Consider the following 110,063-nt stretch of genomic DNA (forward strand, 5'->3'; position numbering starts at 1 on the left):
GTAATATATTTTCAGGTTTCAATTTGCAGTTAACACAAAGTGCTGACATAGTGCTACCCCACTCTCACATTCTCTATAGTCTTTTCTGTATAACTTTATATATTATATTAGTTCGGTTATTTTTAATAAGAAGCGTATTCCAAACAAGATCCCAACTTATAATTTAACATGCAGATTCATGTTTTTTTTAATGTAAATGATTACTAGATTCTCCTGTTCTCTTTTTATCCATTAACTTTTTCTAGTTATTGATATTTATATATGTTGTAAAATATGACGTGACTAATATGTTGTAAAATAATAAGTTTGGTTAAACAATTCTAAAATACAAAATGAAAAATATATATACGAAAAATTATAAATTAATTGTCTTAATATTTTACATTGAAAATAGTATTTTGATTTTCTATATGAATTAACTCTAAGTTGTTGAATAGAATCTCTCTTTTAAGTGTAAAGAAAACGTAACTGAGATCTATTACGTTAAGGTTAGATTTCAACATATAATAATGTAGATAGGTATTTATTCTCACTGTTGCCACGTAAAGCGGTGTAATTGGCAAATGCTTTCACCAAATTTCCCACACGACAAGGACTCTTTTGTTATAAAAAGAAACCTTGTTGAATTTGTCGGGCATGAGGTTGGGAATCAGTGTTTGTCACGCAAGTCCAAGAGAAATAAATAAACAAAACAATGAATATGATAAATAATGGAATGAAAATAACAAAACAAGGTATGGTGAAGTTTTATGTTTTCTTACCTTTTTCAAGTTTATACGAGAAAGAGTAGGAAAGGAAAAATAACCAAGAGTTCTTTTCTATGCAAAATTTTAAAATAGAAAATAAGATAAAATAAGTTATCTCCTCAAATCAAGCAAAATTTATAGAGATAAAACTGATTTTCATAAATCACAACATGAAATATTAATAAACATATTTTATTTCACAAAAGAAAATTGTTCTCGTGTAATATAAGAAATCTTATTAACAATTCGCATTTTTCATTTAAAATGTTTTCTCTCGATCTACGTATTAATCGGATATAATTTATTTTATATATATATATATATATATATATATATATATATATATATATATATATATATATATATATATATATATATATATAAGTGTAGCAGTTAGATGATGATATATTTCGGCTAATACTGTTGAAAACCCACATATGAGAACATATCAATAAAAACATATTGAAGGCTTTAAAAAGATATAATATAAAAATGAATATTTTAACTTTTTTTAAAACGGATCAACGGATCGGGTTAAAATGGATTGAATGTGTTTATGGACTGACCTACCTAATTCAATCCATTTTTCATCCTTAATAACACACGATAATTATTTAGAGTGAAAAGAATTTTGAACAGAAAAATTTGATTTGATCGTACTTTGCCTTAAAACTATTTTGTAAAATAAAAAATAAAGAAAAAAAATACATGTTTTGCAAAGTATTGAAAAGAGTTTGGGAGATGAAAAAGAAAAAGAAAGCTATTTGGTTAATTTAGTTTCGGAATATATTTTTTTGTTTGCTAGTTTTCATCTTGCTTGGTTTCAGAATTAAAAATAAAGGTGAATACATAAAAAACTTACACAATTTTGTTTCTAAGTTTTAAAAGCAATTACATTAGAAATAGTTTTGAATTCTTTTACAAAAGAGGTTACTCAGAATAGAAAGTATTATTTGATAGATACAAATTAAAGTGTCATTTTAGTGGCCCACTTCAATTGAGAATATGGTGTAAATATAATGAAAGTTTAAGTTGTGAATTGGCTAGCTAGTATAATATATTATGTTGTCACGTTGCAACCTAAGACAAATGTTGCTCTTTATGGTGCGAAGTGCAAAGAGGTGCTAGATGATGATCTTTCTAGTTTTAAGTTAATTGTGATTTACTTACTTAAGATGTATTGGTACTATAATGTTTTGGTACGTTATCAAATATCATTATGTGATTTACTTTGATTGTGATATAGTGAATGCTTTCTAATTTGTGGATAGAGTAACTTTACATTCATAAATATGTAGATAATTGATTAGTAAGCGAAGCTAAAGTTCGATAGTAAACAAGCTAAAAATTAAATTTTTTTGAATATACAAATAAGTTTATACAAAAGTATGTACTAATTTTAATCTATTAAGAAGTTACTTTCAAAGAGATATAAGAATGACCCATTGATAATTATCGATAAAATAAAATGTTAATTTCGATTTTCTTTCTTTTGTTTTTTAAGTTCTTATGCAAAACTAATTTTCTAAGTTTGTCAAATATCTATCTTGGCTTAAAAGTTAAATTAAACCCACTTCTCTTTTTTGGAAGTTGTTTGTTCTTATCATTGTGACATTTTTTTTTTTTCTAATTTGAGCCTTACTCTTGTCAATAATTTTTGGTAGACTATTTATTTTTAAAATACTAACTTCTTTGCTAGAACACTAAATAAAAGTTGACTATTAGATTTTGAGTATTAGTTGCATCCAAGGAAAACAAAACAACTATGGCTAAAGAGAATGCTATTATCATAAAATAAAAATTCATTACTACTAAAAGTCGTGTGTAAAATGTGTGTCATAATTGTTCTTGGTACTCTTGTCTATTTGCAAATTGTTTTGTGTCTCTAGTGAATTTATATATTGATTTCATTGTAGCACATATAAAAATTAAATTTTCCACTAATGGATGTATTGAAGTCTAATTTTTTTTTGTCTTCATCAGCTTTTCATTTCACAAATTTTTAATAATTTTTTAATGAGATACACTTTCAAATAATAGACATCTTATCAAAAGAAAATTTTTGTTAATAATTATTATAATCACTATTAATTTATTCTCCGTATTCCATACTTAATAGTATTAAGGAAATTGAAACATTTGAACTGCTTATAACAGTTAAAGTTACATTCGTAATGTAATTTTGTATTTTTATATCAACGTGTATTGTTAATTTACCAGCACATGTTTTTTTGTTTTTATTTTGATGGATCTCTTTTATAATGAAATATATATTTGTTAGAGATGTGTATAGAGAGAATTAATTTAATGATGGAATCGTTTAAATGATAGTTGTCCTTATATATTTGTTTTTTGTTTTTTTAAAGTAGTTGGTGCTGTCTTCTTATCACTAATTATGCATATTTCTATAATTTCAAAAATATGTAATAATAATAAAAAAAAAAAAAAACGAAAGGAAACATGGCCATGTTTTATACTATGGCCATTAAATGAGTTGGGACCAACTATTCTATCCTTTGATGGTATTTGTCCTATATTCAACAAGTTGAAAAATATCCTACATTATTTTATATATCCAAAATTGTGAATATTTTGGTATTTTTTTTTTTAAGTAAGTTTATTTAAATATATTTTATTAAAATACAAATTAAATAAAATTAATAGTTTAATAAATAAAGTTGAATAAATTATACGAAAAAATAAAATTTATTTATTTAACGATTTCAATTTCGTAAATTTAAATACAAAGTATATAGATCTGTAAAATAATTATCCAGACTATTGATTTTATTCATTAATAACTGTTTTAGTTGTTCAACTTAAAAAAAATTAAATAAAAATGATTAAAAATAAATAATTATCACAATACTTAAACTTATTTAGTTAATAGAATGCAATTAACTAATTTTATTTGTAAGTATCTATTAAAAATTACTTATTTTACGTATATTTTGTCTATATATATGTCACAAACACCCTTTTATCAATAGTAATTTTGAACAATTTAGAGAAAGTTGAATTGTAAATTTAAAATTTGTGGTAGTATTAACTATTGTAAATACTTTGGAGACTTACTAATTAATTGTTTTTTTAATTATATTATTGTGGTAGTGTTTTGAAAGGTACGGAATCAGGCCAAAGGGGTATTGTCAATATAGTTATTTGATAACAGTAAAAAAATTATAGATGGACATTTTTCAACTTTTGTATTTCTATCTAATACTTATTAAAAAATATTTTTTAAATATTTTTATTTAGTTCTTCTTAAACTATTTTATATTTCAAGATAGAAATATAGTTTTATTAGTATTAATGGATGTAGAATAAAAATTTGAGTGTACATATATCATCATTCCAGTACACATGTCGTTGGGTTATATATTTACCAATTTTTTTTTTCTAAAATTAATTTATCTTTTTATCTTATTTATTTATTTATTTATTTTCAAATTATTGTCCTTTTTATAGGCTTTCATTCATTTCTTAATTTTTTAAAAGAATAACTTTATCTCTTTATTCAAAGAAAGTTGAAGTTAGGAAATGCATTGTTTGATCATGATTTTCTGCTACCATTGAATTTATTTAAAATTAAGAAATCAAATTGAGCTGTTTAAAATTGAACATAAATGAAAATGTTAAATAAATAAAAGCGATTAAAAAAAACATTTTTAACTTTTGAAGGGTGGTTGGTAGAATGACAGTTAAAAAATTCAGTTACAACCAAGCCATAGTTCACTGTTCGGTCACGTGTTTTTTCTCTAAGTAGTTGAAACCATGGTTTCAATTATTTGATCGGATCTTTGGTATTTATTAATCCAAATAATTCAAATAATTGAATCTGATCATAGATCCAAATTTATTTTATTTTTTCTGCAGAATTAGTGTGAATTTTAATAAAATTTAAACATTTAGATTAAAATTTAAATATTTGGATGAAATTAAATTTATAATTTATTTTTTTATAAAAGAAATATTAATTGAATTTTTTAAAACTTGTGACATCGAGACTGACATAATTGAATTTGGCGAGATCGATTCGTCCAAATTTTGGCATGGATCGACGTGGTTGAATTCTGTCAAATTTTGCCAAGGTCGACTCGTTGACTTTCGTCGGGGTCGACTCGATCGACTTTCGGTCGGATCAACTTGGTCGAACTTCAGCCATGGCCAACTCAGTTGAATTTTGTTCAAGGCCGACTTGGCCAAATTTTGGTTGGGGTCGACTCGGCCAAATTTCGACGAATTTCAGTCGGGGTCGACTTGATCGAGTACGGCCAGATTTCGGTCAAGACCGATGCGACCAAATACGGTCAAATTTGGTTCAGGATCGACTCGGCCAAATTCCGATTGAGGTTGACGCGACTATATTTGGCCGAATTTTGGTCGAAGCCGACTCAATCCAATACAACCAAATTTATATCAAGGTCAATTCGACTAAATAAGACCAAATATAGCCAAATTTGGATCAAGGCTGACTAAACCAAAATTTGACCTGGGTTGACTCGACAAAATTCAGCTAGGATTGACTTAACGAAATTCGATCGGGATAGACTCGACCGAATACGACCAAATTTTGATAGCGACCGACTCAACCAAATTTGGCCAAATACGGTCAAATTTCATGTGGGCCTAACTCTGCCGAATTTGGCCCAATACAACCAAATTTTGACTAGAGTCGACTTGGACGAATTTGGCTGAATACAGCTAAATTTCGTCTAGGTCTGACTCGATCGAATGCATCCAAATTTGGGCCAAGACTGACTCATCCAAATTTTGATCGAGGTTGACTCGACTGAATTCGGTAAAATTTTGGCAGGAAACCGATTCGACTGAATACAACAAAATTTTGGTTGAGGTTGACTTATCCATTTGCTCAAATTTTGTTCGGGGCCGACTCTGTCGAATTTAGCTTAATATGGCCAAATTTGGGTCGGGGCCAATTGGACAAAATTTCGGTTGGGATCACCTCGACAAAATTTTGCCCTGGGCCGACTCGGTCGAATTTTGGTCAAGGCTCACTCGACCGTATTCGGCCAAATTTTAGCTGAGGCCAACTCGACTTAATACACCAAAATTTTGGCTATGGTTGACTCAACTGAATTCGGCTGAATTTCGGCTAGGATCAACTCAGTCGAATGCGACTGAATTTTGACAAAAGCCGACTCGACCGAAATCGATCGGGGTTGAGTCTGTCGAATTTCGACTAGGGTCGACTCGACCGAATACGAGTTGGGATTGACCTTTCTCGACCTTCATCTTGGACCTAGAGATGGCAAATAAACCCGTCCCCGTGGGTATTGTCCGAACTCGTCCCTGGGTTGACGGGGAATCCCCGCATTGACTGGGTATGGGTATGGGAAATCTCCGACTTTTTCAATTAGGTATGGGGATGGGGATGGGGATGTACATAGCCCCGCCATAATACCCGTCCCCGCCATTCTCCATTCTCGTTTAAATTATTAAAATCTTCATAATTAATTAAGTAACCATATATATATATATATACTTTATATTTTTTATTTCTTCTAATTATTTTGTTTGTATGAAACTCATTCGTATCCAATATATTTTTCATCTTATCATAAATCTTTTTGTAATTATGTTAAAATGATGTATGTAATTAAAAATTTTTATGTCTCACATTTGAATATTTATATTATTTTTTAATATTTTTATTTATTGTATATTTTCCTTTCACATGAGAATGTTTAATACTCTCAATTTAAGTGTTTAATAGCATAAACCTTTCATTTACAAGGTAATATAAAAAAAAAAAAATCTTTACTTATTATTAATAATTTTTGTTTCATTTAAACAATTTTTTTTGTTTCTCTAAAATAATTTTTGTTATTTATTTACCATTGAGTATATATTTGAAAAAAAAAAAGATCTCTAAGGTATTTTTCATCTTATCATATCCTTAATTATACATTTATTTTCTTTTGTGTGATTTCTTTCAGTAGACTCTCAAATTGTTTCTAAGACACACATTTGTTATTTTTTAATACTTTTATTGTTGTTTATTTTAATCATGTAGAATACTCTTTTGATATATTTATCTAATTTTTTTTTATTTTCTAACTCATTATCAATCATACTGTAATATTTTCACTATAATTGTATAAATAACTTTTATTTACTATAATATAAAAATTTAATGTAATTGCCATGAATATTTTTTTATCACCATCCAACATATATTGGAGTTCAAAAGATCTTTTGCGACATTTTGATCAAGTGATGTATTATAACTTTTTGGTTAAATAATTCCTTTGGTCCCTATTTTCGTAGTAAAACATCAATTTGGTCCCTATTTTGGGAGATTTGATGCAATCAAGTTTTTTCCGTTAGTGGTGCAGTAACGGTGTTAAATGGGGCGCTGTGTAAGTTTTTGAATTTTTTGAATTTTTATTAATTTTTTTTGAATTTTTTTTTATTTTTTTTGAATTTTTTTTAAAAAAATTAAATATTTGCCACGTGTCAAGCTGACATCGTGCCACATGGTAGTGATAGTGTCACGTGTCACAATTATGCCAGGTGTCATTTCCCTATTCTTAATTTGGTCCTAGTATTTTAATTTTTGTCTCAATTTATTCTCAATTTTTGTAAAAGTGGTGTAATTTTGTCCCTCTCCAAATTTAAACCAAATTAAATTTGTATATAAATGTGCACAAATATTTCTATCAAAATTGATATTTCAAGTTAATATTTTTAACAAGATTAAGTTTATTTTAATTTATATTTTACATTAAACTTTATTTTAAATTATTTTAAAGTTGTTAATAGAAAATAATGCTAATAACAAAAAAAAAATCATAAATTATATTGATATTTTATTACATCATACTTTAATATTATTTTTTATTTGAATTTATATTTTAAATAATTGTATTTTTTAAAATGTGTGAAATTCAATAATTTTTATACAAATGTTTTAGTTGGTGTAAAAAGAATAATTATATAAATTTAAGAAAAATTAACTAGTTTACGTAACAATAAGAAACAAATAAATTTGAAATTTGAAAACAATTTTAAGTAAAATTGAATGTGAAACAAATTTAAATAAACTTAGTTTTGTTGAAAATATGTAATAAAAATATCAATTTGAATAAAAAAATCAAATTTAATAAAAATATTTGTATAACATTTATATAAAAGTTAATTTTTGTTTCAATTTGGAGAGAGGCGAAATTCCACAATTTTTACAAAAATTGGGACTAAATTGAAACAAAAATTAAAATATATGGACCAAATTGAGAATGAGAAAATGACATCTGGCATAATTATGACACGTGGCACTGTCACGGTCATGTGGCACGATGTCAGCTTGACAAGTGACAAATTTGTAATTCTTTTAAAAAAATTAAAAAAATAATAAAAAAATTAAAAAAATAAAATAAAATATTCAAAAAATCTAGAAACTGACACATGGCACCCCATTTAACATCGTTACTACACCACTAACAGAAAGGACTTGATTGCATCATATTTTCCAAAATAAGAACCAAATTAAGATAAAAAAAAAAATTGAGGGACTAAATTGATATTTTGCTACGAAAATGAGGACCAAAGGAATAACTTAACCTAACTTTTATTAGTATATAAAAAAAATATTGATTAGAATTTAAGAAATTGAAGTAAACAAATATTTAAAATATATTTTAATTTGAATATTTGTTTTTCTTTTATATTTTAAAAAAATATTTTTAAATTTTATCAACTAGGTTTCATTAATGTTTGCAAATTTAATAAATATTTTTGTTCTAATGAAATTTTATTTGGTATTCTAATCTAAAATGTAAACAATTATAATTTATTTCAAAGTAATTGATATTGAAGAAACAACCATCGTCCTATATATTTGATAATATTATGTTTCTTTTACTATAATTTTTTATTATTTTATAAAAAAATAATTAAAATTAACACTGAAGTGGTAACACAACGGGTATGAGTATGGGTACTAAATTATACCCGTTACCCGGTGGGGATGGAGATGAGACAAAAGTTTGATACCCGTTGGGTTTGGGTATGAGACAAAAATTTGATACCCGTTGGGTTTGGGTATGGGATGGAGATGAATATTTTTTATGGGGATGGGTATGGGATAGCGAAACCCGTCCCCGCTCCGCCCCGTTACCATCTCTATGGACCTGTTCGTCTTAACTTTCGATCAAGGATAGCCCATCTTGACCTTTTGTTCAACCCAACCAAAAAATTATATTAAAATTTTGGATTAAATATTTTGAATTTTTCATTTTTAAAAGTTTCATCTAACAGATTTGAAATTGGGATTGGATAGTTACCGATAAATAAAATTTAATCAAAACAAAAAATTAAGCCTCACCAAACCTAAATATACCAAATTTTAGTCGGAAAGGAGTTCTTAAACTTGTTGAGATATGCTTTTTTTTTTTTTCTCGCAACTAAATTAATTAATATTAAACTACAAATCATTTTCTGATATATTCGAGGAAAGAGGGAAGATTCCGCGAGCCCGTACTTGAAAAACGGGTAGATTATTACCGAAGAGATAAATATTTAAAGAGATAACAAAAAGTATAAAACTAGAGAGATAGAGAATAAGTGTCTTCTTTGAAAAAAAAACAAAGAACATGTTATAGAATTGATAGGCCTGGCCCATCGGACCTTACAATTCCAACTAATTGGCATGATATATTATATTTAACCATGTATTTATATATCACAAAATTAAAAATATAGAAATTTAATTTGGATATATTTTAAAATAAAAAACATCATATTAAATAAATTATTATTTATTAAATTAGAAATATATTATTTATACATAATTGTTTAAACACTTATATCTTTTAGATAAATATCTAAGTTTAAATGATTCGAACTATAATTCAAGTCATAATTAAATCTAAATTATATATATAACTTTTATCCTATATTTTGATCCGATTGATAAAGTGTAAAAAAATAATTATATACGACAAAAAATAATATGAAATATTACTTATATAAATATAATTAGATTAACCATTAAGATTAAAAAGATATTACAATTTGGAAAATCCTTCGAATTAAACACTGACGTACACAAATAGAATTTCAACTTTGAAGGAATGATCATGACAACAATTATAGCAACTAAAGTAAAAATTTATTACTTTTTCAGAAACAAAAAACACATTTGCTCATAAACGAATATATGATCTTTTAATTCTTACATTAAATATCCTTGATGGAAGTTAGTTACATGAGCTTCTTATCATTAAAAAATATATTATAATATGGATATTACAAACACGAGTTCTTTAAAATCAATATTTGAGACTTGCATTAAAATATTTTGATTGATAGAAACTTTTACAAAACCTTTTCACTAGAGATGTTATAATAATAATAAAAGATATCTCAAAATAAAAACATATACAGAATATTTTCATTTATGTTTAAATTATAAAAAAAATCCGGATCAATGTAACAAAAACACTATCCAAAAATAACATTCCTAACCGAAATTTCTTAATTATAAACATATAATATGGTCGGATAAAACAAAATACCAACTCCTTGAATACTTTATTTTAACATGTCGTGTTAAAACCAACTTGTAATTCCCTTTTGACAAAAATCACCCGATTGGCTTCTTAATAAAACATGTCAAAAGGTTATTCAACATTTAAGTGATAATTGCAATTAAATTGAAATTTAATCTTATAAATTCTAATCCATAATATTGGGTTGATGAATATAGTACATTTTTTAAAGTTTCACACCACTTAGTAAAGGGAGTGAGTGACAGTAATTATATAACGGACTTTAAGTTTATGATGTTTATTGTCATAAGTCAAAAACACTTTTAAGTAAGTATTTAACTTTTTTTATACTCTTGTAGTATAGTGTTGTGAAGTTTAAGTTAAATTATTGCTTTGGAAAATGTGAGTGTATTTGGGGTTAAAGGGCAGAGAGTTGTTATATGTGTCGTACAACTTTTCACATAATATTTTTCAATGATGGTCATTAGACAACGTTATGGTTTTTCTCCAGGTTTGAAGTTTTCATGTTATATTCTTTTGTTGATTTTATTTCTCTATAGATGGGGTGGTGATTCTTAAGAGTAAAATGTTGATGTTTTTCATGATGACATGTTTTTCTCCCATCAGAGTGGTATCAATAACTTATGGTTCGATAAAATATTTTTAGTTTGCTTTGTGGCTACAATTTAATTTGATCTTCCACAAAAGGAGAAGAAGAATATGAATTCTTTATTGTTGGAGAATTATCATTGGTTGCTAAAAGGAAATTCTTGGGATGATTTAGTTCCAAGTGAGTATATTATCCATGGTGGAGTATGATTGCTTGTACAAACAATGAGGATGCATTTATTTTAATCATGGTAGAGATTGATGGGTTGATGAAAATAATATATCTTAGAAAGTCCCATGTCACCCAAGATAAACAAGGAAGTGAGCGATAATAGTTATATAATAGACTCTAAGGAGGGAACTCAAAGTGGGTCAGGCCTGACGAACCGACCCACCAACTCAACTTAAAAATTGTGGGTCGGGTTAAGTGATTGAACCTACAAACTCATTGCATTTGGCTCGACATGACTGACATCCCGATGCGTTGCAGGGCGGGTTTATGCGAGCCAACCCGCAACCCGTTTGCACCTAATTCATGTGTTGTGATGCTTTTATTTTTGTCAACCCATTTTCATTTTCATTTGTATGTTTGTGAGAGAGGTCGAGAAGCAACCCTTTCTTCCCTCCAAAAGTCTATCCCCAATCTCTCATTCTCATCTTCATCATCTTCTTCTCCATCTATCACATTTTCATCATCATTCAGTTTCATCATTTTAGTATCCAACATTTGAAATCGCACACCTAACAGAAAAAGCCAATACTCACATAAACACTCACACAAATAGATAAACTCACTCCATTATCACGTTTCAAACCATCACACCTTCGTCGTTGGAAAGGTCGTAAGAGACAACAAGGTCATCAACAACACGTTGGTGACTCGACGTTTGTTGATGCGACTAGATTTGGAAGGAGGAAGTTGTGTGCCTACATTTGAGTAGAGAGGAACGATGGTGAAGGCTTCAATTTCGTTTCTCGTTTTGTAAACCACAATGATCATAATTGGGGTTTCTCAAGTTAGGGTTTGGAGGCTTCTCGATTGGGGTTTTTTGATGTGGTTGCGATTTAGAGTTTTTGATCTGCTTGTGATTTGGGTTTCTTAATATGTTTGTGATAATTTTGTAGGTTGGGTTTTTGTAGTGGGTTTTTGTTGGTTGTGATGGTTTTGTGGCTTTTTTTTTTTTTTTTTTTTTGCAGAAAACAAAGAATTGGAGAAAACGAAGATCATTGATGATGAAGAATAACACAATGATTGGAGACGAAGAAATGGTTTGTCAGCCCGCCAACCCAAATTTGGCGGGCCAAAAGCGGAAAAGGCCTAAACGGGTCGGACTGACCTGTTTTTACATTGGCGACTCTAAGTTCACAATGTATTTGAATTTTCTTATATTTTTGTAGTAGAATGTTGTGAGATTTATGTTAAATTATTGTTTTAGAAAGTATCAATGTATTTGGGTTCTAAATACATACGAGAGTTGTTTATGTGTTGTACAAGATTTCACATAATGATCTTATCTTATTATCATTAGAAATCGATCATTTTTTATTTTATTTTAGAGTTTTTATGTTTGCGTTGATCTTATTTATTTATTAGTAGATGATTCTCAAATATAAAAGATATTGATATTCTTCATGATTGATATTTTTTATGATGACACGTTTTTGTCCATCAAATATATTTATGGCATTGCACAATCTATAAGTTTATATTATATATCTTTATTCTCTTTTTGTCACCTGCTTAAAACAAATAAATTGATATTAAAAATCTAAATATAAATCGAAAGTTTTATATTAAATAAAATAAAAAAGTTAAAATGATATAAAAAAAACATAAACATTAAGTTTCAAGTTTTTATATTAAAAATGATATTAAGATTATGTATGAGTAACTTATATCTTTCTGAAATCTATCAAGAAAAATTCAAACACTCATGCCATTGCTAATACTTTTTTTTTTTTTTCTAATAAAACAAATCCTTGTTATAACACAATAATTTGTTATTCTAGATATTTTTGTTTTAAGGAACTATTAAAGTCTTCTTTCTCTACCACACAAATGTTATCTTAATGCTATAAGTGTTAAAATTGGTTATTCGATGCATACATTCTAAACTAGCTGTGATTTTTAAGTTTAGTTTAGTTTTATATCAAGTTAACGGAATTACATTAATAATTTTTAATATATATATATATATATATATATATATATTTATTTATTTATGCACATGCATATTATTGCTGTTGTCAATTAATACCCTTTTATTAATTTTTCATCTTTCATCAAACAATTTGAAAGCAGGTTTTATTAAGTCCTTTTAATTAAATAAACAAAGTTGAAGGTTGTTTTATCTATATAAAGATAAAAAAAATCATTATTTTAACAAAATGTATTGTATTACAAATATTTCGTATATAAATATATATTTTATTTTAACTGTATAGAATAAATATAGATATTTATCCCGAACTAATAACGCGATTTAGATGTTTAAAATCATTTTATCTCTTAATCTAAATTTTCATTGTTCTGATAATTTCAAATATGAAAAAATTAAATTTATATTATATTATATATAAAAATAAATAAATAAACGTGGAGGCCACGGTATATACCACTACAAAAACACAATACCCTAATTTCTCTCCCCGACTCTCTTACCCTGTTTTCAGCTCCGGCAACTTCTCTTCCGGCGCCGCCGCTACCTCCGCTTTTATCTTTGCCGTGACCTTCCATTCCTACGCGCTTCAATAGGTATTATTCTCTTCATGATATCCCCAATAGGTATTATTCTCTTCATGATATCCCCAAATTAGGTTATGGATGATTTCTGAATTGGGGGTTCCCTCTTTTTTCCAAATTTATTATATTTATTTGATTGGGTCGCTGAGCTGAAATTATCACGAAGGTTTCAGATACATAATACAATAATCCTTTTTCATATTTTAATTAACAATAATAGACTAAACTAGGTGCATGCTTGTGAGAATTTACTCTTGCATGTTTTTAAGGATTTTTTGTTATGTTTAAAAGATTCAAAATAAAGGAGTGCAAACTAATTGTATTTTCTTTACACGGATAAAAAATGTATCACTTTCAACTGAGTTTTTGAATGTTAAATATTAATAATTAATAATGTAGCAAATACAAAATATACTCTTCTTGTTGTGTTCTACCGTGTTTGATCATGTCTACAAATGCTCTAAGCAGTAGAGAATGCACATTTTTTTATGTGGCATTAAAATGAAGGAGTTTCTAGTGGAGAAGTCACTCGTTTTCTGTTTGTTTTTCTTCTTTTTTATTCAATTTTGGTGAGCATCAGTTGTAGTTAGTTAATTTGTGAGTTTATCATCTGAAACTGTCGATGTAAGAAGAGTTGTTTGAGCAACGCTGACCCCTTCTATTTTTTTTTTTCCATAAAAGTTTCTATCTAATATTCAAATTCCAATACCTTAATGTAAAGTCTAATAAGGTGAGAACCTGCATCCACAGATTGAGAGTATGTGATGGTTACGTGTTTTAAATGAGGTGTTTATTGTTTAAGTTTATTTATATATGAAACAAGGAACCTTTATATGTTTTTCTGATTTGAATTCTGGTGCTGTAGATCATCAATTTGATTACTTGGGTCAGATTTCTGTCATTCTCAATCATGGCAACTAGTAAGTGAAACATATATGTTTTCCCTATCTGTTTAATTGGTACCTATACCAAGTTTACTCATTCATGTTTTTTGTGTGTCTATTACGTTATGGTCTTCTTTGGTGGAAATATTTTTTACTCTTTAAATTAATATATCTGATGACTATGGATTTCCTGCAGGACTTCAGTTTGAAAATAATTGTGAAGTTGGAGTCTTCTCTAAACTTACCAATGCCTACTGCTTGGTTGCCATTGGAGGTTCTGAAAGCTTCTACAGGTTTTCATTCATCATGGACTATTGAAAACATTGCTTAGTATATATATATATATATATATATATATATATATATATATATATAGGTTTCAATTTGTTATGATAGTTTTATAGATGAATTCAATATGTGGCTTGATACAGTGTATTTGAAGCTGAGTTAGCTGATGTTATCCCTGTGGTCAAGACATCAATTGGGGGTACTCGGATTATTGGTCGTCTTTGTGCCGGTAATGTTTTTCTTATCCTCATTTGTTCTTTGTTTCTCAAGTAGTTATAGTCCATTGAGATGGATCCATCCTATAAATACTTATTTTCCTTTTCTAATTAACCAAAAACTGCACTTATTTCTTCTTTCTAGTTATTTTATCTTAGGACAATGATACTTTAACTTACTTTTTTTGACCCACTTTTAACCCACCACCTCGATCACCATTAGATCATCACATCACATCACTAAAAAGAATAAAAAAAGATGATCTAATGGTGATTAAAGCAATGGGTTAAAAGTGGGTAAAAAAAAGTGGGTTAAAATATCATTTTCCTTTTATCTTATTGGACATAATTAATTTTCCTTACAATTGGTTTGCAGGAAACAAGAATGGGCTTCTCTTGCCCCATACCACCACAGATCAAGGTGATTCTTATTTCTGTTATGTTTGTTTTGGTTCTTTGTACTCTATTATGCAATTTTACTATCATGTTCTAGGGCCCGATAGGTTTTGGAACTCCTGTCTTCCCAAACCAAAATTCATCCTATTGACTTTGTGAATAAAATATGTCAAAAGGTTACTCAACATCTGCTTGGTGATTCTGATGGCTGTTAGCACATTGGATGAGTAATCGCTTATTTTGATAAATTTTTTTACTGCTATTGTATAGCTGTAATTGAAAGGATCCTGACAAATTACTAGTTTAAATGTCAAATGATTGACTTCGGGTTTTGGATTGGTTAGTGATTGTGCAATTAGCTGATTTCATAAAGATTCTGAATTATGCTCATTTGTTTGTTAGTATCTCCATCTTTATCAACACTCTAGTCTCTATTCCTTTAATTGCTCCCAATTTTACTGAGTTTTGATAATCTATTATTTCTTTGTTTGTTCAAATTCTGTATATTGAGACCCGAGGATGGGATTTCTGGATTGACATTATATTTTTTAGAGTAACTTACCCTTTTTGTTGGCAGTATATAATCCACTCTAGTAATGATATACTAACTTATGGTATTTGAATTTTTTTTGTCTGTTATTCCTGTAGAACTTCAACATTTGAGAAACAGTCTACCTGATCAAGTTGTTGTTCAGCGTATAGACGAAAGGCTATCTGCTCTGGGGAATTGTATAGCATGTAACGACCATGTGGCCCTGACACACACTGATCTTGACAGGGTATTGCCTTATTGTTGACCAATTATTTTTTTTCTGTAACTGTTTATTCATATTTAGAATTAGAAATTGATTTTCATCTGGAGCACGGTATATTATCACATATATTGCTATCTCTGAATCTGAGCGCCTTAAATTTTGACAACTCAATATTTAGCATGTATCAAAGCCTAGGGAATTTGATCACCTAATGCTGGTTTTTGTTGATAAAACAAATCCGTTTATAACTCAAAATGCTATTCTGGCTAATTCTCTACCCAATCAAGTTTTGTTTGTCTGCCAAAAACGTTCTCTTATTGCTATGCATAGGTAATTTCCTATATAGGTGTCAAAATTAACACAGTGATCATTTTATTTATATTAATCCATTTTTCTTCTTCAAACGCTGTTAGTCCATCATCTTTATTTGCATCTATCTTTGATCTTTGATTTTATATATAAATCTTGGCTACCTCGAGTATTCAATATTAAGCTTTTGTTCAGGAGACTGAAGAGATGATTGCAGATGTTCTTGGAGTAGAAGTTTTCAGGCAGACCATAGCAGGCAACATTCTTGTTGGTAGTTACTGTGCCTTCTCCAATAGGGGTGGTTTGGTGAGTAAAATATATTATTAGAAATTCATAATCTAGACATCTATATACACTCTCTTTTGACATACCCTCGATGCAGGTCCACCCTCATACTTCCATAGAAGACTTGGATGAGCTTTCTACGCTTCTTCAGGTTCCTTTGGTGGCCGGAACTGTTAACCGGGGCAGTGAAGTGATAGCAGCTGGAATGACAGTTAATGACTGGACAGCATTTTGCGGTTCAGACACCACTGCAACAGAGCTATCTGTAATTGAGAGTGTTTTCAAGCTGAGAGAAGCTCAGCCTAGTGCCATTGTGGACGAGATGAGGAAATCCCTCGTTGATACCTATGTCTGAACTGTGTTAGTAATAATGTTATGTTTTGTGCAACAAGATATTGCACTGCTGATTGTTAAGATATAAGTTTTGGCGATAGTTTTGATTTTGTAATGTGGACATATTTGTTCCCATCTGTTTGTACTTTTCATTAACTGTGATATCATGTAATATCTGGTGATCTTCGTGATACACAGATCAAATGCATGTGTGGCTGTTATTGCGTACCTCGTGTTGACGACTTAAATAATTGCTTGGGAGACTCAATGCAATCATATTCTACGTCATTTAGTAACATGTCTATAAACTAAACTCTGAACAAACCATGTTGAAACTTACTGTATGCTAATTTAGTTTTAATATTGTGGCAACTATGAATTGGTAATTTGAATTCCTACACACCATCAGGGATGTTGAGAATTACAATCACAAATAACCCATGGTTGCGAAATTTGCGTTGATTTTAAGGCAGTATTTTTGGCCATTTCTTCTACACCTCCATAAACATAACTTGTTCCTATAAATTTTTGTATTCTAAAATGTAGAATATTGTAGAATTGTAGAATACAAAATATGATTTTTGTATTATAAATTGTACACTATATAGAATAGAATACCAAAAATTATATTCTGGATTGTATATTTTGAAATACAAAAAATTTTATTCTAAAATATAATGAGAAATATCAAATTTATATTCTAAATTTCACAATTCCATGTACAAAATTTTATGGGATCAGGTTGAATTTACAGTTTTTCAGCACATTTGTCTGCGTAATGAACCGAAATCAAATCAAAATTTGAAGTCATGGTGACGCCGAATCGTTTAAATTTCGCAAATTGATTTTCGTGACGGTTGGCATCATTAGTTCTTCGCACCCATCTATTTTTTTCTAGGTTTGGAAATATGCTATCTTATCAATTAGCCGTATAGTTATATCATCGAATCATTATTCTGATTCACATAAACATTATTAAAACAAGAAATATGCATCTAAATAATGTTTAATATCGACATTAATACAAAGATTCATAAATAATCTTAATATCACTTAACAATTAGATTATGATATTCCTAGGCAGAATAATTGATGATTAGATAAGAAACACTACTTATAATTATATTGTAAACAAAATTTCACTACATTTTAATATCTATTGACGTATAATTAACATGAAATACCCAACAGAAACATTTCTTAAATCTTTGCTACTTTTCTAAAATCAGATAATCACTGGCGAACTAATAGGCCACCACCTTCCAATAACAATGTTATACTGGCAGAGGACAGCTTCCACGCAATTACATTTTCAGAAATCGAACACTGTTTATCAGCAAAAAATAAAAATAAACATTTCACCACAATTTAACATACATAGTTCTAAGGAAGTGCGTGTATGTAAAAAACGTTTCACAAACGAATAGGAACAGAAACCAGAAACAGCTCAACAAAATTGGTGAAACTGGTATGTTTGACCCCGCCACAAAATCTCAAACAGTTGACCGAAAACACCCAATAACTCATACGCTAGTTAATAAAGTCTTTAAAATAAACTAAGGTTCACAAATCGCTATAGCAAACAGTACAAGGCACAAAAAAAACAGCCCAGTCAAGGACCCAAAACTTCTAAGAATATTGATAATATTTAATGAAGACCAAGAACCTAGTACGTCATCAACTCTATCAAAAAGCAGTGTCAATTGAACCGAGATTCTCAGTCAGGAAGGATTTGTTCATTGTCAGCATCTGCCTCGGTCTCAATCTTGGGTTTTGAAGAACCTGAAGCTCCAGGGGCCTGCTTCTTCTTGATTCCACTCACTATATCATCAATCCTCAGAAGCATGCAAGCAGCTTCAATGGCAGTCTTAAAAGCTTGCGCCTTCACATTGTAGGCATCCCAGATCTATCATCACAGTAGAGCAGAACATTTTGAGTTCACATACTTTGAAACAAGATAAGGTGGCAAATTTCAGGAAAGAGGTTCGGTAACAAGCAAGATAATGACTATTCTGCTAAGGAAATAAACAGAGTGTTTCTCACTTTGTTGCCTCTTCTGGGAGTAACTGATAAATGTTAATTCTAAGTCTGATGAGATTAAGTCCAGCAGGCAAAATAACAAATGGCAGCTTTTGGTATCATTCAAAATATGCACATGCAACAGAATAGGATGAAAGTGAAATACCTTGCGCTCTTTCATGTCAGTGATGCTACCGGTAGTTCCATCTATACCAATCCATGCATTTTCCCCATTTGCGTGCTAGTATTTTCAAGAACACAACGTTAAACATTATCAGACCTTCATAGGAAGACAGTATACAAGTGCTACCAAACTATTCTTACTTTTCCTTGGAGAGCAGTCATAGTCCGGATGACATTTACTCCACAATTTTGTGCCAAAGTTCGTGGTATAGCTTCAAAAGCAATGGCAGCAGCTTCATACGGCCACTGATAGTCAACAAGAATCCTAAGTGAGAACCAGTGTAAACTGCTACAGATAAGAGATAGAACTCCAATGCACCAAATATAAACAGTACAGCTACTGGTTCATATAAACTAAACTCACTTTTTCTATGCCCTCGATAGAAGAACTCTTCTGTTTCAAGGCAGCTGACACTGTCAACTCTGTTGCACCACCTCCAGGAACAAGTTTTGGATTTTTTATTATGTTCCTTGCAACAGACATGGCATCCTGAAAAAAAAAAGTTTACGTAAGCAGTATGATATGATCAAGTTCCTAGAACATTTGAATAGCTTACCTGTAGGTTTCTTTCAACTTCATTTAAAAGATCCTTACTAGCTCCCCTTAGTAGTACGGTGCAGGCCTTGGGGTCTTTACAATCAACAATGTATGCAAAGTACTCATCTCCAATTTTCTTAATCTCAAATAATCCAGCACCAGTACCAACGTCAGATTCCTGCAATTCATCTGGTCTGTTCACAATAACAGCACCGCATGCCTTAGCAATTCTATTATTATCAGTTTTCCTCAGCCTCCTGATTGCACTAACTCCATGCTTGCTCAGATAATGACAAGCCAAATCACTCAGACCCTTCTCCGTGATTACCACATCAGGCTTAAACTTCAGTATCTGCATGCACATCTCCTCAATATATTCTTCTTCCATCTTCAATAAGAGATTCCAGTCTTCTTCTTTGAGTAGTTCAGCATTTGTTTGGTTTTCACCCTTTTTATACTCAATGGGACAATCAAGAAGAATGATGCGTGGGTTAACAATCTTTCTCCTCATTTTGCCAGGTGCAACCACATCTTTGTTTATCATAACACCCTTGAGTACTCTAGAATCCTCCAGCTGCCCACCAGGGACCTTTTCAACCTTAATATAATTTTTTATATCTACATCTCTCAAACCTTGGCCAATCTCAACACCTACTGTTGCAGTAGCATCAATAGCTAAATCCTGGAAGTAACCAAGGAAGAATATATCAAACATAACTCAACAGATCCTGAAATACTATGTAATAGCAGAAATATAATTTTCAACAATCAAGCATCATCAGGTTTAAAACCTATTGACTCAAGCAGTAAACAACAAAACTGAAGAGCAAGAGCTAAATGAAATCAAATCACTATAAAACTAAGTTTTCACGTATCTATACAAATGTAATAAAGAAAATATATTAGTTTGATGAACATAGAGAAATAACCTAAATTCAGAGGCCCATCTAACTAAATGAAGATAACTTAAAACACATTTGTTTAGAAGAAAAAAAAAATTAGATAATGAGCAAGTAAACTGTATTCATCAAAAAAACAAGCCACACTTTCGTGAAAAAAACAATGTACAGATGTCAGGTAACATCTAACATCATTGAACACAAATCGGGTAGATAAATTTACCTACCAGGCTTGAGCCAAAACTCTCCTTCGGGGAAAATATTCAGACTCAACAGAAAATCACTGAGACATGTCAGTAACTAACCACAGCCTTCCTATAGATAACTACAACACATAATTGAGTAGCTGCTACAAAATTGTACTACCATATAAACGCCCTATTACAAAAATAACTTCTTCATAAATGTCCCACACTACCTATTACTAATTCCGGCCTTCTATTTTCAAATTTCTCCTAGAGTCCAGAAGCACCACATTTCGAGATGCTTTCTGCACAATCTAGAAGCTTACCGACATCTTGACTCTAGATTGTAACAGAATTTAAAGAATAACCATTTACCAGAACAAACATACAGCTCAACAATTATATCAAAGAAAAACGAAAAATTAGAAACCTAGCCCAAGAGATAGAGGAAAACTCACAGCAATTAAATCCCCAAATTGACCTGTGAATTTGGTACCTATGCAGCTTTTTACCAGCCCCAGCATTATACCTCCTGCAGTTTAATTAATCATAGCTTTCAGTTATACATGAAGTAATTAAATGGAGCCATCATGCATGGTTACTGAACATTACTCAAATTACTAGAAGATTTGCACTAAATTTTAATCCAACAATGCACTGGCAAACTTGAAAGAAATCACCTCCCTGTTGTAACTGAAGTATTTTTATTTTAGAAAACTTACCAAGGCTCTTGGTCTACAAGCCATTGGAGTACAGAATTGAAAAAGTTTAGCACACCATAAACATTTTTGGTCCAAAAGTTTGGGAGAAGAGAAGGTGCACCAGAAAATGCTTATATACTTAAAGGGGACATTCATTTGATCCCATCCTATAAAAATGAGTGAAAACTCGAATTTGCAACTTGTCAAATGTAAGACTCAGGCTTCCTTCATTTTACCAATTCCTTAAGGATAGCAAAGAGAAAACTTTTTTCTATTATTGAGGAAGAAATTTATTACACAAAGGTAAAAACTTGGAAAGAGACTTACGATCCTGAGCATCAATAGGCATTGCAATTTTGTCAAGAACAGCAATAGCATCCTCCAAAGCTTTGGTATATGCTGCAGATTACATAATCGTAGCATTCATTTATATAAATAATTTTACAGATTGTAGGAGAAAACCACTCATTAAAAGTATACTAATAAGTTACCTCGGCAAATAACTGTAGGGTGAATTTTGTCAATGAATGCATCAGCAACATGAAGCATCTCACCAGCTGCACCCAAAATACAAGATAATGATTACTGTAAGACAATATGGTGGCCCAAAAATTAAAGTAAGATCAGATCCGCTATTCAGAAAAGTATAACAAAATCCAGAATTTTCTATTAAATCACACAGAAGCATACCAAGAATGATGACAGATGTTGTTCCATCCCCTACTTCTTGGTCTTGGGTGCGACTTAATTCAATCATGGACTGTTTACGTTACAAGAGAACACTGTTAGAAAGTTTTATAATAAAGAAAAACTAAGCCAGCCAAATCACAGAACCGATGGTCATAAAATTCTAAGTTTGGAGTGCAGTGTGTATAATGTATAATGACAAAGCAATATCAATGAATTCACACAAAAGATACAGCAAATACCTTGGCAGCTGGGTGAGCAAGGTCTAATTCACGTAATATAGCATTTCCATCATTGGTAACAACAATTCCTGTTGATTTGCAATGAAAAATAATGAATGAGCACCATATATATGCAAAGGACACGAGGGTCTTCAATAAGTTGTAGTATGGTTTAAAACATGAAAACACTAACCTCCTTGAGCGTCAAGAAGCATTTTTAGCATGGACCTGGGTCCCAATGTTGTACGGACTACATCAGCAACAGCCTGGCATTCGTCAAAAATATTAGATTAGAAACATCTAATGAACATTTGTAGTAACAAGTTAGGTACTGTTCAAATATTTTTTTTCATAACTACTTAAATCAACATATGAACCTTAGCTCGTGAAAAAGTGAGACGTTAAATTCTATAAAAGTTAAGCAAGTTCAGACAATTAAAGAAGAAAATAACTTCTTTTCTTCTTCCATGTAAATGCACACATAAAAATTACCTTTGCTGCCTGAATAACAGCATATCTCACTTTAGCTCCAGACTCCCGTTTCAAAGAGTCCTCTGCAAAATCAAATACACAAAAGACAAAGCCACTTAAAACTTAAAACCAATAAAATGCGAAAACAGACACTAAAATCATTTAAAAATAAAGAAGAAAAAGAGAAATTATGAGCGTAAGATATGACAAAGAACTTACGGAGAACGAGAACTGGCGCGTGCATGATTTTTTGGATTCAAAAGATTCCGAGAATTTTCACAAGCGAGAACTAAATCCAGCAACAGAGGATGTGCTCCTGACGAAGCTCGTGAGAGTCTAAGTTCGCTAAAGCAAGTTAGTTTCAAACTCAAACGCCGCGAAGTAAACATATTAACGAGGAATCCAGAAATAAAGCAAGTTAGTCGTCAAACTCAAAAACAGTTTTCTCTTAACAAAACGACGCAGATTCAAACATTTTCCGCATGTAGAAAACGGACAAAATGAAAATATTATCAGTGAATCCAAAAGCAGAACCCTAAATCACAATACGAGGGTGGCGATGCAGTAAATGACGACTCAAACAGCACCAGATCAGAGACGAATGCTTGTTACCTGAACTTGGCCGGAGAAGGCTCGATCGGTACCGGAAGCGGCGAGAGAAACGGTGGTTGGCAGCAGCGGCGGCGGAGGAGGCGCTAGGGCACAGAGAAATGATCGAGAGATAATCGGGCGGAAGAGTGTAGTGTGAGTAACTACGCTGAGGTTTTCCGCCAAAATGTGCTAGAAAACCCTTGAACCTCCCAGCGCCTCATTTTATTGATTTTACTTCTTTTTACCTTTTCAAAATTATTACTGTTACTTTTTTTTTTTAGTTATACTTATATCACACTATTCAATTCTACTAATAATTTATTTTTAACATATGATTACGAGTGGTAAATAATGAGAAGAGACTCGTTAATTGAAATTACAAAAGATAGACGTAAATACTTTTACAATTTTCTGATTAATTATTAATTATTATTTCTGATTTATTATTAAAGTTTAGTTGATGATAAATAATATATTCAAAACAATTATAACTAGTGACAATCGCTTTGTTTTTAATTATTATTAATATTAGTATTCATATCACTTGTATATTTAACATGGTTCTCTTTTTAATTATATTTTTTCATCAACATATTCGAATTTAAGATTTTACTCTAGGAGATCGAATTACTTAGTACGCGAACTAATGACCAGTTGATAAAAAATATTTAAATTTGGATTTTGTAAAATACACACTTATATTTCTATGAAGGAATTATTATGGTAAGCTCTTAACATGGACTAAAGAAAGTAAATAAATTTATTATGTCTTAAATAGTTGAATCAAAAGTCTCTAATATAAAACTTGGTATATTTTTAGTCCTCTTGGTTATGACTGGTTATAAAAACAATTGTAAAAAGAGTGAATTTGTGAGAGAGTATTGAGTGGGGAAAAAAAATAATAAGTGATTAATTTGATCATTTGTGAAGTTTTTTTCTTTTATGTGATGTATGTGTAGAACTATCAAATATAGTCCAAATCAACTCAAATTGGTTCGACAAACCAATATTGAAAACAGGGTAACTTAACTTAAATTTTCATAAACTATATCTTTTGTTGACATGTCAAATCAAATCATATTATGTTGGTCTATTTTAAATTAGTTAGTTTAGCATTAGTTGAATTAAAAGTGAATCATTTAACCTATTTCACTACAATGTTTTATTTCATTAAATATTATTATAGTTAAATAAAATATCAGCTTACATAATTTAATAAATAAATTAATTAAATATTTAACATTATTGAATAACATTCTTTTCATTAAAAAATGAAATTATTGACCTAAAATTAGTAAATAATTATAATAAAAAAACTTATGAAAAATGATAAAAATATAATAAAAGACTATTAGTAGTAGTTTATATCAATAGATTAGGTGAATAAATTTAGTTTAAAAATATTTATTTAGAACAATTGTATTTTTTCCAACCCAGCCCATTTGAATAGGTGGTGTACCGGATTTAGAATTTTGAATTATTTTTTAATGTTGCCGGACATGTATGTACGACGATAGTTGGTAACAATGTCAATAGGTAAACTAATCAATAGTGAAAGAGATGGAGGGAAGTGGAGAAAGATGAAAAAAGATTGTACATATATATTATACTAGGATCCTCTTTATCTTTTACACGTCAAGGAGGTATACGAACAAACCATAAATAAAATAAACCCTAAATCCTAAATTCTTAACATAATATTATCAAAATTGGTAACATAATATTATCGGTTTGAATAGTTATTTGTAATCTAAACTTTAGAAACATCTCATGTTACTGTATTCACCACTTTTTTACTAAATAGGGATAATTAAATTTTAAAATTACCTATCTAGGTTCCTTTAAAAAAGATTACATGTAGAATATAACGATTTCAGTTAAAAATTAATTACACTGAAGTTGCCACAAGAAATGACGACTTCCGTTCAAAAATAAAGTTGTCACACTAGATGACGACTTCTTTACAATGAAGTCTTCTGTTCCGGTGTAAGCACAACTTGACCTTTTAGGTATTTTTTTTTAAAAGGAACCATATCTGTAATTTTCAAATTTAATTAACTCCGGTTGTTAAAAAAACCGCGCATTCACAGTACCCGCAGAATGATTCAATATTATCTATTCGTCTTGACCAGGTAAAGAGATGGACGAGATGGACGAGCAAGGAGGAGAAGGAAAAATAATTCAATTAGAGAACAAAAGTTTTTAGTTACAGTTAAGTTGTATATTGGTTGGCTGCCCAGGTATCAAAACAAAAATTTGAGCAGCATTTTACAACGTGCATCAAAAGAAATTTGTTCAAATGGTAAAAAATTGGGCTAGTATCTTCACCAGTAATACACTTTGATCCTGCCTATCACCTGACTTCCAGACCCTGAAATCTTCAGCAAAGTACCCAGCATCACTCCAACGTCTAAGAGAATTCAAGGAAAATGGTCCTTGTACGTTACCCGCGGGATCTCTGTAATGCCACACACAGAGATCCCCCGACTGCACAGCTTGAACCAATTTTGTAATGCTTGCTTTTTCATTTTCTTCTTTATCGTCATCGTCATCATCGCTCAGCTCTATAACCTCGGATGGTTGCATTTTTATGCTGGGCAGCGTAACCTGAATCTCAGATGGCTGTATCTGTTTGCTGGACAATGTAACCTGAACCTGAGATGGCTGTATTTGTTTGCTGGGCAGTGATCCAGAGATCTCCGCTTCATGTGATTTAGCTGGCTTAGACATGCCACTGTTATATGCAAAGTCAATTTGTTGCTCTTCCGGTTGTTGATCAGCTAAGTCATCATATATCTCTATAACATCCAACTGAGATGCTTGTATCTGTCTCTTGCGCAATACTTGAGAGATCTTCACTTCGGGTGATTCAGCTGGCTTAGACTCGCCATTCTTATGTGATAAGTTTGTTTGTTGCTCTGTCGACTGTTGGATAGAAAAGCCATCACTTAGCTCTAAAACCTCAACCTCAACCAGAGATGGCCCTGTCTGTTTGTTGGGAAATGCTTCGGAGGTCTTCCCTTCATCTAATTGGGATGGCTTAGGTGTGCCATTTCTATATGCAGCGTCTCTCGGTTGTTCTTGCAGCTGTTGCACATATAAGCCACTGCTTGTGTGAATCTGAGATGGCCAGATCTGTTTGTCGGGCAGTGATTGAGAGATCTTTGTTTCATGTGATTTGGTTGGCTTAGACACGTCATTCTTATATGCAAAGTCTGTTTGTTGCTCTGGCTGCTGTTGGACAGGTAAGCCACAGGATCGGTGCTCTGCCAAAATATGCGAAGAACATCAAAGAATGACATTAGCATAAGCTTAGATGAGTAAGTACGCAAAATTACCATTAAACACATTCACAGATAAAAAACCAGCTTACAGTAAAAGAGAGAACCAAGGAAAATGAAAGTGTTTATAACAAACCTGTAGTGTCATGTGAAGCGCGGTTCGAAATAGAGCTATTCTTTGTGAAATCCAAAAGAGGAACCTCTGGTGGTCTTCGGAGAATGGGAATGGACTTTGGTGAGTTGCTTTGTGGTTTTACAAGATCAGCAATATCCAGTTTTGCATTTGTAACTGCCTTTGCGTCCTCAGTCACTAAAGATGATTTTGTACAGGCGGCCTGCCAGAACTCCTGTAAATTGTTTTCTACTTTTTTATCTCGATCATCTGGAGTGGTAGATGCTGTTTCTTGATCATCTGCAATAACTTCAGGAAACTCACACAATAACCGTTCCTGCTCATCAGGTCTCTGAAGCTTCTCTCTTCTTTGTAGATATTCCTCCAGTGTACTTCAAATTGATTAAGGAATCTTTGTTTCAAACAAATCCTTTCTTAAAATTTTACTTAAAAAGGATCACTAAACAAACCTTATACACATGATCAGGCAAATAATTATATTGCACAACGTTGATTACCACGACTGACTGCTTTCTAAATCAGATGTGTACTACAGCACAGTAAAAAAGTTGAGACCTAACTAGAAGGTATTGTAATGCAATCAGTCAGTATGACTTTCGAAAGGAGTGGCAGCTTTACGGTGGTATTTAGTTTTATTACACAAAACATAAGTCTGATGCTGGATTTAACAGAGGCACGGAAGCTACCCCCTCCTCTCGCATGTCACTTGGGCATAACTCAAGTGATCGGTGTTTGGAGAGCAATTGAGTAAATATACAAGGTAGGTGATGTGGCTAGGAAGATAAATGCTTCTCCCTAAATTTATCCAACAATGACATTGAAAGAATTAATGCTGGAAATATTAGCCAATTAAAGAAGAATTATACAAGTGTCCGATGAAACACAGACAGACTGAAAAAGAATTGGTTTGATGACCCAAATCAATCAGGTGACCAACTCTAACTGCTTGGGTCCATGTTTAACTCAATCCCAAAAACTAGCTCATAAGATGAAGGTTGCCCACCATATATACACACTACAAAACTATTTCTAGTTAGAATGACACTAGTGTTTTTGTCAATACACCCGTCACACCCAAAAGTAGTCCAATAAAAAATCTAGGATAAACTCCAATACTAGCGTATAATTTGGGTTTAGGGCAAATTCAACCCCAAAAGTCACTTCATAAGATGAGGGACACCCTTTATTTATATACATTATTTAGTTATCTATAATAGATGTAGGACTTGGGTTTTTATTGTTTATTTATTAGTTGAATAAGCACATCAGTATTATTATTATTTGCAAAAACAAAATAAATACAAAAAATATAAATCTAACAATCAAGGATCAGGAAGTAATGAAGCTGTGTCATGGGTTACTATGTATATATAAATTGCCATAAATAGCCCATGATGGTTATTATTTATTACAAATAGTACAGTTAATGATAGTGTAGTGTGGTGTGTTAACTAGGTTGTTGGCATCTTCTGATGCAAAAATTGGATGGGAAAACATACCACAGTATAGAAAAAATTGTATAATGAATAACTGAAAAGGATATTCTCTACGCCAACCCTTTTCATTAGCTCGATCAATGAGATTTTGTAGCAAAGTAAGTTCTCTAGCAAGCCACTGAAACAAAATCATCACATCAAAAGAAAGCAGAAATAGGAAATATTAGAGTAGAGTTAGGCGAAATGAACCCAGATATCAAAAGGGTAAAATAAATATGAAAGAAGCATGTTAGGGGCATGCCCAGTTTCTGTGTAAACACAGAACCAACAGGACAAGTTTATACACCTGAGCATGAATGTAAAAATTGATAATTGACATACAGACAAACATCAACAAGAATGGGAAAAGATATCTGGGGTATGGCTAGCATGTATTAATAAACACCATAAGTAGTATCTAAGAGTTGTCCAATACTTGAACTCAGGTATTCTATATATTTCCAAGAGTACTGTAAAGAGGTGATAGAATGTGACACTGAATGGAAAATTCTATTTCCGATGTGTCAGTGCTGGTAACCGATCAATTAAAAGACAGCATGCAAATGAAATTATTATCAAGTTAAATATAATTTGCAACGGAGCATGGTTTGCCACTAGCATTGCAACGTATTGAGAATAGAAACTCATAATAGAAGTATAAAAAAAGTCAAGCTGCTATAGAAACGAATTTTGGCTTTTCCTGGTGCATAAACATATTACAAGAAAACATCAGCGTATAAACAAACACCAATATTTTGGGGTAAAAAGCGGGAGTGGCTCAGAAACTACTCCAGCTGCCGACTTATAGCACACAACAATAACCAACCAAGCGTTTTCCCATTAGGTGTGTGCTTACTTAAGCATGTTTTGAAGATCACTTATTTATACCAGCTTTCAAAGAGAGCTTTAGAAGAAAACGGAATTGTTTCTGAAAGTAATCTATTACCAAACATAGACTAGGTGGTGCTGTCAACACGATGAAATATAGGACATTCTGTTGCTCTTTTTTTTTTCTTCCTAAATAGAGACTTCACACACTTAATTATGACTTGGGATTTGGTTAGTGAGCTTGTGATCAAGCTATTTTTTCAATTTATTATTGGTAAAATTTGTTAATTGAAATCTATACATTATTTGTCATTTATATGATATATTTCAAGCTATTTTTAATGTATCCTCCGTTAATCACAATTTGACGATATTCACGTTTCAAAAACCAGCTTGACAAATTATGAAGAAATCATGAACAGAAGCACAAACAAAGCAACTAAAACACAAGGTTCAGCTACAATTCAGTGCATACATGCTTAGTCATATCCTCATGCAATATTCTTGCTCTGTGCTCCATATCCGCCTACAATGTATAAAAGAAAGTGTCACATTACATACATTTGTTAAAGCATCAGACACAGTATCTAGACTCTAGAGTAAAACATACTTCCATGAATACAGAATACACTGCTCCATTCCTTTCAGTTCACAATCTATGGAAGTGGATTGTCATAGTGTTATAAGAATTTTACCATATTTAAAAAAAAAAATTCAAAGCAACTGAAAGAGCTTACAGTCATAGGTTTCTTGACCAAGCCATCTTTCACTCTTCGCTGCAAATCCTCACACTCCTCCTGAAACCAGAGTCACATAATCTCAAACCCATCATCAACTTGCAGTTAACATGTGCTTAATTAAAACTGTCACTTAAGTAATCAAGCATTAATTTGATAGAAATTAATCAAGAACAATGAATGCATACAGATACCTAAAACTTTTGGCTTAGCACCAGAATCAAGGAATAATTACAACTATTTTTGCTAAATAAAGCAAAAGAAAGCAAGATAAAACATACCTCAGAGAAATTATCATCTGAAAGCATTTGAATTCTGATGTCCTTAAAGAAACCAGAAGCCTGAAGGTGAATTTCCCCATTTACTTCAGAACTCTTTTTCATACCTGGGTACACCCAAAAAAATTACACATCATCCAATTAGAAGAAATAAATGTCATTGTCTACTTTTTCTATATATGTCACATTCAATTGTCAATTGCATGCCAAATTCACAAATAAATAATAGATTAAGACAAAACACAAAGAGAAATAATTCCAGGAAGGACTGTGGAAAATTAACTAGAAAGCAACTGGATTAGAGTTTTTTTTCACTGTTATTTGTTGTGAATTGTCCAAAGTATTCAATTAGGATGAATCACAGCTGCAGAAGACCTATATTAATGTTGTCAAAAAGCAGTACATGATCATGTACAACTTTTTCCAAGTTATTAAAATCGTACCCAACATGAGATTATTAGATTAGATTGATTTGTTCATTGTCATTCATGGTGAATAAATCAAATCAATCAGTAAGCAGCCTTGACTTAGGGCATGCTTGGATGAACTTCTCTACAAACTAGATTCTCCATAAACTAAAATTAGCTTATGCATGGGTTAATTTGTAGAATCTCTCTCAGATAGTTTATATAATTTTTTATTAACTTGTACACAAGTTAATTTTAGCCTATAGAGAAGTAAATTTCATTTATTTTTTCTCTTCTAGAAAAACTTATAGTGAAGTTCGTCCAAATAGATCGTGTACTAATAATGCCAAAATAGAGTTCAAAATAATAAGCACATGAGGTTTGCTTTATTTATGAGGATCCCGGCAAAAGTGATGTAACAGGCTTAGTTAATTTTGTTCATTGTTATCTTTGTGAATACTCTTCAATCAAGCAAATTTGACTAATTTGCCAGATCATCAGATGCATTTGATGTAAACAATAATGTAAAAAAGAGAGTAAGCACATTTCAGTTTTTTTTTTTTTTGTTATAAACCTCCGCTTGTTAGAAACATAAGAATTCAACTTAAGCAGTTGTCGAACATACCTACTGAAAGCGAACTGTACATTTGGAAGAAAAAAAATAGCTTTTATTTGAATGCAATGTTATAATTAATGAACAGAGGCCAGATTACCTGTGACTTGCAAAAGCTGGTGTGAGTTTTTCTGAAGGTAATCATTTGGGTCATTTTTTATTCTTATGAAGCTTCCAACCACTTTAGTCTCAAAAGTTTCAGGGTCCGTTAGAAGCTTCTCAACTAGACTTCTCTTCAAATAGACAAGCTTGATATTGGCAGGAACAACGGCAGCAAAGCAGCTCCTCGGTTTTTCAAAAACCGGTTTCTTCAGTTGACTCCTCTTCTCTGAAGGTGCTGTTCTCGGGGTTTCACACATTGAAAAGGCATCATCCTCTTCTGAGTCAAACAAAAGATCATCAGAGGATTCCTCACGATTCTCCGCAAAGTGTGACTCAAGCAAGTCATTGATTTTCAACCGGCTAATGGTCTTCCTTTTAAACAGCGAGTGCAGCTTCTCATCACACTCAATTCTCTTCTTTTTTGTTTTATGAAGGAGATTTTTCTGCTTAACATACTCCATTACAATATTTGCAACCTCGCTTTGAGCTATCTCCTTGTCTGTATCTCTACCAATGGATTGGAGAAACAAAATAAGGGAAGCCGACCCCCATCCTAGAAATTCCTTTTTCTTTGTCCTGTATTTCCTTTTCCTCCTCATGGGTGTCTGGACCTTCCCATTAATTTCCTCCATCCAGAAAGAACCACCATGAGATTCATCATCCATTCTCCCTACCATAAATAGACCCAATTTCAACCTTCTCCACTAAATGCTCGCAGTCGTCTACCTTTCCAATTCCCCCCTCCCCATGCTCTCTCTGTCGCCAATCCACTAAAACTTAAATTGATTAAAAAAAAAAAGACATAAATTGGAGAAGCAATTAAATATTTTCCAGACAAAACGATTCGTATCAATAACATAATTATAACAAGAAAACATGACATGCATCTTCCATAGTCGCTGAAACCTAAAAGAAAAAAGAGTTGAACTGAAACCACCACCTAGAATCAGAGAATATAACATGAAAACAAAAAAAAAAATTAACTATAAGAAACACACATTCAGAGGCAGAACGAAACAAAAACCCTATAAATTCGTCTTCAACAATACATAAACATGCGCAAAGAAACATGCAATTCGGTGAACGAACGAAGAGTTAATAGACAAAATTGAGCGAGCAAGAGAGAGAGTAGTTACCTTCGATGAAAGGCGCGTTGGCTGAGAGAGAGAGACAGTTATGAGATAGTAGCGGCGAAGGTTCGAGAAGAAACAGAGAACTCTTCTCTGATCGATTGTGGAGGCAGCTCTGAGAATTGTCTCTGAACAGAGTGAACAAGTGTCACTGAAGAACAAAGTGCCAAATGAAACTCGAATCTAACTATGAGGAAAAATAGGATGGGCCCACATGACCAAATACGAAAACACATTCTGTAACTTTTTATAGATATTAATCTTTTATAGAAAATTATTAGATGTTAGTGACATATTTAATTCTCTCTACACTTCGTGTTTCTGTGGTTTTTGGAAGAAATAAGAATAAAAGTTTTTATAATGTTTAATTTATTATACAATGTTTTGGAACATTTTGGAACATATATTATGCAGTGTTTAAGTAAATGCCTAAGATTTATTTATTTTTCTCTTAATTTTATAAAACTCGGATTGCATTTGGTAGGAATAGCTAAGTAATATGTATTTTTTTTTTTCAATTTTCTATTTTTAATTTAAATTTTATTTCATTTAGACGTGTTTGTAACAATTATATTCTTATTTTAAAAAAAATTATAATGGATTAAGAATGCTTCAAATATTCTATCTCATAGGTTGCTTTGTGGTCTAGAGAAATAAATCTATGGTTTATTGTGAGAAAGAATATAAGTTATGAAGAGAAAAAAGTTGTCAACACTTTATTTAAAAATAAGATAAGTAATTTTGAGTGATTTGTGATATGGAACCTTAATAATTATATATATTAATAAACAAAGAGGGTATAAGATTTACAATATTTTTGGATGGTTGTACAAAGTGACATAGTTTGATTAAGTAATTTCAAATTAGATGTATTATGTTTGATAATTTAATCATAATATATTTTTTTTAAATAAATGGATATAGTTTAAGAATATGTTTAATTCAATCGCTTAATAATGTCAAATAACACATGTTTTAAATCACAGATGTGATGATAATAAAATATTGTTAGATTGAATATTTATTATTAAACTAAATAAACTTTATAATGAGAGTAAAATCATAATTTTATTTTATGTAAGACTCAAGAACATAATAATTTGATTGTAATCCGTTCACTTAAACAATTGATACACATATACACAAATCATGATAGTTTTCACTTTAGTAACCCATGAGTTTAATATCTAAAAAGTGCTGTTTTTTCTCTTTTTTTTTTAATCTAAAAAGGACACTTCGTATAAATACCCTTATGAGACTTATTCATTTAATGATTAGAGGAAATACTTGCACATGAACCTTTTTTGTTTCAAAGCAATGTAGTTTTATACTCATATGGAGTGAAGACAAACTTTGATTGGATCTTTATAACAAATAGCAAAAAACTGAATTTTCATACTCACACCATTTCTATCTTAATTTTAACAAATTTGACTTGAAGTTAAGAATTCACTTTTACTACTTCACAAACACAAATAACTAATATTTATACTTCAATATCATTCCTAATTTTTTTTTTCTTAATATAACTTGTGTCAATTATAGTATGTCTCTTTTCTAAATAAGAAATTTTAGAGAATGATGTTTTCAAAAACATTAAAGCTAGAGATTCCTTAAGTTTAAAATAATCATCTCTTAACTACTAGATGTGAATTATGGATGAAAATATTTTTTAGTAAAATTATTGAACTCCTTCTTCAAATGAGTTTTCATTTGATGAAGATTCTAGTTAATCATAGATATTTTCAAAATAATCAAATTGATCTTATATTTAAACAAATTTGTGATGTTATATTTAAGTTACATATACACATAATCCTTATATTGATATAATGGATTTAATTTTTATAAAATAAAAGTTATTTAATATAAAGTCTATTCGAAACTAATAAATGTCATAATCGTATTGTGATTAGAGTTCAAATTTAAGACACATTTTTATATATTTTGTAAATGTAATTAAATAAAATCATTGTCACTGACAAAAAAAAATGATAAATATATATAGTGTGAAATTGAGATTGATTAATTTTAAAAGTATAAATACTCGCTTTTCGATAAAAATAACTATACCTAAAATAAACTAAAACACAACAAAGCCTACATTTTATGTATATAATAATTTTTGTAAAATGAATTTCTGTTAGAAAAAATAATTTTGATAGTTTTGTAGTCATGTATCATACATTTATGAGTAGTTTAATATGCGATTTTCAAATAATTTTATACAAAATTTAAATAATGAAAAATCACAAAATATAGATGGAAAACAAAATTTTTGGAACTCCAATAATAATTAAAAGACATTAAGAAGTCATTACTAAATTACACAAATTAATCCTTATTAAAAATAAGTTTAATTATTCATTTGGTTTTTTTTTTTCAAAAATGTTAAATTGGTTCTCCAATTTTTTTAAATTTCAATTTGGTCATGATTTCTAAGAAATTGATATAATTTTGTTATTTTCGTTAATTTTTTAAAACGAATTAATGATTTTTCCTATCAAAATTGGCATTATGATTATGTTAATTATATCAATAAAACAAATTATCCTTACTAACAATTTCAATTTTGATGAAAAATCCTTGATCCGTTTTAAAAAATTGAATGAAAAAAACTAAGTTACATCAATTTTTAAAAAAATCATGACCAAATTAAAACTTAACAAAACTAGAAGAACAATTTAATATTTTTAAACAAAAACAGAAAAACAAATAATTAAACCTTTTAAGTAAGAATAAATAACCATGAACATGCGGTATCAACCTAAACTCATCACAATTTGAATGAAAAACACTTGTTTTAGCCTACTACAAATATTATTTGGTTTTTTAAAATTACTGGTATGGAATTCATACTGTCTCGTTATTTTATCATATATATATATATATATATATATATATATATATATATATATATAAATTTAAAAAAATTATATTTATAGTTTAAATATTTAGAAATATAAATTAATTATTTTAACATTTAAATCATTTAACTTATAAAATAATCAAATAAAAAACTTGAAATATATACTTAACTAAAAATATAATATAATTTTAATTTTTTAATTAAAAAAAATTAATAATTTAGTATATAAATTATTTTAAATTTACATGTAAACTAAAAGTATAAAAATCAGGTGAGCCGTGAATTATTGAAATATTAAATGCACTTTTACGAACCCGCGTAGTTGGCCGGTAACCCGCCCCGACCCGGTGCTACATGTTTTGAATAATTGTATCTAAAGATTGTTGGCATGGCATATGAATTTGTCATAATTATATAAATATAATTATATAAATGACCAATAAAATGAAATCTTAATCAATTAATTTATAATAAATTAGACTCATTGAACTTTATAACATTTTTACATAACCCAATTTAAATCAACTCAACTAAAAACATGTTAATTTAGATCGAATCAACAACATATGCGATATGTAAAATAGTATTTTGAAAGAAAACATGAAATTTACCCAAACATATATATATATATATATATATATATATATATATATATATATATATATTATATAGTACAGACATTAAATATATAAAAAATATATTTTATTATGATTTATTTAAATAGACTAAAAATTAAACGAAAATATGATTATTTGAACATGAAAGTTAATGTATAACAATTAATAATAAAATAAATTCATATCATTATTACTGTTTGAGGTTTATCGAAACTAGGGATGTCAAAAAAATCCGTATCCGCGGGTATTTGCGGATAAAACCCGCAACGGGTAGAAAATTGATATTAAAAATTGATACCCGCTACCCGTGGGTATGAGTATTTTTGATACCCGCATGTTAACGGGGCGGGTACGAGTATCATAGTATCCGTACCCGTGGATATGAGTATTTTTGATACTCGCATGTTAACGGGGCGGGTACGAGTATCATAGTATCCGTACCCGTGGATACCCGTACCCGCTAAACTTTACCCTTATATATATATATATATATATATATATATATATATATATATATATATATATATATATTAGTAAAAAACATTATGAATCTTCATTCAATAATGGTGGATTCTTACCCCACAAATGAGTAAATTACTTCCATATACTGTGGAGGCATTGATGTGTCTCTAAGACTGGTTGTGGACCAACATGGAAGGTAATGAAATTAACACTTTTACTTAGATATTTTAATTAAGTGATTGTTAGAAATTTTTACTGAACTTCTTATGTTTTAAGGTTCTTCTAGATTAAAATTGGACAACCATGAAACTTTATACAATGTCGCAAGAGGTGGACATTGATGAAGTTAGTAATTTCTTTAATATTTTATTCAAAAATAAACTATAATATAAATTAGTAGTAATTTTTTATTTGTTTGTTTTTCAATAATCAATTGGAGAAAGGGGACGGACTTGTTGATCTAAGCACTAATTATGATTAAATATTTATTTTTTAAAATATTTTTGTAAATACCCGCGGGTACCCGTGGATATCCGCGAATATGAAAAAAATAGATGGGTACCCGCATAACGGATACCCGACGGATATGGATACGGATACGGGACAAATATTTATCCAGCGGGTAGGATATGAGAGAGCTACTACCTGTACCCTACCCGCCCCGTTGACATCCCTAATCGAAACACACACTTGCAATAAAAAAGTCAAATTACTGAATCTTATTTCTTTTAGCACAATAAATGGAAAATAACGAGGGGAGTAAACTTTTATTGTTTCTGTTAAAATAATAAAATAAAAAATATTTAATACAATTCAATAATAAAAGAATAATAAATTATTAATTAATATAATACAATAGTAAATTAATGAAAACAATTCATTATTAAAAATTTATAAACTTTTGTTGTCTCAATTAATGAAAATAATTAATTGTTAAAAGTCACAAACTTTAATCGCGTCAATTAAAAAAAAAAGTTAGCATAATTACAAAATAAAAGAACATTTAATTATTAATTAATACAAATTAATAATATATTAATGAAAATAATTAGTTTTTTAAGAAGTAAATAATAATAAATTAAAAGGTTTGCGCATTTATTAGCTTTATATTGTCACAATTAAATTAGAATATTAGAAGAAAATACTAAATTAAATATTATAGAATTTGTAGATTTTAATTCGATGTAAATTGTTAACTTTTTAAAGTTAAAATACAAAATTATTTTTACGTATTTTAATTATTTATGAAATCAGTTTAGTAAAATTTAAGTTAACATTAACTATTTTTTTATAACAGTTACTCATAAAATTAATTTTAAGTGATTTTAGTTATTTATAATAAATAATATTTACTTTAGTGTTCATTGACTGAATCAGTGCTAATAAAATTTAATTATTATTAGATGTTTATAGACTTTGCTTAATCTTGAATGTTAATAGAGACATTGATACATTTTTTATTCAATAAATTATTTTTTTAATCTTTTAATAAACTACTAACTAGTTTAATTATTTATAACTAAATGAGAATATATAAACAAATAAAGTTATGACTATAAAAAATATTTAGTATATTTAGAATATTTATAACTTTTCAGGTTTTTAGAAAATCTACATCCACAAGATAAAATCTAAAAAAATTATCAAAATATAAAAATTTATTTGTAACGGCATTACAGTAAACTTCCCCAAAAATTTTAAAAAAATAAATACATAGGTGCAGTTTAAAGAACCGAAGTAAAAAGGTGAGTTTCTTTCTCGATAACATGTGAGGCCAAAATATAACATGTGAGGCCAAAAGTTGATTTTTTTTTTCTTGGTCTTATATGTTGCGGTTCTAAAATCAAAACATAATAGCAAAAATAAAATCAAAAAATAAAATCAAAACATAATAGCAAAAATAATTAGCAAAAATAATTGCGGTGAAATAACTATTTGTACCGGTGATATAAACTATTATTTCACTACACCATTACTTAAGTTAAAGTGATAGTCAATTCTAAGAACCTAAAACTTTTCTCCATGTGCTGGTTTCTTTAATCTCTTCGTACCAAGTTGCATTTAGGAAATATGAAAATGATTTTTCTTTTTGAAGTTATGCTTAATTGAAAATCCTAAAAGCAAGGAATAAAGTGCAAGTAAAAGAAACCACAATGCATAGTTTATGCTAGTTTTTATCCGAACACACAGCATTTAAACTACAACATTTGCTGAATGCAAATGATGAACAGCACTAGCTTTTATTCCAACTTTTATTCTGTCTTCCCTTACACAACAAACAAAACTCAAGGGCTTTATTCATCTGAGAGAGACTTCATCTTCCTTTTTCTTACTCATCATCTTCATCCCTGGACTTGCAAGGTTTGTAACAGAAATCAGCAATGTCAAGGCAACGACACTTGCCTGGCATTGATCGTGTACACATGCAGGATTTGCAAGCCGAGTGACACGAATTCAACCTGATATCTGTACAATGGCATTGAGGAGGTATTGATTTAGTGCAGATGCATGAATCGCAGCATGGTTCTGAAGACTCAGAAGGTTCATCGCTTGAGTCATCATGATGATTACTTCCGAGGTGGTTCAGATCCATGGCTGCAGTAGTAACCCCTACAAGGAAAAGTACCAGCACACACACCTTTAGCACCATCATCTTGTTTTCAAACTTGAGAGTTTTTTGTTTTTGCAGTGAAGATATAGAAGAGCCTCGTGAGAGTTGTTTATATAGAATCTGTAGATGGAACAGTGAATGATTATCTGTTTGTTGCTTTCTGCATTGCGTGTGAAAGGTGGCACACATGCACAATATCATACCTGAGTTTGCTTACACGATTGCTATATGCCGTGTCTCTTTCATTGTTCGTGATGTAAAAACAAATGTTTTCTTATGGAAACAAATAATGAGAGAGTGTAAGAAAGTAAAAAAAATCTCTAGTATTTGAAGATTCAGAAAGGTTGATAATGGTGATGATAAACATTCTGCTTAGTGTATTTGATCATGGCACAGAAGAAGTTAGGCTGAATTCATGACATTTTGCAAATCCTGTATATGTGTAACTTTCATTTCATGGCAAGTGTCGTTGCATCGACACTGATATCTGTTACACACCTTGCACGTTCAGTGGTGATGATGATGAGAAGGAAATGGTGATGGAATTTTTTGAAGTGCGTTTCAAATGGACAAATCCCTTTTTGGCTGTGATCGTTAAATGAGGGAAGACAAAACAAAAACTTATTTACCCAAGTCGAAAAGTGACAAAACAGGACAACAGAGAAAAAAGAGTTTCAGGAATCTTGCAATCGTGTAAGCAAACTCAGGCATGATATCGTGCATGCGTGCCACCTTTCACATTGCAATGCAGAAAACAACGAACACATCACTGTTCAATGTCCATAATTGAATCAGATCCTTATTCCATGTGCAGAGATTCTTATAAAATATGTTAAAGAAATAAATTTTGAAAACTTTATCTTATAACATGAAATGAAACGATGTGTTTCGGAATAGTTAAGTATGAGTAAAAAATCTCATTTGGATAGAAAAGACAAAGTTAAACACTTTATAAAAATAAAGACTCATAACACATTTATCTTAAAATTTTGGTGTAAAAGTGGTGTCAAATGGCTTGTATATGTAATACAAATGTCATATATATATATATATATATATATATATATATATATATATATATATAACCACAATCTCTCAATAACCATGATCATAATCCTATATGAAAATACATATACATAAACCTAACAGTGGTATCAAAATCGATGGTTCGGAGTGACGGACCACATAACAATAACCATGAAGGGAAATATATCCATATAAAAAGGAAAAAAAAAACACGGGACTCACCTTTGATGGGAGTTCGTTGGGAATAATCCAAGTGTGAGTCAAAAGTTTCACATTGGATAAAAAAAACAAAATTAAATACTATATAAAAATACATACCCATAATACCATTATCTTAAGGTTTTGATGTAAAAGTAATGTCAAATGCCTTGTATATGTGTAATAAAATATCATATATATTTATATAGAAGCACAGTTTCCCAATAATCACGACCATGACTCTATATGAAAATAGATATACATCAACCCAACAGTCTTCTAAATAATTTTGAAATATAAGATAAAATAGAAACTATTTAGAACATGTCATTTTAACCGTGAGAAAAAATTATCCAAATTTAATCGAATATCATGTTTTTTGTGGTATAAATAAGCATCTGGAGGGGCATTTTGAGAGCAAGAACAACACAATGGTGGTAAAGGTGTGCTTGATGCTACTTTTCCTTCTGGGGACTTGTAGTGCTAGCTTGAAGGTGTCTGAGGTAGGTCAAGTCATCAAAAGTGGTGATCATCATGAAGCAACTGATGAGCCCTCTGAATCTTCAGAAGCATGCTGTGATCGATGCGAATGCACAAAATCAATACCTCCTCAATGCCGCTGTTCAGACGTAAGGCTCAATTCGTGCCATTCAGCTTGCAAATCATGTGCCTGCACATTTTCCATTCCTGCACAGTGTTTTTGTGGTGACATAAACGACTTCTGCTATAAACCTTGCAAGTCCTCCAGTCATGATGATGATGACTGGGATAAGTAATGAACAAGTTTAATGTAAGCTCTCTCTAAAATGGATGAAGCCCTTTCGGGCTTTGTTCGTTGTGTAATGAGATCAATAAACTTTGAATAAAAGCTCTTGTTTTCGTGCCACATAACGTCTTTTCTGCAAATCTATGTCTTCTTCATTCTCTGATGCAAGTTTCTGAGTTTATAAGAGGTTAACACCAAAGTTAATATTTTTTTAATATGATCAGATACTCATCTACGTGAGAAAAGGCTAAAATTCAGTTAAATTCTTACATAAATTACTGGTGTCGAACATTAAATATTCTCGTTTATATAATATATACAAAAATATTTGCTGCCTTCTTCGTGATTTCAAAAGTTATTAAATAGCTTTAGTAATTGTACAGTATGTCCAGTCGGTCAGGCGGTCGTTACTAACCCTGACCATCGGTCTCACGGGTAAACGAACAACCACGTGGTATCATTAAAGGACCATCGGTCAAACGGTTGAATATATAAGTCACGACTTAACCATACTCATACCCATCGGTCCGTCGGTAAAGCATCAGCGATGGACTTCTGACGTTAAGGGTCCATCGGTTCATCGGTAAATCAACAGCGATGGCCCTTCAACCTCGAGGGTCCCTCGGTCCATCGGTAAAACTTCAGCGATGGCCCTCCAACCTTGAGGATCCATCGATCCATCGGTAAAATAACAGCGACGGATTTTATAAAATCACCTGGCGGTCGATCGGTAAAACACATCGTTAACTTGTCAACAACACAATGTCATCAACCCAGCCAAGCGACCATCGGTCGCACGATTATATAGCTTAAGCCAAGGATTATCGGCTAAACGAGTCAATAATCTTCATTAAGGGGTCATTGGGCCGTGATTAAGAAACCCTAATTACAAGCCCATGTTGAAGCTATAAATAGGGCCCAAAGGTAGGTTGGTGAGGATCTTAATTGCGCATTTATTACTACTGATATTCTGACACACCGATCGGCCCCTCCTGACTTAAGGTTTAGGGTTTTTAGACAGGTACCCCGATCGTCATCCCAACCGATCGAGCTAAGGAGTGGATTTCGTTGAAGTCATTGGAGAGGAGGAAGATAATGCGAAGTGAAGGAGTTCATTTAGCAGGCTCTCGGTCCCTACACCCGAAACAGTAATAATCGTATCGTGTGTTGGTTTGGCATATATAAACGGTATAAATGTTTGGGCCCCGATTAGAGGAAGAAGGAAATTGACAGAATTTGGATTTTTGTTGTACTATTATTTTAATTGTATCTTCATAATACATTGAAGAAAATATTTAAAATATCAATACAATATATTTTTAATGTTCAATAAAGAAGAACACCAAAAAGAGAATCTAGACTCAAATTCACACTAAATTTATTCACGGGAGATCATAAGGATAAATTTATATATTAAGATAGATTAAGTTAGGACCTAGTTCGTCGGACCGATCCGCATGTCCGACAAAAGCGTGGAGCGATTCAAATCTGGAGGTCTGGAGGTCTGCAGTAGCCTGGCTAGCATAAATAAAAAATTTTATCTGCATAACTTTTTACCTCGTATTTTTTCTGTTTTACGGTTTATTTAAACTACAGTTTTATAGTTTTATTGGTTGTTGTAATTTGTAGACAAAAGCAATTTTACAGGATGTTAAATAATTGTATGACACTGGCGGAACGTGAAGAAAATATTTAAAGGTGTTAAATTAATTTTTTTATATATAATTTTTTAATTAAAATAATTATTTTTTTTTATATAAATCATGCAATTCAAACTTTTCAACTTTTAATCTTCTCAATTTATTGAATTCATATAAATAAGTATTCTAATTTTTATTTCAATTCAAGATTATTCAACTAATTCATTGCATGTAGTTGAAAATACAAAATATCAACATTTTATAATGTTGGGTTATACTAATTTGAGAAAATATAATTAGGGTTCATGCCAATTTCATACAAAAAATTTCTAAAATCATAGTTAAGGTTCATATTAATTCGAAAAAACTTAATTTGGGAGAAATATCATAATGGAAAGAATCATAAATCTAACATACATAAATCATACTAAGATACGTATTCATGAGATCGTGTGAGTCTGCATTGTTTGTTCTCTTTATTTTCCAATTTTTTTTCCTAATCTGCCTTTCTTTTATTTCACACCTTTTTTATAACTTGTTGTGAAAGAACCTTATATCTATAAAACTTTAATATTTTTAATTGAGTTATTAATCTACCAAATTAATTTTTATTTTACTTTTTAAACAATATATATATATATATATATATATATATATATATATATATATATATATATATATATATATATATATATATAATTAAAAGCTTGGGGAGCATCCCAAGCAAGTTCCGCCGATGATTGCAGAGTTCCTTTATAAGTTCTGTTTTTTTTTTCTGCAAACATAATTTTTCATTCTCCCAGTAATATGGGAATTCTTTCAATACCTGAACATTAACTTGAGTTTCGGATTATTCTAATCTTATATTAAAAGATTCACTTTATATTTAATCTAATCTTATAAAATTAATTCATATAATAAATTTTACATCAATTTATATATTATGAATTTTATATATTATAATTTTGTATTAATTTTAATCGACAAATATCTAGCTAACATAACTTACAATGAAGTATTCATAAAGAAACAAAAACACAAGTTAAATGAATTCATGAAATTAATCGTTGCTGGTGCAAATCAGGTTATGATCCTAGTACTGGTATGTAAAAAGATTCATATGCTCTGGTGTTGTAGACACCAATTGAAGGGATGAGAGAAAAGGAACTCAATGTGGTCTAAAGAGGTATATTGTAGAGATGAGAGAAAGAGATCTATCATACATATAAATCTTGTCTATTTTCAATATTTTAATTATTTTTGTCTGATAATTTTTTTAGAAAAAATTAAAGTCATGACACTAATTCTTGAAGGAGAAAATTCCAATAAACATGAACCTTTATTATTTATTTTCTTAGTAAATTTTTTATTAAAATTTATATGTACAAGACCAAAGGTTGGATATCCAACATATCAAAACTAAGGAAAGACAAGGAAAATGATGGAATTAAGTTAGATTTAAAGTTCAATCTCAACGATAGTTATTGTTTGGTAGATTTATGGTATTATCCACTATTGAACTATTATCGAACTATTTATTAATGTTTAGTTTCATTGATTTTTTTGGAATTAACTTAGTTTTAAAGTCTATTTTTAACATCTAATTTAATATTCTTAAAAAGTTAAAGAAAAATTTTAATATTAAAAAAATTCACGTGTTTACATGATAGGAGGCCTTTAAAATGTAGGACCATCTGCTATGATTTTCATGCATGATATGGCTTCTTGATATTTTTTTTTTTCTGGTTCCCTCTTGAGTGCGACTCAAACAAAATGCATGTACGCAGAAGTGTTTGTCATTGAAAAGAAACTCACCAAATTCTAGGAACGTGGTTTATGATGATGCAATTTGATGTGAGACATCATTTTTATGCTACAATTATGGTAGATTTTGGTGCATTTTGCTTTCGAAAAATAAAATGAAAAGAAGCATCTTGGATTGTGATTGTTTGCATGGCTTATCATGGAAGGAAATGCACGCAAGCCAAACATGAAATACGTGCTTTGCACGATAAGGACTTTCTTTTTTGGAAACAAGCTCTTCTCGGAAAATATATTTCTCTCAAATTATACGTTTGTTTTATTTTTAATAATTTTATAAGGAATTTCATTTATTTAACACTTATACGTGAGATAGGTTAGAAAATTTATACCTAGTTTATATTTATCATCTATACCTATATATTCATATTTATATATATTATACAAAGGAAATTTTAATGTGTAATATGATGTAAATTTATATAGGAATTTGAATTTCTGAAGATATGTAATATTGTCATATGAAAGCTGAAGTAAGTGGGAGTTAACTTTTGAAGAAAGGATTATCATCTTCTTTTTCTCATGTTGGGAATAACAATAAAAGTTATAAAGAAAACAACACATTCACGATTACATTGATCAGACACGTATGTTATAATATTAGGGAACTTTTAGCTATGGAATCATGTAATAAATAAAAAAAAAATTAGCTAAGTAAAATTTTAATATATACAAATCCGGAGCATAATTGAAAATTTTAATTTGCAAATAACAATTTACTTTTTTTTTTTAATTAGATGCAAATATGTGATTGTGGAAATTAGTATATGATATCAATTAGGTCTAGATCATACACAAACCATTTCTTTGGTGCACCAAATAACTTCAAATAATTGAAACATAAATATATAATTAAATTCCATTACAATATTTTTTTTTGTGTTGACAAAAAAAATAATAGAATATATTATTTGTTTTATCTTGATATTTCAAGATTTATACAAGCATAAAATTGCTGCGGAAAGGAAGGGTTTAACAGAAATGAAATAATTCAGCAAAAAAGTTATTTTAATTAGTTTTTTTATCAGTAAAAAATATAATTGCAGTTACAACTATGTTCATTGTAATTTATTTATTTATTTAAATCAATTTAAATTTATTAGATTCATAATGTGTTTTCCAAAGGATGGGTGATCCTAGAAAAAAAATGATAGGGACAATCACTCAAATTGATGCAATTGCATAATAAAACTTTAATTTTCCTTTTCTTTTTATTTGTTAAAGCTTTAAAATTTTCTTTCGATAACCCAATAATATTATAATACTACATTCAAATTTTTGTTTTAAGAAAAAATATATAGACAAAAAAAACTATTTCATTTTGATAATTTTCTACCACAAACTTGACTAATACGATAACTTCATTTATAGTGTTTTTTTTTTATATATTATAATAAATATATACGCAATTTGAACAAAATAAAATAAAATAAAATAAAAATACGAAATAAATTATTCAGAAGCGTATTGAAAATTGTATAGTCCTTTTGCTTTAAATAGAAACGACAAAACTGGTCCAATTGAGTGGTTGTTGTATATTATAAAAGCATGTCCATCAAACTTTTTTACGATCCATAATTTAGATTAGAAAGGGACACATATTTAATCTTCTTCCACTTTGTATCCTTTTGACCACATTTCTTTATTATTCTTTCCAATACTTTGGAAAGGTAAGATTAGATAGACTTAGATATCCTTAATATTATATCAACTAACTCCAACACAATTTAATAATTACACTTTGAAGTTGTTTAAATATAATGCCAACATATAAAAAGGACTTGAGTGAAGAAAACAAAAATTATATGCGAAATTATTTCATATCTTAAAAAAATAATCTCATATAACTTTTAATATTTTATTCTAAAATTAAACGTCTTTATGTTAAAATTTGATTCATCTTCAATTTTAAAATTCTTTTAAGATTTGACAGGTTTACATAAAATAAAATAATAGTAATAATTATCATAAAAACAACAATAATAATAATAATAATAATTACCGTCATAATAAAAATAAAAATAATAAAACGAAAATGAAAATTGATAAAGTCAAACAATTCTTATCACAAGAATAAGAAAACAAAGTAAAATTGTAAATGAAGAAAAAATTAAAAAGAACCTAGATTGAGACACGTAAAACACTCTTGTTAGAGATAAAAAACTTCCAATATTCCTCAATTGGTTAGAGTAATTTTCTATATGTTTTATTATTGATAGGAGGAGAAGTCCTGTTTATACATACATGGTAACCTATAAAATATACAAATCAATTAGTTAATACGAATATTTACATAAAGAGTAATAAATCATAAATCATATGAGGATCAATCATAGGAATAGATATATCAAATTGACCATTCATTCATAACACTATTTATATTTTAGCGACTTATTATTATTGATTCTAAATTAGTCTCTATTTTTAAATGAGATACTAATTTATAATCAATAATGATAATGATAAGTATCTAAAATGTTGAAAAGCTAATGTTATTTAAATTTTAAATTCTAAACCAATTAATAATATCTTATTATTTTTATCTCTAAATTTTATTATTATTTAATAATTTTCTTGAAGTGAAATATACCTTATTTTTAATTTGGTTGCTATTCAAGTAATTATTTCACATAAAAATGCTGTCCTAAAAGATAATTGTTGATGCTGAAGACTGAATGCAAGAAACTTCATAGTTAAGTAGTAATAAGTCCAAACAATTTTTTTTTTTAAATTTCAATGGGCAAAATAAGCATAATGTCCGAAGGAATAAAAGCATATATTTAACCTAAAATCAATGTAACATTTTCCACGGTATAAGAAGTTTGACTTGTAAATTGCAATAAACTTCTTTAGTTTAATTTTTTATGTTCCGAACTCTCCACAGTGTGCAATGGTAAAGTTCAAGAAGCAACAAAGTGAAAGTCCCGTTGAAGTTAATAAATATTATATCAGAAGTTTGGTAGTCTCATAATATAAAATATGCAAAAGTCTTCAAAACTTTCTCACAATGAAGGGTTTCTTTAATGGCAGCTAAACCTAATTTAATTGAATGTATGCATCAAAGCATTTCTAATTTTAGGCTATAGTATGGAGAAAAAGGCCTATGCACTGAATTGACTTTTGTAATTAAGATCTATTCAGCACAAATTCTCATTACTATATCAGAAATTTTTAAAGTTATGCTAAACCATAATCAATATTCTAATTAATTAAATGTATTTTTTTTATCCCATGATTTTGACTTAAAAGATCTCTGCTTATTTTTGAAAGGAGTGGTCGCTATTTGGTGGGTGGGTAGTTCGAATTGGATTCCTCTAGATTCCATTTTTCCAATGTCCCTACATTCCAACAGAGGAATTTTAATTTACTCTCGTGTATTTGTTTAGAAATTTTTGAATAATTAGGAGAGGAATAACAAAAAAAAAAAAGAGTATAAAACAAAATAAGTTACGTAAGATAGCTATAATAAGCAATAAAAATATGAAAAAATTAATTAAAATTATCATAAGTTATTTAAAAAGGATAGTTAGCCCATAATTATATGAGTTCAAATTTTTTATTAATTCTTTTAGTATTATCCAACATTAAAAATATATTGTGGTGATTTATATTTTAAATATCTTTTTAGTATATTTTAAAACGTCATGGTGATTTATATTTTAAATATCTTTTTAATATATTTTAAAACATCACAATTAATGATAATTAACGGATTACGAATACATAATAAAAGAACATTACAAAACAAACCACCGTCAGAGATTCCAAATTTCAATTATACGTATAACATTACATCATCTATTACATTTTTCTCATCAAGACACTTATTTTTTTATTAAAACTTATCAATAATTATAAAATTATATGTCATTCAAATAAGTGAACTATTATGGATGCAACGGGCGTGAGAAGGCATAACGTGGGAGAGACAAAAATAAAAAAAAGTTTTTATTGGTAATAAAGTTATCTTTTTAGAGTTTCAGAAATAAAGATCCTTTTAAGAATAGTCAACAAATAAATAGGTGTCTTAGAGATTTTTATGCTCAATTAACGTTTTTTTCCAAAAAAAATTGTTTTTTGTCCAATAAAGTTAACGTTTTTGTTTTTTTTTTATAGATTATGTTTAATAGAGTTTTTCTTTTTGACTATTTTTTTAGAGAGGATAGGACAACCCACTTACTCATTTAATTATATTTCTTCGTGCCGATAAAAAAATTAATTTATCAATAATAACATTAATATACTTATTTTTTATTTTTATTTATTGTGAGTGTAAAGTCGAAAGTCACACATTAAAGTATATAACATATAAAAAGAAAAATTCACAATCTCATTGAGATTTTAAGTAAAATCTTTTGTATGCAAGTTAGTTCGAAAAATCATATAGATATTCAAACATAATTTCCAAAATAAAACTAGAATTTCATTTAAGTTGCACTAAACTCATTTTTTTTCTCAGCTAGCACCAGCACTAGCACCAGTAGCCCCTAGTTGCCAACATATCTTTTTGCTTTTGATGTTGTTCCACTCACACGATCGATTTTCCACTATATATAGAACCCTTCTGGCTGGGAGAAAGAATCCAAAAGGATCACGGCATTCATATATAGAAGTAGCAGCGAAGCACACACTCACAACACATAATAACCCTGTTAAGCACACAAAAGAGAGAGAAGCACATAAATTTTACCATGGAATGGAGATCATATTATCTTGATATGATGCTTGTTCCATTAGCATATCTGGTAAACGTTGCTTATCATGTTTGGTTGTGGCATAAAACTCGCACACAACCCTTCTCCACCACAATTGGAATCAATGCTCATGCACGACGCTTCTGGGTGCCCTCCATGTTGAAGGTACGTTAGAAGTTTTATATCGACTAAAAATAAGTAATTTCATAGTATATAAGTGTGATACAAAATTTACCTTATAAGCTATTTTTGTGGGGTTGAATTAAACTTAAAATCCACTTCTAACATGGTATCAAAACTTATCCTAACGAGATTTCTGTTCCACCCTTTATCGGAGGCGTATGACAGCTTATAAGGCACCACAAAATAGTTCTTAACATCTTTTGGTTTTTCTTATTATGTTTTAATTCATGGCAGGACATTGAAAAGAAGAACATCCTAGTGGCACAAAGTCTGAGAAACTTGATTATGGGATCAACCCTTATGGCCACCACAGCCATTCTTCTCTCAGCAGGTTTGGCAGCAGTGATAAGCAGCACCTACAGTGTGAAAAAGCCTCTTGATGATGCTGTGTATGGTGCTCACAGTGAGTTCATGATAGCACTGAAATATGTGACACTCCTCACCATATTTTTGTTCTCATTTTTCTGCCACACTCTATCAATAAGGTTCCTGAATCAGTTGAGCATCCTTATTTGCACACCACAAGATGCCATGTCCTTGGTGACCCCAGAGTATCTCACAGAGATCTTGGAAAAGGGAACTGTGTTGAACACTGTGGGGAACAGGATCTTCTACTCGGCAATTCCTCTTTTGCTTTGGATCTTTGGGCCAGTGCTTGTTCTCTTGTGCTCTGTTGCCATGTTGCCTGTGTTCTACAACCTTGACTTTGTTTGTGGGAAAGTGAAGATGATGGTGGTGAATGATAAAAGTGACTTAGCTTGATTTTCTGGTGTTCTTCACTTCACCCGAGACCAACAACATGGAATAGACAAGGTTGTTGCGTATGTGATGTTTCGAACTTTGTCATGTAAAGGTAGTAAGTATAGAAGCTTTATCGAAATAATTCAAAATGGCTTTTCATAAGTGGCTTTGAATAAGATTACCATTAGCCTTTTATGTGTCACCAAAGCTTTTTCTGTGTGGCACTAGAAGATCTTTTCATTGCTCATAGGCCATGACAAAATGTGTAATATTTTTACCATGAACATCTTTTCATTGCCGAATGAAATAGGCCATGACAATGTGTATTTAAACGATTTACATTTATTGATTAGTATATTAAAACGAAGAGTTAACATTCTCGTAGTATATGTTAGTGACCCGGAAAATATCAAAAGATACCTTATTACTTTCGCACCAAACAAATTTTTACATCTACTTTATATTTACTATTTTACTTTCCAATCTTTCTTTTTGTATATAAATACAAAAGTTTAATTTTTTTAACGACTAAAAAACCCTAAAAGTGGGGGAAATTTGTAAAAAGGGGTTTGTTTCAAGGCTTATTTGTAAAATGGGGTCGGTTTGAAAAAAAATTGCAAAAATGGGTCGTGTCGTCCGGCGGGGGACGACATTAAGGTGAAGTCGTCCTCCCAAAGACCGGTTTCCTTTTATTTTATTTTTTAATGAAGTCGTCCGGCCTCCGGCCGGTTTCTAAGATGAAGTCGTCCGGCAGGAGGCCGGTTTCAGTTATTGTTTTTTTTTTTTCGTTGCAGTTTTATTTTATGATTTATAAATTTTTAATTTTCAGTTTTTCCAATCATTTACATTTCTTAAATTTTTGTATAGTATATTTAATTTGTTGGTATTCTTTTATTAATAATAAATTAATTTTAAAAAATACATCATATAATAAAAATAACATAATAAAAATTCGCAACCAATACATAATAAAAATTACATAATAAAAATTACATAATGAAAATAATATAATAAAAGTTACATGAAAATTGGATAAAGTGATAAATTACTGACGGTAGGGACAGTTGCCCCTATGATGTCCTTCATTTCTACAATATGAACATTTGCTTCGTCTGTTTGGATTTGGTTCATCCATCTCATTATGGATTCTATTAGTTGGTGGTCTTCCCCTTACCCTACGACGCATGTGTGGGTCTGGAATGAAATTCGGTCCGGTGTATATGGACCAATATTCTTTATTCCTAACCGGATGAAACTGTATTTCATATGCTTTGTTGATGTTGTAGAGGCCATAAACTGGGTGAATGTATGTGGTTAGGTCTATATGTGCAAAAGAGCAAACAACTATTACGTGATGACAAGACAGTCGAACAGCTTGAAAATGACCACAATCACACCACCAATCATTTAATTTAACTGTAAAAGACATTGGTAGGCGGTGATCATGTGGAGAAAACATCTCTTGAACTTGAAATTCGTTATTATCTCGTGAGTATCGACGCACTTGACACATTCCCGCTTGTTGTTGATTTTTTCTAATAATAGTATTAATTTCCTCGGGATACTGGTGGCCTGCTCGTAACATGGAGTCTGTCTTAACCCCTCTCTCAACAAACCATGTTGCGGTCCTTTCAAATGTTGCCTTAATTAGGGCACAAATTGGTAATGAACGATCTCTTTTCAAAACAGAATTCATACATTTTGCCAGGTTTGTTGTCATGTGTCCGAATCTACTACCCCCGTCGTAGGCCTGAGTCCATTTTTGTATGGTATCCTATCGATCCAAGATGCCACTTCTGGTGAATGTGATCTCAAAGCCGCAAATTTAGCATCGAATATGGGTTGTTTGACCTCGTAAGCTGTAAAAATGCAATTATATTAGTTAATTTAATTATCGAATGTGATGACTGAAAGAAAAATTTTATTACCCATATTCTTTAACCGGTTTTTCAATTCGTGATTCTTGAATTTTTTGTTGAAATTGGAAGCAATATGATGTATGCAGTATACTGATTCCAATCCATCTGCTTCCCATTGTACTTCTTCAGATTGTAGGGCCGCCAATATGCCTTTCCCCCTGTCTGTTATCAAGCAGAGGTTTGGTTGTGGTGTAACGTGCTCCCTTAAGAGTTGAAAAAACCATATCAAGGCCTCCTTTGTTTCTCCTTCCACTATAGCGAAGGCCAAAGGGAATATATTACGTGACCCATCTTGAGCTAGTGTTGTTAACAATGTCCCTTGATATCTTCCTGTGAGAAATGTGCCATCTACTTGGACAACTGGCTTGCAATAATTGAACCCTTGAATGCATGGTCCAAAAGACCAAAATACGTGTTCCATAATATAGCAAGAAGGGTCAGGTTGGCCACTAACAAGTCTAGGAGATCCAGTGCACTGAATTATTGTGCCGGGATTGCTTTCTTGTACAGCTTGATACCACCTGGGAAGTTCATTGTAAGACTCTTCCCAATCTCCAAACTCCTTAGCAAGCGCTTTTTGCTTACCATTCCAAGCTTTGTCATATGAAACTGAATATCCGAAACGATTCTTGATTTCAGCTACTAAACTTTTGATAGGTATGGAAGGATTTTCCTTTACAGAGTTCATCACAATAGAACCAATTTGGTTGGAATCAAGATTAACATGATCTGCAGATTGCATGGTTGACAAACAAGTGTGGATTCCGTCAATCTTTCTAATCTCCCAATTCAGACTCCGCTTGCTATAAGCAGCCCGTAAACGCCACGGGCAACCTTTTTTGTGGTCGACACATTGACATATAAATTTTTCAGATTTGCTCTCAACAACCACAAATTTGTAACCATTGTCGATGTGGTATTGCTTGATATATGACACTGTGGACTCTTTTGTGTCAAAAGACATCCCAATGCATAATGAATTTTCTGTCACTGGATTTGAAGCTTCAATTGAGGTGTGACTTGATGAGCCAGTATGATCTGTTGTATGGATTGTATATTGGTTGGTAACCAACTCATCTTCACTAAAATCAGACAAAATATCTGGATATTCACTTTCTCCTGCCATTTTCGTGCAAATATGGGTCGTGCAAATATGGTGAAGAGTAAAAGTTTCGTACGGTCAGAAATAATATGGGGAGAAAAAACTATGAGACTTGAAGTGTATAAATCGTGTGCAAATAATCAGTATTAATGATAGCAGTCAACCATATTAAATAACCTATTTGAATACACTTTGACGTAATTAAGATACTGTTTCTTAATAAATAAGTCGTTAATGTCAACTACTTCATTAAGTCAGCCGCATTAATAACAACTACTTCATTAAAGCCAGCACATTCATTAGGCCAGCGCATTCATTGAGCCACAACTTCATTAATGAACAGTGCAGAAACCGGTAGGGGGCCTGGCGACATTAAGTGAAAGTCGTCCGCAGTGATGACGACTTCACTTTAGTTGTCGTCCGCATTAATGACGACTTCAGTGCCGCGCCACCTGACAACGCCACGCGCGCGCGAATCTGCGCGCATTTATTTCCTCGTTGATCGTGCTCATCAAGTGTGATTCCTACTGCGCTAGTTCCAAGCCACGAATTCAGGGAAAGTGGAATTCAGAGATTCTTTCACTCCCTATGCCATCACAGTCCAATTTTTGCATGCAGTGGTCTAAATGCTCTCAACCACATTGCACGAAAGATGGAGATCAGAAACTCATACATTTCACTTCCCCCATGGAGAAACCACCGTGACACTAGAAGATGTAGCCGTCCTCCTTGGCCTACCGATAGACGGAGATGTGGTAACTGGTCCCACTACGGTTGACGACATATTCGCCACCTTCCATGAACATCTAGGTGTCATTCCACCACCGACGGTGATAAAGGGGAACTCAATTCGAGTATCTTGGTTAAACACTACTTTCCAACAGCTTCCACCCAATGCAAACAATGAGGTTATTGCTCAATACGCGAGGGCGTACATTCTCACATTGATCGGAAGCATTTTAATGCCAGACACGTCTGCAGCTAGGGTACATGTCATGTATCTACTTAGGCTAGCTGACTTGGATGTCGTCAGAAATTATAGTTGGGGCTCTGCAGTCTTGGCTTGTCTATATCGTTGCCTAGATCATGGCATTCACCTACGCCAAGAAAATATTGGTGGATGCATGATTTTGTTACAATGTTGGGCTTGGGAAAGGATTACTTCTATAGCCCCACCACTTCAACCTTTAAGTGATCAGGAGGTGGCTGATGGGGATGGTTTCCATGTCTGTAGAAGGTACAAAGCTAACTTTTAAATTATTTTTTTTCTTGTCATTTAACTAACTTTAAATTGCAACATTTTTATTTAGGTGGATGAACGTAACGCATCGGATAAATCCAGCTTCAATTTCAGTTACTGATTTTCGGTTGAGATTTGATCAAATACGTACAAGACAGGTAATACTTAAGGTAATTGCAAGTAATTTGTTTTTAAAAGTTTAAAACTAATGTCTACAATTTGGTTTCAGTTCTTATGGAGGCCTTACATTCAACCCGAAGTTAGTCGATTGATTGTGATTGACATCCCTCCGGTCTTCAGAGCAACAGTACCAATAATTTGCTTTGCGACAGTAGAAATCCATCAGGCGGATAGGGTGATGCGTCAATTTGGTTTAAGACAAAACATTTCGCCTGAGCCGGTTAACCTGGATCAAGTTCACAGGGATGACTTGAGGGGGAGAAACGACAGAGATTGGGTGGCACATCATCACCAATGGATTTCAATTTGGAATGATCGACAAAATCGGATCATTCAAGATACACCGTTCAGCGGAAACGGTCATTTGCGTGATGAAACACCGTATATGCAGTGGTACATCAACCACACTATCCGCTATATATCTCCATCAAAATCTTTCGACGATGAGGTTATTTATAATACATTTGTAGCACATTTGTTTATCATACATACTTATTCATGGCAATAACCATGTTATTTATTTTACAGTACGACATATCACAAGAACCTTCTCAGCCTGCTTCACAACCCTACACTGCCCATGTTGGGTCTTCTCCAGATTTCATGCATCATCACCAACCCTTTTTCGAACAGTCCCCTATGGGTCAAGGTCAAATGTTTGGACATTCACATCCTCAATTTGGCAACCCATCAAACACCTGATTCCAACACATCCCTTCCTCATACGGTTTCTTCCCGCATCAGTCAACTTATGGTGCTGGTCCATCACATATGTTTGGAACCACAACCATGACACCACCATCTGCCTATTATCCAGGATCTTCATCATCAATTCCATTCTATCCTCCGCCAATGCCTTCCCAATCACCACAAATTCCTCAAAATGTCCAAAGTCATCAAGATGAAGATGACGATGACGATGACGATGATGAACCACAACAACAACCACTAACACGTCCCAACAGACCCAGAAGAAGACCAACATGTGGAACCGGAGGACATAGATGACTGTTTCATTATTTTTAAGTTACTAAATTATTGTATTTTAATTTTTAATCATTTAAAAAATATATTAAAGTTTATTTCTATTTTTATTTCAATTTATTACCATTTACTGTTTTAAAAAAAAAACTAAAATGAAGTCGTCATCCGCAAAGACGACTTCACCAACGCAAAAGCAAAAACCGGCCTTCAGCCGGACGACTTCCATTTTTTTAGAAAAAAAAAGGGGGAAACTGGCCTTTGGGAGGACGACTTCACTTTTAAAGTTGTCCTCCCCCTGACGAAACGACCCAGTTTTGCAAATAAAATTTCAAAGGATCTTTTCTACAAAATTTTGGTCAAAGGGACCCTTTTTACAAATTTCCCCTAAAAGTGGATTGTCAAGTGATGTATTTTGTGTTAAAAAAGATTTTTCATATCAAAATTGACTTCACCACAAACAATCCATGGAACAGAAGGACGCCTAAGATTGTGATAACTATCTCTATGATGGTTGTTAAAAAATCATAATGATATGAAGTTTAAATTTTTTACTGGGTACTTGACATGAATAAAATAAAATGGAAACAAAAAGAAGACATGGATAAAGGAGAAAGAAAGTCACATGAAAAAAATTAAGTACACGAAAGTAATTTATTATTCAAAACTAATAATATTTTAATTTATTCAAATTGAGATGTCAAATAATTAATTAAAAACTTTAAATTTTTTAACATGTTTGAAATTTGCCTAATCAATCTTTTTTAAAAGGACATATAAGATCACTCTCGAAAGTTACATTAATAAATCAACATTTATGAATTTTGAATTCATTTTGTATCCCATCCAAATCTAACATTATTAATTAATTTGTGTTGATTTTTGTTTGTTAAGTTTGATTTTTGGTTAATATTAAATGTTGATTTCTTTATAGTGATATGTATAGATAATTAGTTATTTAAGAATGGTTATGTAAGGATCCTAATTTTTCATTACTTCATCAAAGAAAGTAGAGAAACTAAACTTTCCCAAATTTTATTATTGTCATCAAGGTAGTCAAAATTTGATATTTTAAATCACAAGATGGTAATATTTTATGATTTTACATTATATTTATGAGTTAGATCCTACACATCATAATCGTAATATAGTAAGACTGGTATGATTATCAAACAAAATCATAAAATTTTGTAAATCATTGTTTTTTTCTTTTTCAAATTTTCTGATATATTAAATGTTCATATTCTTTAGTCAATAAATTTAATTTAAATTAAACCTAATTAAAAGTTAATATAATTACAAATTTTGTATTGTTATATGTTTTGAGTCACACAACCACCTTTCACCTAATTAAATTAAATATTAATATAATTAAAATTTATTTCTCAATTAAAAATTAATATTAACTATAAAACACTGCCCAATCAAAATTTAATATATTTATAATTTTTTAATTTTGCAATTACAATTTTCTATAGACACAAACACACAAAGGTTAGTATTTATTAATTATAACGTTAGTATTTATTAATTTTCATATAAAGAAAATTTATATTAATACTATTTATGAACCAATATCAGATAATTTCTTTTGATATATTATTTCTCATTAAATTTCTTGAGAATTATGATACAATTTATTAAATTTTAATATATATATATATATATATATATATATAAATAAGTTGTTATGATTTATTTTTTCTTTCTTATTTTATTTTAATTTTTTTCGTATTTTTATATTTTATTACGTTAATTATTTTCATCTATTTAAAATCTCAAAAAATAAAATTAGATCAATTTCTACTTCCAATCAAATTCAATAATCATTTTATTGGTAAAATATTATTTACTTTACTAACACTCAAGCACTAAAAACTGTACCACATTTTTTTTCCTTATTTACCTTAAAACATTAACAAACTAAAAGTATTTATACATTCATTTAGCTTTTGTTTAAATTTGAAATATTTATAATAGATTAATTAAGTATGAAGTATCGTGAAAGTTATTAGTTCTTAAAACTTAGTTTGATCAAGACTTTCGGTTTGATTTTATTCCCATGTATGTGTTTGATAATATAAATAAATATATATATATATATATATATATATATATATATATATTTATTTATTTATTTATAAAAAATAAAACTGATTCTTCATGTTCAATTTCACCATTTACAATTATATTAATCTTTATCTTGATTGTCACTATAATTCGGTTATTTTTCCTATATATTTTTGTCGCAAAGTCTCACAAACTCATATCTCTAATCATTAATATATATTCAACTTCATTAGTATGAACACTCCTACACTTTGCCACCACTTTTGAAATATTATTTCTTCATTTTATTTTTTTGCCAAACATGTTTAGAAAATGTGAAAATGTATTTAATGTGTAAAACTATCTACACCCTACCAATCCTCTCAATCTTGTTCATCTCTCCCTCAAGGTGTAGGTTATGTTGAAAGTGATGTTTTTGTTGACTCCATCCTCCTTAATTAATCAATATCTTTGTTTTATTTTAAATTTAGTTATTTGATATATAAATTATAATATATACATATATTATAATAATTTTATTTCTTAAAATATAATAATTCTTTTATAAAATGGATTAATCCACAAACGAATTACGTCTTGCTACATCCGAGCAAGTTTTTGTAGACTAAAAAGAAACCTAATTCAATATAAATAACACTTTTTTCCACGAACATAACCTATTACACAAACTTTTTAAATTGATTGATGAGACAAATCTATTTTAATACTTGTACGTTCAATTTATTGTAATAAAATTTGTGTAAAGTCTAGACATTATTTAATTCTCAAGCTCTAAAATTATGATAATAGTAAACACATGTCACTGTCCAACAATGTTGGTAAAATAAAATGCAAATCCTTCAAAAATAAAACATCACCCTTTACAATGCTTCAAAATCCTTAATAAATGTGAAATTAAATTCATCTAGTGTTAGGCTTTTCATAATACCGAACCCTACACTTCTATCTTCAAATTTTGAAATAAGCATTATATTTTCTTCCAAAAGTTCCCAAACTACATCTCATCAAAGTTTGACTAATCTCAAGCTTATTTAAAATTTGTTTGAAAAACTTTTCCTCCTTTTCTCCAATTGCCTCTCAACACAAACCCCTGCTTTATATTTAGACCTTCAAACACGTTTTTTTTTTGTTCACTAAATTAGTGCAAATTTTTTATTGAAATAAATAATTTTAAAAAATTATGTAAATGCATAATAATGTATGAGAAAAATGATTTCAAAATAAAGAAGTAGTTTTGTTTTGAAAACACGACTTTAAAATAATGTTGAAGAAATCATATTTTAAAAGAACATTTTCAATTTTTAAGAGAATTTGTATTTTAAATACACAATTTATTTATTTTTTATATATTTGCACATAAGTTGGACTATACACGACTTATCTTTTTCAATTCCCTATATATATATATATATATATATATTAAACACTAAAAAATCTCTTAAATAATAATCAAATTTATTGATAAAAAAATTATTAGTTACTATAGTAACTACTTTAAATAATAATTTATAAAATAAAAATTATTGATTGTTAGAATAATTACTATTATAAATAAAAAATAATAATTGGTAGTTAAATTAGTCACAAATTAATTAAAGACTAATTAGAAACTAATTTTTTTGACAGTCAAAATTTTGATAGCTAATATTTAATGACCAAATTATAAACTAATTCTTTTGGTAGCCAAAACTTTTGGTAACTAAATTTTACAGACCAATTTGAAATCAATTATAATTTTTTTATTCATAATAGTGGTTATTTTAGAAACTAATAATTTTTATTTTATTTTTTTAATTGGTATATAAATTGATCATATAGTAATTATTAATTTTTTGTGATTAAAATTAATTGTTAACAGGTAATCTTTTTGTAGTGAAAGTGGTGAACAATTTCTTTTTATTATTTTTTTCAACACTTTTACTGTATCAGTTATTTTCCATTGTAGTGATTTTAAATTTTTTATATATTTTCCAAATTTTTATATAAACATCCTTTTATCTTATATTGTTTTTTAATAATTCAATAAATTGGGTTTTCCAAATTTTGTACCTTTTTTAAAATTTTAAATGATTATCTTTTTATTCCGAGATATCTTTTTAATACTATGACTAGTTTAGTAGAAATATTTTTTTCTCTGTGTATCCATTATTTTTAAAGAAAAAACATAATAATTTGTATTTTAATTTACTATGTTATTTTTGTTATCTTCCTTATACATAATCTTTTCAAGTTTTCAGGTTCTTATTTTAAAATAACTCCTTTACATTACAAAAAATCTGATAATTATCAACGGACTAATATCGACAGATTAAAAAAACGTCAACATGTATAATTTTTTGACAGATTTAGCGACGGATCTCAAGCAGAAAAAATATCAACGAACATTTTCATCGATAATAACACAAGAGACATTTGACGACGAATTTATTTGTCGATAATACCACAAGAGACATTTGACGACGAATTTATCTTTTGGTAAGGTGACCAGACAATTACTGACGGTTGACCGACAGATTAATCCGTTGGTAAGTTCGCAGATTAAACTTAAAAAAATCAGATTAAACACATTTCCCGAATTACAAAACTCGTCAGTTCTTCTCTTCTAAACACATCACTGAAGTCACCGCTACTGTTGTTGTCCACTGTTGTTGGCACTGCCCCTGTCGTGTCACTCCCAATTGCTGTCAGGACGGCCTTTTACCGACGGATTTCAACCCGTCTAATATTAGCTACGACTCTTTTACCGACAGATTTCAATCCGTCGGAAAAATTAGATTACCGACAGATATTTGTTGTTATGGACGGATCTCGACCGTCGATATTCCCTGTTTTTTTTTTTGTAATGTTAGACACTAGTGTATTAAGTGGTACTAATCTCAACCCAACAAATTAAGAGATACTAAATATATTTGTGGAGATCTGAAATCTGATGGTAGTACTATAGTAATCAATGTAATAATAAGGTTATAAACCAAAATGCATGGTAGGTACCCTTTGCCTGCCAAAAGAAAAAATTGAGGAATATTATGAAACAAAAATTATTTTGAAGATTCCACATAGATGGAATAAACACTAAAGATTCCTTTTTTAACCGTTATGAAGCTTGCTCCAACAAAGTATTCGTTGGATGGTTCCTTAATTTTGTTCTCTTCAAAGTAAACACTGAGATTCTTTGTTTAGATTTAAAAAATATGAAGGAACCAAATTCCATCTACTAAATAAAGTGAGTGCTATGCTTCACACGTATGGTGATGCCATGTTAGGTGTGCAAGGGACAAATTTGCATATCAAGAATATGTATTAGGGATGCCCTTTGGAACAATAACCAACATAATTTGCATATCTACCTAACAAGTTTTTCAAAAGAGAAAAAAAAATATGAATGATTGAATATAAAGTGATAAAATACTTAAGGGTTAAATATGTTTTTGGTCCCTCAAATTTCAGTGAATTTTGAAATTAGTTCCTCTTCAAAACTTTATACCAATTTAGTCATTCATCTTTAGAAATGCGTGGATTTAGTCCTTCTTACCAAATTTTATTAAGTGTATTTGACATTTTAAACGCATTTTATGATAATATTTAAGTTAACATTGAAACAAAAATGTGTCAAACAGTGTAAATAAGTCAAATACTATCATGAAATACGCTTGAAACGTCATATAAACTTAACAAAATTTTGTTAAAATGACTAAATTCACGCATTTTTAAAAATGAAGGACTAAATTGGTCAAAAGTTTTGATGAGAGACTAATTTCAAATTTCGCAAAAATTTGAGGAACCAAAAACATATTTAATCCAACACTTAATGGTTAGATGAAAGAAAAAGAAGAAAAAAAGTCGTAGATTCGATTTTCGATTAACAATTTAGAGAAATAAAATTGGTTTGAAGAGTGAATCTATAAACGAGAACGAGAAATGTTATAAGTTTAACTATTCTCGCTAAAAAAAATTAACAACTACCATTTGTTGGTAAACAATTGAATATAACACCACATAGTATTTATTTATAAAATACATAAGATGGTTTTTTGTTCTAATTAACTAGAATCATTTTAAACATATTTTCGAACTTAAAACTTTAAAAGAACGAATATGTCATTTTTTTTATTATTTAACTTTTTCATTTTTTCTTAACTTGGATTAACATCTTAATTCCTAAAAGTCGGCAACTAATATCGCTTTAATTTTGAATTAATTGTGGATACATTGTAATATATGTTTTTTATTATTATTTTCATCTAGGCTCTCTAACTCATTCCTAGCACACTTCTAGAATCCATGCCAAACTGATAAGCTTTTAATGGGTTCAGACTCAGATTTTAATTCCTAAAATAGGTGCCAAACTAATAATCTTTTAATTTCAAATGGGTCTGGGTTCATCTTAGATCCATTGTTTTTTTTAATAAAGAAATGAGCTTAAATATTATATAATAAATCTACGGGAAGCATATTCGGAAAGAGTTAAAAGCATGGTTTATTCTTAATCACCCCGGCTTCCAACTATACTTTAGCATTTTGGAATCATTGCAGAATGCTATGATCTACTTTCTCTCATTTTCTTATTCTTTTAGGTTATGACTCATTAACTAATATTATAGTGTGACTTTGGATCAAAATGCATATTTGTACGATGAGAAACATCTCTATTTCATGACATTTTTCAATCTTTAACTCCACCTCTTAGAAATTCAAGTTTTTTTTTTTTTTAATTAGAATCTTCTTTTCACAACTTATTCAAACAACAAATTTAGAGTTACGGTTGTGAAAAAAAAAGACACCATAAAATATTGTAAATTAATATAACTTTTTAACAATTTGTTTAAAATTATCATTAAAGGTAGAAAACACTGAGAGTCAACAATGATTACTTATAGAAATATAGTTAAAGTCAATAATTTTTAAAAATAACGATGATTTTTTCATAGTCGACATTGTTTCCTTTATTTCGGTCAAAAAATAATTAAACTCTACCAAACGAGTTTATGAGATGATAATCATCCTCTAGTTATATACTTTTTAGATTCTTTAAACCCACGATACTTGAATTTTGTTAAAAATAAATTTAAAGAACTAGTACATGCATAAGAAAAAAAATATATATACCGAAGAATATTAGATAGGAAATCATAAGATGTGACACAAAATTGATGATATACGAATGGAATATAAATGGTTTAAACTAACTATAGTAGAATGGAATATATAAAGTTGTTGAAATTCCCTAGTACTACTAGTATATAATAAGGAGCTTCTTTCACAAACTCATTGGTGGAGAAGAAGTGCACAAAGTCATGAACATATATATATATATATATATATATATATATATATATATATGAAGGAGTAGACATGTTATGTCTTCAGGAAACCAAGTTGCGAGATTTACAACCATCTAGCTGTTACAACCTGTGGGGGGATAACAATATAGACTGGGTGAGCATCTCGGCAGTGGGAAATTCGGGGGGAATTTTAACAATGTGGCATAAAGACAGATTCAAGTTATCAAAGCATGCTATAGGGAATTCTTACATAGGAGTCATAGGAGAGTACTGTAATAATGCCAATAGAGACCTAACTCCAGTTGTTGTATTTAATGTGTATTCATCCTGCAATTTTAATGAAAAAGTCAAATTGTGGGAGGAATTAATTAACTTTAAGATGGGAGAAATATGTAGTCAATGGTGTATTTTAGGTGATTTCAACGCGGTAAGAAAACATAATGAAAGGAAGGGCATTAATCCGAGTGGAAACACAACTCGAAGAGAGATTCAAGGTTTTAATAATTTCATAGAGACAATGGAGTTGTTAGATGTGCCATTGATTGGAGGGAAATATACTTGGTACAAAGAAAATGGAATGGCTAAGAGTAGAATAGACAGGATTTTGGTCTCTACTGAATGGCTAGAGCATTGGCCAGATAGTAGACAATACATTATGGGAAGGCAAGTATCAGATCACTGCGCTTTAATGCTTAAACCGGTCACAGTTGACTGGGGACCTAAGCCATTTAAAACATTCAACATTTGGAAATCTGATCCAACTTTTAAGAAGACGGTAAAACAATCTTGGGAAACCTATATTGGGAAAGGAAACCCGATGATAATTCTAAAGGAGAAGCTGAAAAAGTTGAAGTTTGACTTGAAAACATGGAACAAAGAGGTGTTTGGATTCATAGGTTTGAAGAAACAAAACCTTCTCCTACAACTTAATGCTCTAGATAAGGTAGATGATGAAAGCAATCTCGGGGATGCAGATAAGGCAAGACGCATGGAAGTCTTAAGTGAGTTGAAGCTAATATTACATAAGGAAAGTGCACTATTAAATCAAAAGGCAAGACTCAAATGGATAGAACAAGGGGACACCAACTAAAAGTACTTCCACTCAAGAATAAGATGGAGGAGGATTACGAATGAACTAAAAGGGGTGGACGTGAATGGGACGTGGTGTGAGGACCCAACAAAGGTAAGGGAGGAAGTAAGGCGAGTCTTCCAAAAAAGGTTTTCCGCACCTAAATCGTTCAATATTAACTTCCGTAACATTGAGTTTCAAACAATATCGGAGGAAGACAACATGCTATTAATGAAGGAAATAAGTGATAACGAAATAGAGGAGACCATAAACCAATGTGGAGAAACGAAAAGTCCAGGTCCTGATGGCTTTAACTTTCTCTTCCTAAAGCACAATTGGGAGGTGCTGAAGAACGATGTTAACAATGCGGTAAGATGGTTCTGGAAAGAGGGGAAGATCCCAAAAGGGTGTAATGCTTCATTCATTACACTAGTACCAAAAAAACAAACCCCTCTCGACCTGGATGACTATATACCTATTTCTCTAGTCGGTTGTGTGTATAAGATAATATCTAAGATCCTAGCAAATAGGCTTAAAACTGTGTTGCCTAAGATTATAGATAACACTCAATCAGCATTCATTAAAGGAAGAGGCCTCTTGGATAGTATTTTGGTAGCTAATGAGATAGTGGAGGAATATAGGCAAAAAAAGAAAAGGCTGGCAATAGTAAAGGTTGACTATGAAAAAGCATATGATTCGGTCAATTGGGATTTTCTATATCATATGATGGAGAGAATGGGCTTTTGTGATAGATGGATCAGTTGGGTTAAAGAATGCTTGGGCTCCTCTTCGGTGTCAGTTCTGGTGAACGGGAGTCCCACTAATGAGTTTACCCCTACAAGAGGTCTTAGACAGGGAGATCCTATGGCACCTTTCCTTTTTCTTATTGTAGCAGAAGGCTTGGCAGGGTTAGTCAGACAGGCTGTTAAGAAAGACTTGTATAGTGGGATTAAAGTTGGCTCTAATGAAACAAATGTGGGGTTACTACAATTTGCTGATGATACCCTCTTCCTGTGCGAAGCAAAAGCTCAAAATGCACGAACTTTAAAGGCTATATTAAGAAGTTTTGAACTGGCGTTAGGTCTTAGGGTTAATTTCTCCAAAACTAAAGTTGGGGGACTGGGCCTGGATGCATCTATGTTGAAAGTATTCTCAAACACCCTAAATTGCAAACATATGGATATTCCGTTTGTGTACCTTGGAATGCCAATTGGAGGAAATCCAAGGTTAAAACAATTCTGGCAGCCCATGATTGAGAACGTCAGCAGCCGACTAGCTAACTGGAAAGGGAAACTTATAAGTATGGCTGGCCGAGTATGTTTAATTAAATCTGTTCTATCTGCTCTGCCTTTATACTATATGTCCTTTTATAAAATGCCAAAATACGTGAGTAACAAACTCCTAAAAATGTAAAGAAACTTCCTCTGGGGTTGGAGTTCGGAAACTAAGAAAATAGCATGGGTCAAATGGGAAAATATATGTAAATCAAAGGAGGCAGGGGGACTTGGCATAAGGAACATTCAAAATTTTAATGATGCACTCTTAGCCAAATGAAAATGGAGATTAGGTACGGAGGATAATGGGTTATGGAAACAGGTCCTAGAGTCAAAGTATGGGTCATGGAGAAATCTTAATGATCCTATCGTATTAAAGTCTGCTTCAAGATGGTGGACAGACATTCATAAGGTTTGCGGGGGCACGTTGCAAGGTCTTTGGTTTGATAATAGCTTTGAGTGGGTGTTAGGTGATGGGAAAAAAGTGAAGTTCTGGGAAGACAAATGAGTTGGGGAAGAAACACTTAAAAGTAAGTTTCCAAGGTTGTACATGATATCAAACTGTAAAGATGGTGCTATTGGGGAGGTCGGTCACTGGGAGGACAATGTTTGGCATTGAGACTTATTGTGGAGGAGACCACGATTTGTATGGGAATCAACTATGGAGAAACAACTCCTCCTCGTTATTGACGGGCCACGATTACGAAAGGAGTATTTCGATACTTGGAAATGGAAAGAAGATGAGGATGGGATATACTCAGTAAAGACAGCTTATAAAACATTGCAGAAAACTGATGAAGAAGTACAGAACAATGAGTTCAAAATGTTGTGGAGCACAAGAGTAACTCCTAAGGCTCAAATACTAGGATGGAGAGTATTCTTGGATAAATTACCGACTAAGGATAATTTACTTAAGAGGGGGGTTCAACTACAACATAGTCTTTGTGATTTGTGTAATACACATGAAGAGACTACAGACCATCTATTCTTCTCTTGTAGGGTGACCCAAATAGTTTGGAATATGTGTGACAGGTGGTTAGGGTTATGCACTGTGCACCACATTAAAGCCAGGATCAACTTTCAACACTTCCATCTTTTTGACTTTAATAGTAGACAAAATCTAGCTTGGCGAGGAATGTGGTTAGCTATTATAGGGGAAATTTGGAACCATAGGAACAGTGTAATCTTTAAACAAAGGAAAGTTGACCCTATAGAAATCTTTAGTCAGGCTCAATTGACAGCTTGGGTGTGGATGAAGCACAAAATTCCAGCTGCCTTGTTCTCCTATAGTGATTGGTGCTTATCCCCACATACATGTCTAAAATCTCTATGATACGGTAATGTTGTGTGTTTCAGTGTGATAGGTAAGCAAATACAGGTTCCTCAAGTGAAGGGAAGAAAGTATCATAATGCAAGGCTTAACTATAGCGATGCTATAGGATCCAGTCTGCAACACATCAGACATGGCTGAGTTCTATAGCTATGGAACTGCACAACAATAGTGCTAGAGGGGGCTGACTGCTGCTATATCAGAGGCAACAACTTCATATCTGCAATAGAGGGGGCCGTATGTCAATAGTTTCATAGATGTTGCAGAGCCTTATGTGTAGTGTCATGGTGATATACTAAGGCTACATCTTTGTTCTTGTTAGGTTTTGGTTGATGGTTCTCTCTTGCTAAGCTATACATCAACACTTACAGGTTTTATTTTTTGTATAAGGGTTAGAGCACCCCTTAAGTGCTCTACTTAATTAATTTTTATTCTTTGTTGATAAAAAAAAATGAACATATATATATATATATATAGAGAGAGAGGCATTGTTCACCAAAATTGAATTATAAAAGACTCATTTGAAATAGGTAGAGATATATATATAGATGCGTATGGAATGGAGGACATTTTACCTTGATGTGACGCTTATACCCTTAGGGTTACTCCTAAACCTTATCTACCATGTTTGGTTATGGTACAAGGTAAGGACACAAGCTTCCTTAACCGTCTTCGGAATAGATGCCGACGGTCGCCGTTTATGGATTCCCGCCATTATCAAGGTATATATATGCTTCTTAAAATTTCATACACTTAGAGTTTAATTCATACGTTAAAAATCCAACTGTACCGTATAAAGATAAAGAATCGTTAACTCATTGTTTAAGGTTTTGAGTTGAAAATTAAGTCAACCTTTTATCTGAGTGGATTCACATTTCAGTGGTATTGTATCTTTTCCTTGAAGTAACATTATTTTATCTTATTTTTCATATGGAAGGATATCGAAAAGAAGAACATTATAGCAGTGCAAAGTGTTCGGAACATGATGATGGGGTCAATCTTTATGGCGAACACAAGCATTCTTCTCTGTTGTGGGCTTGGAGCAGTGATAAGCAGCACTTACAGAGTGAAGAAGCCTCTCATAGATTCAGTTTATTATGGAGCACAAGGGGAATTTGTTGTGGCACTAAAATATGCAACCATCTTTACAACATTCTTGTTCTCGTTTCTCTTTCACTCTCTATCAGTTAGGTTTCTCGCCCAGTTGAGCATCCTCATTTGCTTACCACAACATGTCATCACCTTCGTTACCCCTGACCAATATCTGACCGATCTGTTGAGAAAAGCCACCATTTTGAATATTGTCGGAAACAGACTTTCACACACCGGACTTTTCCTTCTGCTATGGATCTTTGGACCTGTCATCGCATTCTTCTGTTCTGTTGCCATGTTGTTGGTGTTTCATGAGGTGGACTTTGTTGCTGGGAAACAAAAGATGAACCTAGGAATTCGTGAGGGGAATGATGGCTCACTGCTTGAGGTTTGAATTAGATTTTCAAGTTTGACTTTATAATTGTATTGTGAGGAGTATTTTGCAGAATCTCATTACTAAAACTGCGCCAAACAAGACAAGTTAACCAAACACGGCCAGAAAAATGAAGAACATAACGCCTCTGTTGAAGTGCATGTTACGTGGGGATAGATTCTCAGACATGTCTACTTTAACTTTGATATCCTCAATCTCCTCCTTCAATGTGATTTTTCTCTTCTGCTTATATGTTTGAGTGGACCATGATATTTTCTTGTGCTTTGTTACTTATTTCTCAATTCCATATATTAGTTTTGGGCTTCTTACTGCACTCATTATTTTTTTTTCTACACCGTCAAACTTTTCGTTGCTTCCCATTTTGTCCCCTCCTAATTATATATTAAATAATTGAATGTAACTCTCATCTTCTTCCTCCCCGATACCGAATCAAGCATTAAGTTCTCGTCATTCTTAACTGCTTTGCTGGTATACTACTTCAACAAACTAGCCAAACTCAAAAGAGTATTTTGTTCATTATAAAAAATTTGGGGGTGCAGGAAGAAAACAATGGATGCGAAGAAGCACCATTTTCTTTTTTTTATATACAACATCAATTATATTTTAATGCACAGCCTCTACAAAAAAATTGATATTATAAAAATTCAAAATACATTATTAATGCATAAAATCTGTTAGAAAAATTATTATCCATAAATTTTACCGACCAATCATAAATTTTGTTAATAATTATCAACAAAAAATTTCGTCGATAAAAGAAAAAACACATAATAAACCACAAAGAAATTAACAACTTCAACTATGCGCCAAGTTGCAATATTACTTCTTAAATACACAAATTTTAGAAAATTTAATTTAAATTTTTTTTATAAAAAATGGAATATGAATTTTGAATTTAATCCAAATATTTAAACTAGATTTAAATCTTGATTCAAATATTTGAATTTATATTATCCAAACTTATTTTGCTAAAAAAATAAATTTGAATCGAAAATCTAATCCAATTATTTAGATTAAAAAACATTAAATCATTAAAAATTCAATCTATGAACATCCTAAATTTCACTTTTAATATGAATTTTTAAATCCAAATACACCCTTAAGGTTATAGCTCTTTAAAACCAAAAGAAAAAGTCACAAAAGTAGAGTTCGAGTATCCAAATTGAAAAAAAAAATGAGGAAATGAGACGGACAAAAAAGTAATAATAATAATAATAAGGAATTTATATTTTGAAATAAAATATTAGGAAAAAAAATAGGATTAATTCGTTAATTGTTTTTAAATTGTTTAATTGAAAACTCCTTATTTAATGAACAGCTCTCAGGCATTGAAAATATTTTATATTGCCATTATTTCTTTTAGAATAAATCATATATTTATATTAAAAATAATTCAACAAAAATATAAAATTACTTTGTTAATTTGAATCCCTTAATTTTAAATTATTTATATAATTTGATACGAATATTATTTTATAAATTAATTTTGTAAAATTAAATTAGTATATCTCAATAAAATTTATTGTTAAATTAGATTTAAAATTCATTTTTTATTATATCTCTTGTAAATACTTTTTATTTTATTTGTAATATATAGTAAGTTATATTCGTTTTTACGTAAATCTTTCTTGTGGCAACATTTCTCTTTGTCTCTTTTCTTCTCCCTTCAGTTTATCCAAAGCACCCCTCTTATTCTATTTCTTCTTAAATAAGTTCTTCATCCTCTCTCACCCTCAACCAAACGAAATGTAAGTACAAAACGTTCCTATCTTTTCATTCATTGATAATAAATTAAACTTTTTTCCTACCTAAACTTCTTTAGCACGTGCAAATGAGCATTGATTAAAATGTTTTTTCCTTTCTTTCTCTCTCTTTTTATATATACATATATAGTTACGGGTAGTATATAGGGTGAAAAAAAGTAAAAGACGAAACAGTAGATGAAGAAGAGAGTTTAATCTGAGATGGAGTGGAGAAAATACTATTTGGATGCGATATTGGTGCCATTAGGGTTAGTGATGATGGTAGCATATCATGTTTGGTTATGGCATAAGACTCAGACACAGCCCTTCACCACAACCTTTGGAAGAGAAGCTGATGGTCGCAGATTATGGGTTCTTCTCATGATCAAGGTATTCTTCATCTTTCATATATTCTCCCAAAGTTTAATTTTCATTACATTTTAGAACTTATATAATTCATTTTCATTTCCTTCTAAACTTTTCATTGTTTTCCTCTAAAATTAACAAACACAATTCACTTATCCTTGTCCTTAAACTTAATTTTTTCGAGTCTCCTAATTTCTTCTCTCTCATTTTCATCTTACTTGACATTTTTGTCTCAATCAAACACCTCACTCATTTGCATAAATAATAATATAGATATCCAAAGAGTGACTTTTAAACAACTACTAATTTGATTATGAAATTAGGGAAGTAAATCGATGAAAATAATAAATTTGAATTTTACTGATGCAGGATGTTGACAGAAGGAGTATCGTAGCAATCCAATCTCTTCGAAACTTGATCATGGCATCAACACTTATGGCGACATCAGCAATTCTGATATGTGCTGGGCTGGGAGCAGTGATAAGCAGCACTTACAGTGCTAAAGAAGCAATCGATAACACAATTTTTGGAGCACACGGAGAATTAATGGTGGGTCTCAAATATGCGATTCTCCTTGCAACATTCTTATTCTCATTTCTCTGCCACACTTGCTGCATAGGCTTTCTCAATCAAATCAACATTCTCATTTGCTCTCCACAAGATCACAAATCCTTAGTCACTTCACACTATTTAACTCACCTTTTCGACAAGGCCATCGTCTTGAACACACTCGGAAACAGGCTTTTCTACTCTGCACTTTCCTTCTTGCTTTGGATCTTTGGACCTGTCCCAACTTTCCTCTCTTCAATGGCCATGCTGCTTCTGTTATACAACCTAGATTTTCTTTCTGTGCCAAATGGTGGTTTTGTTCATGAAAATGACAACACTTAGTATGTCTCAGTTTAAAGCACCAAGAAAAGAATGTGTATCATATCTCTGTCACCCAAAGTTGTTGTATGAGTATATGTGTTTATGTATCAAAATTAATCCAGAGTAAGGAATATAGATGAAGAAATATTTATCTGGGTTTACAATCTTTTTTTTTGTTTGTTTCTTTAGTCTTTCATTAAAATTTTGATGCATCGTACGTGACTTCTGAATATTTTTTTTCTGTTGACATTTGTTTATGAAATAAATGAAGAATGTGTTTATGAATTTAAGAAAAGTAACTTAACCTAAGTTGTAGGAAAATAAACAATCTAATTTCAATAAACATAATTTCATCCCTAAAATTAAAAAAAAAAAGTGCGTCTAAAAGGAGAATAAGCATTTATATTTGTTTTTAAATTTAAGTATACTTTAAATTTAAAATTGAAATATTCACTGACCAAACTTGAACAAAAATTAATAATAGAATCCAAACAATATGAGAATATATATATATATATATATATATATATATATATATATATATATATATATATATAAAAGAGTAATATAAAGTTTATCATCAACAATAATATATTAAAAAAAAATAAAAGTTACCTTTAGTTAGTGTTTCTCTACACTCTTTCAATGACTTAAAATATTTAATAATCGAATCAGAACTAAAGCTAGTTGTAATATATAGATTATTATAGTGCTTGCTGAAAATTCAGCCATCTTATTTCTCAAATTGTTCTTGATTATTTTCATTGCAAAAAAAGATCTTTTAGCTGTAGAAACTAAAAGAGTCATGATAAGACGAAATAATTTATCAATCAAGTAGAAACTTCAGACTTTTTTCCATTGTTAACTTCCCTCCAACTTTTAAAACCTATAAAAAAATCATTCAAAAAGTTAAAGCATGTTGATGACAATTAACTCATTGCCAATTAGAATTCAATAAAAATCAACTCAATTACATGTAACAATGAAAACATCTACGTCAGGCTATCCACTTGGTTTTTTACTAAAAAGATAGCACAGTAAACAATATGCAACATCTTTTAATGGCGAATACTCTAACTATGAAGGAAATAAGCTAAACCATGTGTACTGAAATCTTCTTGGATGATCATCTTTACTAGACAACGGATAATTTTCTAGATGCATTTGATATGAATCCCATTTTAGATAGCCCTTTTGTACCTCATCAATTTGATTTGGTGGGTATTGCCAAATTTGAAGACGCTTCCCGGATCACGTTCTAAAGCATTTTCAAATTCATTATATGTAACTTTAGGAACTTTAGAAAGTTGTTTTTTGTTTTCTTCAATTTTTGGACTCTTATGAAGTTTCTCAATTTTAGATGACATAGATGCATTTTTTTCATCTTCATCACAAGCCTTCCTCTTGAAAAAATAATTAATTCTTTTACTCTTTACCATAAATTCTAATATAAATTTGTCACCTCTCACCTATTTAGATAAAATTATGAATACCCAAAATTAAATCTTAAAAGCAAGACTCAATATTTTAAGAAAATTAATAACTTCTAAATTATTATTTCCCTCACCTTAGAGTAGATTCCTAATCTTGCTCTTTTCTTACACAACTTCAAAGCCTACAATAGTTCTATCTACACAAAGAAGAGTTTGATCAACAATTAGAGCATGATTTTGTGATCCTAACAGGTAGAGATATACCTAAAGCGTAGAAAAATCACATACAAGAGGAAAACATATTGTTTCAAAAAAAGGTAAAAGATGAACTTTCTCAAAAGAATAAATTGTTCGGTCCAAAATGTTCCTTAACTCCTCAATTTTGGCGTAATGCAATTTGATTTTAAAAATAATAAGGAATTGATGATGAAAATTGAGATGAAAATAAGAGGAGAGAAAAGATGGAAACATGGAAGAGAGAGAAACCAAATAAAAAATTATAAAAAATTATAATAGAGAAGAAAAACATGATTTTTAGATTTTAAAAAATTTTTTTCAAACTAAATTAATATAACTAAAATAATAATATATAAATAAAATAATAATATATAAATATATATTTTTTAAATATATAAAAATAAAATAAATAAAAAGTCTTTAGAATTAATATAAATAAAATAATATATATATATATATATAATTTTTAAATATATCGAAAATAAAAAATCGTTGGGGGTGGCACCCCTGTCAAGCTTTTGGTCCACCACTGCACATTTTTAATATAAGTTTGTGTTTGGTTTCCTAAAATCTAAAAATTGTGTTGGTGGGATAAAAAAACGGTTTTATGTTTGAAATTGATATTTTTAAAATTTATAATATTCAACATTTAATAAATATGAATATGTCACTACTTGCAAAAAAAATTTGACTCTTGATCATATCTTAATATCATTAATTCAAATTCACATGTTTATGGAAGTGTTAGGTATACAGAAACACATTTGACAAATTTTAAATGTACTAATTTCACAATACATATATAGCTATTTTAGAAAAAAAATTATTTAATCATATATACATATATACTAATTTCTACAATTATTTAGTTTTAAATATTCATTTTTATATTTTTTACAATAAAAATATTTATATTTTTTCAAATAAAAAAAAATGTATCAATAGTAAACAAGTCTAGTTGATGAAGTGAAATGTATGTCGCTTTAATAATGTTAATAAAGATATGAAAGAGTCTACTACTTTGAGTTGTTGTTCAAACTTTGGCTGGAATTGGATCAAAGTCGACTCTAGGTCCAATCAGATAAAGTCTTTGCTTTAGACCTCTAAAAAAAAAAAATTAAACCTCTAATCATTTTTTAGTTTTGGTATATCTCTATTAAATTAATTGTAAAATTATGTTTGAGAATAAAATATAATTAAAATATTACGAATGACTATTAATTTTTAGAATAAATTATTTGATTAGTAAAAATGTCTCATTTTAAAGTTTGTTTCAAGTATATCAAAACCTTAGTTAAATATGTTTGTTGGTCATGCACATGTTATTACCTACTTCTTGGGAATGTATATGAAATGTTTGAAAAAGATTTTTGTGGTATCTTAGGAGAATAGAGTAAGATGAGATAGTTTTTTTTTTTTTTAAATGGTAGAAGAAAAAAATAAATAGACTCGTGACATTTTTCAAATGATGTTAATGCAGATATAATGGAAGAGATCATATTGAGTATATTTAACAAACAAAAAAACTCAATTGAATAAAAAAATAAAGACATAAATAAATTATAAACCTCAATGTGTTTATTTTGACTTTTATTCATAAGAGTTATAATTTCTTCATGTTTTATGAAGTGTAATTTTTATCATATATTTAATGTGATATGCATGTTTTGTATTTATTTATTTAATAAATTTTCATATCATAAAAAATAATTAATCAAATTTAAAATATCAAAATAAGTAAGATGTCAAAGTTTATAATAATAAACATAACCATATTTGAAAATAAATTATAAGCTCAAATATGAAGATGAAATTAGTATCAAACACAAAAAAACGTAAGCCTATTTTTCCTTAAATACATTGTTATCTTGAAATTTAATGCTAATCTATGTAAAAGTTTAATTAAGTTTTATCCCTACTTAGAAAACATGTATCTAGACACGTGGAGTAAAACTACACCACTTAAATGTATGGTCTAGAAACGTATTGAGTTTTGATAGGAACTAAATCTTTAAATATTTTTGTGGGAAAAAATCATATTCATCTTTAATTATAAAAGTTCATGATATTTATTTAATTTTAAAATTTGTACATAACATATTAAAAGATAATATTTTTATATAAAGTTTAGCACATAAGAAAACTAAAATAAAATAGAATTTTAATTCAAAAGAAAGCAGAAAATACTTTTTAAAAATATTCTACGCCTAACTTCCTCGTATAGTACGGAAGAAAAAAGTCTTCGTTTTTAAGTTGCTTTAGTGTCCAGTATTATTAATAATTATCAGTGAATTATTTTAGTCAAAGAGTTGAAATTTAAATTGTATGTATAAGTTGGTTTAGATATTTAAGTTTGCATTTATGATATGAGGTTTATGTTTATGTGTTTACATTAGCCTAATCAAATATAGAAAAGGATTATGATTATTGTTATCTTTATTATTTATTTTTAAATCTAAAATCCTCTCTCATTGGATATGCAAGCATCCTCTAATTGGGTTAAGCTCATTTTCTGATATATTAGTTTTCTGAACTCTAAAATTATTATATTCTATAAAAAAAAATTGTTCCGTACAATATAATATAATTATTCTGTGAAATCCATCAACTGATAATAGAGCCTAGGATTGATGTATGTTATGTTTGCTTATATTATAATAATATTCAAAGTTTAATATATTAATTAATATTTAATTGTGAAATTGGAATCACCAAATTGTCATAAACTGAACTTTCTAATTCTTTGGATTTTCATGAAAACCAAATATTAACTAACATCAAAAGGTTGATGTCATTCACAACCTATTCTTTAAAAAGGAATAATTTTAAAACTAAACTCTTAACTAATCACTCGTTAATAAAATTCTTCAACCAAGCAAAAACATATGCTAATTTAATTAATTACTTGTACTCATAAATTTTATTTCCCTTTCTATAATAAATTTTAACTATTATTATTGCTACTATTATTATTTTCATTTACTAAATAATAACTCTAGTTAAATTAGCAACTTAGTTTAGCTAAAGAAATTAGTAGAATAAATATGTGGGGTAACTATGCATTTCTGTGTAAGAGAGGACGAAAGCCCACTACTAAAGAGAGTTAAAACTCCAACTAAAAGAAGAAGATTTCTACCTGCACCACCCTTTTTCTTCATGCACTCCCATAACTACTGAAATGACCGAAGTATTCTTCACTAACAAGTTATTTTACACCCTAATATTTCAAATATTTCTCGCTTTGTATTTGAAAGCAGCGCACGCTGATTTGTCATCCCTACCTACATAAGGAATTATTTTTTAATAATTTTCTTCTTAATTTATAAGCTGTAAAATACTATGTTTTAATTTAATAACCTTATTTTGATTTAATTAAATGAGTAGAAATAACAAATTTTATAAACTTATTTATTAAAATGATTAAAATTACTAATTCTATAACTTATATAAACATATTTTGAAATAAATATTCACAGTGAATTATGTTGACCAGTCTCTTGACTCTGTAATTGCCCTGGCGCTCACAGAGTACAAGTCATGCGACAATGGTCCAAGCACTTTTTATTACTGGCCATGCTAATTGTGCCGCATCCCCATCTTCCGAATCATATATAACTTTTAAATTGTGGAATGCGAAAGCATTCCCACCTCTCCTCTTCTGCAGCTCCCTTCGTCTTTCGCCGCCAGTCTCCCTTCATGTTGGCCATTCGTTGTGACCAAGTCAGGTGGTGGCGCACGGTGGATCCCTTAAAGTGTCCAAGGTCCTCGCCGATATGTCGAGTCCGTACATTGACTGACGCGGGATAACCCGCGGGAACTCACTCTGGAAGGTGCGTTTCTTTCTCAAGATTTGAAGTTTCGCGCTTGTGTATTTCCATTGAATTTTTTCTTAGATGATCATGAATCATTACAATTTCTTTTGAGTTTTGAAATTGCAATCCATGGGTAGCTGATTATATTATAAGGCTTTGTATTGTTTTGGCTGTTTTGAATCAGTTCAAGCCGATGCTGAATTCGTAAACAACCTTTTTAATTAATTTTTTTTTGGGATGAGGTTTTCTATTTGCTCTGGACAACAATGCTGTGGTTGTGGCTTTCAAATCTTTAGATGTTTTGTAGAATTGAAAGGATATGGGGGTGCGAAAGTCATTTTTTTCTTTCGAACTTGAATTTCAAAGTTATTTTTAATTTTCAGATTATACATTTCAAAATTAATTTTTTAAATTAATATAATCTGAAATTTTGTTTTATTAAAAAAAAATGTGATTTTCATATTATGTAATCTGATTTATTTTTTCAGAACTATATAATTCAGAAATATTTTAATATTCAGATTGTACGTAGATTGGATGTTTTTTATATTTACAGAGGTGCAGGACGAAAATATAGTGATGGTAGGAAGAATTAGGCATAAAACAAAGATGAGAAGCAACAAGAACTACTTCCAACTTTATGTAACCCACGAATTTCTTGAATACCTATCATGCATTTATTGTTGGACTTTCCAATGGAAAGCCCATTCCAAAATGCAAAGAAGTTGCATAAAATTGTGGGAGTGCAGAAAGAAGCACTCGACTAAGTAAAAAACAAAAGTAAAAACAAAGCAACCATTAGAAACTATTGTTTGGTGCATTTTTTTTTTTCAAAATAAACCTATTTAAAAAAAATTGCTCAAATAAACTCATCTCCACTTCAATTTCTAAAATAGACTCATATATTGTTCACGCATTGAGAATTTAATGTCTGAAGAGCCAAATTCTCAACAATGAACAACACCACCAAATTCTAAAAATTGAAAAAAATTAAACTTAAATATGACTCTTCTAAGATCAAATTCTCAACATATTCATTTCCGCGTAAAGAAAACCTATTAGTATTTGATTTGAGAAAATCAAATTCCAACCTAATTTTTTAAATTTTATGCTAAAATGGAAAAAAGTGAGTGAGAGTTGTTTGAAGTTAAGAATTCGGCTTCTAGTGAATAGTAAATAGATATAGTTTAGGAATTAAAGTAGAAATGGGTTTATTTGAGTATTTTTTAAATCAGTTTATTGTTGTGGGGGAAAAATTATTAAAATTGAGCCACGTCATATGAGTATTATGTTACTCTACCGTCAATGTTGGCGTGCTACCAACAGCAATTTAAAAAATTCTTACAATATTTGTGCAGCAAAATCTTTTACATAATTTGCTATTTATTCTACACTGTTTTTTGTTTTTTTGTGTGTTTTTCCAATTATGTTCTTTTATATTTTAACAGTTATTGCCGCGTTTTTGGTGAGACTTTTGTTTTTTACCTGAAATGTATGCATCAAAGGGAATTAAATAGAAAAAAGGTTACGACATAGCAGTTATAATCGGTGGAAAAAAAGATAAAAGAAAAGAAAGTAGTATGAACAACAAGAACGGAAAATGATTTGAAAGTGATGATTCAATTTATTAAGTAGAAGAAAAAAAATTAAAAGTAACGACTTTGACTTTTGAAAGCAACCCTTATATGATGGATTGAAGGCATGAAACAAAAACCAAAGCATTTTGCGAGTTTCGTTATTATGGCATTAAAACAAGCACCTATTTCTTCTTCTTCTTCTTTTACGTCAAAATACAGTTATGATGTTTTTCTTAGTTTTCGTGGTACAGATACCCGTTTTGGTTTCACTGGTAATCTATACAGTGCTTTGAGTCAAAGGGGAATCTTTACCTTCATCGATGATGAAGCTCTCAGAATGGGAGAAGAAATCACACCTTCTCTTCGCAAGGCAATCCAAGAATCCAGGATATCCATCATTGTTTTCTCCAAAAACTATGCTTCCTCAACATTTTGTTTGGATGAACTCCTCCAAATCATTGAATGCCACACAAAACAGAACATGTTGATTTTGCCAGTGTTTTATGACGTAGAGCCATCACAAGTGCGACATCAAAGAGGGAGTTACCAAGAAGCATTTGCAAAGCATGAAAGTGAAAAATTCAAAGATGACATTGAGAAGGTTCAACAATGGAGGCTGGCTTTGCGTCATGCTGCGAATTTGTCTGGTTTGCATTTCAAAACTGGGTAATTCATCTCTGTTACAAATTATTAGTATATAACAACAGTCTCTCTGATTTGCCAAAATGCATGTGACACTGATTTGATTGCTCTTGTATGAATGGCAGTGAAGAGTACGAGTCTGAGATAGTGAAAAGGATCGCAGAAGAGATCTCCACTAAGCTTAATCGACCTCCCTTGCACATTGCTGATTATCCTGTTGGTTTGAAAGTTCAGATGCAACAGATACAACAAATCATGGGTGATGAGTTTGATAACAAAGTGACCATGCTTGGGATTCATGGAATGGGAGGAATAGGAAAATCAACTCTTTCACGTGCGATGTACAACTTGATGGCAAATCAATTTGAAGCTTCGCACTTTCTTGCTAATGTCAGGGAAAAGTCAGAGAAGGACGGTCTGGTGCATATCCAAGAGACAATGTTGTCTGAGTTGGTGGGGCAAAAAATCAAGTTAGGAGATGTGCATCGAGGAATTCCAATACTACAGCATAGACTCTGTGGGAAAAAGGTCCTCCTTGTGCTTGATGATATTAGTAAAAGAGAACAATTGCATGCAACTGCTGGAGGACTTGATTGGTTTGGCCCTGGTAGCATCATCATCATAGCAACAAGGGATAAGCATTTGTTAGATGTTCATGGAGTTCAAAAACAATACATGGTTGGTGAAATTAACGAAATGGAAGCCCTTGAATTGTTTAAGTGGAATGCTTTCAAGAACAAGGAAGTTGATCCATGTTACAATGAAGTCACAAAACGTGCAATGTATTATGCCAACGGCCTTCCACTGGCTTTGGAAACGATAGGCTCAAACTTGTTTGGCAAAACCTTGGATGAATGGGAATCTGCATTAGAAACTTATGAGAGAATTCCAAATAGAGATGTTCAGGAAGTTCTTAGAGTTAGCTATGATAGTTTGGATGCTTATGAGAAAGAACTATTTCTTGACTTAGCTTGCTTCTTCAGAGGAAACTCTCTTAGATACGTTACAAGTATGATTGAAGCAAGAGGTTTTCCTTCAAAATATAGTATTAGAGTTCTGGAAAAGAAATCTCTCATCAAAATTCGAGAATGTCAACATGAAACTGTGACAATGCACGACATGATTCGGTGTATGGGAAAAGAAATTGTTAGACAACAATCAGCTCTGCCTCACAAACGGAATAGGTTGTGGTTTTATGAGGACATTGTTTGCGTATTGGAGAAAAACATGGTAAGAGTCCTATTCCTTTCCATTTCTTTTATTACATCATGAGTTGAACCTGTACACATTTCATGATTCTTAACTCTCGTTAATAAGAGCCAACAAAACGTTTACATTTTGTGGATTCTAAATTTTATGGTTCCTTTTGTGCTTTTGGCCTGAAAGGAAAATGATAAAATTGAAGCGATGATGTTGGACATGCCAGAACACCAAGAAATCCAATGCAAACCAAAGTTGTTTGGAAAAATGAAAAGCTTACGGATGCTTATTATAAAAGAGAAAGTTTGCTTTCTTAGAACCCCTCCTGCTCTGCCGAACAGTTTGAGGGTGCTGGAATGGCAGGGATATCCTACAACTTCTTTACCGCGTAATTTTCATTTGAAGAATCTTGTCATACTCAACTTGTCATATAGTTACTTTGGATGGGAAAAACCACTAGAGGCATGTACAATTAACTCTACATGATTTAAAATTAATTTAGCTTTTGGTTGAACACTTGATTCTTCAAAAAAATAAACTAATAACTGCAGACTTGTTATTTTGCAGAATTCAAAAGTTTTGAGACAATTGATTCTCAAAGGCTGTAAGAATATTAGACGAATACCTGACATGTCTGGTTTCCCCAATCTGACAGAACTCTATGTTGGTGAATGCACAAATCTGTTTGAGATTCATGATTCAGTTGGATCTTTACTTAATCTTAAAAAGTTTTGCGCTGAAGGATGTAGCAAGCTCACGATTGGTCCAAGTCGCATAAAGTTGATATCTTTGGAGCATCTCTGCCTTCGGGACTGCAGCAGTCTTGTTATGTTTCCAGAAGTATTGGCACCAATGCACAAACTAAAATACGTTGACTTGGGAGGAACTGGCATAAGAAATCTGCCACTTTTAATGCAAAGTCTTGAGGGTATTCAAGTATTGTCCCTGGGGAAAGGCAAAATGCTTGAAATTAATGAATCCTCCAATTTCTTTCAAACCCTGCCAATATTCTGTCCTAATTTGACAAAATTATATTTACGAGACTTAGACATTATAATCCTTCCCGCCAGCATTGAAGAATGTCACTCCTTGAAACATCTGCACGTGATCAACTGCAAGAAGCTTCAAGAAATTAGAGGACTTCCATTGGGCATAAATGAGTTGTCAGCAGCAAACTCTCCAGTTAAAGCCAACTCTTTGACATTAAAACTCAGACAGGTGGCGTGTCTATCTTCTTTGAGTGATTCCATTAATTAGCTGTTTTTCTTTTTCCAAACTCATCATTCATATGACATGACCCGTTTCACAGGCCATTCATTCTGCTGCAATGAGATTCTTTGTTCTTCCAGGTCGGGAAATCCCAGAATTATTTGACCACTCTAGCAGTGGAAACTCTCTACTTTTTTGGTTTCGTAAAGAATTGCCCTCTCTCGCTGTGTGTGCTATTATTGGAGTCTGGGAAAATGTCAACCCTCCTTTCGTTGCCAGGTTTAATTTCCATGTTAGAGTGAATAATATTTATAAGTGTGTTTCTTGTTTCAGTTGTGGTAATATAAACTGGACAACTGAGGATAGTCACATAATTATACTCAATCGTCAAAAAGATTTTCAACATCCATTGAGTTCGGATATTCAGAGAGCGCTTCTGACGAATGAGTGGATTCCTGGGAAAATAATGTTGAGGATAGAACCAGAGAATGATTCAAATTAGTTGGGAGAAATCAAAAGGACAGGGGTTTATGTAAATCGAACATGTAGTAGAATGGAGGATGTTCGGTTCAGAGATCCTTATGATCTCTATAAAGCAAGTACTACGGAAAATAAACTTGTGTTGCTTAGTGAGGCATCTGATACACAACAACAAGAACAGTCCTCACCTATATTAAACTCCACAACCCCATTGGAATCTGCTGTTGGGGAACAACCTTTGAATTATGTGTACAACAATTCAGATTCAAAAGAATCGACATCCCCTGTTGACTCCAATAACCAAGGTAAATTATCCTTTGTCTTTCCTTTCTTACTCTTTGATCAAATTAGTTCTGCTTCTATTCATATTATACTTTGGTTCAGATGGAGTGCTTCTAGATGATCAACCAATATTAGCTCCAAGTTTTGCAGAGATGCAAAATGACGAGGCCAAAAGAGAAAGGGCACCACTGATATTAGAAGTTTCAAGTGAGTTCACTGCTCAGAGCAGGGATTACAGTAAAGTAAGTATGAAAATTGAGTCCACAGCATCCCAGTCACGTAAAGTTGATGAAGTAGAAGCAGGTTTGGAAACTCAGAAGCAGTTCAGAAATTCCATGGTCTTGGAAAATCAGATACACCAAAGGCTGACCATGATTAAGAAAATGGAAGAAGAATTAGGAGATAAACTCGGTGCTATTAAAGCCGACATCTCTGCCATTGAAGCTAACAACTCTTCCATTAAAGCTAACATCTCTGACATTAAATCTATATTTCTCCAGACTGGTCTGAGGTACAACAATTGAAATAGAATTTCTATAGTATGTGATGGATGAAAACAATATTATTTTCATTGTTCAGATTCTAAAATTTCATGGTTTGATGTGAGTTTTGGATGCATCTCAATATAATAAAGATGTTATTTTGACAGTGGAATATCGAAATGCTTAGATGGTATATAGGCATGATGATGATACACTTAATTAGAAGCTCTTGTTTCAGTGGCTTTTTTGTTTTCGATTCGTTCTCAATTTTATTTGGAAAGTTTCAGTGTGTTAAGAATTGGAAAGGTATATATATAATCACAATCTCTCAATATTACAATCCCTTACGAAAAAAATAACCCAACACTTGTTGTTCATTTTAAATTGAACTCACCACTCATAAATTTTATGAAGAACACCTTTTGATAATTAATTTTAACAAAGACCGATTGAAAAATATTGGTCTAACAATCCTCCAATTTTTTTACTAGTGATTAGCACAAGGAAAGATGAACCTTTGGATAACATTTCATTAGTATGAAACTCGTTCATAACTTTTTTGAACTTAAAACTCCTACATTACGATAAACTTTTCTAAAGGGTACCTTCCACTTTGCACTTTGTTTTTCTTCTCCAATTCACCATTTAGTGAATAAACTATGTATTGAAACCAACACCTTCGATCCACTTATTTCTCAATTTTTTATACATCAATTATTTGTATATTCTCTAAACTCCTTCCAAAAATTTGTTGGATTTCTTCCACATTAATCTACCTTCTTCACCCTTCTGTTCTTTGTTTCTCAAAGTTCAAACACAACCATAACACGCAAACCAAAATAAATTATCCAAAGATTACGATACACATCCAAATCTTATAAATTTCCCTTCACACTTCTTTTATATTTATTTCATATTAAAATAGGGTGGCTGTTATTGATCATAGTATTGTTCCCACCTAATATTTTTGGGAAGATAGTGGTATTATTGTATGTTATTTAATTGACCGAAGCTATTCACACTACTAAAATATTATATATTTCCTCAATTTTGTTTTGAATTTTTTCATAGAAAATAATTGTAAATTTTGTTATGAAAAATGATTTGCAAGAGATTGTTACCAATTTTTTGCAAAATATTTTGTACAAAACATTTTTTACAAAAAAAATATGTAAGAAATACTTGCGAAATTTATAATTTTGTAGAAAATAATTATCCACTCTGTCAATTAAAAATCTTAGAAAAAATAAAAAGAAAATATTTTCTTACAAAAATTTTATAAAAAAATTTCAAGAAAAATTCTATGAAATATGAAAATTTTCAGTAATGTGATAATAATTAATATTTTTTTTCATAATAGAATTTGGTCAAGCAAAACAAAAAGGATATCCTAAATATATACACATCAAAACATATACATAAATCGACATGTAAGATAAGGTTTGTAGTCACTTTATATATTATAAATTGACCTTACTTACGATGAATGTAATACTTCAAACTTAAGAACAAATAAAGTTGTATTACTCAAATCAACATTAACATATTAAACTAAACCTGATACCAATAACGAACCATTATAATATTTTTTTATGTATGTTATATATATATATATTTTAAATTATATTTATATATTATTATTTTATTTATATTAAATTTAGTAAAATTTTCATTGTATTGTCTATTTTATTTATATATTTATTATTTAAAAATTAAAATAAAAATTAATTTAATGGATATTGGTTAATAAGGTAATAGGGTTCTATCCCTAGTTTAGTTATAAGTTTTTTTTTACCATAAATGATTAAAAAACAATGTGAGTAAAAAGAAAGGTAAAGAAATTGATTAGGAAAGAAAAGATCGAAAAACACACAATATCTCTCATGTGATTAGTATCTTATTATGATTTAGGTACTTATGATCATCTATTAACGATATTTTTCTCAAATTAATTTTTTTTCCAAATTAGTATGCCTAATTATGATTGTATGGATTCTTTTATAAAATTAGCATGAACCCTAATTATATTTTTCCGAAATTGGTATAACCTAAATTATGAAATTTAAAAATTTTGTATTATTCGCGGTATATATGGTAAAATTTGTAAAATTTTATAGATGTATGTATCACGAGTTCTTATGCACATAATGAATTAGTTGAATAACCTTAAATTAGATCAGAGATTAAATTGTTCATGTTACATTAATTTAATGAATTAGAAAGATTATAAATTGAAAAATATATACAAGAATTACTTAATGAAAATGATTTAAACATAAAAAATAAGAATTTTTTATTTAATTAAAAAATATAATTTATATATAAAAAATTTAATTTTACATCCCTAAAGTTTTTGTTATGTTCCGCCACCGCCAGTTATTTTGTTTAACTATTATAATTCTCTTACTTAAGAAAGGGAATTTTTACAAAAAAGCTAAAAAATCATTTAGAGCATGTCTTATAGCCTATAAGACATAGGAGGAAATATACGTGTTTTAAAACTAAAAAAAAAAGTGATTTTCTCATAAAGATTTGATATATATACCTCATTCTTGTTTAGTGGGAAAACGAGAATGCAAAAAAGCTTTAAATTTAAAATATCATTAGAGTCAAATAAATACATCCGCTTCAGTAAGTGAACAAATTATTTCTTCTAGAAGCTTTTTGGCTCTAAATAGCTCGTGGGAAAAAATATATTTGAAGGTCAACTATGGTTATGTTTCTTAATCTCCACCAAATCAAGAATCACTAATTTATTTCAATAATTGGCATTTATTTTGAATAATAATCCACAAAAGACATAATAATAAAATAAAGAAGTGATTCCTTTTCTTTCTCCTGGAGACATGGAAATTCTTTTAAAGGGTAAAATGTGATGTCTATTAAAATAAAAATGAAGCATAGTTTCTTAGGTCAATAAGCTACATTTAATAACGTCTTGGGATCCAACCACCAGCAATTATAATGCTAAATTAATGATATTTTAAAACCACATGCGATTTGGTCCCCTAGATAAATACTTGTTAACCATAGTGTTTATCTCTAAGCACTACAAACTAATCACTCTCTAATCTCTCATAGTGTCACAAATATGAGCGAAGAGGAAAATGCAGTGCGTTTCGGCATTCTTGGGTGTGCTAACATCTCCATCAAGCTATGCAAAGCCATAAGCAAAGCACCAAACGCGAAGCTCCACGCCATAGCCAGTCGTTGGGTCGAAAAGGCTGAATCTTTCGCGGCCGAACAGAAGCTACCTAAGACGGTTAAGGTTTATGGAAATTACGAGAATGTGTTGGAAGATGATGAAGTGGATGCCGTTTATATTCCTCTTCCGACGGGTTTGCATGTGACATGGGCGGTGAAGGCGGCGGAGAGAGGGAAGCATGTACTGCTGGAGAAGCCGGCGGCGATGAGCGTGGCGGAGCTTGACCGGATTCTTGAGGCTTGTGAGGGTCATGGGGTGCAGTTCATGGATGGCACCATGTGGATGCACCACCCTCGAACGGCTAAAATGAAAGAGGCTTTATCTGATGCTCAACGCTTTGGTCAACTCAAATGGGTATGTGCAAATTAATCAATTCATAATATATATATTTCCTTTTTGTTCTTTTTCTTGTGAAAAATATAGTTTAAATTTGAATTACCTTATGGATTCATTATTGCATGAGTATACATACTAAAAAAAAATCATTAAATAACTATTTTGAGAGATTATTTAGAATCTAAATTAGTCTTTAATATTAATCATTAATATTTTTGTTATCAAAAATTTAGTCTTTAAATTAGATTAAGATTAAGTTAGACACTAATTTTCTAATTGTTAAATTTAGATTCTAATATTAATTAAAAAATTTATTATAATAAAAAAAATTTTAGATACTTTTATAAATTAATATTTAAATTAGTTATTATAATGATTAATTATTTTTTCTATAAAATTAATTGTTATATAGTGATTTCTTTTGGTAATTGTTAAATTTTTTCCTTTTTTGTTGGTTTTGGTTTAGAGATAATCGGTGGTATTTTAAGGTTTCCTAGAAGGATTTGCGAATTGAAGTTGTTAAATGAAAGGTTTTTTGAAGTTTTTTTTTTTTTTCTGTTTTCGGGGATTTATTTAATTAGTTTACATATATTTATCAAAGCTTACAATTAAAATCTCGCCGTATATTAACAAAACTTGTATACATGGTAGGCTTTTTCTATTTGATTTTGGCAATTTTAGAATATCTTATTTTTTAAATTTTTTTAAAGAGGAACAAATTTTATATTTGTGTTATCTACTTTTTTCATCGTTTTCTACATTTTAAAGCACTCTCTTCTTTCACGTCTTTTATTTATTGTAAACTTTTACACACGCGTAGATGTTTGTCTTTTCTCGAGCTAGCTTTCTACGAGAAACACATCTACACTCAATTGTGATGCTCGAAGTTGAGGAAAGGTAAATCTAGTAAGCATAGGTTTTTATTATTTAATTAATTCATTTTGGTTTTCTTTACGAACTAAACTCAACACGATTAAACTTGTCTTTTGGTGTCAAAAGTTTGTCACCACTTTACTCGACACAATGTTATTCAACTTTAGCAGATCGATAAGAATGCTGAATATTTAATTATTTTGTTACATAATTTTTACACGTGACAACACTTTCACATTTTGTTAATAAAATAGGTTTTTTTTTTCTTGCTAGCAAAGGTGGTTTGGTTCGAAATGAAATGGCTATAAGAGAACGGTGATTTTTATATCGTCCATGTTGTAATATGAAAATGTTGTCATTTGTTACATTTTCTTTTTTTATAAAACGTGATTGGACGATACAAAAGATTAAATATTATGCATTATTGATGTAAATATTATACAAAGATAATTCCTTTCAATGCCCCTTCAGCCCAATATCATACTTAGGATTAATTGTCAATACTGACATTATTCAACTGCTGACTTAAAAATTAACATATACTAAATTAAAAATTATAGCCAAATTGCGGATACTTTAAAAACCTAAATCATTAAAAGAAATGGAAAAATGAAAATTATAGATCATGAATCGTAGAGGCAAAAAATTCAATTGTTCTTATTACATATTACATCTGTAATATATTTGTTGACTTCTATTATTTACTTCATTTTTTCTATACCTTTACTGATATAATATTAAGCACTCTAACATTCTGTTCTTTATTTAAATAATCATTCAGTGTTTTCTTGATATATATTTCCAATTTTTCAAAATGATCATTTTTATGTAAAAGGGACTTTGGAATCACATGTTTTGAAAAAAAGAAATTGAAACAAATTTTTCAGAAATTTTGGAATAAAAATTTTGGAATGCATGAAATACATTTTGATTTTTTCTTCTTCCAAAATATGACTTTTGAAACACATGTATTATCTTCCAAAACGAATTTTTTGAAAAGTCATACACATTCTGTAAATAAATTGTTTTTCTGAACACGTGAAATTTGTTTGGGAAAGAGTTATTTAGAATGTGCTTTTTTTTTCGTGTTTTCTCTCTTCTTCTTCCTTTACAGTATTCTCTCTCGCTTATTTCTCCTCTGCAACAATGATGGCCACGATGGAACAGTGTCTATTTAATGATAATGGCAGCAGCAATAATGAAGGGTAGTTTAGTCCTTTTATTAATATGGACCGGGTAGTTTAGTCTTTGTAATTAATATGGGGCTGCATTATTAGTAACTGTGGAGGTGCAGAAAGCAATACCTTAAGTTATGGGTCATTATATATGATCCAAACTCTTCCAAAACTTATATATGTAAATATTAAGAAGCCTATTATAACCTAAGTCAATCTTACAAGTTTTGATATCACAATAAATGCAAAAATGAGTTTGATGTGATGTTAAAAATATAAATTTTAAATCTAATTCAATTCTATGATAATCATAAGGTTTATAATATGTGGGTTGTCGATATATTATATATTCTAAATTATCTTATCTTTAATTGACATGTTTGTGTTTTGCATGTGTTGTTGTTCTTCAGATACACACTTGTCTGACATACAACCCTGGTCCTGAATTTCTGAAAAGTAGCATTCGCGTGAAGGCAGATTTAGATGGTCTGGGTGCCTTAGGAGACACCGGTTGGTATTGCATCAGAGCCATCTTATGGGCTGTGGATTACGAGCTTCCAAAATCAGTGCTTGCATTCCCAGGAGCCATTCTCAACCAAGAAGGTGTCATAATCTCTTGCGGCTCTTCCATGCACTGGGAAGATGGAAGATCCGCCACCTTTCACTGCTCCTTCTTATCCCACCTAACCTTCGATGTAACACTTCTGGGAACAAAAGGCTGTCTTCGTCTGCACGATTTTCCCCTTCCCTTTGAAGAAAACTTGGGTTATGCCACCTTTTCGGAGGCCTCAGAGTTGGACTATGCCAACATCGAACCGGGAAGGTGGTGCCCTAAGCCGAATGAGCACGTTGTGGAGACACAGTTTTCTCAAGAAGTTTGCATGGTTATGGAGTTTGCTGATTTGGTTCAGAAGGTTAAGAGATGTGAAATGAAGCCTCAGAAAACTTGGCCACTTTTGAGCAGAAAGACTCAACTTGTGTTGGATGCAGTGAAAGACTCCATCCACAAAGGTTACCAACCTGTTCAAATTGTGAGTTAAATGATGAAGCATATATAGCAATTTTTTCTGCACCATTTGTCTGAGTGAAAATGGAGTTAAATAATATATATAACCTTTTCATAAATAATTGGTGTGCAATTTGTATTTCTTACCGATCTTTAAAAAAAAGAAAACTGCTCACTGATTATTTATGATGGTGTTGTTTAATCTGATTCCATTTTTACTTAGACTAAGTTAGATAACTTCTTTCTGTATACCTGTTATATATGTACAAAGATGAGAATCAATGTTTTGGCAAATTGCAACTCTTGATGTGTTTGCTTAATTGTTGAAACTAATTTATGTTAATTATGAGTACATGACGTTTATAACTGATAATAGTAGTAATATTTAGAAGAAATAAAATTACAAGTGCCTGATCAACACTAATTTATAGTTTCTCCCAGATAATAGTAGATAAAACTATTATGCATTTGCATACACAATAGTACAAAAAATAGAGATTTTTTTAACATTTACGAAGGTGCAAAAGGAAAATATGGGGTGTGAAAAGAAATCTCTTTATGCTTGGATCCAGTGTTTTTATTGCTTGGGCTTGTCACTCATAGAAATGAATAAGCTGATGGCCCATGCATATGTATAGTCATGTGGTAGATGTAATTTTAATTTAGGTATGCAAAATATAATTAAAATTAATTTAAATGTATTTTTAATTTTGATTATGTAAAATTACTTAAAAAATAATTTTATTTATATATAAAAATTAATTATAACTGCTTTTGTTTAAAAGTTAATAAGAATCATTTGCATGCACTTTTAATTTGGTAGTTGTAAATATATAAATATAGTTTTTTTTAATTACTTTCTTTTGAAACAATTACTTTCTCTGCAATGCAACCGGGTTGTTTAATAACTTCTTTTTTCTCGTTGACTGAATTTATGTAAGAATAGCAATATCAAATAAAAGTACTTTGGAAACTTCTTTTGTTAACATACATTTGCCGAGAAAAAAAAATTAAAAATACAAATCACGTTATAATAATTTTTTTTTATTAAATTTGAGTTTACAATATATTTTTATTAAAATTTATATTTACAAACTTTAATGCAAGCAGACATTTTGGACTAGAGTTACACATTATGTTAAAAATGAAGTTCCACATCGGTTGGTTTCATTTTCTGAACTTCTAATTTTTATTATATGAAGGAGTTAGATTGTTTTTTTAAAAGTGATTTAAAGTTCTTTTAATATTGATTTTATTTCATAATAAAAATTAAGAGAAAAAAAGTTGATGATTTTTATAGTAATGATACTTTTCGTTTTAAGAATTATTTTACTTATTCTTTGGAATATATAATAATAATATAAAATTTATTTAAATAATGCATTTTCAATTGTTAATTTTATTTTGTTTTTATTTTAAAAGTTTTATATATTATTTTACTCTCACACCTAACACACAATCACAGTGGTGCTCTAACTCTAAAGTAAGTATATTTTTTTCATATAAATTTAATCCCTTGTTATTAGTTAATAGTAAATTGTACATGTTTAAAATAATTGGTATTATATCATTTAAACCATATTATGTTTGAATAGTTGAGACGGTGGAAAGAACAAAATAATAATAATAATAATATAATATATTTTACTATTATAAACTATAAAAGGTTTTATAGGAATAAGATGGAAATCAATAACTTTTCATCTCGTAGCTATATTTGCCTAACCACGTGGTGAACCGAAGTGAGTCACCAATCAAAAGTAGGTTTCAAATGTCATACCATTGTCAATCGCATTAGTTGGTTACATTTTCCAAACCGAACAAAATCACCGAAAGCAGAGGATGCACAGTATAAAAACATACATGTTAGATTTTTCCTTTAATATCTCAGAAAGTGTTTTTCGTAGCTCAAAACATAATATGCTTGGAATGTGTTTTATCACACATGTATTATAAGATACACTCAGACATTTCTAAGATATGTTAAAAAAAAATTGTATTTATTGAACATTTATTCGAAGATATGATCAGACATTTTTATGTCGTTTTATTATACATTTATTATAGGATAAGCTAGTTCGGAATGTATGTCTTTCCTATCTTTTTTCACACATATTCGGTCTATCTATAATTATTTACAATAAATTAAAATTTTTATTGATTTTTTTAAATTTTATTTAAGTAAAAGAATTTTAAAATTACAGTTATTCTACCACAGCCAATAAGATTAAATATATCTTTTATTTATCTATCTTCATTTTTTTTGTCTTTCTATAATTTCAATAACTATATAATAGCTTCTACACCATTCACATATGAATTTATTATATTAAATATATTAAATGAAAAGAAAAAGCAAAACAAAAATATTATAGTGAAAGATATTTAGAGGTACTTTGAGTTTTTTAAAACAACTCTTTTATTTAATACTCCCACATCACATTTCAAAAGTTTCTCTACATAATTACAATTCAACTTTAAAATAAAAAAAAACAATATTTTATTATTTATAACAATAAATTTTATTTTAAATAATAATTAAATTTAAATTTAAAAAGTACAAAAGTACAAACGGTTTAACATTCTATATACTTCCTGAAAAAAAATAAGTACAATTTATTTAATTATGATATAATATAAAGGAATTAAAAGTTATTATTTTTCAATATATAAAGCAACTCATATAAGTTACTTTTATTGAAAATATTTTAAAAGGTATATAATTATTTTGTTACCAAAAAAATGTTTTACTATATTTCATATTCAGGTAAATAAGCTTAAAAACACTATAAAAAAAAGAAAAGAAAAGAGAAAGAGTAATAAATACTCTTTTCATTTCAACGCTTTAGTTAGTACATGACACATAAGAAACTATAATGGTTATATGTAAAAACTAAAATACTCCATAATTAATGTAAGAATTTTACAAAATTTTGTACCATATAGGAAAAAATATTATAAATGTTAACTTGAATTTTAGAACAACTAGTCTTAAAAGCACAATGTATAATGACAAATCATCACACTTTCCTTTATGGATTTTCTTGTGCTCATATTAATTTTCTTGTTCTAGTTAAATATGCATTTATGGATTGAAAAAGATGCAAAATTTGTTTTAAATAAATAGTAATTTAAGATTCTATTATGATATTATGATAAGAAGTGAATTATAAACTTAATTTAACTTTATAAAAACAATTTATAAGATGAGATTTATATTCATTTATATATTTTAAATTAGTTGATTTTATCTTTAGTTGATGTGAGAATTTTGAAAAAAAAAATATTGTGAGAAAGAGAAGTAATGATATGCTTAAACAAGTTTTCTAATTTATAAACGAAAAGGACAAAAAAAACTAGAAAAGTGAATTTTGTTAAAATTACATATTTGCAACGATACCTAAAATAAAATCTAAAAAACTTGTGGAAAAGCAAGAAAACATATTTTCTAGGGGCGAAAGGTATCATGTGACTTATGGTCCTATGTTAATGTTATAGGGTGAGGTATGGTATGCCATCTCAGGCTTTTCCAAGCACTATCAAAAGCATGAAAGCAATTTGTCATAAAGCAAACATGGAACCATAAGGCCAAAAAAGGGGACACAAACCCCACAACACCCCATCATCGTTTCACTTTTTTCTTATTCATCATCAAAAAACATTGTCAATTTTCAAAACCTAGACTCGTGTGCTATATAATGTTATTCCATGCATCTATCTTAACTATTTCTTCGTCATTTTCATGTCCATGTTAATTGCAAGTGTTTATTAATCATGACGTGTAACATTTAAGGCCGAGTATTCTTGATTTCAACTTTCTAGGTTGCTATTTGAAATCTTGTGCGATGGATCACAGTTTCATCCTAAGCATGCAAAAAAGGTCAAAAGGATAGTCACCTCATGCCACCGCAATCACTAGACAACAAAACTTTTCAAAGAATTGATTTTTGAGGTGATGTTCAAATCTTATACTTTTCATTCAAAGTTGTTTTCTAATTACTGTTTCAGGGACTTGTGTTCTCTTTTGCTAGCTACATTGCATAAACTCCAGAAAAGATCTCTGTTATCACACTGTAAAATATGTTCATATTATTAATTGTTGAATCACAAATGCTTTATTTTCACCATAATTATCGCAAAGGTTGTATTATTGATATGATTGAATGAGCATGTAATAAATATGTTTTACACTGTTAAGACTACGAAAATTGAGTACATAAACTGCCTTTTACATAAGTGGGTCTATATCTTTTTTGTTTTGGTGACATTCTATAGTAGCTTCAAATTTTAGTTTATATAAAAATTACTATTTTAAATTGTCATGTACAATATTTGAGAGATAAAAATAAATCTATCAACCTTATTAAAACTGACTCTATTTTTTATATGCAAAAAATGATAGATATATAATAATTTTTCATCACTTATTATTAAGAGTTTTGTTATTTTTTTATCAAACACATTTTTACTTTGCTATTACTAATTTTTTTACTAAATATTTTAAAATAGACAGATAATTATATAAATATAATTAAATTTGTGGTGCTTAATGAATAGTTTTTTCAAAATATCGTATCTATTTTAATTTCAATTCATTTGATAACCTTATTATTAGGCAATGAAATCATAGGATTATACAATTTGTTCAAAAAAGGCATGATAATAACCTTTTTTTGTATCACAGGATTGTTAGTTACTCGTTGGATTTTTTCAGGCCATTTACCATTTAGTAATTTATATGAATCATTAATATTTCTTTCATGGACTTTTTCTATCTTTTATATGGTTCTTTGCTTCAAAAAACAAAAAAATGACTATTTCAATACAATAATAACACCAAGTATTCTTTTTACCCAAACATTATGCATCATGCATATTATATATATATATATATATATATATATATATATATATATATATATATATATATATATATATATATATATATATATATATATTCATGTATACAATATTTGCATAATTATGTCTTGAGACCTTCATTGCATCTACGATATCATATTTACAATTGTCTAATTAACTCATGGTGGTAGACTTACTATCCAACAAAGTAAGGTAAGTTGACATATTTTTATTACTACAAGAAAATATTTCATTAAAATTAATTTTACTAACCAAAAGTTGTTAGTCATTATAGTGACCAATTTAAATATCAATTTACTATTGGTTACTAAAATAGTTATTATTATGAATAAAAAATTATAATTGGTTATTGTTTTATGACAATGAAATGGGAAAAATGATGGAGTATTTATTGTTAAGACTTTGGCAAGTGTACCAAGTCGCGCAAGTAATAACCGGTAAGACCGGGATATCGTTTTCCAAGAGACTCGTGTATACTAATTAATTGCGTAATTAGTAACTAATTTAAACTAATGAATAAATCCATATTTTGAGTTTCATTGTATGAAATTAAATTTTGCATAAATAATTAAAATTGAACTTTGGAAGTTAAAGACACTTAGTGAATGGAAAAGATTAGAAATGATATGACTTGATATTGCCGGGGTTAGAATTCACCAACTATGCTCTCATGCAACTACAATTTAACATCCTCTTCATTAATATGCTAATGCCAACTCACAATATTACTCAAACCCTAATTCCTTAATAGATTGAGCCTAAATTTCCTTATTAAAAGTCAATTCCTTAAACTCTTAATAAGCAAATTTGCTTTATGCTCAAAGGTTTAAGACAACCAATGGGTCAAGACCCATTCCTAGGTACAAGCTCCATTGAGTTTTCTTATTCCAAATCTAGGTTTCAAAAGATATTTCCACACCCAATGAACCAAAAATCATGCAATAGATGGCTAAATCAATGCAAGCATTAAGTGAAGAAATAAGAAGACTAGCAATTAATGAAAGAGTCATATATATAATAAAAACATTTGCATTTACACAAGAGTTTCGTGGCTACATCTAACCCCAACAAAAATGGGTTTAGCTCTCCATTGCCATGGAGAGCTCAAGCTTAAAAATTGAAGAAATGGAAGAGAAAGAGATACAAAGAGGAAGATAGAGCTGTTCCCACAAGCCCTAACACTCCTCCAAGCTCTCCAAATGCGTTCTTCGTGCCTCCAAAATGCCAAAGATGTGTTTCCCCTCGCGAAAACAGAAAAAGAAGAGCCAACATGCCACATCAGCAAAAACGGGCGCCTGGCGAAAGGGTCTCACCGCCAGGCGCTAGCGACAAAATAGTGGGCAAAACTACCCGCTACCGCCCGCGATGTCCAGGTCCTGCCAGGCGGTGACTAACAGTAGCGCCTGTCTGGCCCTTGGCTGACGCTTGGCTGGCGGTCTGTTCCGCTTGGCGCTGGCTTCGCGTCGCCAGGCGCTTCTTGTTGACATTTTTCTTCTTCTCCTTACTATTCCGGGTCACTCATTAGTCTGGATTTTTGGAACAAAGCTTCCCATCTACAAAAAGGACACAAAAAATGGGGATTAGTGGTATATTTAGATCAATGTAACCTAAAATGTATTTATTTACAAAAGTAAGGTAAAATTGAGAATTAAGTAGGTTAAAAGCTTTGGAAGAGATGATTTTGCTAATGAAATATAGCTTGGATAATGGTAAAAATTAATATTATCACTTATCCATCGCAAATTTTGTGATATGTTAGGGTATCATGATCGCAACACAGGAGCAAACACAAAAAAGTTTGTTCCGGTGAAGATAATGTTCTATTTACCTATAATTCCAATGGTGAAGTAGCTCGGGCGTGTTACATCATCCCTCATAAGGTGAAGCTTGGAAGCATTTTGATCAGTTACATCCAGACTTTGCAACCGATCAACACAACGTACGCTTGGGTTTATGCTTTAATGGATTTAACCCATTCACTCAATCATCAATATCCCTTACTCTTGTTGGCAAATAATTGTCACCCCATACAATCTTCCCCCATGAAATGAGCATGACAAAGCCATTTATGTTCTTAAGTTGTCTAATGCCATCCAACGGCAGGAATTTATGTGTATCTTGAATCTTTGGTGGATGATCTAAAGAAGTTGTGGACTGGTATAGATACATATGATATTTCAAGAAAGAAAATTTTTATCATGAGAGTCAGTTTAACGTGGACTATAAATGATTTCTCTACATATGGGATATATCTAGTCGGGGTACTTAAGGTAAATTGGCCTATCCACATTGTATGGAGCATTCAAAAGCCTTTACATTAGAAAATGGGGGGAAAAAATTGCTGGTTTGACCCACCACCTACAACAACACTTGATTTGGTTTAGGAAGAGTAAGGTATTAACTAATGGCCATAGAAAATCCTTGTTTGCCAAAATTACAAGGATATGGCGAGTTTCATAATTGGAGGAAAAAAAGTATATTTTGAAATCTTCCTTATTGGAAATATAATCTCTTAAGACACAACCTAGATGTCATGCACATAGAAAAGAATTCTTTGACAATATATTGAACACTGCCATGAATGTCAGTTGTAAAACCAAAGACAATGAGAAAGAAAGGATGAATCTCGCTTTGTATCGTAGTCGCTCTGACTTAGAGCTCAAACCGCTAGCTAATGGAAAAAGATCTAAGCAAAAAGCCATTACTCTTTAAGTATTGAGGAAGCGAAATTAGTTTGTCATTGGATAAAAGAACTCAGGGTGCTTGATGGTTATTCATTGAACTTGGCAATATGTGTTGATGTTGAAAAGGGAAGGATACACAAGGTGAAAAACCATGATTGTCATGTGTTCATGGAGTGCTTACTTCCTATTGCATTTAGTACATTGCCAATGCATGCTTTGAATCCCCTAACCGAAATAAGTAATTTCTTTAAAGATTTATACTCTACGACATTGAGATATGAAGATTTGGTTATAATGAAAGAAAACATTTCACTAATTCATTGATTCAATGGAAAATCTCCTAATTCATCTTGCATATGAAGCTAGACTTCAATAGAGTGGATGTATCCTTTTGAAAAGTAATACATGATTAATGTATTTCATTTCATATAAAATTTCTTTAACTATTACGAAGCATGACCCATTTATTGTATTTGTATAATTTTGTGAGAGATTCTGAGCTATCAATAAAAAATAAGGTAAGGATTGAAGGATCGATACATGCATTTTACATACAATTTATTTGTGTTCCCATTATTTCAAAAGTTATATGTTGTCATTGCAGAAGTAGTAAAAAGGAAATGGGAGTTGAAAATCAAATATGTGTACTATCGCTATCCATCTTCAGTCATCCAACTCGTTATATGTATATAAATTACTCAATTATAATTCCTAAAATATATTTTTCATACAACATAATACAGAAGTTATAGTTTTGTAAGGTGTAGCTTACAAAAAAGTTGGTCAGTAAAACATATTTGGTTTTGTTATCTGGTTTGTTTTTAAGTAACATTACATAATAAAAGAAAAATATTCAATGCATTTTTTCATTTGAGTTAGTGTTAAAATGACAAAAGTAGATTTTGGGTAAAACAAATATGTTCATGAAGATACTCTGTTGAAACTACTATCAATGAAACAAGAGCTGAAAAAATTAGCTGTAGTTTCACGTTTCAATTCTTTCACATAAAATAGTTTAAAAATATTATAAAATGTTATGGTATTGGAAAACTTTTATTGCGAAAGTAGATTATTGATTATTAGTAATAAAGGTGGAGCTCCATGGAAAATCATAATTAGGGCAAGAGGATTCGCCGCAAAAACCTGTTGGCGCTGACAATTGTTGACCACGCTAAGTTAATCATCAATTAGCAAGCTAATAAAACACATTGCTCTAGGTTTGTCAACTCTCACAGAGTTTAATATCAGTGATTTTGCAAAAAATTAGATTTTCTTCACTTTATTGTCATTGATAATGCTATTACTACAGTTTTAAAGTTACTAAGAATGATTCAAAAACATGGTTTCATATAATAAAATAATGAAAATATTAAAAAAAAATCAATTTGATTAATTTAGTAGGCGGTGATATTTTAAGTTTTAACACAACCAAATATGAGTTTAGTTATTTTTTAAAGGAGTTAAGTGTGATTTTTTTTTTAAAAAAATAAAGAATTATATAATTTAAATGTCTCTTAATAGTAACACTTTTACTTCTTTCTAATAAAGAATACATGTTTATAATATATAAATATATAAATAAGTGCAGACAGAAAGAGACTCATCTTTGGTATAAATTTTATTTACAAATTCAATGGTGGTTTTGCTAAATACGAGGGTCTATTAAAGAACAAAATTCAATACTCTCTTGCAAAGAAATTAAATGTATTATTAATATCTAAAAAAAATTGGCACGCCAAAACATGCATAATTCAAAACAAAAAGGGATAAAAGTGTAATACAACTAAAAGAGAATTCATATTTTAAGAGAGTACTGAAACTTAAGAACAGTATAACTTGTATAACTACACTACTGCAGTGAAAGTGTTATACTAAAGTTATTTTCCATGTCTAAAATAAGATTTTAGTTGATAATATTCGTAGTGTATAACCTTTAATAGGCTAATAGTGTTTCTTTTAGAACCATATTTCATTATTCATACGTGTTGATGAAACAAGTTATCTAACATTTATCAAATTATATTACATAAAAGTGCAGAAATTGATTATTTTTTGCATAAATTTTATTCAGAAATTGAATATTGTTTCGCTAAATTCGAGGACCTTATTAAAGAAGAGAATTCAATACTCTCTTTGCAGATGGTATCAAAATCTTACACATGGACAGAACTGTGATAGAGTATGTAGAGGCAGTTGGTCCCAAAGGAAGTACCTTCTAATTAAAGTTAAAATAAATTTTTGTCACTACAATATTAGTCCAAAATATCAAATTGTTTTTTCTTATTCTGACTTTTTAAAATTTTACCCATAGTTTTCTTTCTTGTATGTCTCTACTTAGAAAATTTTGATATTGAATTTTTAACATATTATTCAAAATAATCATTATGCATGCTTAATTTGGGACTTTGCGAGTCTTTCATAAAAATAAACAGGGTGATGTTTTAATGTTCTTGAGATTAAAGTCGGAAATCAGAATCTTCAAAACAAGAAAAAAATGAAATACTATATGTTTTTTTTTTTATAATTTAATTACAAATTGTTTTTGAAAAATGATGTTATACGTGACATCAACGTTTTGAGAAAATAATTGAAGTTTCCTTGTTTCAAAACAAGCATCACTGTTCTTCTTCTGACGCTTCATTTAGATTCCCAACCATTTGTGTAGTCATTCATTCATATTTGCTCACTATTTTCATATAACTTTTTTTATATGAAGAAAATTCAAGCCACACACTCTTACATACTTTTACATGGAGATGATAACAAAGTTACCTTGCCAATTTGAATTATTTAAATCTCTTTAATATTAGAAAATAATAATTTTCTTTTAATAATATGTCAAGAACTTTTATTCCACATTTTTTTTCTAAGAAAAAATGTTTGAGTTAAAATATTTTAAGTTAAGTGAAAATGTGCTCGCTTAAGAAAAGATATTTGAACTGTGAGCTATTACCAAAAAGAGCTTCTCATTGCTTATAGACATCTATTCACATACGATGTAATATTAACATATAGAAAATTCATATCAACGATTCGATCATTCTAACAATTTGAACAAAACAAATATTTATCTTGAACTTTTACATCTCACATACAAACTTTACAACCCTCTAGAGATAAAATTATATTTAAAATATTGATTAGATTTAATTATAACAAATTTCATTAGAATTTTTATATTATGCTCTCATATTTAGTAAAAATGAGAAACAGAGTCAAATATCTAAAACAAAGACAGAAAAAATATATTCCTTATAAAATATAACAAAAAAGTTATTTGAAATATAAATATTTAATAAAATATTTAAATATCTACTCATGAACTGTTTTCTAGATCCTTCCTACAAGATCAATAAATTTTAAACTTTATTTTCATATGTTTTTATCTTTTAAAAGACGTTTCTAATATTTATTATTTATTTTGTCATTGACCATTCATGTATTTAATACAATTAAATACAATTAATGCCTGTGGTACACTATGATACTTTAATTTTTTTTTTTCGAAACCACCAACTCGGCTCTACACCTAATTTTAAAAAAAAAATAGTATTTATGGATTTTATGGAACAGAAAACAAAAGAAAAATCATGTTATAAAACTAAAACTAAAGTTTATGTATTTTACAAGAACTAAAATACTTTACATTTTCATGAATTATCAACTAAAACCAAAACTAAAACATATTTATTTAAAAAAAAAAAAACTAAAAACCCAACGAAGGTAAAAGTAAAATAAATAAAAAAATTGTGTTAAAAAGCTTTAATTTATATTTTGGTGTTTCCCATTCTCTCCTCCATGACGAGCCTAGACACAAAAAAAGAGAAGAAAAAAGAAAGTGGGCCTAAAACTTGAAGGATTGGTCCCCTCTGTGGCATACCCTATCAAGTAAGATCTTTGGGATGTGTTTGGCAATGTGGCAGTCCGGCGGTGTGACTTTCACAGTGTGGCTTTCGGTTGCTATCTAAAGCCACTTCCCACTTTTGGCATTTTGGTGAATGCGCCACAAAAATTAATTCATATTATTCAAAACCCTTATTTTATTATATTCTAAATGCTACAATTTACCATACCTAGCACCACCTTATTATAAATACAGACATAGATGATGCAGCAAATCATGCAGTCTCAGTCTCTTCCTATGAGCAACTTACATGAAGAGGAACAGAGAGTGATGCAGCCAAGGATGACTTGCCGGCGTTATGCTGCATGATGCTTTTTACGGCGACTTTGCCGGCAAGTGGTTCTTGGCTACGTTTGGCTCTTTTCTTCTCATGTAAATGCTGCCTGGGACCAATTATTGCATCAGAAACTCCTTCACTTGCAGAACTTGCATACACTGCGGAAATATTGTGGTAAGTAGCCAAACTTGTGTTTTTGTGAAGAGTTTGAATATGTTAAATGTCCTTTTCTGTCATGTTTGTTTCCTTGAAGCTGCACTTATACAGGATTTTTGTTTATTTCGTTGAGAAAGATATGTAGGGAGAAACGGTGTAAAAGTAAAAGCTTTGTGTGGAAGTGTAAACTATGGACACTTGAAAGCTATTATGCAGAACAAAAATGGAAAAACATGAATGAGTTCTTTATGCTTTAATCTTAACATAGGATTTTGTATTTGTTTTTCCTTTTGTTGTTTATTATATAAATTGGTTTCTGCAGTGAAAACAATAGTTTTTTTGGTATATTGTTTGACAGAGAGGTTGTGCATGTACGTGTTTTCTAGTGTTCTGCTTAATTGGCGTAGAGATCAAGATAATATGTCAGCATACAGCCAGGCCAAGAAACAGAGAATTGAAATTTTGAACTTTGAACAGGTAGTCCATTCATGCCATACATTATTGTCATTTTCTTTGACCAATTGAACATGGCACCAAAAAGATCCACATATTGATGAAGGTGATGTGACTGAGAGTGAACAAAAATTACAAAAGCAAACAAGTATTTAGTCCTTTGTGTTTGTTTATACTTCATTTTTTTTCTATCTCTTTATTACATAACACTGTTGATCTCATTTACTGAAGATTTTAATTATTAGTTCCGAACAGTGATAGTTTAGTAAGGTGACAATGTATGTCACGGTATGAAAGTGAAATATATGTTGGAAAGGCACGTTTATCTGTGCACTGTCCGTGTCCATGTGCAAGAAAAATGCTTAATTGCATGCACATGCTGAACTTTTTGTACGTGGGGCCATCCAAAGTGGACCAAACAATTATATCTCTGCTTCTTTTGTACATTTTGAGTCTCCCAAAATGATTCCTGAAATGCATCATGTGCAGCAGTTATGTGTCATTGGTACGTAAGCAAAATTTATTTTTTCTTTACACATCTCTATATTATATGTATGTTTTTACACATAAAGATTATCTGCAATATTCATGTGTCTATGATGTTCCATCATCATTGAGTTATGGATAGCATTTATGAAGTAGCGGCGTACATTTTCATCAAGTGGACCACTCAAAATCTCTTTTCTTTCATCTAATTTATGAACTAATCTAGGGTTTTGTCTCACTATTTTGTTTAAGCTCTCTGTCATGTTACAGCAATTTTCTTCTTTCTAAAGCTCTCTCTTATAACTTCACCACAACCACCATTTTCTTTAAAAAAAAACCTAATATTCTTCAATTATTTTCTGTCAAATGTTCATGGAGAGAATCAAATTAAGGAAAAGCCTTAGCCTCCCTTTTATAAGAAGAGGAGAAAGTCCCTTACAATGTTTTACTGGATGTGGGACTTCTTCTTCACATTTTCTCTGTTCATGTTCTTCACAGATTTCTCACATCACTATTAGAAACTCAAACATTGCAAGGAAATGAAGAGATAGATATAGAAGGGTATTTGAAGCCTTTCACGAATGAAAATACACAGACAGAAGATAAAATGACAGAGATTCCTTGACGACATCTACCAAGAAAGAGGCTGTCGGAGACACTAGATTAAGCAAACAAGAGTGAAAAATCTTGTATTGATATTCATTTTTGTATATATGTACTGTAAAATTTGCTAAAGCGATTTCATAGTTTTGCATGTTTCAGATGTTGAAGTTGTAGTGGAATTTTGGTGTGAACATTTTCCAGTTTCCGGCAAAAATTGTTCTCGGCGGTGAGAGTGGGACAGGACGAAGTACATAACGATAACAATGTCTTTTTTTTTTTGTTAATTAAAATTTAATCAATTCTAATCTTTAACCATTGAGATAATTTGATAACAAATTTAAGGACTAACAATGTCAGTGAACTCGGAGATTATTTAATATGATTCTTCACCCTGAATTCCACCTGAATAAAAATTGCATGAACTTTAAAATGACATCGGCAAAATCGAGAAAGAGAAGAAAAGGTTGAAGTGACTAAAATATTAGATTTTGTTTAGAAGTTTATTAAAGTTAATACTAGTTAATTTTTAACTGTTAAAAATGTGTGTCTGAATCAACTAATGAATTTTAAATTAGAGTGTTAATTTAATAAAGACTGCGTTAGAACAGATGCAGTTGTTTTACTGTATATGACAAAGATCTTTAGTTTTACATACTCTTCAAATTATTTGAATCAGTTTTTAGTCTGAAAATCAATCACTTTTAATGTTTATTGACTCTTTTTAAATATTTGTTTTAGGAAAAAATTAAACTCAAATCTATTTTCAGAAATTCTGCATCATATTGTTTCTTTAACAGTTGAATTTTTTAAATTTAGTTATCATTTTAGATGTTCTTTTTTGTCAAATATATATTACTTTTCACTTAATATCTTTAATTACTTTATACATACACAATATATATAAACTACACATTTGCTTAAATTGTTGACATTTTTACTGAAGTGTTTAATTAAACTACACATCTATATACATAAAAAACTTTCATTAAAATCCTCCAAAATTATTAAGCACACACAAATTCACTTCACCCTCAACAATAAAGATTGGCTCAATTATGTATATATCCTTTTTATTTGTGGGTTGTAACATGAGAGAGGACCCAAAACACAGAAGCTTTCTTTTTGGGCTATTGCTGATCCATGACAGCTTTAAATAACATTGATAGAAGCAAAACTAAATTGAGTAAAAAGGTTGAGAGAGGAAGGAGAAAGCACTATTGAATTCTGTGAATCTAAATTGCTTGACACAGATTCAAAGTTTGTTCATCAATTTCAGAGTCTAATGAGAGGTTGATTAATGTAATGATTACTTTGTATGTGAGGAGCTTCACAAACACAAGATTTTTTTCCACATAGATTGTGTTATTAGAAGGATAAGGATCCATTACATAACATGACTTTGTTAAGTACTGTTCTAGATTGGTTCTGCATTGGATGCTGAAAATGGCATTGAAGACTGATCATAAATATATGGTGTTTCTGAGGAAGCCACCGGTTTACATTATTCCCGAAAAGGGACAGAAGAAACACATGTGTCAACATCATTAATTTCATTGAGAAAGGAACCTTGACATTATCACAAACTTCTGAAAGTGCACACACAGTGAAAGATGGCAATTTATTACAAAACCTGAAACATAGAGTTTCCCCAAGTAGAGTGATGAAGCCATTATGGGATCCGTTGACCTTGCAGAGGATAGAACTGTAATGCAGAAGAACTAATGATCTGTCGTTGTCAGATTGGAAAAAAACAACAACAAGGGTGTAACAAATTCTTACTAACACAATCAAAAATCTATGGGGACCTCGTAGATTGGAAATGCCAACAACTAAATCATAATAAGATCAACAATTGTACGATTTAGAACCTGTGTCTCAGTTCCTGTTTACTCCACAGTTTCACAATTAGTGGCTTCAAAAGGAATTTTAATTTCTACAAATTCAATTTGAAACAGTGTTACTTTCAAGCATGATGACTTTGTTACGAAGTGAGCACCCATAAGCCATTGTATTTTGTTGCATTCGAGCTTTCAATCCAACAGGATAATTGGCAATAAGCAAGTGACTTCGATTAAGCTTACCAGATACATATCTGATTTTTTGAATCATCTTGTACTTATATTCTTCACTGCTATTCATTCAGCAGCTTTATTTCTTAAGGTGTTTATTAAGTGAAAAATAGTTTAGTAATACAACTTCCTCCAATGTTTAAATTTTAGGAATTCACTAAGCTTAATTCATCTTTATGAGTATTATCTGCTGTTAATGTGGGCTGGTTTATTTTGTTTTACTTTTTTCGTTTTTGGTTTAGAAGAAGTGTGGGTTCCTGCACCTCCATATTTTCTTCCTGCATCTCATATTTTTTGAAAATTCCAATATACCACTACCAATGCATAATTATGGTTGAGATCATCCGATCCATAAATATTTTGAATTGTATAATCTATAATACAAATTTACATTTTAAATTATATAATTTATAATATAGGATTACATTCCTGATTGTACTATTGTAATGTAATTTTACATTACGAATTGTATAATCTAACATGCACATGAATTCATGTGAATTATGGAATCTAGAGCTTACATTCCACATATCCTTCATCGTGGATCTTTTGTAGTTAATTTCTATCTTTTTCATTACACTTCATATTATTGCTATCTTCCATTTGTTTTAATAGACATTTGTGAATGTTTTTAGGGTGGAGGTGAAGAAGAAAATGGAGTGGAACTGGAGAATAATATGAAGGTGCCGGAGAGGAGGGAAGAAGAGGGAGGCAAAATTGATTTTTTACTTTGTTTTTTTGTGGGTGTAGTAAGAAAATATGGGGCTGTAGGAAGAAATTTTCAAAAGTGTGTTGAGGTGATCAGTTTCGGGCCACACACAAGCAAATTATTCTTTATTCTATGTACATAAAAACTAAATAAAAAATAACAATATCATCCCATTATGAACATTAAAAGAAAAAAATTAATTATTAAAATAAAGAATAAGATTAAGTTATGCAGCTACCCACTTTTGACATGCAAAGCAGTTTTGAAATGCAATACTATGATTAATAATAGTCTCTCTATTTTAATATGAAGCAAATATGATTATAAAAGAAGTGTGAAGGGAAAATTATAAGATTTGGATGTGAATCGTGATGATGTGATAATTTATTTTGGTTTGCGTGTTATGGTTGTGTTTGAACTTTGAAAGACAAAGAACAGAAGGGTGAAGAAGGTAGATTAACTAGGAAGAAATTCAACAAATTTTTGGAAGGAGTTTAGATATACAAATAATTGACGTATAAAAAATTGAGAAATAAGTGAATCGAAGGTGTTGGTTTTAATACATAGTTTATTTACTAAATGAAATGCTATCCAAAGGTTCATTGTGCTAATCACTAGTAAAAAATTTGGAGGATTTTTAGACCAATATTTTTCAATGGGTGTTTGTTAAAATCTGAAGAAGCAAGCTATGTGAAGAAATATTTCTTTAAAAAAATATTTAAAATGTCCTTTCTTTAAAATTGTGTAACTAAAAGATTGGTAGAATAATAGAATGGAGTTAGTGACGGAAATAATAATTCATTGCTAAATATTTCATCACAAATTCAAATTAAACCATTCATCTGTTTTTTTTTTCGTTACAAATATTTTCACTGTCGTATAATGAATAAACTCGACACTTAGTTTTTGTGCTTCGAATAAAAGAAAATCTCTCATTAATCGAGAAAGTAAACACTTAAGAAAAACGAAAAATCAATATTTCTGGTGAAAAATTGAGATAATAAATTCAATATTTCTTATGGAAATTTATAGAAAAATATTTAAATTGTGAAAAAAATTAAAGATACACATAATTCAAATTTAAAAAACTCATTAAATACTAAGAACTGTCCTTTTTCTTAAACTTGGATTTCCTCACACACACCAAACCATAAATTCTACAGTATTCAATTTATTTAGAAAAAAAATATATTATTGTGTATAATTTTTATTAATCATTGAAATATCCTTTTGTACAACTAATATAAAATTATTATTTTATTTTAATATTTTCTTAGTCAATTTTAATATTAATTATTATACAAGGCTTACTAAAGCTCACTTTGAATATTAATTATTGAATAAGTAGACTAAAACCCATTGACTATTGAATAACATCAAAGAGTAATAATAACAGTTGACTAAAACCCATTAATCATTAATTATTTAATAAATTGTTGAAATGTAATTCATATAATTATTAAAGTTTGAAATGTAATACTTATTTTTTGGTAATTTTTTCCTTTGTAATTTGGAATTAATACTTAGATCGTAAAATATATTTTACGTTTCATGAGCTGAAATTGTATTCTCAATGACACAGTTCAAAATTCCTAATTTATATTGTGTACTTTAGAAGATATTTTTAAATTTGTATAATTTAACATACATCTTTAAAATTAAAAGTATATTCGGAATTATATAAATTAAAATTGTATATTAAAATACATAATTTAAAGATATGTAATTATAACTAGAACTCTATTATTAGATAAGTATTATTATCAGGGATCGACGGTATGAATCAATTTCATTAATTACATAAGATATGTGTGGTTGGGCGTCGGAGATAGGGATGGCAACGGGGCGGAGCGGGTACGGCTATCATAATCTCATCCCCATCCCCATAATAAAAATTCATCCCCATTTCCATCCCCAAACTCAACGGGTATACAACTTTTGACCCATCCCCATCCCCACCGGGTAACGGGTATTTTCTTATACCCATACCCATTTTTTTATTGTTCCATATATCAATTAAATATTTTTTTATAAAAAAAATTTAAAAATCACACCAACGGAATCATGATACTATCAAAATATTCAATATTAAAATAACATACTCTTTTTGATTTTCATGATGTCAAATATTAAGAAAAATATTATAATAGTATAAATCTCAAATTAAAGTATCAAATAACAATTAAATAAAATTCAAATAATTATATAAAAGCTAAAAAATTACACATTACTAAAATTTTATAATAACCAAAATATTTATTAATTTTACAAATGATCAGTGGTTTCATTTGCATTCGATCCACCTACACATAGAAAAAAAATGAAAAATTAGATATGATATAATAATTGAAATTGAAAATTTTAATTACTAGAATATAATGTACCTTCTTTATCAGATTCATTTTCACTCATGAGAACATCTTTTCCTTTTAATTTTTTAACACCTACAAACACCAAATGTAGAATATTAGATGAGAATTCACAAAAAATACTAACAAAAAGTATTAATAAATTTGAGTAACTTACCTAGATGGTTTGAGTTCCATATCCAACTTCTTGTACACATCAAAGCCTCTATAGTAAATAATTAAACATTATCATGAAACAAAAAATAAATAATAAATAAAATTATCATAAAGGAGTAAAGATAATTAAATGTGTGACCCAAATTTGAGAATATCCATTTGAACATAACATAACGGAAAAAAAAAATGTATAATTAAGATTATGATAAAAGGAAAAGTACCTTGAAGATCTGCTTAAACCTTAAAGAACAAGCCAAACAATTAAAAGAGAGTAAAAAAGTGTATAACCAAAGTAACAAAAAGAAGAGCTACAAAATAAGAGTCAAACATTTTCATGAAAATAAATAAATAAATAAAGATAATCAAATGTGTAACCTAAAAATTATTTCATAGAATGAAATTGAGGAACACCTATTTGAACATAACCATGTACAGAGAGTAAAAATTATGTAATAAGAAGAAGAAAAATTACCTTCAAAATTAAATCTTGAAAAACAAACCAGACAATTGAGAGAGTAAACAAAGTGTATAACAAAAAACAAAGAGAATGAGAAATATGTTATATATATATATATATATATATATATATATATATATATATATATATATATATATATATATATATATATTATATTATATAATATTATATATTATATTACTATGTATATATATATTATATGTGTGGATATCTTATGTTTATATATATATATAATTATTTATATATATTATATTATATTATATATTGTATTATTATTACTATGTATATATATTATATGTGTGGATATCTTATGTTTATATATATATATATATATATATATATATATATATATATATATATATTTATAGATATATATTTATTTTAAGTATATATTATATTATATTATATAATAATATAAATATAATAATATATATTATATTATTATGTATATATATTATATGTATATGCGTAGATATTTTATGCTTTTATATATATATATATATATATATATATATATATATATATATATATATATATATATATATATATTTCTTTTAAATTTTTATAAATTTGTCATGTTATAAATTTGTTTATAAAAGATCTCACTAGTTAAATGATTAATTTGTTTTATACGTATATATTATATATATTATATTATATTATTATGTATATATATTATATGTATATTATATTATATTATATTATATTATATTACATGTATATGTGTAAATATATATATATATATATATAAAAGTATATTTTATTTATATGTATATATACTATATTATATTATATTATATTATATTTTATGTGTAAATATATTATTTATTTATATATATTTTTTAGATTATTTAATAAATTATAAATAGTTTAGTAATTTAAGCGGGGACGGGTATTTGGGCGGGTATATATATATTCCCATCCCCATCCCCATCCCCAGTTGAAAATTTCGGGTATTACCCATACCCATACCCATACTCATACACAGTCAAAGCGGGGATTCCCCGTCAAAACGGGGACGGGTTCGGGTGATACCCACGGGCACGGGTTTATTTGCCATCTCTAGTCGGAGAATTAATTCTAGCTGAATTAATTTCCTAATAAAAAACAAGAATTAATTATTTTTTATTTGAATATTTTGTTTTTTAATTGATTTTAGAAATTAAATATGTACGAATTTCACATTAAATAATCTATTATAATTAGCACATAATCAATTTATTATCCCATTCTTATTAACGACATTTCTATATATGAATTGAATTCATGATTATAAATTACGTGAATTTAACATTTTTCACGTTTCAAACGCAAGCATATGCATATATAGAAGAATCTAGCAGATTTTGACTATTTGAAATAAATAAAAAAATGTATGATTTTCATTTTAGAAATAAAAAAGGCTAGTAAAATTTGTCAAAGAAAAGAATTATAGTTGGGACATAAATTTTCTTCTATCATTAATAATAAATATATTTAATAGAGAAAATAAAATTGTCTCAACTCATATACAAAAGAAGAAAAAATAAAAAGATATATTTTATATTAATTTTTATTCTATTTAAAAAACATGCTTTTTAATTTATTTTTTTATCTTTATCTTTTTGCATGATATATATTTATCTTCTAATAAATTATTTTTTTTCAAATAAATTTATGTTAAGTATTATTATAATTTTGACATTTCAATTGATGTGTCAAAGTTTATTAATAATATGTTATCACATAAAATTTATTAAAATTAAAATAAATGAATACAAATAATAAGAGATCGTACTAAATTCGTGATAAAAGCT

General features: G+C 29.9%; 13 protein-coding genes and 1 long non-coding RNA gene across 19 annotated transcripts; 10 read left to right on the forward strand and 4 right to left on the reverse strand.

Annotated features, from left to right (window-relative positions):
- The first annotated feature begins 13,471 nt into the window (after nucleotides 1-13,471).
- Nucleotides 13,472-17,303, forward strand: LOC114182464 (eukaryotic translation initiation factor 6-2). Of its 2 annotated transcripts, none has more exons than XM_028069338.2 (8): nucleotides 13,472-13,622; nucleotides 14,476-14,530; nucleotides 14,691-14,787; nucleotides 14,926-15,011; nucleotides 15,374-15,418; nucleotides 16,042-16,172; nucleotides 16,653-16,763; nucleotides 16,840-17,303. In XM_028069338.2, the coding sequence occupies exons 2-8, from the start codon at nucleotides 14,521-14,523 to the stop codon at nucleotides 17,095-17,097; spliced, it is 738 nt and encodes a 245-aa protein (XP_027925139.1). In that variant the 5' UTR covers nucleotides 13,472-13,622; nucleotides 14,476-14,520; the 3' UTR covers nucleotides 17,098-17,303. The 2 variants fall into 2 exon arrangements, with proteins under 2 accessions (XP_027925139.1, XP_085528872.1); XM_085672746.1 differs by having other exon boundaries at nucleotides 13,509-13,652.
- Nucleotides 17,304-18,404: 1,101 nt separating this feature from the next.
- On the reverse strand, nucleotides 18,405-23,775 carry LOC114182158 (T-complex protein 1 subunit gamma). The gene is made up of 14 exons (XM_028068945.2): nucleotides 23,592-23,775; nucleotides 23,199-23,315; nucleotides 23,001-23,062; nucleotides 22,702-22,774; nucleotides 22,530-22,597; nucleotides 22,291-22,360; nucleotides 22,092-22,157; nucleotides 21,928-21,999; nucleotides 21,358-21,431; nucleotides 19,835-20,497; nucleotides 19,642-19,767; nucleotides 19,419-19,523; nucleotides 19,261-19,335; nucleotides 18,405-18,981 (listed from the first exon to the last, which is right to left on the reverse strand). The coding sequence occupies exons 2-14, from the start codon at nucleotides 23,221-23,223 to the stop codon at nucleotides 18,793-18,795; spliced, it is 1,668 nt and encodes a 555-aa protein (XP_027924746.1). The 5' UTR covers nucleotides 23,224-23,315; nucleotides 23,592-23,775; the 3' UTR covers nucleotides 18,405-18,792.
- Nucleotides 23,776-25,732: 1,957 nt separating this feature from the next.
- On the reverse strand, nucleotides 25,733-32,748 carry LOC114181967 (uncharacterized). Of its 3 annotated transcripts, none has more exons than XM_085672740.1 (8): nucleotides 32,561-32,748; nucleotides 31,423-32,194; nucleotides 30,306-30,409; nucleotides 30,025-30,084; nucleotides 29,763-29,813; nucleotides 28,527-28,598; nucleotides 26,988-27,351; nucleotides 25,733-26,836 (listed from the first exon to the last, which is right to left on the reverse strand). In XM_085672740.1, exons 2-8 carry the CDS (start codon nucleotides 32,099-32,101, stop codon nucleotides 25,866-25,868), a joined length of 2,301 nt encoding a protein of 766 aa, XP_085528866.1. In that variant the 5' UTR covers nucleotides 32,102-32,194; nucleotides 32,561-32,748; the 3' UTR covers nucleotides 25,733-25,865. The 3 variants fall into 3 exon arrangements, with proteins under 3 accessions (XP_085528866.1, XP_085528865.1, XP_085528867.1); XM_085672739.1 differs by having other exon boundaries at nucleotides 31,423-32,200; nucleotides 32,561-32,725; XM_085672741.1 differs by having other exon boundaries at nucleotides 31,423-32,180; nucleotides 32,561-32,722.
- Nucleotides 32,749-38,641: 5,893 nt separating this feature from the next.
- On the reverse strand, nucleotides 38,642-39,207 carry LOC146887297 (Bowman-Birk type trypsin inhibitor-like). Its single transcript, XM_085672151.1, has one exon. It carries the CDS (start codon nucleotides 39,153-39,155, stop codon nucleotides 38,832-38,834), a length of 324 nt encoding a protein of 107 aa, XP_085528277.1. The 5' UTR covers nucleotides 39,156-39,207; the 3' UTR covers nucleotides 38,642-38,831.
- A 1,532-nt stretch (nucleotides 39,208-40,739) lies between these two features.
- LOC114180902 (Bowman-Birk type seed trypsin and chymotrypsin inhibitor-like) lies at nucleotides 40,740-41,228 on the forward strand. The gene has a single exon (XM_028067197.2). It carries the CDS (start codon nucleotides 40,769-40,771, stop codon nucleotides 41,111-41,113), a length of 345 nt encoding a protein of 114 aa, XP_027922998.1. The 5' UTR covers nucleotides 40,740-40,768; the 3' UTR covers nucleotides 41,114-41,228.
- Nucleotides 41,229-49,154: 7,926 nt separating this feature from the next.
- Nucleotides 49,155-50,508, forward strand: LOC114181630 (uncharacterized). The gene is made up of 2 exons (XM_028068135.2): nucleotides 49,155-49,423; nucleotides 49,676-50,508. Exons 1-2 carry the CDS (start codon nucleotides 49,256-49,258, stop codon nucleotides 50,201-50,203), a joined length of 696 nt encoding a protein of 231 aa, XP_027923936.1. The 5' UTR covers nucleotides 49,155-49,255; the 3' UTR covers nucleotides 50,204-50,508.
- A 1,561-nt stretch (nucleotides 50,509-52,069) lies between these two features.
- LOC146887298 (uncharacterized) lies at nucleotides 52,070-52,789 on the reverse strand. Its single transcript, XM_085672089.1, has one exon. It carries the CDS (start codon nucleotides 52,787-52,789, stop codon nucleotides 52,070-52,072), a length of 720 nt encoding a protein of 239 aa, XP_085528215.1.
- A 1,040-nt stretch (nucleotides 52,790-53,829) lies between these two features.
- LOC146887299 (serine/threonine-protein phosphatase 7 long form homolog) lies at nucleotides 53,830-55,325 on the forward strand. The gene is made up of 4 exons (XM_085672090.1): nucleotides 53,830-54,440; nucleotides 54,514-54,601; nucleotides 54,673-55,071; nucleotides 55,152-55,325. Exons 1-4 carry the CDS (start codon nucleotides 53,830-53,832, stop codon nucleotides 55,323-55,325), a joined length of 1,272 nt encoding a protein of 423 aa, XP_085528216.1.
- Nucleotides 55,326-63,026: 7,701 nt separating this feature from the next.
- On the forward strand, nucleotides 63,027-64,046 carry LOC146887300 (uncharacterized). The gene has a single exon (XM_085672091.1). The coding sequence runs from the start codon at nucleotides 63,027-63,029 to the stop codon at nucleotides 64,044-64,046; it is 1,020 nt and encodes a 339-aa protein (XP_085528217.1).
- A 3,048-nt stretch (nucleotides 64,047-67,094) lies between these two features.
- LOC114182625 (uncharacterized) lies at nucleotides 67,095-68,400 on the forward strand. Its single transcript, XM_028069527.2, has 2 exons — nucleotides 67,095-67,351; nucleotides 67,567-68,400. The coding sequence occupies exons 1-2, from the start codon at nucleotides 67,178-67,180 to the stop codon at nucleotides 68,113-68,115; spliced, it is 723 nt and encodes a 240-aa protein (XP_027925328.2). The 5' UTR covers nucleotides 67,095-67,177; the 3' UTR covers nucleotides 68,116-68,400.
- Nucleotides 68,401-69,921: 1,521 nt separating this feature from the next.
- Nucleotides 69,922-71,261, forward strand: LOC114180299 (uncharacterized). Its single transcript, XM_028066587.2, has 2 exons — nucleotides 69,922-70,247; nucleotides 70,593-71,261. The coding sequence occupies exons 1-2, from the start codon at nucleotides 70,080-70,082 to the stop codon at nucleotides 71,112-71,114; spliced, it is 690 nt and encodes a 229-aa protein (XP_027922388.2). The 5' UTR covers nucleotides 69,922-70,079; the 3' UTR covers nucleotides 71,115-71,261.
- A 5,147-nt stretch (nucleotides 71,262-76,408) lies between these two features.
- LOC114182325 (disease resistance protein Roq1-like) lies at nucleotides 76,409-82,745 on the forward strand. 3 transcript variants are annotated; one of them, XR_014994251.1, is made up of 7 exons: nucleotides 76,409-76,593; nucleotides 78,404-78,818; nucleotides 78,920-80,024; nucleotides 80,181-80,456; nucleotides 80,562-81,212; nucleotides 81,304-81,988; nucleotides 82,068-82,745. XR_014994251.1 is itself a non-coding variant. In XM_085672118.1 (6 exons), exons 1-6 carry the CDS (start codon nucleotides 78,316-78,318, stop codon nucleotides 81,548-81,550), a joined length of 2,589 nt encoding a protein of 862 aa, XP_085528244.1. In that variant the 5' UTR covers nucleotides 78,278-78,315; the 3' UTR covers nucleotides 81,551-81,597. The 3 variants fall into 3 exon arrangements, 1 of the variants encoding a protein (XP_085528244.1); XM_085672118.1 differs by lacking the exons at nucleotides 76,409-76,593; nucleotides 82,068-82,745 and having other exon boundaries at nucleotides 78,278-78,818; nucleotides 81,304-81,343; nucleotides 81,537-81,597; XR_014994250.1 differs by lacking the exon at nucleotides 76,409-76,593 and having other exon boundaries at nucleotides 78,279-78,818.
- Nucleotides 82,746-85,474: 2,729 nt separating this feature from the next.
- On the forward strand, nucleotides 85,475-89,371 carry LOC114181361 (putative oxidoreductase At4g09670). The gene is made up of 2 exons (XM_028067787.2): nucleotides 85,475-86,006; nucleotides 88,447-89,371. The coding sequence occupies exons 1-2, from the start codon at nucleotides 85,539-85,541 to the stop codon at nucleotides 89,074-89,076; spliced, it is 1,098 nt and encodes a 365-aa protein (XP_027923588.1). The 5' UTR covers nucleotides 85,475-85,538; the 3' UTR covers nucleotides 89,077-89,371.
- Nucleotides 89,372-100,715: 11,344 nt separating this feature from the next.
- Nucleotides 100,716-102,644, forward strand: LOC146887301 (uncharacterized). Its single transcript, XR_014994434.1, has 3 exons — nucleotides 100,716-100,962; nucleotides 101,303-101,421; nucleotides 102,382-102,644. It is a non-coding gene; the product is annotated as an uncharacterized LOC146887301 (long non-coding RNA).
- The last annotated feature ends 7,419 nt before the right edge of the window (nucleotides 102,645-110,063 follow it).

Source organism: Vigna unguiculata, chromosome 4 (assembly GCF_037176805.1).
Source record: "Vigna unguiculata cultivar grain cowpea cultivar isolate G323 ecotype 2 chromosome 4, ASM3717680v1, whole genome shotgun sequence".
Classification (NCBI taxonomy): Eukaryota; Viridiplantae; Streptophyta; class Magnoliopsida; order Fabales; family Fabaceae; genus Vigna; species Vigna unguiculata.

What these genes read in the sequence shown, in the direction of transcription:
- LOC114182625 (XM_028069527.2), top strand. Translation starts at nt 67,178, where the DNA reads ATGCGTATGGAATGGAGGACATTTTACCTTGATGTGACGCTTATACCC. An exon ending in GGATTCCCGCCATTATCAAG is followed by an intron (nt 67,352 to 67,566) that starts GTATATATATGC and finishes TTCATATGGAAG; the next exon opens with GATATCGAAAAGAAGAACAT.
- LOC114182158 (XM_028068945.2), bottom strand. Translation starts at nt 23,223, where the DNA reads ATGCACGCGCCAGTTCTCGTTCTCC. An exon ending in AAGTTGAAAGAAACCTACAG is followed by an intron (nt 19,768 to 19,834) that starts GTAAGCTATTCA and finishes TTTTTTTTTCAG; the next exon opens with GATGCCATGTCTGTTGCAAG. An exon ending in TGACTGCTCTCCAAGGAAAA is followed by an intron (nt 19,336 to 19,418) that starts GTAAGAATAGTT and finishes TGAAAATACTAG; the next exon opens with CACGCAAATGGGGAAAATGC.
- LOC146887298 (XM_085672089.1), bottom strand. Translation starts at nt 52,789, where the DNA reads ATGAACTCTGTAAAGGAAAATCCTTCCATACCTATCAAAAGTTTAGTA.
- LOC146887299 (XM_085672090.1), top strand. Translation starts at nt 53,830, where the DNA reads ATGCTCTCAACCACATTGCACGAAAGATGGAGATCAGAAACTCATACA. An exon ending in GGTTTCCATGTCTGTAGAAG is followed by an intron (nt 54,441 to 54,513) that starts GTACAAAGCTAA and finishes ATTTTTATTTAG; the next exon opens with GTGGATGAACGTAACGCATC. An exon ending in ATCAAATACGTACAAGACAG is followed by an intron (nt 54,602 to 54,672) that starts GTAATACTTAAG and finishes ATTTGGTTTCAG; the next exon opens with TTCTTATGGAGGCCTTACAT.
- LOC114180299 (XM_028066587.2), top strand. Translation starts at nt 70,080, where the DNA reads ATGGAGTGGAGAAAATACTATTTGGATGCGATATTGGTGCCATTAGGG. An exon ending in GGGTTCTTCTCATGATCAAG is followed by an intron (nt 70,248 to 70,592) that starts GTATTCTTCATC and finishes TTACTGATGCAG; the next exon opens with GATGTTGACAGAAGGAGTAT.
- LOC114181967 (XM_085672740.1), bottom strand. Translation starts at nt 32,101, where the DNA reads ATGGTAGGGAGAATGGATGATGAATCTCATGGTGGTTCTTTCTGGATG. An exon ending in ATGAGGATATGACTAAGCAT is followed by an intron (nt 28,599 to 29,762) that starts GTATGCACTGAA and finishes ATTTTGTTTCAG; the next exon opens with TGGCTTGCTAGAGAACTTAC. An exon ending in CGCTTCACATGACACTACAG is followed by an intron (nt 26,837 to 26,987) that starts GTTTGTTATAAA and finishes ATATTTTGGCAG; the next exon opens with AGCACCGATCCTGTGGCTTA.
- LOC146887300 (XM_085672091.1), top strand. Translation starts at nt 63,027, where the DNA reads ATGTTATGTCTTCAGGAAACCAAGTTGCGAGATTTACAACCATCTAGC.
- LOC114182464 (XM_028069338.2), top strand. An exon ending in TATTGGTCGTCTTTGTGCCG is followed by an intron (nt 15,012 to 15,373) that starts GTAATGTTTTTC and finishes ATTGGTTTGCAG; the next exon opens with GAAACAAGAATGGGCTTCTC. An exon ending in CCATACCACCACAGATCAAG is followed by an intron (nt 15,419 to 16,041) that starts GTGATTCTTATT and finishes TTATTCCTGTAG; the next exon opens with AACTTCAACATTTGAGAAAC.
- LOC114182325 (XM_085672118.1), top strand. Translation starts at nt 78,316, where the DNA reads ATGGCATTAAAACAAGCACCTATTTCTTCTTCTTCTTCTTTTACGTCA. An exon ending in GGTTTGCATTTCAAAACTGG is followed by an intron (nt 78,819 to 78,919) that starts GTAATTCATCTC and finishes TATGAATGGCAG; the next exon opens with TGAAGAGTACGAGTCTGAGA. An exon ending in GCGTATTGGAGAAAAACATG is followed by an intron (nt 80,025 to 80,180) that starts GTAAGAGTCCTA and finishes TTGGCCTGAAAG; the next exon opens with GAAAATGATAAAATTGAAGC.
- LOC114181630 (XM_028068135.2), top strand. Translation starts at nt 49,256, where the DNA reads ATGGAATGGAGATCATATTATCTTGATATGATGCTTGTTCCATTAGCA. An exon ending in GGGTGCCCTCCATGTTGAAG is followed by an intron (nt 49,424 to 49,675) that starts GTACGTTAGAAG and finishes AATTCATGGCAG; the next exon opens with GACATTGAAAAGAAGAACAT.
- LOC114180902 (XM_028067197.2), top strand. Translation starts at nt 40,769, where the DNA reads ATGGTGGTAAAGGTGTGCTTGATGCTACTTTTCCTTCTGGGGACTTGT.
- LOC114181361 (XM_028067787.2), top strand. Translation starts at nt 85,539, where the DNA reads ATGAGCGAAGAGGAAAATGCAGTGCGTTTCGGCATTCTTGGGTGTGCT. An exon ending in GCTTTGGTCAACTCAAATGG is followed by an intron (nt 86,007 to 88,446) that starts GTATGTGCAAAT and finishes GTTGTTCTTCAG; the next exon opens with ATACACACTTGTCTGACATA.
- LOC146887297 (XM_085672151.1), bottom strand. Translation starts at nt 39,155, where the DNA reads ATGATGGTGCTAAAGGTGTGTGTGCTGGTACTTTTCCTTGTAGGGGTT.